At 42.4% G+C, this 120,899-nt stretch overlaps 2 protein-coding genes and 1 long non-coding RNA gene across 3 annotated transcripts; 1 reads left to right on the top strand and 2 right to left on the bottom strand.

Annotated features, from left to right (window-relative positions):
* Positions 1–15,910: 15,910 nt before the first annotated feature.
* Positions 15,911–18,878, bottom strand: LOC130265274 (uncharacterized). Its single transcript, XR_008842582.1, has 3 exons — positions 18,696–18,878; positions 17,437–17,503; positions 15,911–16,902 (listed from the first exon to the last, which is right to left on the bottom strand). It is a non-coding gene; the product is annotated as an uncharacterized LOC130265274 (long non-coding RNA).
* A 55-nt stretch (positions 18,879–18,933) lies between these two features.
* On the top strand, positions 18,934–52,746 carry MTAP (methylthioadenosine phosphorylase). The gene is made up of 8 exons (XM_056514239.1): positions 18,934–19,007; positions 23,559–23,645; positions 31,668–31,726; positions 34,050–34,217; positions 40,313–40,415; positions 44,279–44,518; positions 45,041–45,163; positions 51,804–52,746. Exons 1-8 carry the CDS (start codon positions 18,972–18,974, stop codon positions 51,840–51,842), a joined length of 855 nt encoding a protein of 284 aa, XP_056370214.1. The 5' UTR covers positions 18,934–18,971; the 3' UTR covers positions 51,843–52,746.
* A 7,583-nt stretch (positions 52,747–60,329) lies between these two features.
* LOC130265382 (ankyrin repeat and protein kinase domain-containing protein 1-like) lies at positions 60,330–76,236 on the bottom strand. The gene is made up of 2 exons (XM_056514445.1): positions 75,332–76,236; positions 60,330–61,677 (listed from the first exon to the last, which is right to left on the bottom strand). The coding sequence occupies exons 1-2, from the start codon at positions 75,854–75,856 to the stop codon at positions 61,381–61,383; spliced, it is 822 nt and encodes a 273-aa protein (XP_056370420.1). The 5' UTR covers positions 75,857–76,236; the 3' UTR covers positions 60,330–61,380.
* Positions 76,237–120,899: the final 44,663 nt, after the last annotated feature.

Genomic DNA, 120,899 nt, shown 5'->3' with positions numbered 1-120,899 from the left:
GTTCAGCCCATTAGTGCCTCCCATTTTTGCTCTATGTAGCAGCTGTGCTCATGTCATGGTTGTTTGGGCTTTGGAAGATAGAAAATTTTTCGATTATTGGCACAGGAGGGACGGGTTCAGAAGTCTCAGCCAAGCTTCATGCTGATCACTACTCCTTTGGTTCAGAAAGTGGAGTTTGCCTCTGGCTCCTGTTCTCCCCTCCACCCTCCAGGTGGAGAATTCAACTTTTTTGCCTCAGACAAAAAACTGTGCGATACAGATAACAATTTTTTTAATGTAAACATAATTATTGATCAAATTCACAGAGATTTTAAAGGTCAGCACTACGTCCAGTGCCCCTCCTCAAAGCCATGCCCTTTTCATACTCACTAAACTGCATCTTGTACCTGTTTTTCAATAGACACGTACTAATATGAAGCTGGTGAAGAGAAAGGTAAACAAAAAGAGGCAGACTCAATGTGAGCCTATGCATGAGCTTGTGATGAAGGACAAGTGTAGTAGTTGTTCTTCAGAACAGAAAATCAAACATTTCTCTTTCTTCTTCAGGAAGGACTTTCTCTCAAGAGGGCCTGTAAACACTGGCAGAAAAAAAGGCAGGGAAGGAGCAAGTCACAAGCTGGCAAAGCCAGATGATATAAGTAGTGTTTTTTTTAGTAGACAGTAAAACACAGCATAAGCTGCACACCTGTAGCACGTACAGCTTCCAGAAGTGTGTCCTGGTTTGGAGGACAGGTATCTGCTAATAAAGGCAGAAGACTGTCTTTGAAATGGAGACTGCAAACCTTCTCCCTCCAAATTAGTATAATTCTGAAATTAAGGGTCTCTCAGGCAAAGATATGGGAATTAGGAATAACAGTTCTTTACTAGGAAAATTAAAGTAGAAGTATAGTATTACAAAGACCAATCCCTACCCTGACAGAGTCAGAAAACAACCTGACACCCTGTCAGTCAGGGTGTTGGTAGCAGTCCCATTAAATGGTGGCTGCAGTCCTCCTGCAGTGGCAGATGTGGTTCAGCTGAAGCAGTGCTCCTGTAGAACAGTGCAGTTTTCCTCTGAAGGTCCAGGGATGATGTGGAAAGGCCCGGCTCTCCTCTGGAATCCAGTGGGAAGAAGGCATCTTTCTGTCCAAAATCTCAGTTTTTTATCTAGGTAGGAAAGGCTTGGCTCCTCCCCCTGGCTGGAGCATCTCCCAGTGGGATGATGTAATTTTATCAGTCATACAGTGGGACTGAATGGGCCAGCACCAGATGATATCTTCCTGGAGGGAAGATGGGTTGTGGAAAAGATAGAGATGATTGCCCCAGCTGGTTTTAAAGATGGCCCATTAGCAGATAATATGTGCCACAGAGATAAGGGTCACTGCCCCACCCAGCTTGAACAGATGGTGATAGAATACACATTTCTGGCCACATCCTGTATTGCAACCCAAGACAAAGGGCTTCTAGGCCTTTCTCTCTGTCAAGATAACATTAAGAGGGTCCAGTACTAGGAAACAAGAAAAGGAAAGCAATACACTTCAGCTCCTGGCTCAGGCCCCAGGCTATGTCATGGGAAAGACATGGGTTACTGGGGTACAGGTAGTTTAGAGGAAAAAAATGCCTGTAGGTGTGTGTCATGGTTTGATATTGGCCAAATGCCAGGCACCCATGAAAGTCATGCGCTCACCCTCTTCTGTTACAGTTGTAGACAGGAGAGAGAAGAAACAAACTAACAAAGGGCTCATGAGTTGAGAGAAGAACAGGGAGAAAAATGCTCTAAGGGCAAAACAGGTTCAAATTTAAAGGTATAAGGTAAATGTATTATTAACAGAGTCAGAGGAGGACAATGAAAAGTAAAAGAGGCCTTTAAAACACCTTTCTACCCTCCCAGTGCCTCCCTCCTTCCCACCGACAGCGCAGGGAGACAGAGCAATGGCATTTTGGTCAGTTCATCACTCGAGATCTTCTTTTGTTAGCTCAAAGAAAGGAGCCTTTGCTATGCCATGGGGTCCCTCCCATGGGCAAGCAGTCATCCCAAAACTGTTGTGTGTGGGTCTGTCATACATGAGGCGCAGTCTTTTAAGGATAGACTCTTCCAGTTTGGAAGCAAGGGCCCTCTATCTCTGGAAGCAGGGGCCCTCTCTCTGTATTTGGATGTCCCACTAGCTCACAGCTTTCTTCTTTTTTTTCACCTGCTCCAGTGTGAGTACTTTTCCTATGGGCTGCGAGTGGATCTCTGCATCCTCTGTCGATTTAATATATAACAGGGGCACAATTTGTTTCACCATAGTCCCCACTACATCCTGCAGAGGAATCTCACCTCCCATGCCTGGAGCACCTTTACCCCATTTTCTTTTTTTTTCATTGACCTTGGTGTCCCCATGCTTTCTCTTGTCCTAACTTCCTCCTCTTCTCTGACTAAAAGAAAAACAGCGTGCAGGTTACATTGCCAAAAAGTTTCACCAAAGATTCCTGCAGTGCCGAGAGATCCATCTCATCTAGGTTCCATGCTGGGGAAATCGCCTGCCACCTTTTTGCCATTGGCAAGGCAGCCCTGCCACCATTGCACGGGCAGTGGTGGCCACCACAGCACTGGGGATGTTTAATGCCTCTCTTCATGCGGGGTGCTGGGAAGGAGAAGCTGCTGCCACCCCCCTGCCCTCCCACGCTCATCACAGCTGGCCAGGGGTGGCCAGGATGGCAAGGCACATCAGGGCTGCGCTGAGATGGCAGCAGCCACAGCGGCACATCGCCACAGGCTGTGCCAGGAGGGTGCCAGCAGCAGCGCCCCGTCATCCCTGGAAAAAACTGCGCTTGCGCTCTTTTGATTTTCTTCTTGAATAAGACATCACAGAGGCTTTACCAACTTCTCTAATTGGCTCAGTAGCGTGTCCAGGTCTATATAATGGTGTTTAATAGCATATGCAGTGTGATAGTTTATACAACTGTAATATATGAATATAATGCAAACATGACAACAGTGTTCACAGTTATTGTGTAGCACTGTTCAATTCTAAGATAACCGAGAAATTACTTTGATGATGGCAGTGGGTATCTAGAACAGCCTTAGGAGCATGCAGTTATGGAAGAGTTAGCAGTACCTTGCTACAGTTATGAGTGCTGCACCCAAATCCCTGGATTTTTCTGGTGCTAAAAGGTCTGCAAGATCCTGTTTTTGCTCCTGAGCATCCCTTTCAATGGCTTAAGGTCTCAGATTTTACATATGGCCATCTGGTAAAGGGCACAGGCACCATAGCAGCTGATGCTCATGACCTGGTGGCAACAATGCTGGCCCTCTTCTGCTGACCCCACCCTTGTCATCCTTGGTTTTTCCATTTAGCTGCTTAGACAACATGACTCTCTGGCCTTCGTTCACTCAATTTTCTGGAACAGATTCATCATTACTGAGTCACTTGCTGATCTGATCCAAAAGTGACAAATCATAGCATCTTCATCCTTCCCCAGCTCTTCCCTGTGGGAGACCATTCCCTGAAACCACTCAGAGGTCAAAAGTGATGTTTGCTTTTCATTGGTCTACGCATCCTAACCATGCCATTTTTGCACTTTTTGTCCTAAGTTCTACAAATCATGATAAATGATCAACAGAATAAATCTCTTCATGATAATACCAGTAGTTTAACTGTTGTCTTACAAATACTTTGCTAAGGACAGTAGAACAGAAGTAATTTTACTCTGATAAGGACAGAAAAAATAGCACAGCTTTGGAGAAACAAAGGATGTAAGTTAAGCAAACAGAAGTCATGCAAAACACATCAGGATGCTAGATTAGCTTTGCAAGGCTGACAAAGCAGAAGTTACGAAAAGCAATGATATTGCTCTTACTCAAAAAGGGGGTTGAGGAACAGCCACCTAAAAATCACACTGGACATTGAAGACAAACCCCAAAGAACCATATAAGGACTTCCAATAAGGGGTGCAACAATGTAAGATAAAGTAATACACATACATCAAGTAAGCAGTGATAGCCAATGAGTATGTCATTAGTGTGTATGATTACAACTCACACTTTTAAGCATTTACCCAATCCTCAGGGCACTCAGTTAGTGGAAGGATTCTCTGAGGGATCAGCACACTGCAATGAAGAATGCTGCTTTCTAATATTCAAAACTGTGCTAGAAAGTTTTTATCTGGCCAATTTCTTATCAATGTAAGGCTTTATGGTTAGGCTAGGACAATGATTAGTATATTATACATTAGTCTATTAGTCTTTCACCACAGATAATTCTAAACTTGTTTCTTATGCTAACAGAAGGGAAGTTACATTAAGATTTTATTCGTCCATGGTACTCTCCCCTGCTTGTGAACAGAGACCCCTACAGACATTGTGGTTTTCATATTTATATAAAGATTTTTTTCTTTCTTTGATTCTTCCTGATATTATTTGCAATTTACAAAGTATGTGTCCCTTATGAGGTATGTGACATAGCATGGACCATTTATAGTAGGCCAAGTTTACTTCTTTTACTAAGTATTGAGAGTAAATCTGATCCTACCTACGTGGTTGCAGAGCTGGGGCTGAGTAGGGTGAAACACCTACAACAGAGTGTGTAACTCATCAGGTTGGTTTTGCTAGGACAGCAGATGGTCATTATTGAAGGTTCTGAGAAGGAAGACACAGGATGCAGGACCCTCACCGCTATCACTCCATCAGGACACAGCTGATTGCATTCTCTAGTGCTTTTCCTCTCACCCAACCAGAACCCAGTGAGGCCAAGAGCACTTTCAAATCTGATTTTACCTACTTTTAAGTGTGTTTTATATGCACTTACTGATATTTTCTAACCAAAAACAAAAACCCCACCCTTATTTGAATGGAAAATATCTTCCAGATTAACTTACTAGGAGACAATATTTGAGCAATGCTTTGCCTTTATATGACCTTTCAGCATTCTCATATTAATTTTCTTTTTCTTCCAATGCTCTGAAAAAGAGTATCATTCCAAGCTGTATTTAGTAATAGCTCTTATGAAGCTAAATATAATTTTTAGAAGAGCAGTTGCATATCTACTGCCTAGTAAAATATATATCATATATTATATCTAATGTACTACATTATATCATAAAATGCATTATATTGTATCATGTTGACCTTACTACAATATATTGTATCATATATTGTATTATATACTGTATTGTACAACATATTGCACTTAATACAATACATTGTAATTTTTCCAGGTGTGTGTGTGTGTATAAAGATATTTGGAGTTTTTCTTGCTAGTATTTCTAAGTAAACTGTAAAATAAAGAACAGTAAATTTTCACAAAACCCTTTTTTCCATCCCATTTCTGCAGAAATTGAGTGTTTGGTCAAGGCAGAGCCAGTAATTTAGCTGTTTCATGGCTCCCATCACCTCTGAGTCACATTCTCAGAGGGCACTGCAGTTCGCATGATTGAGTCCCTCTATTGCCTAGCTGTCTTTTGAGTAATGTTATGTCTCCTATCACTCATAACAAAAAACTCTTTTTTCCCTGGGAAGCTGACTCTAAAAAAATTTGGTCCAAAAAATCATCAAATTAAATACAAAATTGGGTGAAAATGTAGGGTATTTTAACATACAGCAATGTGCAAAGTTAGGCCTATCCTGAAATATATTCTTAGATTAGATTTTAAACTGCACATATGCTTCAAACACTTGTTAGCTTAATAAGGTACATTTGATGGAAATAGCCATTTTTTTCAGCTTGAGGAATTTGAACTTTTTTTTCCACTTTTCAGTTACAGATTATAGTAGCCTTACTATGTTTTATTTACACTTCTGAAGAAATATCTCTCTACAATAATAACTTCTTCTTGGGAACACTGGCATTTGCATACTGTTAAGTACATTCATTAATGCACGTGTGTGCCAAATTTTCGGAGAAGACATAAGCAGATCATTAATCAGTTGCTTACATTTACTACTAATTTGGTGACTGAATTTATGCCAGCCTTACCAGAATGAGCTGCTGCACAGCATTAGTCACTTTTTTTGTATTACATTGGTGACAGAGGAAGTAGAACTTCTGGGTAGTCTCCAAAGATCTATTAGTGGTGGTGGCAGGTCTACACATCTTTTAAATACCTCCAGGGATGGTGACTCAACCAGTTTCTCTGTTCTAGCCTGTTCAAGTGCCTGACCACCCTTACAGGGAGAGATTTTTCCTAATACCCAATCTAAACATACCCAGGTAAAACTTGAGGTCATTTCCTCTCATCCTGTCACTAGTTACTTGGGAGAAGAGACCCACCACCATCTGCCTACAACCTCCTTTCATATTGTTGCAGAGACATAACCTGTCCCCTGAGCCTCTTTTTCTCCAGGCTAAACAAGTTCAGTTCCCTCATTTGTTCCTCATAACCATTGTGCTCTAGAACCTTTAATGCACTGGCTCTTAAATCTGAATTTACTGGATTAAAAAAAAAAAAAAAAAAAAAAAAAAGAAAGAAAAAAAAATCTATCCAGTACTTTATTGTTTACAGGACTCAATAAACCAAATAACTAAGCTATCAATAAACTGGATAAAATCAGCATTATACCACTTCCAATCCTCTTTTACCAGTTTGTAAATATGACTCCACCAAGAATGTCAATCCTTAATCACTGAAGTCTTGCTAACAAATCTTGGTAGTAACAAACAGTTATCTGTGCCATGTAGGAAGACTTGCAGATCCTCCACATTTTCTTGAACTTTATGCATTAATGTGGAGGTAGCTTATTTTGCTTGCAATAGTTTTACCATTCAATTATGATGATATTCTTCCTTCACAGTACTCAAGCTCCTTCAAGCGATGAAATATTTTCTGCCTGTAAAAGTAATTCCAGATTTATATATAAAAGTAATCAGAGTATCAACTGGTAATTATGAGGTGAATGTTTTAAGTAAATTTACTGGGCTTGCATGGTCTGGTTTTGGTAGCAGGGGGGGCTACAGAGGTGCCTTCTATGAGAAGCTGGTGGAAGCTTCTTCTATGTGCTAGTCCCCAGTGGCTCCAAAGATGGACATGCCTCCAGCCAAGGTTGGGCTGATTAAAAATTATGGTAATGCCTCTGTTTTAATAGATTTAAGAAGAATTCAAAATCAAATGGAGTTGCAGAGTTGAAACTGCAACGAGAGAAGAGCTGAGGAAGAACGTGTGAGATGAACAACTCTGCAGACACCAAGGTCAGTGGAGAAGGAGGGGCAGGAGGTGCTCCAGGCACTGGAGCCGAGATTCCCCTGCAGCCCAAGGTGCAGAACCCTGACAGACCATGGTGAAACAGCAGTGTCTCTGCAGCCCATGAGGATCCATGGGGGATGCAGAGATCCACCCACAGCCCATGGGGATCCATGGGGGATGCAGAGATCCACCCACAGCCCATGGGATCCACAGGGGATGCAGAGATCTACCCACAGCCCATGGGATCCATGGGGGATGCAGAGATCCACCCACAGCCCATGGGATCCATGGAGGATGCAGAGATCCACCCACAGCCCATGGGGATCCATGGGAGATGCAGAGATCCACCCACAGCCCATGGGGGTCCACAGGGATACAGAGATCCACCCACAGCCCATGGAGATCCACAGGGATGCAGAGATCCACCCACTGCTCATGAAGGAGCCCCATGCTGGAGCAGGTGATGCCTGAAGGAGGCTGTGACCCCGTGGGAGACCTGTGGAGAGAGGGGCCCTGCTCCCAGGCTGGAGCAGCTTGTCCTTGGAGGCTGCACCCCATGGAAGAGTGATCCATGCTGCAGCAGCTTGAGAGGGACTGGTGCCCATCAGATGGACTCACATTACAGCAGTTCACAGGGAGCTGTGAACTCCTGAGAGGAGTCACGTTGGAGAAGTTGATGGAAAACTCTCTCCCATGGGAGAGACTCCATGGTCCAGCAGTGGAACAACTCCTCTCCCTAAGCAATGGGAGAAGCCTCGAGTGATGACCTGACCAAAATTGAAATATTTGAAATCCTTTTATGGAACAGTTTTCCTTAAAAAAATTTTCCTTTTTTTTTCCTTTTTCCAATTTTCCTGGGCATTTACTTTACTGTTGTTGTTATTGTTGTTGTTTTGCCAGAAACCTCAAAATAAATATGGAAGAGTTTATGAGGCATATTGGAAAGACAGAACAAAATGAGCAAAACAGAAGCTTAAAATATAAGGAAAATGAGAAGGATGGTTTAATGGCGACATTGTTTGATAGTCATCATAGTGGTGATGCTAGGTTGATGGTTGGACTTGATGATCCCAAAGCCTTTTCCAACCTTAATGACAATCTAATCAATTCTATCTTTTAGAATTATATGATATATGATGAATATATGATCTGAGCTTTACAATGAAAATGAAGGGGGAAAAGTACAAAAAGTAATAAAATGTGCTAGTAGAAAATTAAAAAGTAATGGGGTAAATCTGTACTTCTGCTGCCCAAGGATATATTTTTGCTCCTTTTAGCTTGTGGGTTAAATTAATAAGAAAATTTTTTTCCAGACTTTTCATTTTATTTTACGTTGCCCAGTCATTACATCCTGCAGAAATTAAATATATTATCACTGTTCAGAAAGGGTACCAGTTGTTCCTTTGATCAAAATATAACTAACTAAAAGAAAGCTGAAGACTGGTTTTCAGTACTTTTTTTTCTTTAACAATAAAATGACAGTGTTCCTTTGGAAGAAGATGTTGGAAAGGATTGTTTACTAACTGTCTTTCCCTATTCTACCCAGCCACACATTTTCACAGGTCTAAAAAGGAGCTAGAATCTTTGAGACTTCTGTCCCTCTTGGATTGAAATGGCATTGGACAGTAATGCAAAAAGTCAATAGAAGTAGGTGAGTAAGAAGTGTGCAGATAAACAGAGAGGCATAATGGTCAAACATGTCCAGCTTTCTACAGGAAAATCCCCTAAAATACCTATGTGGAGCAAGACTTAAAACTTTCCTATCCCCATATGCCTCCTTGTTCTACTTTTAGAGAAATGTACAGGCAAAAAATTATTGAATAGCTACATTTGTCTGTAAGGATCACAAGCCTTCTTTTCTCTCTCTGAACAAAGTGCAAAGATCCTTTCACATGAAACCAGCACATTCTCTGTTTCCATAGATCTTGTCATCTTCCTTTACGGACATCAGAGCACATGCAATGCAGAGCATGAACTAATAGCAAGAATACTTTGCTTTCTTTTCAATTTCTTACTGGCTTAGAGAGATAACTAAACAGAAATTTCCCCTAACAAGAATATCAGCTGAAAAATATATTAGATAATTAGGTCAAAGTAGCTCATCATATTTTCTGTGTATTCTAGTTTGTTGCTTGTTTTTCTTCCCTTCCAATAACTTTTAGCCAATAACTTTTGCTTATATAACAAGCTATTATTATTAGGCTAACTTCACTCAAAAGTCTGACTCAGCTATTAATAATACTAAAGATAAAGGAGCACTTACTGCTGGTTTTCAGATGGGTTTTAAGTTATTCTGCTCCCACTGAGTCAGGAGCTCTTTGCCAAGAGCTTTTAAAATCCTCCACTTCTGCCATTTGAATTTGTGCCTTTTTGACAATAGTAAGCAGCACATTCAGACCCCCAGTATGTACACCCACACACAATGTCCTGCCTGCTCACACATCAATTTACATTTACTTTGTTATTCTGCCAACCTTTCTTAATTCCACCAGTCATCCTTCCTTTCTGCAATTCAAATGAGTCATGGAATCCTGTGATCTGTTGTAGCATAAATGTTTTCCTACATTTTTGCTGAAAATGGTTTCCCGAGAGCCTCACTACAGGCAGTGACTTTAAGTTTTTTCTAAATAAGGACTTGAGAGTTATTTCTGTAAATGTGTCTTCATTTAGCAGCTGAAGTACCCTGGCTCCATAATGCATCCCCCAACAATATTTTTGTGTTTAAGCTCCTACCTTAATTCACAAAATGTGGCATATCCTGTTTCAGGACTGGGAGAAAGGCTCTCTGACTTTACTTTAGACTGTAAAGCTTTGTATTTGGTCTGGCTGAGATGGAGTTAATTTTGCCACAGCAGTTCTCACAGTGCTTTGCATTAGTAGCTGGAAAGATGTTGACAACACATCAGTGCCTTGGCTGCTGTTGAGCAGTGCTGGCACAGCACCAGCCTCTCTTTTCACCATTAGGCTGAGATGAGCAAGACCTTGGGAGTGGACAGAGCCAGGAGCGCGGACTCAAAAAGAGCCAAAAGAATATTTCAAAAGAATATTTCATATCATATTATGTTTGGTCAGCAATACAACAATACAAATGAAAGGAAAGGAGGAAGAAGTGGGGGGGAGATGACATTTGTTTGTCATGATGACATTTTACTTCTCTTCCACAGCAATTGCACATATAGAAGATTTACTTCCAAGAGGTGGCTGGATATTACCTGCTGAAGGGAAGTAGAGAATAAAATCTGTTGTTTTCTTCTGCTTCCAAGTGCAGCCATTGCTTTTCCTTTATTAAACTGCCTTATTCTTGACACATGTGTTTTTTCCATCTTACTTGCTCCCCTCCCCCAGTCCTTCTGAGGAAGGAAGTGGCAAAGTGGCCTGCACCCAGGCAAAGCCAATCCACCACAAACTCTTAATTTTGCACAAATTCTAGTCATAGGCCTTCTCTGTGAGCATACCTAAAGGGGCCTGCAATATGTTTCTGTATTGTTTCCCTCTAGACCTCTGTTTTTTTCCTCATAGCAGAACAACCTTCTTTGCAGCTTCAGGGCTGTACACAGGTAACAGGTTTTCAATTTGCTGGAGCTTGTTAAACTCAACTGGTCATTCATTACACTAACACATCAATCACTGCAGTATAATCCTGTGCCTTTCTTCACCTAAAGATTACTATTAATTGCTTAGAAAAATAAGTCAATCTTGTTAAATAAATCCACTCCTATTAAATGAGAAAATGAGGGGAAAAAAGACGTTTTTAGAAGCACAGTTGTGATTCTACAAGGCTCAGAAACTTGTTAAACTATTCATCCACATGGGAGTTTTTAGGCTCCTGTTTCATTCAAGCAGATAAACTCTAGAGATAATCAGTCTTCTGGTGCTTCCCTTCAGCTTTCCAGAGTCGTTTGAGAATTCTCTCAATTGGGAGGGTAGTGAGTGCACAGCAGCATCAGAGTGAATCCTAAACTTAAAATTAGTTCAAAACTAGGATTTGGACAACTACTGTTTGTCATTGCTTAAGGAAGCCTGGAGTCTGTAACTTAGTCTGGCTCAGTGTAAGAAGTATGGGATTGGAAAGATAAGAGATGGGGTTCTCATGTTTCCACATTTTCATTGCTCAAGTACCTTCAATTGCTTGTGTCTCTCCTCTCTGCCCATTTGGATCACTATAAACAGTAAGGTCTTTGAAGCAGAGACCATCTCAATCCATTCTGTGCAGTTACAAATCACTGTCTTAACACTTTTACTCATCTACTCTAAAGATTTTTCTTTTGAAGATACACTGGTGACTACAGCACAGCAAACTTTCAAAAGAGAAACAGCCAATACATAAATATTCTTGTTAACCATGTTCAACTTATTTTAGCAGCTAAAAAAAAAAAAAAACACAGAAAAATATGTTGATCTAAGAATGTTGATTTTTACCTTAAAGCTGTCTCTTAAATTTTGCTCAAAGACCAATAGTGGAAATTAGATGGATTTCCTTCACAGACAAAATTTCAGCTGCTGAAAACTACTTCTGTAGCATGAGCATCTGATGGATATTAAATACAATCAGTGCAGGAAGCTTGATGTGCAAGCTGCAGTGCAGGCTGCAGACTGAGCTCTGCTGGGACAGGAGGAGCCCCAGCCTGAGCACAAGACCCTTTGCACATCAAAGGGTACCTGTGGCCTGGCCAGGTGATAGGACACTGAGAAACAGCAGGAGCTGTGGGCTTTGGATGAAAAGGGAGACTTTGGTGTGCTTAGACTGTGAAGGCATAAAAGCCCAGGGGTTCCTCTGTTCAGGGTCCCTCCTCAGAGGCACCAGCTCAAGCTGTTGTTATTTAGTTATCACACCAAGATTAAACTATTTTAAGGATCTGGACATATGAGACTTTGTTATGGGAAACTTAGGGTGGAGCTGCTGAGGAATTCTGGTCTGAATGTGAATGTGAGGGGTATAGCTGTGAAGGGGCTTCAGTCCCAGCTCAGGTGGTGTAAATGTGACTGCCAGAGTGGGTCCTGGGTGGTTGGACAGAGAAGCTTCTCCAGCATGGAGATAACAATCAAAGAGTTTTTTCCTTGTGCCCTGAAACTGGATGACACTCAAATGACTGAGCAGTGATGTCTCAGGATGCACCTCAGTGATGGATTGAGAACCAGAGAATTCTCCTGAAAAATGATCTTGGGAAATTCTTTCCCTTCTCTTCACAGACATGCAGACCATGGCAGAACTACTTATGCGGTACCACAACTCTCCTGCTCAGATTTCCAAAGACTCACACTGTAATAGGGACAGCATGAAAGTTACTCCTGATGTCTCTCTTGACATTTGGGGTACTTTGATCACACTAGAAGGTGTGCAGCTCTCTCCAGTAACTGATCACCTACTTAGAGACCTGGGCATCAGCTGAGATCTTCAGTATTTTGATACACTGACTGTTTTTCTTTAATCAACCCTGCAGCCTATCATTCATAAGTAGCTTTACCATCTCATTTGGGAGTTGTTAGGAGACGCATTTTTAAAATATTGTATATTTCTAAACTACAAGGAGATGAATGACATCAACTCATTATTCAAAGCATTGCCTCCTTCCCCAGCTAGAAAATAATATGTTCTCTGATCAGGGGATTTATTTTACTCCTCATGACAAGAGATCAACTTAGATCAAGTAAAATATCATGCATAAAATTTTAAATACCTCTTCAGCTTCCCTCCAAATATTTTACAATAGTTAGTGAATTAAACTGTATTTTAAGCTCTCACTTTCTCATCTCTAGCTTCCTTTATTATTTTGGAAGATGGCAATATGAAGAAGACATTTTAAAAAGCCTCTATTTTCATTTAACATGCACACAAATAATTAATTGCTATTTAAAGCTGAATGATGAACTAGAAGATGGCATGCACCACAGTTTAGCCAACATTGCCACATAGGCTACACTAGCAAAGAAGCTACCCACACAATTAGAAGGAGATATTCTGCAGCTAGAGGTAAATCACATTTGCTGAATGACATAATCTGTACCTATAGTGGACATACATATAAGAGTGTTGGTTTTATTTGGCACAGATCCACCACATGTTGGCTAGAAGCATTGGCAAACCTCAGAACTAAGCGTTAAACACCCAGAACCTATTCACCTCCACAAAGGACTGGCTGGACCAAGGATCTAACCATAGGGAAATAGTACTGGGAGCCCACTGAATGTGAGCAGGCAGAGGCATGATAAAGGTGAAGATCTGGTCCCATCCAGAGCACAGGTGTGTGGGATGGGCATGTAATAACTGAAGGATGCCTTAGGTCAGCAGTATCTGCATGCCCATGGCCAGGGGGAGGCAGGGAAGCAGCCTGCATCACATGCCTCTGAGTCACTGCACCTCTTGGGCCAGTCCCCTGGGAAGCAGTTTACAATTACCAGGACCCAACTTTTAGTCATCAAGACCATACAGAAGTGATGCCTGAGCAGAGCCAAGGAAGGCACCTGAAGTCAAGATGCAGACAAGGAGGGGTTACGGGAAAACAAAATCCAGATAGGGTTTGAATAACCATACCTCAGCATAAACCAATTAAATATTTAGGCCACCCCTTTTCATTCTTCTGCTTTTAATACCTGTGTGGTGGGAGCTAAGCTGGTATGTATGCTAGCAAAAATGCTGGAAGTAAAAGCATGTGGTAGAAGATCAAGTTCTAGTTGAACCACATGGGAAGGCAGGTTTTATTCTAGCTACCTACATTAGTTTTGTAAGCACTTCTATGCAAGGTGATATGTTTGCACTCGTGTACTTTTTGAACAAAAATGAATGAACTGGTATATGGACCAAATTAGAGAGAATTGCTCACATCTTAACACTAGCAGACCAGTGCAGCTATTAATAAAAATAATGCACATATTCTGTAACCATTTCCAGTATGATCTGAGGTTCCCTTTTCCCTATAGCATCACTGAAGATAATGGGCACTTCAAGTCAGTACATTACAATCAGGAAGAAAGGTATGACCACATAATTGCAGTGTGGATATTATTTTCTGAACTAGCTTATGTCAATAATGTCAGAAGTCAAGTTTCTGAACTCCACTATCTTATCTTGCAGATTTTGCATACCTGAGCTCACAGTGTGCCTTTCTTCGCATGAACACTTTCAGAATTATTATATAAGTAAATTATCTGTAAGATGAAAAATCCTCTTTTGTAAATGCCAGAGTTCTTCTGTCTTTGGACAGTGCAATCTTCATTGAATTAAGGTGATTTAGTGCACAAGAAGCACATCTCAGCTTTCAAGATGACAAGGTAATCTTCATGATTCCTCCTTGAGAAAAAAAAAATCATGCTTGAAAAGGAATTTTCTGGTTGATTTTTTGGTTTGGTTTGGTTTGGTTTTTTTTGCTAAAATGGTCCCTTCAGACACTTCCACTTGTTCCAAATTAGGGAAAACCCAACTGCCCATTTTACAAATGGATGGACAAATAGATGTAGTCAGTTAGCTTTTTGCTGGCATGCTTTTGAGGGTTCACAGACCTCACTGCTTCACAGAGATGCCTGTAGAAACAATAAACTAGTACAACCACTAGTTTAGGTAGCAGATCACAATAAAGAGTTGGAAACCTAGGTTTTCAAATATTCTTGAACCTGACTCAAATGCTTATAGTAGTCCTTATTCTAATTTATGCTTTAAAAGTTATTTGTCCGAACACCAAACACAGAAACTAATTTTTCTTTTAAGTCAGTTGGAATGATAAATCATTATTCTGGGGACAGGAACCAGAAAATTGTTTCCAGTATAAAGGAACAATTAAGATGGAATGTGAAAGAGAAAGCTAGTTTCACATTAAGAGCAAATGGCAAATATGACTTCTTTTTTGGGTCAAATTTTGTCTTACAGAATACAGAAGGACACAGAATACTCTTCTTTTAATGTGTGTAATACTTCATCACTATCGAAAACATTCTGTGAACTTGCAGGGCAGAAACAACAAAGTCTCAAGCAGTACAGCATCTCATCTTGACAGTGAGATCAGCATGAATGAATGGAGAAGGTAAACTGGACTTGACTGAGGCTTTATTTTCCCTTCTTCCATGCAAATACTGTTTCTTTGAAGTAACAAAGTGAAAGCAATTCAAAGCTCAGCCATGTGTACACAGCACTGTTATTTCTTTACAGCAACTTTTGTTGTAATAAAAAAGTAAGACCTTTTACCTCGACACAGAGCTTTTCATCTGCAAAGCAATTTCACAGATACATTCTAGCTGAACACCCCTTAAGAGTTAAGGTTGATTACCATCACGATTCTGACTTCAGGAGGGACAAGGTTTAAATTACTTATATTCATGAAAGTATTTGATGTCTGAAGAGGGATTAAAACTCAAGGGTCACTACGTCCTAATTGCCCACAAAAGACCTTTTCTCAGGTTCGGTTTGTACTGTTAAGAATTGTCTTCTTACACACAGACTGTTTTCTATTTACCTAAATAACAAACTACTTTTGTAATTAAAGTGTTTCTTACACTAACAATCATGTTTCTGTTCATTTGATCAAGGTTTCCAAGCTCTGTCAGCCCTATGACCAACTGTTATAATAGTTGTGGGGAAATTAAATTGTCGGGTCTTCCCAGACTTCTAAGGACTCTCAGGGTTTTCAGGTATTGACTACATGTAGACTTCCACAAAAACTCCCTTGAGACATTAAAAATTACTTTACATTTAAGTTTGAAAGGAATTAATCTGATATATAAATTACCTGTTTTCATTTAAAGTTTCTTTTGTAATTTTTGAGTGGTGTAAATCAAAGAAGAGAGATTTCAAGTAATTGTGCACTTATTTTATTTTTGAAAAAAATGAAACATCATTTAAGTGTTCCTGTTTATTCAGATAAATAGATTTACAGTTCACCATTTAGAATATGAAGTACAAAGGGCAGTCTCTGGGAATATACAAAGCCATCACTTTACTTTAAGGTGTTCTTTTCTGTAATGTCATAAATGAAATTGTGAACTGAAATTGCAATCTCTCTAGTAATCCTGTAACAAGTATCTTTTTAATAGTTTATGTTTATTGTGTTTTCCTGAACATTCTGGGTTTGTCGGGATGGTGTTCAATTATCTGCTTCCAAATTCAAATGGCTGCTATAGAAACCTGTCTACTCACAATGATAGAGGTAGAGTTAAAGATTTCTGGATTAGTTTCCTGATGAGCAGTCACTGAACTGGATTCCACCTCTCAATCCTATAAGAGTATTTAATTTTAAGCTATTCAAAACCGAGCTTTCAAAAGCATATGGTGTACAGAAATAAAAGCATTTAAAAAGTTCATTTCACAAAGCACTGCTTCTTATGTGTCACTGATCAGTTAAATAATTTTGAAGGCATAAATACAAGCATGCCTTAATCTAGGTTCTAAAGTAAGTAATGGGAACTCATTAATTTTTGATAAACACCTCACTTGAAGACATGCAAAATTTCATATTTATACAGTTTTCCTTCTAGTAAACTGCTAAACTGAAATTCACATGGTATTAAATGCGAAAAAGTACTTCAAGAGTGCAGTTTTTTGGCCCCTTTTCTGATTCTGATTCTAAGCTGTCCATCCCTTGTCTGGACTGTGCTAAACGTGTTCAGACCAGCCGTCTTCAGAAACTCTATCTAATGAAGCTTTCTTTGAGCTTCCAGCTCAACATTTCTTCAAGTATCTATGTCACTTACCATCCAGCGTGAGTCTTTTCGGCTTGCTGCTCAGTGTTCGGATTCAATGTGGATATATGGGGAGGATTATGTAGAGCAATACTCCTACAAAAAACACAAAGCATCAGAGAATCCACAGGTGGAAAACAGACACTTTTAAGAGGAGTAAGAACAAACTTTTAACTTCCAGTCCCTGGCAGTGCAAACAGTGAACACTTGCAATACTATTTAAGCAACACGAAGTCTCATATTCAAAAAGCAAATATATTGCATGTAACGTAACTGTGGTCAAAGATGAATACTGCAACACAACTGACACACCTTTTTATAAGCAATTCAGCAGAGGAGAATTGTAGGATTAAATGGAAAGAATTGCCAAGAATTATTCATTAAAAGATTCTGTACACTAAAAGCAGAATATATACCTTCAACAGAACAAGAAAAACACGGTAAATTTCATCATATTGTGGTATTATGGCTATACACTAAAGCCATAAAAGAAGTTAGCTACAACTTCACCTGAAAAACAGTAACTTCAGCTAAAGAAGTTAACATGTAGCATCACTCATGTTCTTCTTTCTCTCTTTATATCATGATTTTCCAAAGTAAATTTCTCATCAGTATGCTCTACATTCTGACCTGCAGTAAGAATGTTTCAGCCGTGGAGACGAACATCCCAGAAGAGCACGAAGATCGCTAGCACACACTGGACAGTGTTTAAAAAAGAAAAAAAAAAAGTGAAAAAACTGTTTAAAGCTGCACAGAGAGCATATTCCAGCTAAAGCATGAGTTCAGCACTAGCTGCTACTGCCTTAAGTTACAGGAATAACTGTTCCTTTTGGTGTACAAAGAACTGCCCCAAGATCTGGACATAGGTCCAGTGGTGAATCTGAACCTGTATTTACTAGCAGATGTGACTGTTTTTTTAAGAGGCAGGTAGCACCAAGTGGTATGTGAGAATAGCAAGTCTAGCTGGCCAAGGTGTCTCCAGCAGATAAAGCTGCTTTAAAGGAAATATGTCAAACACTTTTACAAGCAAGTATTCCAATTAACAAGATAGTGGCTCTTTTTGAAAGCTATACATTTTATAAAAATATATCCAGATTTGTAACTACCTACAGAAACAAAATGCATAAATATATAAAAACTATTGATCCAAAATGTAGGATTATGGTACAGTAAAATAAATGTTCCTCCTAAATCTATGGACTTGTAGCAACAAGAAAAACACCACAGATAGGAAAATTTTAATATTAATACACAAAAAAAGTGTTTATCTTTTTCTATCACATAAAGCTCTATTTAGCTTGGAGAGCTAAACACGTGTAAACTTTCTATGTATGTGTACTTCAAAAACAAGTTGGTTTTGTTTTTTTGGGTTTTTTTGTTTGTTTGTTTGTTTTTTTTGCGAAGTAGTTTTTTTTTCCAGTTTGTTCTCAGACAATTTGCGCATACTGAAAAGATAAGCCTTAACTTGGAGCACATTAAAATTCTAAATTAATTGGATATTTCTTTTTTTTTTAATTTAAAACAAACCTCTTTTACTTAGTCAAAAACATTCTAAATTAGGAATTTTCATGTAGGTTAGGGCTAGACTTTTGGTCTCGTTTTGCCGCTTCCGGCACTCCAGGGCTAATTAGCACTTCGTCGCTTCGTGTCACTGTTTTACAGGACGCTTCAGGGATTTCTGTGGCGCAGTTTAACTCCACCTCTGTTGGCTAACTCAAGGATTTGAATGGCGGGGAAGTCAAATAAACCGCTGAATTCCCAGGAATACGGAAAGGTGGTCTGACTGAAATACAGACCCCGTGGAAGTTAGGTTCTCACAGAGACGGAGCTAGGGTTTGGCAACCTGAGCACACAGCTGCACCTTTAAGAAGTCAAATTATTTCAATCACACCCCCGCAGCGGAGGCTCCCAGAGTCACAGGGCAGCATGCAGGTCGGAAGGGTTAAGAAGCAAGCAGGACGGGGGCGTTGCTCGCGAACCGAGCGGGGTTAAGCCCGGCCGGGCCCCCGTTCGCCTCACGGTCCGGCGGGCCGGGCCGGGCCGGGCCGCGCTCCCCGCCGCTCCCGGGCCGCAGCGCGGGCGGGCGCTGCCCCCTGGCGGCGGGGAGCGCCCGAGCGCGGCGGGCCGAGCGCGGCCCCGCGGCGCCGCCCCGCCCTCCCGCCAGCATGGCCGCCGCCGCCGCCGCCTCGCTGCCCGTGAAGGTAAGCGCGCTTCCGCCCAGCCGCGCCTCACGAGGGAGGAGGTGGCGTCCATGGCCGCCCGCAAACCCTCCCCGCCGCCGTGTGGCGGCGGCTGCGGGAGCGAGATGTGGCGGGCCGCGCCCCTGCTCTCCCGGCGCTGCCGGGCGCGTGCCGGGAGGCTCTGCCTTCCTTCCTTCCTTCTTTCATTCCTCCCTTCCTTCCTCCCTCCCTCCCTCCCTCCTGCCCGCTGCGTCCTTCCCCTCTTCCTGCCGCCTTCCCGCCGTGCTCCTGCGCCGCCTGTCGGGAGCGGGCCCGGGATTGCGGCCGTGCCGCTGCTGGGGCGCCCGCGGCCGTCCCGAAGAGACGGGTTTGGTTTTTGTTTTTTGTAGTTTTTTTTTTAAATCCGGAGAAATCTGTTCCGTATGTCTGACCCGTGTGCGGTGCGTTGGGTTTGTCCGTGAGAGGGCTCTATTATTAAACGTGCACGGAACTCTAAGCTTTGACAGAAGTGAACAGTGCAAAACTTCCTCTCTTAAGATTTGTCTCCTGTGTGTTTGAAGAGCTGCTCAGAGCGGTGATGGCACCGGCGTGAGAAGGCCGGTGCTCAGGCTGAAATTTTAGTTTTCACGAACACGCATTATTTTTCTGCGGTGAAGTAGAAAAATCCCAATCGTTTTGGGTGTAGAAAGCAGTTATGACCTGTCTTCAATGTACAGATTTATTCTCTTAAGTGTAAATTACACGCAGCTCAATGTTTATCTCCTTTGAAGCAAAGTGATTTGTGATGCCATCCTTGCCCCTTTCTCAGTATCCCCAAAACAGAAGGGAGGAATACAGAAGGGTTTGTTGGTGGCTAGCTGTCAAAAAGACCCATAGGTGATCATGACGTGTACTAGTGTTTGACTCGCAGGTTATCAAGTGTAGGCTGTTACTGCACTGATACCTCTGTGCCTTTGGCTTAAACCTGCTTGGAGAAGTTCACCAAACATCGGGTGAAGAAAGGTATACGCTTCAGTGTGATTATTACTTGAACTTCCACAAAGAAACAGTAGAAATAAGCTGGAGAGCAGGGCTCAGCTCATGGCTGAAGTGGATGTACGAGGTTTGGTAGGCCACAAGCCCTGGCAAGCCGAGGCAGAACCTTGAATAGGAAAGCAGAAGGTGTGTGTGGTATGCTTTAAGCTAAATCATGCAAGATCATATATGCCTATGCTGGTCTGTATAGGTCTGTGCAGAGCTCCGATTAAGTAATGTTACTTAGAAACATCAATCATGTAGTTGTGCTATTTTTAGCTATAGTTGAAAAGGTGTATATATTGATGTGTGAAATCAATCTATCAGCTTCATGCATTCATCAGATGGGGGTCTTGTCTCTTTGTTATGCAAGTGGGGTCCTGTCTCTGTTGATCACTGTCAAATGGTGCCCTCCATGGGAGGAGGTTCTCACCAAAAAACCCATTTGACTTTTGTAGTTACTGGTGTGATTAGTTTTTGTTAGGTTTCACTTCTGTTGCTCTTCATCCCAATGCCAGAACCAGGACAGGGTATCTTTCCCATTGAGCCTAGAGCATCTGCATTCATTCTGATAATTTACTGGAAGGTTTGGAAAGGAGAATTTAGTATAGAATCAGATTTTTGTGTCTAGTTCCCAGATGTAGGTAGTATTTCTGGAGATCAGGTATAATTGTCAGGTAAAAATAATTTTAGGATTAGAGTTGTTGTCTTCAAGTTGACCTTACATGATTGTACAAGCAGCTAGTTCAAAAATCTCTGCTGGTTTCCTTCCACTGAAGTAGCTCTGCAGTGAATTGTAGGTGAGCCCAGAATTTCTTTAGCCAGTGTTGCCTCAGGTGGCTTGAGGATTGTCCAGACTGCCCCTGAGGTAAGTTTGCAGTCAGTAAGACAGCATTTACATATTTTTTGTGTTCTGCACCCTGAGAGCTGTGAATATTTTGCAAGCTCATTGCAGTCTGCCATGGCTATTGGTGTAAAAGCCTACACAGGAATTGAACAGTACAGCCAAAGCACGTATTGATGCTGCTGCAGCAGCAAGGTTATGGAGCCTGAGAACAAATTTGAGAGCAACCACACCAGGCCTATGCTGCCACAGGCCACGCATGCTGCTTTCTGGACAGGAACAGTCTGTTACTATGATGGATCTGTGTGTTTATAATAACCTTAAAGCATTGCAATTCCAAAATAACTTTTATGTCCTGCATCTGTAGATGGTCTCTCCAGCATTGCACACTTTTTCTCAGTCCCAACAACTTTCACTTTGCTAGATGTAAAAGTTCAGTTCCCTTTTGAATCATAAGTCATAGGGCACTTGTAAAACAAGTGTTATATCCAGCTAAAACTAGTAAAGTTGCTGAAGGAACCTTTTTTTTTCCTAGATTGAAAAAAAATTAAAAAGCACCATTTTGGTCCTGTCTTTTGTTAATGTAACAACCACCAGTGTTTACCGAGTGTATACATACATGCACAGTGTTATAGATAGTCTTTTGTTGGTTTTGAGTTGTGTGATTGTTCCCGTTGCATGCCTTCCATGATTCTTGAGGCAATTTGTTATTCATCCTAAAGTGTATGTAGTTTTCAAGATTTTCCAGGAGCAATCCAAGTCGGAACCTTTGTGATTGCCAGGCAACACGAATAACATGGGAACAGACCCATCAGTACTATTGCAAACACTGATCTAGGTCTTTCCTAAGGCTTGTGTGTGTATTCAATGTCAGAGTATGTGGATTAGTACTGCTGTTTTCCTTTGCACTTCTTCTCGTGCTCCACAGGAGGGTAGCAGAAGGAAGTAGAAGATCGTATCATCTTATCAGCGTTTACACCACGGGGTGTGGAAAGCTTTGTTAGAGCGGTGTTCACATGTAGGGAACTCCACAGAGCCTCCGCTTGTTGAAAAGAAATGCTTAAGAGCCAGCCAGTGGTTGAATAGATGGGGTCTCTATGAAAGTGAAAGTAAGAAAAAGCTAGAGTAAGAGGCAGCTCTGTGTGTGTGGTGGAAGGAGGGTGTTGTATGTTGAAGTGTGGAGGTTTTACTTGGAAAGTTTTCAGTCTTTGTGGTAACAAGTTATGTCAGCATGGTTCAGATTTTGTTCTTCCCTGACAGGCAAATGATACAAACTTTGCAACAATTGGTTACATTGAAATAAAAACAGGACTCATTTTCTCTGTGTGTGATAAATGGTGACAGACATCACTTTTAAATAACATTACTAAGCTTTCAACTGTGAAAAGTTTGACAAAGTAACAATTTCAAAGTAACAATTCCGTCCAAAGAATTACAAGTGTTCTGAACTCAAGAAAAAACTTGACTTGATTGAAATGTAATTATCCCTAGAGAGACAAAAACCAAGTTACTTTTAATTATGAACTACAAACAGGAAAAATCAGATGCATTTTTCTTATCTGGAATATGCAATCACAGACAAATCAAAACACAACAGGGATTTTGGTTGGGAAACCTCTTAGATTTTGTTGAGTCAACACAAAAGACTAATCTTATTCCAAAAAGTTCCTTTGGAGGTATAATACCATATAGAAATGCCTATGTCCTGGTTACAGCTATAGTGAAGGTAATTTGCCCTCAGTAGCTGTTTCACTGCTGTGTTTTGGATTCAGAATGAGAATGGTGTTGGTAACACACTGATGTTTTGGGTTTTGCTGAGTCATGTTGTTCCTAAATCAAGGAATTGTTTTTTCCCTGTCTCATGCTCTGCCAGGGAGGGAGTGAAAGGGTATGCAAGCCAAATTGGGAGGGAGATTAGCTGGGAGGTGTCCTAAATTGATTGAAGGGCTATTCTACACCATGGGATGTTGTGCCCACTGTATAAACTGAGGGAGTTACCCACAAGGGCAGCCAGTCTAAGTTTGAAAATGATGGTCTGACATCAGTCAGTGGGTGCAGAGCAGTTGTATTGTGCATCTCTAGTTTTTCTCCTTTTTATCATTATTACTATCATTTACCTTTATTACCATATTTTACTTTATTTTCAGTTATTAAACTTTTCTTATATCAACATACATGTTTTACTTCGATCCCATTCCACCAGAGGAAAAATGTGGAATTTGAGCAAGTGTCTTGTGTGGTCCTTAACTTCCTTAACTTTTAAGCTGGGCTTAAAACCATGACAGCATGATATTCAGTATGGTGGTTATACGTAAGACTTTTTGTCCAATTAACCAGAAGCCTTTGTTTTAATAGGCTTTCTACATGTATTTCTCACTCAATACAGGCATTTCCAAATAGCAGTCTTAATTTTTATATTGGAAATAAATGTTTAATTGCACATATTTTTTGTTTTTTAAAAACTTTTTTTTTTTTTTTTTTTTTTTTTAAATCTTAAAGAGGAGAATCCTGGGGTAAGAAATCGACAAGTTAAATACAGTTGTTTAAAATCAGATATTTGCATTCTAGAAAAGTGTGGTGGGCATATTATGCTTTGTTGATCTGTAGTCTAGCCTTATTTTTGAGAAGATACGCTTTGTAGCTGCTGGGTTAGTTTTTCAGGCATGCAGTTACATGTGAATTGCAAGAAGACTAATATGTACTTTCTGTATAAGATTGGAATTATAGGTGGAACTGGCCTGGATGATCCGGATATCTTAGAAGGAAGAACAGAAAAATATGTTGACACTCCTTATGGCAAGGTATGTAGAACCTTTTTATTTATTACTGAAACTTTTTGCCAATTTTCAAGATGTTTGAATTTTCTGACTGGTAAATGAATGTATAAAGGAGGTACTGGCACAACTTTTTAGTTCCTATGTATTGAGTGTTTCTTAGTTTGTAAAAACAAAATATTATTGCAAAGATGATGTGCAAAGGAGACTATACCTCTTCTCATTTTTAGATTGGATGAATTTGAAAACTTACTGCTGAATTTACAATTGAGGGATAAACCTCTTTCAAACTTTTACTGGTGTGTGACCTGTTTTATCTGTCAGATCAGTGCAGGAATCTTTCTGAATTGCAGAAATCTGTCTTTTGAGGTACATGAAACACATGAAAATTTTCCCTGTAACTAGTGAATTATGTTTTACATGCCGATGTAATACCGTGTTTGTAGCCATATAATTTGAAAACTATTTGAAAATGAAGCTTTGAAATTGTTTTTGTGACACTGGTACACCTGAACAATTCTGCTTTATGTTGCTTCTGTCCTTTTCCTCAGCAGAGGAAAGCCTCCATACTCAGCACTGGGTGTGTTTTGAAGGATAATTCTGGCACAAAGTGTTTATAATACAAACAGGCAAGACAAAGGATGAGGGAGTTTTATAGGCAGGAGATCGAGAGGGAGAGATGTTCTAGTTGTCACACAAAGCTCATATAAGAATTGGATCTTAGGTAATCATATTGTAGGACGTGGGGAGTCTGGGTGCTTTATAATTGCCATTAGAATTACATCTTATGCAGTCTACCAGTGTATGCTGGTATACATACAAAAAATCTGGTATCTGGTAGCAAGTGCTATTCTGTGACTGGAAGCTTGCCAGAAAACTCAGTGGTATGGTGTGTGATTGAAAACTGAATCCATGCCTCCACTTCAAAGTGGTTTAAAATAGAGTGTAAAGAGCAAGAGGAGTTTGTATCCATACCATTCAGGAAGGGGAGGGAGGTAAATATTAGAGGAAGTGAAAACATAATTAGAAGAATGTGTTTGACTTTTCTATCATCTTTCAAAATGAGTAATTGTAATAGAATGAAGGGAACTTACCTTCTCTGTTTTCTATACTCTGGTTTCCAAAAGTAACTAGCTTTGGTCTGAAGGAGGATTCACTCTCTAAACCAAACCAGTTGCCATTGCATTCATTGTTTCTTGAGGGTCATGGATGTTCATCACAGCATGGATGTGTTGGGAGATTGCTGACAAGGCATAAGTAGTACTGTGCTTGTAGCAGTTATTTGACTGAAACTTTCCTATCTAGGACAGATGGAACACTTCTCCCTCATAGGGTTCTGTTCAGATCAGAGTTAAGAGCACAGTGGCAGCGCAGCATTTGAAGGTCTGTTTTGTCACAGCACTGAGATGCCACAGGACTTGGGGGCTGCAAATTCTGCAGTGCAGTAAGTGGCCTTTAGTAGGTTTCAGTATTCCTGAGAAGTGTAGGACTACTTGCAGGATGGCTCCTGCACAAAGGAGTGAAAAAATCTTCATCAGCCATGCACCTTTGGTCAGTATGGGAAGCTTTTTTACTTTGTTATTTGTTTTAACTAGTAAGTAGCTTATCTAGTGTCTTTTTTTTCCTGTGTTCTTCACAGAATGCAACATAAATAGCAGAAAATTAATGTTGGTGCCTGTAGTGGTTTATAAGAGACCTTGATCAATGGACTGTGTCTGAGCCTGCGTATTACACATTTGGCATAGGCTGAACTTAAAAAAAAAGAGCTCATGAATATTTTTTTCTTCCGTGAGGGTGTCTTGATTTGAAAGAGGTCTTCTAAGAAAGGCAGGAGCTTCTCTTGAAATGGAAAATGTAAACCCCCTCCCTCCAAATTATAATTTTGAAATTAAGGGGCTCTCAGGCAAAGATACAGGAATAAGAGTAACAGTTCTTTATTAGGAAAAATTGAAATAAAAGTACAGCAATACAAAAGAAAAAAAAAAAAAAAAAAAAGAACCAAAACACTGACAGAGTCAGAATGCAATCTGACACCCTGTCAGTCAGGGTGCTGGTAGCAGTCCCATTAAATGGTGGCTTCAGTCCTCCTGCAGTGGCAGATGTGGTTCTGTTGAAGCAGTGCTCCTGTAGAAGGGTGCAGTTTTCCTCCGAAGGTCCAGTGATGATGTGGAAAGATTTGGTTTTCCTCAGGAATCCAGTGGAAAAAGGCTGCTCTGATGTTCCAAATCTCAGATTTTATCTAGATAGGAAATGCTTGTCTCCTCCCCCTGGGTGCAGCATCTCACTATGGGATGATGTAATTGTATCAGTCATGCAGTGGGACTTAATGGCCCATTAACAGATGATACCTCCCTGGAGGAAGGATGGGTCCTGAGGAAGATAAAGAACTGCCCCACCTGGTTTCAACAGCTGGTTATAGAATACATACTTTTGGTTACATCCTGCTTTGCAAGCCAAGACAGAGGGGGATGAAAATAGAACTGGGATGCCATGGTATGAATCCAAGCATGAATTCAAGATGATGTCCTGAGTTGAACTTGGACTGTTAATCTGACCAGAATGGAATCAGTGTACAAAGGCAGAGGGCACAGCCAAAGAGGAAGCTTTTATCCTTTTACCTATAATGGCCTGTCTTCCTTCTCTCTCTCTGTAGATCTGAACTTCTGACAATCATGCCATTGATGGTTGGTTCATGTAGATTTCCTCCTCACATCAACTTCAGTGACTGAATGCAGTTTCCAGTTCAGCAGCTGATGAATCAGCTTTAGTATAAGATATGCAGAGTTTAGTCGACAAGCTACAGGTGCACAAAGTGCAATGGATTTTGATTGAAGCAGAAACAAATCTCAAATTTAATTGGTATTATTAGGTGGATCAATATTCACTTACTTTGCTTCTTAGACTATTTAGTATACAGGAAGGAGGTGTTACATAACCTACTTCTCATTTTAGAACTTCATAGTTGAGAGGAACAGCTATTACTGAGTGCAAGAGGGCAATTTGATCTTTATTTAAATATGTCTGTAAAAGCCTAGAAGTTTATGGTTTGTTACTCTTTTTTCCTAAAGGTATGTTTTGTTCTTGATTGTTACTGGAATAAAACCAAATTGGGACTTTTCTGCCATAAAGATATTTTTATATAGAGCAGTGGAGTCAATGGAGAGATAATCTGCCTGAAATTTTAAGAGGTAAAGGGCTTAATTTAAACAAACTTTAGAACTTTGTGGTCTTTTACTTCCTGAGACAAACTGAGATGAAACATCAACCTGTTTAGTTCAGGCAAAACTAGGAAGAATAAAAATGGATGAATGTCAAAAGGAAATTGCAAGGCATAGTTACTAGAATGTGTGTCCATTTCCTTCTATCATGTAAAAATGCAAAGTGTACAATTCCACTTCACTTAAATTTTGGGGTTTAATTCTTAAGTTTCTAGGCAAGGAAATTTGTGCCAAAAGATTTTTGACTGAAAATCTTCCTGGGATAGATGTTACTTGGCACCTTTGACACTTGACAGCAGCAAAACAGATATTTCTTTAATGAAAAATGCTGTTTTCTTTTCTTTTAAAAGATTAATAATTTCTTCATACAGAGTCAAACTGTCTTCTCCTTTGGCCTTCTTGAATCCTAAGAATCACTTAACTATGAAATTTAGCATTAGGGAATGTGGGAAATATGGAAAAGTTTAAAAGAAACTATTATGACAATTTTTTCGCTGTTCTCTTTGTTTACATTGGTCCTATTATCTATCAAGTTACATTAGTAATAGTGAATATGCAGAACAATAGTTTTTTTAAAAACTAGGTAACCTTATAGCTCTTAATATTCCAGCTGTCTTTTCTCCTTTGTCTGCTTCCACCATTTTCAGTACACCAAAATTTTGTTATTCTATGGAAAATACCCCAAAACCTTTTGAGATTCTCTCCCCAGATATGGAAAATATTTGTCTACTAAAGGATAATAGATGCTGTTCCAAGCAATTTTATCTTCATCATTGAATTTTGAAGCTCCTAAAAAGCTTTGTTCAGAACATATTTTCAGTTGGATTCTCTTCCTTTCTGGTTGACAGATCTTGGTTCTGAATCACCTTCCCTGGTGGGCAAGAGATCATCCCACTCTAGAAAAGTACTATATGGGCTCCATGTCTTTTTCTGGTCATAAATATATCTGGCAAACAAAGCAGGGGGTAGTTTCACCTTTCAACTGGGCATTTTTTGCTTGTATCAGGAAAACCTGATGCATCAGGGGAACCTGACCATATACACATAATACTTAAGTTCCTCTTCTACCTCCCCAAAACAATGTACATCATTTGGTTCCTATACTAGCTCACAGGTTGAATAGAGGCTTGCAGAACCTCTGAAATACTTCTTTTCGTCACAGGTGTTCCATGTTTATTCTGTTTTCTATACCTTAGCCCCCAAGGTGAGGCTAAGGGAAAAATTAATTCTGTAGATACAAGAAGGACATTTGCTTTATATATATTTATATTATAGATAAAGGGGATTTATTCTGATTGTTTGTTATTGTAATCATTTGGGGTTAATTGCCTAGGGTTTTATTCTTTCTTTTCTTTTTTGCAACCATGAGTAATATATATCTGACTTGTATTTTGTGAAAAAAAGGAAGTAGTTAAACTACATTTATGAATTTTTAATGTTTGAACACTTTTTATGGGACCTTTTATTAAATCCTCCTTTAAAAATACAGTATTAGAGCTTTGATTTCAAATTGTTCCATTGAAAGTTTTTTATTATTTTATCATTACTGCTGGCTATGACTGAGATAATAGTGGAGAGGTACAGCACTTGTAAAGAACTTGTGGGAGAAAGAAAGCAGAATGGAAGTATACACTAGCTATGTTACATGGTTAGCAAGTAGTTTGAAATGTCTGTTTCTATAACTTTATGCACATATTGATAGTTGGTCCAGTCTTACTCAATCTCTTTATCAGCAACCTAGATGAAGGGATAGAATGAACCCTAAGCCAGTTTTTGCATGTGACACAAAACTGAGGAGAGTGGCTGGCACACCTGAAGGCTTTGCTGCCACTCAGAGGGACCTTAATCTGGAGAATTGGGCATAGAGAAACCTAATGGGGTTTAATAAGTGCAAGTTTAGAGTCTTGCACCTGGGATGGGAATAACCCCAAATACCAGCATGGCTGGGGGCTGACCTGCTGAAAGTGGCTCTGTGGAGAAGAACCTGGGGTGATAGGTGAAAAGTTCACCCTCACAGTCAGGAGAGCCAATGCTGTCTAGGTTCAGTGGCTAGAGTGTGGCCAGCAAGTTAAGGGGCTGTGATTCCCCCTCTGCCTGGCGCTGGTGGTGCTACATGCTGGGTTGAGTTCTGAGCTCTTCGGTACAAGAAAAACAAGGAATTACTGGAAAGGGTCTGGCAGAGCCATAGAGGTCATTCAGCCTCTAGAGCATCTCTCTTATGGGGAGGGACCATGGAAACTAGGCCTTCTTAGTCCAGAAAAGAGAAGACTGAGAGGGGTCTTGTCAGTACATATAAAAATTTCAAAGGTGGGTGCCCAGCAGATGATACCAGACTCTTTTCAGTGGTGCTCAGCAACAGGATAAGCAGTAATGGCCATACACTAAAACAGTGTAAGGCAGAATTTCTTAAGGGTGGCGGGACACTGGAACAGGCTGCCCGATGAGGTCATGGAGCCTCCCTTGCTGGAGACATTCAAACCCTGCCTTGGATGTGTTCCTGTGTAACCTGCTCTAGGTGAGTCTGCCTTGGCAGGAGGGCTGGACTAGCAGATCTCCACAGGTGTTTTCCAACCTTAACAGTTCTGTGATTGTGTGATATTTATTTAATGTCTTTTAATGAACCATTGTGCAGTATCTCCAATTCTTTTCTTAAACTGTCCACTCATCATTTAGCAGTGCTCTCTTTATTCCAAGTATTTCTTCTTCTCTTCTTACTATTTTTTCTAGAAATCGTGTGCCAAAAAGATATTCAGTGTATCACCTGGAAAATGTGCAGTATGTGCTTCTTGGAAATCAGTGCAAAGGTGCCAGCCAGACATTATTGTTACACAACCATCCTGCAGCCTTTTGAAGTGCTAGGATACAAGCAGATAGGGAAGGAAACCCTGGCTGCAGCAACTAGATTTTGAAGCCTGTGAATTTCAGAACTGTTATGTTCTTTCTGCATTGTCAATGTATGCCAGAATTCAGTGGAGTTCTGTGATGGGAATGAATATCAAACTACCCCAAGTTTTTTGAAAATGGATGTGAACTTAAATCTAACTCTTGCAATAAAACTTGAATCTGTTACTTACAAAGCAAAGAGCCCAGTCTTCAACTTACTGACCTTTTTTGATGGGAGGCAAGAATTTTTGTTGGAAATCTTCTTTAGTTTTTAATAGTGTTTTTATAGTATTTTGGAGACTTAAGTCCCCAATTTTAATAAGGTGCTTATTGCTTAATATAGCAAATATGTGTAAACAAAATTCCAAATTCTAGTTTTTGTGAAAAAATTCACGAAAATTTTCTTCCTTTTTTTAGAATGTCACAATGGCAAGTTGCCTTGGCCACTAGACAGCAAGGCTTTAGCTGTGTGTGAAATTTCACTCTTAAAGCCATGCTTGTTTGAGAAGATTATATGTTAGGTAAAGATAAAACACTTAAATATCAATAGTTTAATATTAAATGTAGACTTGGAAATATAATAATTGTCAGAATAACTACAGTTCTAAAAATAAATTTTCTGGAATGTTCCCTTTTTTAAAAAAAGAAGTAGTAAGTGTCTGGCAGAATTTAAACATTGATGTTTGAGTAAGTTATGGTACTAAGGAGAGCTTTCACATTAATAATTACCAAAAAGAGCTGTGCAATAGGAAGTAAGTGGTGATGTTTTTATTAGAAATGGGTATCTTTAACATGGGACTTTCATATCACTTCATTGTCAATCTCTGCAAATTTTCAAGTGTATAACAACTGTAAAACTAAGTGCTAATTGAAATCTTGTATCCAGCATTATAATTTTATTTGTTTTGTACCAAGTAGCTGGCAGCAGAACATTTCTAAATGCAAATGTGTGAGTCCAGAAGTTTGCAAACTTGTGATCAGTAAATAAACCATGATTTTGTTAGTAGTTTTAACAAAAAGGAAAGCTACGACATAACATATTTCAGATATTTGAAGACCAGGAGCAGAACACAGACCACAGAGCAGTTTAATTTATTGTAATAGTGGCTGATTACTTAGAGGCTCCCTCTCATGGGCAGGATGACCCACCTCCATGGCAAGGGAGGTGGCAAGGTACATGTTCCTGCTGGACAGCTAAAATCAAGATGTTCTGTTGTCCTGGCTGGTTGGTAGTCAGGGAGATTGTATTTTCTAGTTGTGTAGCTGTAAGAGAAGTCCCTGGGCTGAGCAAATAGTACACTGCTTCTGCCACTTATGTACAAGAATTTCTCTGTTTTATCACATTTATTTCCCAAAAACAGGACTTCCAGCAGCAGGGAAGAGTGAGTTTTTCAGGAATCTGGGGGTGAGTGAGGAGTGGGTTGGAGGAATCCAGAACTCTTCATACCCTACTGTGAGTCCAAGTTAGAAAGGGGACAAGTGTTATGAAAAACCACAGATTAAATGTTTTTTTTATGTTGGAAGGGGACTTTAGTAGAGAATGAAACCTATTTAGCAGAAAGAAACTGAAGTTTACAGGAAAGAGTGAGTCATGCTAACCAATTCGATGGTAACACATGCATGCTACTATTTTTGAGTTTGAAATACACTTTTGATATATTAGAAATCATTACAGTTTCAAACCCCAACATAAAGAGTTGCAATGTTCATGTTAGTATGAACACAGAAAATTTGTGGTAATCCTTCCTGTCTCAGGTTTGATTTTCCTGTTCCAGGCTGTTTTACTAATCTGCCATATCAAATTACAGAGCTGAGCTCAAGAAAATGTGAGAGTACAATGGTAAACCAGTGTTTTCTTCCATAACTGTTGTGTTTCTTTTTAGGTAGTAGTCAAGGTTTGTAATGTGGTTGTCAGGTAGTAACTCATTCTTATATTCTTGTTTTGCAGCCATCGGATGCTTTGATTTTGGGAAAGATCAAAAATGTGGACTGTGTGCTCTTAGCGAGGTAAACAATCATTTTAAAGAGGTACTTAAGAATACTGTGTATTATGAGTCCTGACATTTTCTCAGAATTTTTTCTCTTGTTATTGGAACTGAATTTCTGCTCTGACATCATTTACTAGGTGTGGTCTCTAGCAAAGTCCAGCACAAGTTTGGGGGTTTATTTATGAGCAAATTCAATGCTGCAAGGACTAAGAGTATTAAAAATGCTGTCTAGGTTAGATAAAAAATCCAGTGGGAGGTATTGCCCTCAAGAGAATGGCAGCCTGCAAGGCCACCTGCTCAGGTGGTAGGTAGGTGATGCTGATAACCTTATTAATTAATTACTTAATTCATCTGCTCGCTATGTTTGCAGATTTCCTTTGTGAAATAGAGAAAATGTCTGCTTCCAGATGAACTGTCTCTGGTACTCCTGTAAACTCCTCTAAATCATTCCCTTAGATAGAGTCCTATTACTGTTAAAATTATTGCCTGGGGGCTGCATCCTGTGCAGTTCTCCCTCCCTATGTCATTTTTATTCAGATATCTTTTACTATTCTTGAAGAGACTCTGGAAGCAGGATCTGCAGATGAATGTGTGGAAATTTCACACTGGTGTAACTATGGATGTGTTGGACCATGCTACTGGATTAAATGTAAGAATACTAGCACAGTTCACAGCATCTGGGCAGAATGGACAGAGTAGGTGCTGATGACAGGGTCTATCAGCAGGCCAAGTCAAGGCAATTAGTCAAGCACAGGATCCATCCAGGGAATCCAGGCAGGAACCATAGGGAGTGAGACAGGAAGCTGTAGCATGAGTCTAAAACTCATCCTACTCTGGAGACAAACTACAGCATACATCTGAAGGCTCTGAGGGAGACCTGGTTGGGGAGTGGCACACTATGACATAGCTCAGGCCAGGAGTGAAGGCTGGGGCCTGAGCTTGGAGGCAGGAGCACCCAGGCTCACAGGCATCAGGAGTTTCTGTGGAGGCCCAGGGTCTGGCACTTAGGACTCAGTGGTTCACTCAGGGCTCTAATTCTTTTCATTCCAGTGTTTTTCCATTAAAGTTGCAGACTGCTTAACCACCTGCAACTACGACTACACTTTTGTCTGTGGTTTTACTTTTCTTATCTGTCATAGAATACGTCATGTATTTTATTACATCTAGACAACATTTTTCTCATTTTTTCAAATGAACTTTGCAAAGCCAAGTTCTCGTAGCTGTATTGTTTCAAACTAGACCTTGGACCACAGATATCTGAACAACTTGGCTGTGGTTTACCTTCTCCCTGGGATTTACGGCCATTCATGTAGAAAACCTTGTGAGTTTACTTTTAGGGCTAAGGTACCTGCAAATTTATCTTTGTGTCTTGTCTTCTGATTCAGATTGGGAAAAAAAGGCATGTATGTTCTATAAGAAGATTATGACAGCAACTGCAATAAAGCAATAAATCTGTATGCCTAGTAGCTTATCAGAAATGCTAATGACAACATGGGAAAACTGACTGACAGTACTTAATCATTTTGTGTGCAGTTCTTGAATTATCAAATACTTAGGACTTTTGGGCCTCTGAGAAAATTAGTTGAAAAATTTATTTCCTTCTTTATTTCCTTCTTTCTTCTTTAGTTCCTTCTTTTACATGGCTGAATATAATTTTCTAATGTGTTTAATCATGTAAGTGATGGGCTTCTATAGCACATACAGACATAGCACAAAAGCTCGTGCTTACAAGACCAAGTATTTCCTGTGTTAGTGAAAAAGAATACTGCAGCAGTGTGAAGTCATTATTTTAATTTTTGAAAGCTGTCAGATCACTTAAAGATCAAAGAGAAAAATGTGATGATTCTGCTATTTTCTTTGGAAAGATGACAGATTAGAACACAATGCTCTGTGCTGTGCCTCTCTTTGTGTGGAAGAATAAAAATAACACTTCTGGGCTGAAAATTCTGGGGGTGCATATAAATCTTAAGAACTCCCTGAAGTGTTTGGAAAAGGGGTTTGCGAATCTATGGAACTGACTTAGAAGATTCAGAGAAAAATGCTTATTTTAATCTTGAAGTTGCTGGAGTATATTTGAATTGCATTTTAAAGATTATTTTCATTACAGTCATGAACTTAAAATTTTGCAATTAAAAAGAAAATTATATCACTGCTTCTTAAATTGAATTCCAGGAGAAACTCAATACATTTAGGAAAACAAAATATACTGGAAGTGACTGAAATGGTCCGTTCCACTTCCAATATTGTTAGGGGAAGTATGTTTTCTGAAATTCTCTATCTGGGAGAAGGAAGCCAATTTCAGTCTGATTTATTTTACTCTCTTGCTTCATGTATCTTTGCAGACATGGAAGGCATCATACAATTATGCCATCAAATGTCAATTACCGTGCCAATATCTGGGCCTTAAAAGAAGAAAACTGTTCCCATGTGTTAGTGACTACCGCCTGTGGTTCATTACGAGAAGAAATACAACCTGGCGATCTTGTCATAATTGACCAGTTCATTGACAGGTGAGCAAGAAGGAGGAAAAAGAGTACAAATGGGGTTAAACCATATAATATGTTCATGTTAAATAAAGTTTTTGTACAATAAGATGATAGCCTCAGTTCTTCTGTCAAAAAGTGAGATTCATACAAGAAAATATGATAGGAAATGCGATTATAAGAAATTCCATTCTAACAGACACAGAAATACCAGGCTTTGAAGAAGTAAATTTGTTTCCAAAGTCTGTGTGTACCAGCTGGTCCTATCCTCCTTGATTATCTGACTAGAAAAATTCAAGCAAAGCTGGTGGCAAAATACAGCTTCATTTAAAGATCACCAGCAACACCAGTAATTCAAAGATCTGGTTGCACATTTTAAAGGTAGATTTACTTTAAATACTTGGAGGTATAATATATCTTGAATTCTTATTTGGGTATTCCTCCTGATCTGGAGTATTTAAAATGGTGTATGCAGCTTCTTTGGGCATTTATGGTGCTGCTGGTAGTATTTCATTGCCAACTGAACATGCAAACCTAGATTTGTTCCCTGCACTGCAGTGCTATTAAAATTTTTACTTTCTGACTTTTTTTGTGTGTGTGTGTGTAACTAAAATGCTTTTTTTTCTTGTAAGAGTAGGTATTAGATGCAGTGTATCTAAATTACTAGGTACCCTGCAAGGGCAAGCCCCATATAAAATGCTTCCTGTTATACTAGGGTAGATGAGTGAATATCAGCTATATTGCTGACAAAGCTCTTTTTATTTTTTTTTTTCCTTTTTTTTTTTTTAAGTATTGATGCTGATTTATGTAGGAAAGATATTAAATGGACTTGGTTTGGATGATTGTGAGTTAAGCACCAGTTGTTTTAACTGCATTATCACCTGGCAGACTCCTGGGTAAGTGACAGAAGCCTCTGTTTGCCATTGGTGAACCACACCTGGAGTACTTTATCCAGGTCTGGGCTCCACAGTGCAGTTTGGACATGGGCATCCTAGAGGGAGCCCAACAACAGGCTATGAAGATGCTAAAGGACTGCAGCATCTCTCCTAAGAGGAGAGGCTGAGACAGTGGGACTGTTTAGTCTGGAGAATACTAGACTCAAAGAGAATATCATTGATCTGTAGAAATACCTGTAGGGAGGGTACACAGAAGAAGCCAGGCTTTGTCCTTTGAGCAGTGCTCAGAATCAGAGGCAGTAGGAACAGCTTGAAACACAAGAGGTTCCCTGTGAGTACCCGTGAACATTTTTTACTGAAGGTGACTGAGTACTGGCACAGGTTGCCCAGAGACCTGGCAGAGTCTCCATCCTTGGAGATATTCAAAGCCATTTGGATATGGACCTGGACAGCCCATTCTAGGTGAGCCTCCAGGAGACCTCCAGAGGCCACTTCTGCCCTCAACTGTTCTGTGATCTGTGTTTTCATTTAGAGTTTATTCATTTTCATTTAGAGTTTATTATGGTCACCAGTAGTAATAGTATAGCCTATTTATAAGCAATGTTTTGCTTGTGCAAGTAAGTTTTGACGTAGGGAAGTGGAGACTTGCTGTGTCTTGTTTAAAGGCATCAGGAAACCAAAATGCTGCTCAGAAAAGCATGTGAAAATGTTCCAGGATGGAAAACGATATGTAATATGAATGTAAAAATCTTCCCCAACTTGCAGTTTAATTCAGAAAACTGATATATTGTAATAGTCTGTCTCTTTTTGACAGCTAAATTTCTGTGTCAAGTCTTTTTCTCATAATATTCTGTGCCAGGGAGTGTTAGACTGCTAGGTCTTTGGAGATAGGGTCTGCATTTAACCCTTCACAGCAGTCTAAGAGTAATTACATTATATAAATCATTATGCCATCAGTGATACTGATGGGAAGATATTTTTGTGGTACAGAATACTTTAGTTGTCCACCAACGTCCGAAAAGATGTAAAAGATGTTCTTTTATGATATACCTTCTGGTGAAAGATCAGAGTCATGCAATCTGTATTAATAGCCTTGGGAAGAAGGTATTGGTTAAATTTATAAAAACAATCAGTTATTTTCCTTGAAAGGTATTCTGACTTCTATATAGTGGTTAACCCATGCCAGGCAGTACATAGAAAATAAGTTGTGATCTAGGTGGCAATTAGTGCCTTCTGGTGTCCAGGTACTAGAGATCTGGACTCTCTCTATATATGTTCTCAGTAAGGAGAATTCCTTTTCTCAATTCTCCTTACATGTGTCAAGCAAAAAGAAGGAATAGGAATGGATGAAGAGCTAGAACTAAGCAGAAAACTGTAGGCAGCTACTGTAGTTTGTTCTCCTTGGGCATGCACACTGTGAAATTAATGACAGTATTGCAATATAAGGAGTAGTGTAGGACTTCTGCCTAGCATGGGTTTGACTTACAGTGGTGAAACACTGAATAGGTGTAATTAGAAGTATATAAGATTTCTGAACTTGATTCTGTATATAGTTTCTGCATTCTTTATGCTTATTATTTTGTGTAATTAAGTAATAAAAGATACATTTTATGAAATAAATACAAAAATACATATAGTGTATTCTGCTTGCTTCCAAATTCAAAAATAACCACTTGCTACTACAGGCTGCAAAAGTTGTTCTCCTCTTTAAAAAGGTACTTCAGAAATCTAGGATAGTTTTTTTTTCTGCCTTTGCCTCTTGTTAGTTAATTACAGTACTGTTAATTGACTATATCAGACTAACTGGAGGCTTTTGAATACTTTCTGTTTGGTTTGCTGCTGAGATTTGCTAGGAAGAGGAGAGCAAAACAGTAACTACTTACTTGAATGACTGTTAGGGGTTGGTTTTTCCTTTCCTCTTTGCCTGTGGAGTTTTTCCCCACTGACATGCTAAAAAGCACTGATAGCTAGGTCCTAGAGACGGGGAGAGGGAAAACCTCCTTGTTTTTTGGGGGAATTTTTTTTGGTGCATGTGGGACACCGCAAGATTAAAAGCAGGTAAAAGGAGAGTGGGGGCAGTTGCTCCTTCTTGCTCGCTCTTGGCTTTGGAGGAGGAAGGTTGCTGCAACCACCATGATCCCAACACTGGGAGCTGCCTCTTCTTCTGCTGCTGGACCCTGCCCTGCCAGGGCATCCTGCCATTTTAGCTTGCTGTTTCCAAGCATCCTGCAGGGGTACCTGGACCGACACTGCCCCAGTGTTGATGAACCAAAGCCCCTGCTCCATCCCTTCCCATCTAGGCAGTGAGATCAGCTGACCCAGGGGGTTTTAGACCCAAAGCCTCTCCCATCCCTTCCTGTCTGGGCACTGGGATCAGCTGCCCCAGGGGTTTCAGACCCAAAGCCTCTCCCATCCCTTCCTGTCTGGGCACTGGGATCAGCTGCCCCAGGGGTTTCAGACCCAAAGCCTCTCCCATCCCTTCCTGTCTGGGCACTGGGATCAGCTGCCCCAGGGGTTTCAGACCCAAAGCTCTCCCATCCCTTCCTGTCTGGGCACTGGGATCAGCTGCCCCAGGGGTTTCAGACCCAAAGCCTCTCCCATCCCTTCCTGTCTGGGCACTGGGATCAGCTGCCCCAGGGGTTTCAGACCCAAAGCTCTCCCATCCCTTCCTGTCTGGGCACTGGGATCAGCTGCCCCAGGGGTTTCAGACCCAAAGCCTCTCCCATTCCTTCCTGTCTGGGCACTGGGATCAGCTGCCCCAGGGGTTTCAGACCCAAAGCTCTCCCATCCCTTCCTGTCTGGGCACTGGGATCAGCTGCCCCAGGGGTTTCAGACCCAAAGCTCTCCCATCCCTTCCTGTCCGGCCCGGCCGCCACCAGCGCTGCTCCCAGCCCGCCCCACAGCGCCCCCTGCAGCCACACGGGGATCATCGCACCCGCCCTGCCCGCCCGCAGCCACCAGCGCCCCTGCTGGCTGTGCTGGGAACTGCACCCAGGGAAAAGTGCCCGTGGCCGAGCGCTGAGCTGGGGTCCTGTTCTGGTTGGAGTTAATGCTGCAGCTGTTGCTGTTTTGTTTGCCTTGTTATATGTACTAGTAAAGAACTGTTATTCCTATTCCCATATCTTTGCCTAAAAGAGCCTTAATTTCAAAATTCTACTGATTCAGAGAGAGAAGGTTTACTTTCTCCATTTCAAGGAAAGGCCCTGCTTTTCCCTAGCAGACACCTGTCTTTCAAACCAGGACAATAACTGAGCTCAGCTGGGAAGATGTAGAAAATAGCTTCCTGTAGCAGCTGCTAGTTTTGTTGTTTCTGTTCTCCGTGTCACAAGCCCTACTACAATTACTGCAGTGTTGTTACACCCTGTAAATTTTTTTGTAGAATTTTCTTTCAGTGTCCCTAAAGACTCAGAGCATACTGAGACAGATTTTTATACACTTATGCCAGTCTGAATTTACTTTTCTTTTCATTACCAGTTGTTTGATAATTCAGCACTACTGAAAGAAGGAGGAAGGTGATGATGGAAGTGGTAGAGGGCTGTTTGTCACAGATGGAAATGACTGGTTTGTTCATTTATATGAGTTGTGTTTTGCTTCCTAGAATCAGCCATAGTCAGAATTGCCAGAAAATCATGTGTTTCTGTGATGAAACCAAAATGAAGGAGCAAAAACCACCTTATTGCTGGATTAAAAGTGTGACTGTTGCTGCAGGTACAGGGGCTTAGTGCTGTTTAATTTCCAGGTAGGTTTAAACTACAACAGAGGCAGAGGAGAAATTGTCTGAGTGTAAACATGCACATTGCTCAAGGCAGTTATAGGTCTTACTGTTGTTACTTAGTCCCATGTAGTTTGTATGAATGATGCTATACATAGTGGGATTTCTTTATGAGGCCATGTAGTGATGTGGCCGTTCTCTTCAAAGTACACAGGGTATTTGAAAGTCAGATATTAATATTTATGCATATGAGATCTTTCCTTGGGCTTTTCTGGTTGAAAATGCCTGGCTAACAACATCTGAAATACGCTATAATGCAGGAAATGGATTGTGGCTTTTACCATTTCTTCCAACTCTAAATAATTTATTAGCAGACAAAATAGAAAAGTGTGAAAAATTATGTATATTCTATTTGCAGCTTTTCAGTATTCCATTAAGGAAAAAATAATGTTGGTGTTTCAACTGATTTTAACAGCTGTATCCTATTTTCCCAATGTTTTTAATTTGTCCATCTCTTTCCTATTTTATAATCTCATTCTTAAGACTACCCTATTGATGCATTTTTTTTGTCCAAACCTACTTTAACATATAATTTGTATTTAAAATCTTCTAAATATTTCCTGGTGACTTTACTGGGGAGCTGTTATAAAAAGTGTTCCCAGCAGATCATTTGTATTTCAATTGTGGATTGAATTTGGCTGTTGTCTTTATTTTCTCCTGTAATGCACAATATATGACACACTGCAGGGAAGAAGGGAGTGTCTGAGAACATTGTTCCAGACAATTTGCACCATCCAATTGCATGGATTAGCTGGAGGCAGTGCATTTGAGAGTAAAGTCTTAGTGGATAGCAGTTCCTTGTGTTCCAAAATTGCATGCTGGATGATAATTTCAACATGTTTGACCATTTCCATACATTGAAAGAAGAGAGAAAAAGGATTCTTCTATTTGGAAGCTGGCACTGCATGTGTGTGTGTGTGTGATTTTTCTGAGAACATGATGACATCCTCTTCCAAGGTTTTTATGGTTTTCCTTCATCCTGAAAGCTGTTCCTGTAAACTTCCATCCTTTCAATGTAGGAATGCAGTAATATGACCAAGTTCTATTTCAACTAGCCATGTGATAATTGAGATTTTATTCCTTCCCTTCCTTAAAGCTTACTTATACTTTCTTCCAGAGGTTACATGCCTGACTATTAAATTAGCTAATTGTTTTGCAGTAAAATTGCATCACAATAGGGCTCTTTGTATCATTTAGGAACAAATCATCATTTCACTGTCTGAGTTAACAAAAGATTTTTTCATAATGAATTGACAATGCACTAGTGGAGTAACTGTTTTATACTCTTCAGCTCAATTCTCAGAGGTTTGTACAGAGGCAGAATTACAGGTGGTCACTAATATCATCCTGATTTTTTTTCTCCCACTCCCAGGGATGCTGTGTTTTTTAGTTTGTATCAATTTGTTGCTTTTTCTTTCTGTTGTTCTCTTTAAGCAAGTTTTCTGCTTTTCTAGGACAACTAAAAGACATTGTACTTTATATGATGGACAGCATTCCAGTCTCTCAGGAGTATGCCATATTCCAATGGCTGAGCCGTTCTGCACCAAAACCAGAGAGGTTAGTGAATTTTGTAATGGTATTAAGAAATGTTGTTTTTATGGCACTTTTTTGTGATATTTTAGTCTAATTGTGCATTCTTAGAGTAGAGGCAATATGCATCTCTTTATCCTGTTTCTCAGATACATCATGGTATTAAGGATAAATGTAACATTTGGAAGGCATGGGAAGTAAAAGATCTTGGGTCTGTGTTCCTAAGGAAGGTAGGCAGAAGAAGTCAATTGGCAACATAGATTTTCCCAGAGTCTTAATAGCAGGATGAAAGATCTTTATTTATTAAGTAACCAGCCAAGAAAGAAACAAAGTGAATAAAGCAGTTAGGATTAGAAATTAGTTCCATTTTTTTTCTCAGTAAAGCTGCAGCTATGGTAGAGGCACTCCACAAACTTAAATATTTAAATAAATAGTACTTTAACATTCAAAGTAATTGCAGTGTTGCATTTGTGCTTTTGTGCATTGTAGAGATGGGTGGTGATGGAGAGTCAAGGCATAGGATGTTAAGCATTGAGACAAGCCAAATTATATTTGCCTTTATTCTTAGTTGTTGCTCTCAGTTGTATCACTTCAAGATTTTCAGGCTTCTCAAGGCTGGAGATTGTGAAACACTTTTCTATTTTTCAGCATCTTTATAAGCTGCTGGGAGGAGTGTATCTGATTAAGTATGTCACCTTAGTGTATTCCTGAAGTTGAGGAAAAAGGAAAGTTGAAGATTGAACTGCATATTTTGTGGTGTTCTGGAATACTCTGATCAGTAGCTGCAAGGAGGTACATTCTTCACAGGAAAGGGAGTACTTACAAAAATCAGTCATAATCTTCTAAGAGACCTGCTCTCTGCAATCAAGACAAAGCTGAATTGAAGCAGGTGGCACAATCTATACCCAGAGCATGTACAAACATTTGGACTTCTGAACTATTCTGCTTTTGTCATTCGGTTCAGTGTCATTATGTGCTATTTCTGTTAATTGGCCCACTGTGGTATAGAGATATTCACACTGGGAATCAAGGTGTTTTACAATGAGCTAAAGATATTTTAAGTCTCATGAAGAAACAAGCCACTGCATATTATACATGTGCATGCTTTTGCCCTTCTTTCATTGAGCAGTAAATTATGCAAAATACTTTGCATTTTTCTTGCAAAAAGAGCCTAACCACATGCTCTTACCAAATATTAGTTGGCACTTAGTTGCTTTCTACTGTGAGCATGATGTCATGTCACAGCAGATGCAAGGAGTTTATTAAGAAATCGATTAAAAGGTGTTACCACTTTGGTGATTGGCAGTACTTAATTTCTAAAAAAAACTAAGTACTCATACATAAGACATTTCCTGAGACTGCAGAAAACATGCCAACACTTATTTTCTTTCAGTTGTTAACTAGCTAGAGATGTTATTTGGGTTTACATTTTGAAAAGCCAGAAGAGATATGTGCCTCTTCAGAGAAAAAACATTTAGGTAATTCCCAGTCATGGACATGTGATCATTAGCTCATTAGCCTGTGCATTCTAATCTACCTAAGAAATGTTTTAAAGAACATGTGGGTTTTGAGCTCTTTGTGAGACTAAGAAGTTTTTCCACTTCATTTGAAAGTACCATATAAAAGTTACTTAATTTTTTTTCCTGAAACTATGTCTGAAAATTGTTGGGATAATTTCAGCCCAGTTGATCCCAATTAAGAGGAATTCCATAGATAAACACAATAATAAAAAAAAAGCCAAAATTATGAATGTAACATGTTTAAGGAATTTTGCATCTAAACATCTGAAACCTTCATATTAAATTGCATTTGTGCAAATACATAAAACAATCTGTTGTAGTTGGTTTATGCACTGTAAATTAAATGAGAATTTAAATTGCGTTTATTTTTTTTCTCTCAGAAGTTTTGAATAATATGGGGTATCTTGGGTATTGCTGCTTTTAGAAAGTTGAAGCTCAACACAACATCTTATAGGCAGTAAAGTTAGAACTTCGTAAAGAGTTTCAGAGAAGTACTGCTCATGTGTGTTTTTATCATGTCAGTTGGTCTGTTGATTTATTAACAATGTAATTAACTGGCATTCAGCTAATCGTATATTCAGAATTAATGTCATCAATAAACCAGAATATTAGGTGTGATTAATATTAGATCAACTTACAGCACAGTCCCAGCTGCCATTGCCATGTGCAGGGACACCTCCTGCTAGAACAGGTTGCTCAAGGCCTTATCCAGCTATGCTTTGAACACTCCCAGAGTTGCAGCATTCACAACTTCCTTGGGCAGCTTGTCCCAGTGCCTCACCACCTTTCCATTAAAAAATTTCTTCCTCTAAATATCTAACCTAAATTTCCCCTCTTTCAATTTGAACCAGTTATTCCTTGTCTTACCACTACAGTTCCTGACAAGGAGTCTCTCTCCACCTTCACTGTAGAACCCTTCAGATACTGGAAGATTGCTATGGGCTTCCCCTGCAGCCTTTTCTTCTCTAGGCTGAACAGCCCCAACTTTCTCAGCCTGTCTTCATAGGGGAGGTGCTCCAGTCCTCTAATCAATTTTCGTGGCCCTGCTCTGGGCTTGTTTCAACAGGTCTTTCTCACAGTAATGACTCCAGAGCTGGGTGCAGGGTTCCACCTGGGGTCTCACCAGAGCAGAGCAGAGGGGCAGAATCCCCCCCGCTCCTGCTGACCACACTGCTTTGGATCCCATTGGCTTTCTGGGCTATGAATGCACATGGCCAGGTCATGTTGATTTTTTCATCATTCATAGCCTGCAAGTCATTCTCAGCAGGGCTGCTCTCAATCACTTCTTCAAACCTGTAGGTGTGTAAGGTGTTGCCACAACACAGATACAGTGCAGACTTATCTTTTGACATGCATCTGCAGCTTTATGTTGTTGTGCTGCTCCGCACAATGCACTGCTCCACATAATTCACTGCTGCATGTGCCAGGACAAAGGCACCCCACAAGGTAACAAATGTTGCTGCTTGTTGCAACTGTTTCTGTTGAGTGTAGGCTTCCCACAGTGTTTTGCAGGGAAGCTGTTCAATGTGGCATAAGTCATGATGCTAAGAAGTTGCTTCTGGTGGTGTCAGGCTAGGTTTTTCACTGCTGCTGTGTTATGAAGGTCCCTCCTGACTAACAACATTTTTGGTGGTGTTTTATATATATATATTTTTTTTTTTTTTTTTTTTAATGGACATTTTAAATAGATGTCATCAAAGTTCCTCTCACTTTCCTATGCAGGACAGTGATGGGTATCCTAGTCCCATTTACCTAGGCTGGTATCCTCTTATACCAGCTGTATTGACTGGCATTATTCAGGCCAATTATCAAAAGAGAAAGTCAGGATTATTCTGCTGTATATGAGGTTCTTGTTGTAACGAAAAGAAATGATGGGACAGGCTGTATGTCCAGTATACAGCTCAGCCGCTGGCCTGGGAAAATGTGGTAATAATTTCTGCACAGATTCCCAGAGTTCTCTTTGAAGTGCTTATAGAGTTTTACTTTCAAAATTTAAATTTCTTACTACTGTTTTCACTGACTCAGCTCCACCATGTGATACTGTAGTGCACAGTGTAATGCTTTTACCTGCAGTTCTGCTTGCAGTGTAGGCACAGTCTAAGTATGCAAAAAAAAATCTGTTTTCCAGTTTTCTTGGTCTGCATTGGAAGCAGTAATCCAACTGATACTAACAAAATCAGATGAGTTCAAGTTCATCCCTGTTGTTGGGTGAGGAAAAAGAACTCATCTTTGGTTTTGGACAGCTGTAGTCATGTGAAATATGACTACTTTGTATAAATCTAACTTCTTTTGTGTGCAAGTTTTTGATGGGATGCAAAAGCAGTCATGAGGGGAGTTATTTCCTTTCCTCAACATTGGCATGTTTTGCAGGTTCTTATTGACACTGCCAGGAAGCTGGGGCTCCAGTGTCATTCCAAAGGGACAATGATCACAATTGAAGGCCCACGTTTCAGCTCTCGAGCAGAGAGCTGTGTGTTTCGCAGTTGGGGAGCAGATGTTATCAACATGACTACAGTGCCTGAAGTGATTCTTGCAAAGGAGGCTGGAATGAGTTATGCTACTATTGCCATGGCAACGGACTATGACTGCTGGAAGGAGCATGAAGAAGCCGTGAGTGAAACTTTTTTCCTCTGGTGTCCTGAGGGATTTGAATGAGAATGTGTAGATTTTGATAAAAGGTTATATACTGTACTAAATCTGTTCTTAATTACGTTACTGTCCGTGAGTTTTCTTTGTGAATGATTGTGAAAGTAAAAATAGAGTTGATTGTTGCTATCGCATTGATTTTCATAAACCTGCCTCACTACTGGCAAACCTTTTGTTTCCTATTGTCTGAATCAGGGGGTCTGCGAATATGAAGCTCATGAGTTCTGGGTGTGATTTGTCTTCTTGTGATTGGTCTAGTGTTTTTTCTTTTGCAGCTCTGTGCAAAACAATATATGTGCTTTAGTTCTCCTATTTGTTTGCAAGACACAAGTATAAACCATACACACAGAGGAAAAGATATTTGTACTATCTAAAAGACTGATATTCTAAGGATTCACTTTTACACTTCTGAGTTAAATTTATTTGGGTGTTTAAATGTGTGCCATCAAAATTGAGAGACACCACTCAGTTGTATTGTGTTTCCAGGTTTCAGTGGATAAAGTTTTAAAGACACTGAAAGGGAATGCAAACAAGGCTACAAGCATACTCCTTACTGCTATACCTCAAATAGGCTCCATGGAATGGACTGACACCCTGCACACTCTGAAAGTAAGTACACAAATGAGGCTGACAAGTATGGGGGGCAGTGTATGTGTGTGAATACATAACACAGGTGTATATCACAGGATGCTTTTGCTTAAATCAATATGCTTCAGAGTAAATGCTTCAAGAAACCAAATTTACTGAAGAAGGGTTCTACGGATTCTACACGATTCTTGCAAGTTTTGTTGCCAAGATCCAGCTTCAGTTTTACAAGAAGTTTTGGAAAAGGTTAAAGGATACAGATAGCTATATATGGTATATAAAGTGTGACATCAACCATAAGATGTTTATAAGATACAAATATATGTGAGTATCCAAATGATACCCTAATCTTGGATCTTACCACAAAGGAGAGTCAAGTGGAAGATTGAACTAAACCAAAAACATTATGCTCACTTTAGTATGTGGAAGATGAAAATTCTTAAAAGGTATGAGTAATAACCAGTTTGAAATTATTAGAATTGTGCTTCCCATAGGTTTTAAATCCAAAGTGCATGAAAAAATAGGGAAAAGATAGACATTTAAAAATATATTGATGGGCGAGTTCTTAAGCAGATTTTTTCTTAGATGAAGTTTAGTTGTGTTTTTATCACCTGTATTTCACTGGCTTACTTGAGATTCATTTGTGGCTTTAACAAAGAGGGGCAAAACAATGTTAAAACAGTTGAATGCCTATCCAGCTTCGCAACAAGCTTTTTTTGTTTGAGTTGAGATAAGGACCAGGAGAGATTGTTCATCGAATACTGTCACAAGCAAAACAGGTTCAGCTGAAAGATATTAATTGAATTTATTGCTAACAAAATCAGAGCAGAATAATTCTACACCTGTCCTCTATGAATCACATATTTGAGAATTATCATCAAAATTACGTTCAATATATAATCCTTAGTTAGAGCAATAAAAAACTAAACAGAAGAAAAAATTCTCTACACTAAATCTAAGGCGTGATCACTACAAAGAACTAAAAAGTTCGAAATTGCACACAAAATTACAAAAAAAATCCACACCTAGCTTTTTCACTGCAATTACAATACAGATTTCCCGCTATCATTCTACTTAATTTTGTGATTTAATACTTGTTATGCCCATTATTTCTCCACATTAGTATGCTTATCTCAAAGTCCTCATGCTTGCCCACATTCTCCACCAAAAATATGACAATTTTGACACTTGCCAAACACCAGTGCACCCACAAAAAATCATTAACTCAGTCTCTTCTGCTGTAGTCGAGCCGAGGAGAGGGAAAGAGAAAGAAATTTAAAAGCTCATGGGGTGAGATAAGGATTATGAGAAAACATCCTAAGGGCAAAACAGGCTCAAAACTTTAAAAGGTATAAAGAAAAATCTATTAACAGAAGAATTTAAAAAGATAATGAGAATTAAACCTTTAGAACACCTTTTCTCCCCCAGCCCTTCTTTCCTTCCCGCTGACAGCGTAGGGAGACAAAACTTGGGAGTTTTGTCAGTTTGTCACCTCTAAAAATCTTTCTTCAGTTCACTTAAGGAGAGGAGTGTCTTTTGCTATACCATGGGGTCCTTCCCACAGGAGGCAGTTCTCTGTGAACTTCAACATGGCTCTAATTTTCATGAGCAGCAGTCTCACTCAACCTGCTGCAACATGAGTCCCTCCCACGGGCAAATGGTTCTGCCACAGCTGTTATTTCATGGGCTGTTTTAGTTCATGGGCTATAGTCTTTTAAGGATGAGCTGTTCTAGTTAGGAAGCAAAGATCGTCTTCCTCTATCTCTGGAAGCAAGAGTTGTGTCTCTCTCTGTTCAAGCCTGGCACCAGATCACAGCTTTTCAGCATCCACAAGTTCCTGCACGAGCAGCTTTACCCATGGGCTGCGGGTGAATTCTGCATCCCCCCTGCACTTCATGAGTTACAGGAAAACAGTTTGTTATGTTATAGTCCTTGCCATAGCTTGCAAAGCAACCTCAGCTCCAGGTTTGGAGCACCTCCATCCCCTCCCTCCTTTCTACTGACCTCAGTGTTGCCATGTTGTTCTCCTCACGTGCCTTCATTTTTTCCCTTTTCTCTGACTTGGGAGAGAATTGGTGTTTGTAGGTTTGTTTGTTTGTTCTCAAGTTCTATCAATTGCACCCACTGTGGTGTGGGGATGGCCCCTCACGGCATGCTCCAGCAGCCCTGCTGGGAAGGGGACCATCCCTGCCACCACCCCTCTAAGGAGAGGAAGAAAAGAGAATTCCCATGGTTTTGTCATTCTTAAATATGTTATCAGAGAATCATTACCAGCTTTTCTAATTGACTTAGCAGTGTGCCTGTTTTCAGAACCAGCCAGCGGTTGGTTTTGCCAGGCACAGAGGAAGCTTTTAGCAGCTCCTCACAGAAAATCACTTCTGTGGCTGGCTTCTTCCCTCCTCGCCAAAAATCAAGCTGTACCAAAACCACCACAATCATTCATCAAATACTGTCATGAACAAAACAAGTTCTGCTTAGAGATATTAATTGAATTTATTACTAACAAAATCAGAGGAGGGTAATGAGAAGTAAAATAAACCCTTAAAAACACCCTTCCCCTCACCCCTCCCTTCTTCTAGCTCTACCTCCTACCCAGCAGTGCAAGGAGACAAGGAATGGGGATTACGGTGAGTTCATCACCCGAGGCTGCTCCCACTGCTCAGGGAGGGGAGCTGTTCTGCTGCATGCTGGGGTCCCTCCCACAGGAGACAGTTCCCTATGAGCTTTTCTGACCTGGCTCCATCTCATAGGCACCAGCCCCTCCCAGTCTGCTGTGGTGTGGGTCACTCTTCCATGGGGTGCAGCCACCAAGGGCAAGCTGCTCCAGCCTAGGAGCAGGGCTCCTCTCTCCACAGGTGTCCCACAAGGTCACAGCCTCCTCCAGGCACTCACCTGCTTCAGTATGGGCTGTGGGTGGATCTCTGCATCCCCCATGGATCCCCATGGGCTATGGGTAGATCTCTGCATCCTCCATGGATCCCCATGGGCTGTGGGTGTGGATCTCTGCATCCCCATGGATCCCCATGGGCTGTGGGTGGATCTCTGCACCTCCTGTGGATCCGCATGGGCTGTGGGTGGATCCACAGGCTGTGAGTGGATCTCTGCATTCCCTGTAGATCCCCTTGGGCTGCAGGGGCACAGCTGCTTCACCATGATCTGTCTGTACCTCGGGCTGCAGGGAAATCTCAGCTCTACTGCCTGGAGCACCTCCTGCCCCTCCTTGTCCACTGACCTTGGTGTCTGCAGAGTTGTTCTTCTCACATGTTTCACTCCACTCTTCTCTGGTTGCAATTACAACTCCACAAACCCTTTTTGTTTTGAATTCCTCTTAAATGTGTTATCACAGAGGTATTACTGTCATTTCTAATTGGCCCAGCCTTGGCCAGCAGCACATTGTCTTTGAAGCCACCAGGGATTGGCTCTGCTGGGCATGGAAGAAGCTTCCAGCAGCTTCTCACAGAGGCCACGCCTCTAGCCGCTTGTTACCAAAATCAGGCCATGCAAAACCAATACATCATACCAGTGATTCTCATCTCTACTTTAGTCCATGACATGAAGGGAGCATATTTAGTAAAATTCACCTTGGACACTTTTAAAGCATAAATGGCCAGGTCAGGTTTGTAGAATTCTAACCCAAATTCTTGAAATTAGTTTTTTGGCAATTCTGTACTGAGAAACCTAGTTTTCATTAGGAGTGCCTGAATTATCTTTATGATTCTTCCTCACCTGGTAATCTGAAACAGTTATTTTAATATTCCCACTATACATATGAGAGAGGTAACTGACATTTTCCTTTCCCTTTTGCATTCGTTTGGAAGTAGTATTATGGATGAATAAGTGATGCAATAGCTTCACTACTGCTTCTTCCCTCTAATTCACACAAAACATTTTCAGAGGCTAGGACTGCACTTTTTAATACAGATGCTTAGCTATACAGCAAACTCAGAGTTTGAACAAATAATGTAAAACGTGGTAGGTATTCCTCTGGCACTTTTTTTCATACTGGCATGAAAGGAAGTGGTTTCCAAGTCTATTATGCTGTGTAAGTACTGGTGAATCTTCCTTGGTTTCTGGCAGGCATGCTTCAGTGGGCAGTGTCCTCTTGTGTTCCTTTGCGGGATTATCTTGATTCTTCACTGGAAGTGAAAGAGAGCTGGCGAACTGGAGAACTACATTTGCTATGTTCACCTTTAATGCACACCAGCTGTTCTTTCAGTTCATTGTCAAATGCTTCTTCCAACTCAGTCCCCTAAGTACTGTTTGCTGAAAGAAGAAAATGTGATGCAGAGGTGTCACTCTGTCCAAATGTCACTTCTCAGCACTTTTTCTCTTAAATATCTACTGCCTCATGCCAATTATGAATATTGAGATAGTTTCACTTGCAGGTCTTAGGTGTTTATGTTCTTTGCAGATAGGTTTGAGTGACAGTGTACTGAGAAAGGGAGTTGATCTGAAGGCACTAGAAGAGCTGGAAACAGGCAGTGAGGATTGAAATTTTATATCAAGAAAGTAGGAGCCACAACTGTAAATGACTTGAAAGAACAAGAATTCTGGAATAGTGAGAAATTCTGAAGTTCCAGAAGTTTTGGTAGCTTCCTTTAATTTTACACAGGAACATCAGGAAAGGCTAAAAATGTTGCTTTTTAGGGGATTCAAGAGTGATAAAGCAGATGAAGAATTGGTGTTAATGAATGAGGGAGACAATTTTGCATGGAAGCAAAGAGAAAGGTACATGTATGTGCCTCTGTACAAGTATGTAATTGAAGCATAAAGAGTTTTTAAAATTATTGTCTTGTGGTGTACTTCAGTATATTTTATGGTGGGAGTTTGGAAGGCCAAATGATGGAGTTTTTTGAACTGATCTGTTTTGGAGGCACCTTTTCCTAGAGCGGGAGGGTAGCATGTCATGCATGCCCTGTGGAAATGTGTTAAGGAACACAGAGAGGGAGCAAGCTGAGTAAGACTGCAGCTGGTGCACTACTATCAGTGACAGCATATATCCAAGCCACAGCTGTGCATCTCAAGTGGGCATTTGCAAATGTCTGTTCTAGTGTTGGGGAAGCATGGGGAACAGTAAAGCTCTACAGAGATGCAGCTTTTATTTTCCAACATGTGTAATCTGGCTGCTATGACAGGAGAAACTTCACCTGGCAGAAAAAAATGTGCTGTCAGTCTCTGCCCACCTGTATTTCTCTGTCTCCTTCCATGAAGAAATTCATCCCAGATCAACACACATGGCAGTCGTGTCACCTCTAAATCTCACTGATGTCTTTAGCGAAGACTGCAGTGTTGAAACAAAATGTCCACGGACTGGCTTTTTTTATAAAGAATAGGCTGCTTGCCATTGCTTCTCTTTCATGTATCGTTTATTCTGTGATATGTTGATGAGTGTAAATGTACTTTGCAAGTTACTATTTTTTAACTATCTAAGATGTCTTTAGGCCAGTATTTCATGGCTTTCTTGCTGTAAAGAGATCATTTTCCAGTGTCAGGCTAAAGCTCTCACTCTTTCAGAACTAGGTATGACCATGTCATGTGTCAGGAAATTGCAGATGGTGCTGTTAATCACAGTGGTGCAAATGATTTCTGGTCGATGTCAAGGAAATTTCTGGATAGGCTGGTCAGTCATGGGTGATATACAGCTGGATATGCAGTTGACTAAGAAGAGTTGTTTAGTGAGGTGATAATTACTGGCACTTGTAGCTGTAATCATCATTAAATTGTGACATTCAATATCCTATGAGAAGTAAGTGAGGCAATTAACAGTATGGCTCCTGGAGTTAAATTTAAATTGGGTAAGGTAAGTGTAGATGTGTTTCGATACACTGCATCAGGGAGTCACTTGCACATTTCTATGATTTGACACGTAGCAAACTGAAGGGCCTAAAGCTTAGTATTTTTTCAGTAATTTTTTCCTAGTCTATCTCAAACTGAACCTTGGATTCCTAAGTTCTGTATGTAGAACTCTAATCTTGTAAATATTTTGGAGTAATTTTCTTCCTCAAGAAGTATCTCAGTGAAATCAGTGAAGATATATATATATGATCAGAGTATATTGACTCAGGTCAGTAAAGTGGAGGAGAAGAATTCATCAAGGCTTCACTTCAACTGTAGTTGCATTGATCTACATGCAGAAGTACTTGCAGGCCAAGGACTTCTCACAAAAGCTGAGATTAAAATGTTTCTGAGACTCCGCCCTTGAATGTGGCTAGTGTCAAAGTTGCCTATCCTTTCATAACTTGAGTATTTCGTTCACTCACTGTCAGTGCCATCTGGCTGGTTTCTATTCTTGATAGCTGTACTTCAATATTGATGGAAAGTCATGCAGAAGTCACAGAAAGCATGCTGCGTGATTTTTCGTTTGTAGTCTGTGAGCCCAAAGTCCATAATTTAATATTTTTGCAGTATGGTTGTTCTTCTCCATACTAGTAAGCCAATAACATAGTTTTGCAAAAGTTGTAATGAAAACTCTTTGTGTGTATATGCCCTCTGTGTAATTATATTGACTTCTCTGGTGTTGGAAAAAGTTGCAAATACTGTGCACATGAAATGAGTTACACCTGCTTGTAACCAAAATGGAAGCTACATAGTCCACCTTTACAATGGAAAGTAATTCTTTACATTGGTAAAAGAAGCATTTATCTCCTGTGACTTTGTATTTCAGACAATGGTGCAGTGCTCAGTCATCCTGCCAAAGCAGTAACAACCTGGATGGACATTGAAGTTGCAGGGCTTTCAAGGAAGAGTGGATCACTTTGCAACTTTCAGAGGTTACAATATCTTCAAAAAATGTTACAAGCATAGAAGAACGGACTAAACATTGACCAGTGACCATGTGTAAGGCTGCTGTTAAAATCCTTGTCAGTTTGATCACATACGAGATGGTTAAAATTAAATTTTTGAGTATGTTTTCAACTATAAATAACCCTATTGACAAACTGTATCTGACACTGGTCAGAGAAAAGAAGTCAGTGTCACCTAATCAGTGGTACCTTTTAACTGATGGTAGCAAGGAAAGTCTAATTAATATTTTTGTTGCGGTTTCATAAAATAGGATCTAAGAAAGCAGATTCACCGGTTATTTGTGTTGCTGTTTCTACCTCACATCTTTTCCTTCAAAAAGGCACATGGTTACAGTTAACTTCAGAAAGATAACAGAAACATAACACAAAAACTGAACAATTTCAAATCAAAATTATACTATTTTTATACACTATCCATATTTTTATTCCAGTGGGTTTTTTTTAAATCAGTGTATTTGTTTTGTGTGCTAGAAGACATGGTTTAATAATTTTGGTGGTTCTGTCACAGCAGCAGTTTTGTAATGAGTTGGTGTTGGAGACTGAAGTAAGCCTAAACCAAATCTGTGCCTGAACATGTACTTACGTGACTTATAGAACTGTACAGTAAAAGTACTTTGCTGACAGTGCCCCAAATACTCTGCTGGTCATTTTCCACTTCATTGAATAGCTCCAATTTTAGTTCCTGTATTAAGTGGTGAATGTGCTCGAGTGGTTTGAATGTATGCATTTCAATTTTTAATACAGTTTTATTTTAATAAAATAACCTGCTACTTCTTGTCTAGTAAATAAAACAAATGAAACGTATGCTTCTCTAAGATGTGTGTAAATTGGGGGGGTTGGGGGGGGGATATATTTACTTCTAGTCATTAGTCTCACAATGATTTCTGCCATTCATGGAACAGATTGATGATGATACCTTGTAAACAACACTTTCAGAAAGACACTTTTTAGAAAATACTGTTCTGTTCAGAACTTTAGGTTCTAAGTCCCTGAATAGCAGGGATTGCTGTGGCAGAAGTGGATCAGAATGCAAGGAAAAGATCAGAAACATGAACGGTAAGGATCCTTATAGTACTGTAAAAAAAAAAAAAGTACTAATCAAAAGGAAAATAGAAGAAAGCATGTACACAAGCATTTGAGCTTCCTAGTCTTCTTCTGTAAGATACCCAGTCTCCTGCTGTGAAAGCCTTTAGATCTAGATGTATTCTTCCTAGCAAAACCAGTAGAGGTGCTTTTCAGATACTGGGGAAAATGGCTTAACCCATTTTCTATATTTCCTGGTATTTTTTTGAGAACTTGGATGCAGGAGCCAGAGCTTGAACATAGCTTTCATTACCTTCCACTAACCCAAATCATATATCTGGCCTGAAAAATGGTTTCCTTTTTTGTCTTTTTTTCATAGGCACTTTTGTTGAAATGGATCGGAGCCAGGAAATTCATATTTGAGTGTTCTAAGAGAAAGTTTTTTCTGGGTGTTGATTTTCAATCCCCTTGGGTTTCTCTTTCTATTGTAACATATAATGGTAATTGCTATGCTATTTTTTTTGTTTATATGCTAGATATTTAGTGTCACAGGAGAGTGGCACAGAGCAGGTCCATAGGTTTTGTTATACATTTCTGTTACAATTTCTTCATATGCAAGGCTAGGTGAGAGCACTAGGTAAGAATGGCTGCATCCAAAGAGTTACAGTCAATAGCTCAGTATCCAAGTGGAAACCAGGAACAGGTGGTTTTCCTCAGAAGTCTGGGACCAGTACTGTAGTATTTTCATCAATTAAGATTGTGGAATTGAGTTTGTGGAAGGCAAAAGCACCAAGCTGAGTGGTGAGTGTGGGAGTGAATGCCATGCAGAAGGACCTTGACAGGCTCAAGGAGTGGGGCCCAAGTTCAGCAAGGCCTAGCAGAGGGTGCTGCATTTGAGTTGAGGTGAAGGTGGTTGAGATCAGCCTTGTGGAGATGGACTTTGGGGTGCTAGTGGATGAAAAGTAGAACAAGGGCCAGCAATGTGCACACACAGCCCAAAAGTCAATTGCATCCTGGGCTGGATCAAAAGCAGGTTGAGGGAGGTGATTTTGCCCCTCTGCTCTGGTGAGACCCCACCTGGAGTATTGGATCCAGCTTTGGGGTTGTCTGTAAGAAAGATATGTTGAAGCAAGTCCAGCAGAGGGCCACAAAGGTGATCAGAGGGATGAAGCACCTCTCTGAAGAGGACAGGCTGAGAGAGTTGGGGATGTTCAGACTGGAGAGGAGAAGGCTCTAAGGAGACCTTACAGTGGCCTTCCAGAACATAGAGGGGTCTTATAAGGAAGATGGAGAGAGATGTTTCACCACAGCCTGTAGTGACAGAAACAAAGGGTAAGAGTTTTAAACTCAAAGTAGGTATATTTAGACTGGAAAGAAAAATGTTTTTTATGATGAGGCTGCTGAGACAGTGAAACAAGTTGCTCAGAGAAGTTGTGGATATCTTTGGAAGCATTCAGAATCATGTAGACAGAGTTCTGATCAGCCAAGACTAGTGGAAGGTGTCCCTGCCTGTGGTGGGAAGATTGGGCTGTCATTGATGGTTTGGGCTGGAAGAGACCTTTCTGTGATATTTACTTGCTCTATCAACACAGGCTTGGTACCTAACAGTATCTTGTGCAGAATTTATATATAATTTGTAAAACTCTGGTAGTGTGTAGTGTGTTTTTTGTGAAGTTCAGTGTACATTTTATACTCTGAAATATGTTGCGAGTAATTTATCCATAGGACTACAGATAGATATGGTAATTGGCAAGAAAAGTATAGGATAATGTTTAATTCTGTAAAGATAGGGTCAAATATAAGTGATTTTAATTGTCTTTCTGAACAGTCTTAAGAAATGTATTGTATTTATTGTAGGCAGGACTCTAGGTGTGATAGGAAGAAGATACAAATTGTATGTATCGCATTACTAAAATGAAGTAAAGGTAACAAAGAACCATGCCCATTCTTGGACTCAGAATATATCTGGTTTCACAAGAATGAGACAGTGATGGGTGGAGGGCTTCACTGATAAAAGTCATCACACTTCAGTTTGAGTGTATCTCCATGACTTTTTTTTTTTTGCAACTGTTATTCAGTCCATTTGCTGTGAAGAATTTGGAGTACTGCCTTCTGGTGCTCCTATATCATAACATCAGAATAAGTGTTAGCAAATACTAATTAGAGGCTCTTAGAAAATTGCATCTTAGTCGGGTAAATGGCTTATCAGGATATAGGATGGTAAATTGTGGCTTTGCCTGGCTTTCAAACATCCCAAAATATGTCCTCCAAGCTTGACTGATATCATTGCTCATCTTACAGAGACTTCACGGTTTCTGGTTGTTATGTATGACATGCTATTCACTTGTGGTTTTACACTAACATCTCTTATACCAAATGCAATGTCCTAGAAAAATTAACAAAGCTTTCTGCAAGAAACCTGTTTTCTATGTGTATGTTTCACAGACCACTTTAAAGCCTCTTCTAAACATTGGTTACTTCAACACAGGTACCTAAACAGGGAGCACTGAAGAAAATGAAGTAGCTTCTCTGTGGGTGAATTACATGTCATACAAAATGGATTAGAACCATGGAAAGCTTAATAAAGTGGAATTTTACCTTAAGTTTTCCAGGTCTGCTTCTTGTTCTCTAGCAAAAGTTTTCTAGACATACTGATTTGTATGGCTTGAATTCTGTCTCAACTTTTGGTCAAAGAGAACACCTCTAGAGCTAGTAGGAACTGCTGAAGAGCAGATCAGTCTTGCATGCTTCTCTACAGGATATGTGGGAATAGAGAAATGCAGATGGCAAACAGTGGCTATGTTAAAAAATAAATATTCAAAGCCCAATTTTCTTTCCCACATACACAGAGGGGAGACTGAGTGGAACCGAGTGCTTAAAAATGGCACAAATGCTCTAAGGAAGAGGCATGCCAGTATTAGGCAAGGGCCAGGAAAGACAATAAATAGCCAACTGATTTATAACTCAATTTTCAGCTGGCATCCAGAATCAGAGATTGAAACTTTATTAAACATCCAGATCTACACAGACTACAGGCAAAAATGTCACAGCAGGGTAAGTTCAATGCACAGGTGCCATGCTGGAGAAGACATACACCCACTCAGGAGCTTTTTTCCAGCTGTCTCTTGAGTGATGTTCATTAGGAGTTCTTCATCTTGGCACAGGTGTCCGAGGCAACAGAGCTCCTTCTGCTTTGAGTGAAGAGACTTCTTTATTTGGACTCGGTACTATTCAGCTCCCTTGCCTATATTCCAAGCCCAGACTTACTTGTGTCATGAGCACTTGCTCTCTGAGTGTGGACTTGCTATTATCTCCTACCCCAGTCTTCATTGATTGTTTGAATGTTGTATTTTGCTTAGCCCAGCTATCCATGGGTTTTGAAGTTCTTTTATCTTGGATAAGATCTCCCTTTATTTTGCTCAGAGTGTGCATATTAGCAATATAATGTACTGATGGCAAGTCACTACTGTGGGTTCAAAATGGCACAAACTAGACCAGGAGGCAGGCCATTAGATTTACTCATTTTCTGCTTTTTTTGTTTTCTCTAAAGCATTCTTTACAGCCTAACATTGATCTATCTTGCTAACATGAAATTGCCCACTCATATCTCATTTTCACTTATCTAACAGTTCACATTCTTTCATGCTAATATCCAAAGCATCTCTCAGAATTTGCACAGGTGGTGTATGACATCAGAATTGAGTTTTTGTGTTAGCATTCAAAACAGATCTGAGAGCAGTTGGTGTTCTCAGAATGAATCAGCAAGAGAGTATTTTGTCTATTGTAACCTGCTGAGTATCAATAAGAGGAGAAATTAATGCAGGAGGTCTCAGCACTGGGCAGGATCAGCCTTCTAAGATGGAAATTCTGGCTTAACTGTTTTAATGCTGCTTTCTCTCCCCACTGTCAGTGTAAGTGTTGACTGAAGCAGGACAGTGCAAAATAATTGAAATTAACATGTGATCACACTTCTGCAAAAGTTTGCCATTTTTCATTTAGATGATGGTCAGGTTTCTCCACCACCTTTGCTATGAATTGGCTCAGGCAATTTGTGGTGCAAAGACCTGTGTGATTATGCCTACTTGAAAGTATGTTTTCAATCTGAACATTGGGGCATTGTAGATGAGACCCAGGTGGAACTACAAATATTGCCTGGTTTGTAAGTGAAATGTATTCTAGATGACACATGAAGTCTGTTCAGTTGTTTGGTTTCCTATAGTGAGTTTCCTCTAGTACAAGAAGGAAGGCATTTTATCTGAAATCTTTTAATTTGACCTTAGAATCTTAATAGTTAGTGCTTTATAGGGAGCAACTTTTGTATGGGCTTTTATCAACTGTAAAGGAGGTTCTGAAATATTGATTGTAAACCAGCAAGATAAGCTAGTAGGAGGATGGTGGTGGTGGTAGGAGTTTCTTTTCCCTTAATTACATGTGAGAACAGTGGAATAGTCTCTGTTCTTGGATCAGTTTAGTACAAATTCTCCACTCCATGGTGTTACTGGTACGTTGGGTTGACTCTCATTTTCTTCTCTGGCCCTTAGGCTGATCACCATCTAAAGAGAAAACAGATGTTAAACAAACAAACAAACAAACAAACAAACAAACAAACAAACAAACAAACAAACAAAATCAAAACAAAAACAAACAAAAAAAAAACCCCACCAAAACCAAAGCCAGCAGTGTTCAAGTGCTTGTTCTGTAAAGACAAGGAATGATTTTAGGTGCCACTGCTCATCAGCCACATGCATTGGATTTCAGCAAGGATGAGTGTTAAGAAGCCAAGCAAAACCATTGACCCAGGCAAATATGGAGTGGGGTAGGGCTGAGTGTCCCTACTGCATCCTTTCAGGCACAGGCGGCCGTGTTTGTCTCTGCTTTCTCCAGGCACCTCCTTCTTGAGCTGCACCTGTGTTTTTCTCCCCTGTTCTGCATACCTTCCTCCCAGCTATCAGCATGCCTGTTTTCTTACCTGTCAACAACCAGCACCATGGAGAGAAAAAGGTGCTAATGCTGGAACTTTTCACACCCGGGAGGTTGAACGCTCATGTTCTAGATTGCCACTCAGCTCCTCAAGAAAGAATGTTTCCGTTTAGAAATCACGCTGGAGGCTGCTTCCTGAAAGGAGTGACTACGCCAATGGCAGCGAAAACTACCGAGTCTGGTGGGAGGAAGTGGGGTATTTTTGAAACCATGACCTCAGCTGATAGTGACAGCTAAACCGTAGATGTTTTGTCCCTTGGTCCAATGGGTGTAAACAGGGCTTCTCACAGCCCACTCTCAATCCTGAACTAACACTCAATAACAAGAGTGGTACCAGATCCAGTGGCAGTCATCTGTGTATCTTTCAGGGAGGCAGCCTGACACCTTTCGTTGCAAGATTCTTGGTTTTCTACTCCTGAGGACCACCCCTCACTTCAGTACGCTTTATTGGACTTTCTCCAGCACAGAAACACTTTCTTTGCAAGTGTTTCTACCAGAAGCATAAAAATACTTAGAAATACGTAGTAAGAGACAGGAATGTGGAGACATTGGTCCTATGGGAACATTTCCACAAAGAAAAAGTGTTCTGTCTTCTCTTCATACAGTATTTTAAAGTACTTCTGCCTCTTTTTCCTGTGAGTTGGGGGTAGGGGGGTGGGGTGGAAGTTTAATTACTTCAGTGAGTGTTGGTTTAAGATTGGTTGAAATCTGATTTAAAAGTAATAAAACTACTAGGTATATCATCTCTTCCCTGTAACTGCCCCACCAGGGCACTTAGAAGACACAAATGTCTTCAGAGGTTCCCTCTCTGGCACTTGGTACTTTGGCTTGCCTTTTCTGTTTTCAAATCTCCACCTTATTCTGTAAGGGCTCTGAGCATTTCCATTTTCTTCCTGAGATTTACAGTACATGAGGTTTATTTTCTGTGTAAGTAGACAATTAAGTTAATGTTATTTCCACACCTTTGTTCCAGGCAGGGTGGGGAGATGAATTAAATTTCTAGAACACTTTTTGTTTTTCCTATTTTCCCTGGAGCTTTCAAAGACTTTGAGCACAAGATTTAAAGCCTGTGAACTCTTAGACACAATAAACCTGAGTGAATTTGGAGGGGATGTTGTCTGTTGTAAAACTAAGGAGTCCTGTTCTAAAAGAGTCATTTTTTGTAGTGTGTAATAGCAAATTGTTTTTCTAAGTGCTATTACACCTGAAGGTATTTTATTAAAGTTTGGCAGAGAATTGAAAAATACCTTGTCAGATTATTCAGGTGCTGGCAATCGCAACAATTAGGTGTGCTCTTTTTGCAACAACAAATTGCTCTTTTTGCAACAATTAGGTGTGTTTTTTTGGTTTTTTGTTTTGTTTGGTGTTTTTTTTGTTTTTTTTTTCACACAGCACTGCTGTCTCCTTCTTCACTAGGAGAACAACAGTTACACAACCTCTCAAGTCACCGTACATAACTCCAAGCCTAGAATTCTCCATCCTCTTCAGGCAACTTCCCAAGGAAATTTTGGCAGCTCTGAGGCCAAAGCCTCTGGGAAGGTTACAGCTTTTGTCACAGCTTTCTCGAGTGGGGAGAGGCTGGTGAAAACCCCACGGGGGATGCTGGTGGGCATCCCGGGGTGAATGCCGCTCCCACGGCCATGTTTCGGGGGGGTCTTCCCGAAGCTCTGGCCCTCCTTCCCGGGGTGGGCAGCCTGCGGACAGGAGGCAGGCTGCAGGGTCCGGGACAGCGAGCCCAGAGGTTGGGATGGGTGATGTATGAATGGATGCTCCGCGCCCCGCCGCTCCAGCTGAGCTCTACCAAACGCCTGCCCTCAGGCCCCAGCTCTCCAGGCTGAACTGGGCTCCCGCTCGCCAGGAGGGTCGGGAGAGAAAACGAAAAGCTCATTCACAGAATTACACCCTATTCTGAGTTGGAAACGGAGCCGCAAGCATCACTGAGTCCGACTTGTCCCACCCACAGTGCCCCATATAAAAATCCTCTCTGATGAGGCTCGCTCTCCATTCGTGCCCCAAAGAAACTTTTTTTCGTTTGTTTGTTTGGAGAGGAGAGTGATTCGCTATCCCTGCTTATCTTTTAGAGAAATGTGTCTGGCTCTGCTTCGGGACCTGTGCTCTAATCAAAGGAAAACCCTCCTACTTTTAAAAATACATCATAAAGTTACACAAAGGTACAAAGGGCAGGTGAGCTTTCTTTTTGCACTTTAAGTGTTGTTTTCAATTTTCAAGGAAATAAACGATTTGCGTATTTTTAACTTCTGTGTGTATCTGCTTAAATAATACATACCTAGAAAAAGTCCTGTTATGCGACCTGCGTGATTGTGCCATGTGTATCCATATTTATTTATGCCGACACACACACAAAAATTGAAAGCAACGAAGGAAGTTGAAATAAATAACACCACCCAACTAAGTGGTGCTGTATACAGAACCATTAAAGAGTAAATTATTTTTAAGCCAATGTTTTTCGTGCTTTATTATGGAATAATAGCAGATATTTCATTACATGTAAGTGGTAAGAGCATCGGGTAGATGATAGAAATTACATAGGAAAAACAGAAAACAAAAACCAAAAAAGTACGTAAAGATACAGATTTATAACCAAACTCGGACATTTGTTGTTGTTTCCAAATATCTCGTTTAGACACCCGGATAGCTGTCTGAAAAATAAGAAGCTCATTGTCCAAATCTTCTGAGCAAATGGGGTCTCCAAATTCAAAAAACGATGTAGTAACTAATTGATTGCCAATTGTTTTCTCAGACGAATTTCTGTGAAGACAACAAAACGTGGTTCACAAACTGTAACGCTGATCAGAGTAAAAATGTTTACCATTCAATCACTGTTTTATCTCGGTGTTAAAACTGTATGTTGAGTGGCCGGTGAGGGGAGAAGATTTGGGGATTAATTAAATGTTTTAATGATATGGCTTAAATGATCACTATTTCCGAGCTGAGAACATAAAAGGATCTCAAGGAAAAACTAAAATACGAAGCCGGGCAGGGTAATAAGCAAGTCAGTAAGGGAAACAGCGTTCTCAATTCTCTAAGAAGCTTTATTGTAAAAAAAAATGGGGGTTAGAAAGACGAATATTTAAAATTTTTCCCCCCTAGAGCATAAAAGAACCGTCTGTTGCTTGTGCTCTGCCCGCCGGAGAGGGAGAAGCAGGAGAGCTAGTCTTGATTGTGTTTTGGAATATTTTTCATCTTTTTCTCAGGCAATGACAAAATCTCAGCGCGTGTCTTCGCCCAGAAGCGGAAGGCGGGGTGCGCGGCAGGAGCCCTGGAGATACCGGGAGAAAGGACTTTGAGCAGCAGTCGGACATCAGGAGCGCCGCCAGCCGCGATGTCTCGCTGGTGACTCGGCGGGGACACTGGCGGACAGGGAGGTGGCTGCAGGGGGCGAGGGCACAAGGCTGGGCGGTTCGGCGGCGGGGCTCAGCGCTCAGCCTTCTCGGCGGCCGCCGCGGCTCCCGGGAGGGGCGGCGGGTGGCGGAGGTACCGCGCCACGGCTCCGTGCGGGCCCCCCGCCGCCACGTCGAGGGGCAGGCGGCCGCGGCCGTCCGGGAGGTCGAGGCGAGCCCCGGCCCGGTGCAGCGCCGCCAGCGTCTCCAGGAACCCGGCGCGGGCCGCGTCGTGCGCCGGGCGGCAGCCGGTGCGCGGGTCCGGGCGGTTCGGGTCCGCTCCGCGCCGCAGCAGCAGCTCGGCCACCCGCGGGCTGCCCAGCATCATCACCTGCGGGGAGAGACAGCGTCAGCGCCCGCCCGCCCCGGGCACCCCCGGGCGCCGCCTCCGCGGACAGTCCGCGGGGCAGCCGGGCTGGCCGCACCGGCGCCTCTTTTGGGGCGTAGCTCCGCCGGGTCGGCTGCTTGCAATCGTGACCTGCGTACATCGTGATCGCCGCTTGCGATCGTCCGTACGGGTCCCTTCCAACTCGAGATAGTCTATGATTAGATGATAAATTAATAACACTAGCTAGTGGTTTCCAGACTAGGTACAACACATGTGCTTGTTCTGCTTCACGTTTGTACCATTTATATACACCGTGGTGTAAATGGTACCTGTGGTGTGTGTAAGAACACACATATGTACACTCACGGGTTTATACGCTGATACGGACGCAGCTGTGTGCGTGTGTGCAAATACACACGCACAATATAGATAGCGTTATGTGATGTACCCTTTATTACATAATAAACAGTGCGTGTATATATATTATAAATGTATTTAGGCATACAGAGATATTAAAAATACATTAAATATATGTGCACACATAAAGAGTTTGTGAATATTTGCATACTACACATGCAGACCATATATCTTGTGACAGCCCTGAGGGACCTTGCATTAAGGTTGCTGTCTCTTAGAATGCATTATCGATTTATCAACGGTGAGCACAGTAATGGGGCAATGGAGCTGCATGTGGCTCATTTCAGTGTGGGTATTTGTGATTTTTCCATTCCTGAGTTTCAGACCAAGATGATTTTTCTTTTTTTTTTTTTTTTTTTTTTTTCTCTCAGCTCTGTCTTGTTCTCAGTGGTGTGAGAGCAGCTGCTGAGTGCTCACAAGCAATGCACAAAACTTAATTGATTAAAAATTCGAAGGATATTTTGTGCCTAAATAGCAAATTCCTAATGACATTCTGCTTTTCTGTCCACAGCAGAAACTTTTGCCAATGTTTCATCATCCATGATTGAACAAAACCCAGGAAAAAAACCCAAATCAACCAAAAACCAAAATAAATTTGCCCATGGGGTTTTATTTCCCTTACTGTCTGGTCATTTTCAATGCAATTTTAACCGTCATAAATTGCAATTTAACACTTTGAAAAAGATCTTAAGGCAATAGATTTTTCTATCAATTTCTTTCTCGGGACTCTGGTTTGTGCACTTTAAATAATTTGGTTCATTTATAGTGAAAGTGTGAAAATACTTAAAAATGTCATAATATATAAACTCCAGATATTAATCCTTTCCAGAAAAAAAAAAAAAAGAAAAAAAAAAAAAAAAAAAAAGAAAAAAAAAAAGTCCACATATTCTAGTATCAGCCATTTTGTAAGTTGCTGATCAGAGAAAGAGAACTTCGTCTGTAATGAAGAAAGGAAAGAGATAGTTTATAAGAGTTTGGAGATTCTTTTAATCTGTAATTTGAACATAAAACAGAAATAAAACGAATAACTTTCTGAAATCCTTTCTCAGTAATCCATTTCAGAAAAATATTTCATTTTTTATGTCAAGTGCAAGGGTCAAAATGGCTTCTCAGCTTATTAATCATTAATATATTTTTATAATCATTAATATACCTCTTCAAATAACAACTCGAAGAATCTTCTCTGTAAGATACAAAACTCGAGTTTAAAAGAACATTAAAAAAGTGTCTACTCAACTATGTCTATTAATATAACACACATTTAACTCTCAAAATGCCTGGAAAGCAGCTCTACATACTGGTACCTGGTACTTTTAACATATATCAAAAAATACTGCCACTACTAATGTATCGATAGACAATATTAAAATTACTACTACTTACAGAAAAAAAAAAGAGATGACTACTAATATATACCTAGTTTCAAGTTACAACTTGCACCAGCACAGTTTATAGGTTCTTTATTCTTGAATATACTAGAAAGGGACACCACTTCAATTTCCTTGGGGGGAAAAACCGGGTTATATTTAAAAAATCGAGACATTGCTCGAAGTGAATGGAGATCATTCCCCAAACCTATCTGGATAGGTTATCTGGAAGCGGATTTTGCAGTCCTACTTCTCCTTTTGAGTACCCCCTGGAAAAATTCGTTTGCTGCTTGCGGTTCCCCACTTAACTCCATTTTGTATTTTCGGGACACTGTCAGGGGTTATTAAAAAGTAGCGGGGCCGTTTGAGTTCAGGCAGCTGCGGCTGGAGTACGGTTCCGACCATAACAATAAAAATTCTTTCTAAGCATGAAACACCCATCCTTCTCCCACGACGTGGCAGAGCACAGCTTGTCCCCTGCCCCGCACCCAGCCACCCCCTCTCCGCCGTGCTCCGTACCTGGAGAGGGGTTCTCCCAAAGGCGTTGGTCCCGTTGGGATCCACGCCCGCGTCCAGCAGCCTCCTCACCTCTTCGTGGTCCCCGCGGGCGGCGGCGCTGCACAGGCGGTCGCCGTCGCTCCGGAGGGACCCCTCCATGGCCCCCCGCCGACCCGAGCCGCACGGCCGCCGCTGCCTTTTCCCGTCCCTGACTGCGATCTCATCCCTCGCGGAAACCCAGCCCCTTCTTTCCCTCGCCACCCGCGCCCCCCCTCGCACGCATTCCCCCTCCCTCCCGCCGGAGCTGCTGGCCGCGCACTTCTCCGGCGGGCGGGCGCTGCCGCCTCCGCTCTGCCGCGGCTCCCATTGGCCGAGGAAGATCCCCGCACCCCCCGGGCAGGGAGGCGAGGGACCGCAGGATGTCGGCAGCCTGGTCCTCAAGCGAGGAGCAGGGGGTTCTACCCTTCTGCCCTTCGGAGGGCAGCAGGTTTCATCTCCACCGCAAGTGCGGGCGGCTCCCGAGGGGTTTTCCTCCTGTTGGGGAGAGGGGATGGGGGCGGCGGCCGTGCTCCCCCAGCCTCTCCCCATATCGCAGCGGGTAGCGAAGGCAGGGGAGAGAGTCGCAGACCCACGGGCAAACAGCTTCCACGGCAGCTGCCTTGGCTGGAGTGGGTGGGACGCGACACGCGAGTTTCTAATACGGGGGATCGACGGCATGGCGGAGGGATGACGCGCCTGAACTTTCCAGGGATAGAGAGGAACTTTTTGTGCCAGTGATGGCTCTGGTTTCTGTCTCCGAAAGGGATCCTGCCCTGCCCGAGACCCTCCGAGAGGTGTGTCGGGGGTCCACCCCTCCGTCCTGCGCCTGCCGAAAGCTGGCGGACAGGATGGGGAAGCGAGCCGTCTGCGACCAGCCTCACGGCACCGGATAGGAGAGGATCCCTTCAGCCTGGCCCTTCCAGAGCCTCCCGGGAACGAGAAAACCGCGACGAGAGCCCGCCAGGGTAAGGTGCAGCTCTAGCCGCGCAACCGGAGGCTAGGCAGAGGAACCTCGCCTTGCCTTGCAGCTGCACAGATCCTCAAAATCTAAGCATCTGGCTCCTCCCCTTGGCTTTCCGCCAAGCGTCTCCCCCTCCATGCCCCGAGCACGCCTGTGGCACATACCCCCTCCCCAGCGACCCCCCCGCAGCCGTCGAGGGCGAGTGGCTGGTCGGTACCCATGACCCCCACCACGAAGCTTTTATTCCTCCACCTCGAAGCTCCGGGCAGGCCTTTTATAAGGCAAGGGAAATAAGGGTGTTTTTCAAGGTTTTGTTTTCCTTTTCTTCGGTTGTGCTTTTTTTTTATTTTTTATTTTTTTTACCCCTCCCCCCACCCCTCACAATGTCAGTTTCCTAATCTTCTTTTCTTTTCTTTTTTTTTTTTTTTTTTTTTTGTAGAAGACTGGTGTGACACCCCAGAAGTATCCGCTGTGCAGATACATCCCCCCGGAGAGCTCTACATAGCTGAAAGAGAAACACGGTGATTTTATGTCTACATTTACTACTAGCCGAAAGTAGAGACATCCTCGGATGAGGAGAAATAAACACAGATTTATCCCTGAACAAACAAGTCATAAATCCACTAAAATGTCTTCATTTAGTGGCTGTCTGAGCCTCCCTGGCGAAGTTTCTGGGGCAAGTGGCATTGCAAGATGAGGGTCCAACATCTGAGGAGTGACCCTCGCTTGTGGTGAATTCCCACCACATCGTGGTTTTTCTACAATGCATGGTGCAAAGCGGCCCTCGGGACAGACAGCCAGACAATTTAAAACAAATAAATAAATAAAATCTAAAAATAAATAAATAACGTTTAAAAGAGTGGGTTTTTTAAAGACTGTAGAGTCCAAGAAATTAACATGGTACTCCGCCCAAAAGGCAAAGTATCTTGCAGTTCTTCTTGTGTTCTCTAACATTAATGATAGCCACGTAGAGATAAATCCAAGGAGAAAACCTCTTTGGTTTTTTCTGTCAAGTGTTTTAAAATTTCAAATCAAGAGTGAAATATGGCGGGGCTGCAGGTTATCGCTGCCTAGCCTTGTTTTCTGTGAAATAAATAATGGATTTTATGCATCTGTATGTATAAATATGGCAATACATGTCTTTTTGTGAGCATAAGCATAAAAATACGTTGGAATAAATGACCTTAAACGTCTTTTCCAACCTAGTTAATTCTATGAAGAAAAAAAATGCACACTCATGTGAATATCCTTGCAAGTGAAGATATTTCTTCAAATCAGAGGGCCTATTTATATATGCCTATTTATATGTCCAGCTGCACTAAATTATGTTAAAAACTAATAGTGTAAAACAACAAATACTGTCCCATTATTATGTCCCAACATTACTGACCCTCCAAGTCATATATCAAACTACTAGAACATTTTTAAGTCACAGCATTTTAAGCTACACGACTGAAATAATGTGATTTCCTTCCCCTCTGAAAACAAGTCTCATATTATACAATTCTAGCACCAGCACAGGACCTCAAATTAATCAAAACATAACAGCACAGAGTCATATCTGAAGTTAGGGTAATAATAACGCAGCCTATGCTAGAGTGTTTTGAAAAAGAACCTTATTTTGCACTTGTATGTCGCGGGGGAGGGAGGGGAGTCCCTCCTTTTACCCCCAGCAAACCTTACTGCAAAGATATCTTCATAGGAGTAAAATAACCCAAACGAATCATGTTAAGCAGTGTCCCCATCCTACATTTCTGCTCTTACTTAATTTTAGAATAATTATTCAACCATACAGATCTGTGACACTGAGAACGGATCCATTTTAATACTACAGCACAGTAATCCTGTAAATTGTTCTGAGATGTTTTGATAGGAGCATAAAGGACGGAAGAGGTAACTTTCAGTTAACAAACGCAGCCATCTTATGCCCTGTTTAAGGCTTAGCAAGTATTTCAACAACAACAAAAACAAAGACAACAACAATAAAATTCAAAACATTTACATTTTATCTAACAAGTATTTGGATAATAAGTTCGGGGGTTATTTAAACACAATAAAGAGATAAAATAAAAAGAACTTAATATTGGGATTTCCTAGCTCGTAAATAGACAAAAAAGGGCACAAGAGAGGCAGGGCTAGGAGGTGCAGTAGAGAGGTTGCATGGAAATAACCCGTTTTATATCTAAGGTGGGGTGGGGGAAACAGTTATTCTGAGTTACACTAAAAATTAAGCAATACCTAATACAGAAACAATTTAACATTATCGTTCTTCTCTTCAGTTTAAAGTGCCAGAATATTTGCAAATATATTTATCTTGATTACAAATATCGGCTAAGAACAGGAAAATCTATTACCTTAATTTTAGTCATTCAGACTAAACGGGGTTTATATTGAACTTAAAAATTATCTTAAAATTATCCCGAACAAACAAAAACCAAACCACACATAAAAGCTCAAACATAACTCAAAGAAACTGCAATAATAACGAATAAAAGCCTCACAGAGTATATCTTACAATCAGAGACCGGCTAGGATTGGAAAAGTCTTTGAAGATATTATTTCCAATCCCACCCCTCTGCCCTACCTCATCCAGCCTAGTCTCGGACACTTTTAGAGATGGGGCAGCCACGACTCCATTATATGTTACTCTAGATATTTACAAAATTATCCCTAGGTATTGTATTTTTCATAGGTTTTTCTGGTTTTGTTAAGTGGTTTTATTTTTTTTAAACTAAACTCAACACACGTGCCTTACTCCAGCCCAAGTCCTTCAAAATTAGGTTCGTAGTCTGGAGTTAACCGGCATTTTATAAAACCTCATTGTTTCAGATTAAAAGAATGGGAGAAGGGGATAAAAAATTAGCAGTGTTTATAGCAAGTGTGGAAATACAGTGAGAAAATAATAGGCACACTTTCAGATCCCTGAGGGAGTTTTGCTGCTGCTACAGAGATTTTACTTCTAGGTGACTAGCACCCTCATACTTATGTTCATATTTGAGATAAATGCTTTTCAGGTCAGACAGAGTTTTTAGTTTCTTTTTCTCCCATTTGGTGCAGAATGAAGAAATGAGGCCTACTACAAATGAAAAAAAAAAAAAAAAAAAAAAAGAGCATTTGAAGGCAACAAGCAAAACTGCCTGTAGTTTCTGATTTATGTCTTTTGAATATATGTGTAAGTTTTTATATGTGTGTCTGTCTGTGTGTATGGACACATACTTTTTATTCAAATAGAACTGGGAGCAATCTAAACAGAGAGTGGAGCTGGGAAACTCCTAATTACTTTATCTCCACACCCTGAGTCCTACAGCTTGAGAGGTTATAAATTTTATACATGTATAAAACAAGTGGTGTCCATTTGTGAAGTAATTTTGAGGTAAGTATTTATACTTTGCTTCCACCTCTATTCTTTTCCAGTCTGTGCTCTGTGTTAAGAAGAGGTTGTGGAATGTTCTAGTAAGCCTCTATGAGGATTTTGCAGAACAATCCTCAAATACTAATCAAAATTAGTATTCACTTTAGCTTCACTGTATGTCTAATTACTATTGTTATTTTTAATGTGTGATAATCAATGCCTAGGTCCACAATAATCCGAATTTGCACTCTGCAAAAAGGAAAAAGTCTCTAAAACTTCCCGAGCCTCGGATATCTCTCAAGGTCCCTCATACGAGTGTGTTTTAATTACTCTTTCTGACCCTGCTTGGCTGCTCTGACCCTTATTTCCCATATTTTCTCCATGGCAAGTGAAGGAAAAGTAGGCCACTGTATTTCACTGTCGTTTGCAAGAGTGGAAAGTAACACACCATCGGAAAACAGTGGCCATTTTCTGTGTTCAGAGCAATAGCTATGTTCCTTTTTCTCTCCTCCGAAAAGGTGGTGGGTTTATATTTTCGTAACAAACTATACAAAAAACTCCTCAGAGAGTGGGAGGCAAGGCAGAAGTCAGTTGCAGCAACTTTTCTAAAACCGGACATTTTCTACTGCTTTAAAAAATAAATAAATAAATAAATAAATAAATAAATAGGTAAAATACCCGCACAGGAACACCCCCCCTGTATAAATCTACCGTATTTCCCGGTGCCATCAGAGGCGCTGCCACCGCCACCTCCCGCTCCCGATCCCGCCGTCCTACCTGGGCCGGGGGCTCCCGCCGCGCCGCCGCCGCAGGACCAGCTGCAGGGCGAGCCGCCGCGGCCAGCGCCGCCTCAGCGCCCCGAAAACGCGGCGGAGGATGCGCCAGCCCAGCGCCCAGGCCCGGGGCAGGCTGCGGGCACGCCGAAAGTGGATGGTGCACCTTATCCGGGGGGTCATGGGTGCGGGGAAGCCGCGGGCGCGCCACGCTACAAATACCTCCCCAGCGGGGCCCCACCGGTGAATCGGCCCTCTCACCCTCCATTCATTGGAGAATATTTCTTTATTTTTTTTATTTTTTTTTCTTTTCCGTTTAACTAATTTCGACTCCCCACTTCGCTTCACTCCCCTCCCTCCGCTCCACACTCCTCCCGCTCTAAACTCCTCCCATGATGATGGCTCCCGCCTCGAAAGCGGGCCAGGGAAGGTTGTCAGCGGGGGATGGGGAAGGGGGAGATCGCGGTCTCCTCTGCCCTCCCACTGCCTGGTCCCGGGGAGCACTGCCGCCAGACGGGCGTGGGGACCGGCCAATCGCAGGGCGCTCCCCTGCTTTCAAATAAAGCCTTGACGACATCTCCTTGCCCTCCCCCCCCGCTCTGCCCCTCCAAACACGCCGCCTCCCGCTCCGTTTGGGGACGGGTGTTACTCGGGGTTTTGTTTCTTGCTGTCCAGTTGCTCTCGCACCCCACTTCCCCCGGGAAAGCCCCGACGGGACGGGGGCCTGCAGCGGCCCGGAGCGCCGCGCTGGCGCTCTGACAGCCGGCTAGCGGATCGCTGCCGGTTTAAAAGCGCGGGCCAGTGTTGGCCCGGGCGAGCAGCTATTTCCTTGTCACATGGCCATTTGAACGCGACGCGGGAGGGGCGGGGGGGGTGGGTTGGAAGAAAAGAGGATCTCGATTTCCCCGCGCCGGCCACCGAAACGGGTAATGAACGGCTCCCCGCCAGCCCCCGGGCCTTCCCTCCGGCCGTGCTCCGCGGCTCAGGACCTCTTCGCTTTCCTTCTGAAGGGCGAGGTTTTGGAGCGGGGCGGGGGAGCAGTGGAGAAGCTCAGAAGCCCCAGTCAACCTGCTGGCGCTCCCCTGCCAGCCCGGCTCCCAGGAAGCACCGGAGAACCGAGACCCGCGACAGCTGGAGCTGGGCCGGCATCCCTGGGCGGTGGAGGGAGGAGGAGGAGGTACCGCTACCTCCCCGTCCCGCCCCCCACCCCAAGAACCCTTCTGCCCGCGTTCCCCCTCTCCCGGGTGCGGGGTACCTTCGAGCGAGGCGTGAGAAGAGCGATGGGCAGGGAGAGCGTCGTTTCTTCTGGCGCATCTTCTCCTTCTCTCGGCTCGGCTGCGTCCTGCTCGGATGGTCACGGATAGAGGGGGCTGGGAGAGGGGTAGGGAGAGCTCGGGGACCGGGGGGAGCCGCCAGAAAAGCGCCGGGAGGGGACTCAGAGTGGCAGTCCCTGGGAGACGTGGTGAACGTAAGCGTGTGTAACACCCCCACCCCACAACAAACACCTCCTTCTCTCGGGAAGACAAAAAGTAATAACTCTGATGTCAACAGAAGGTTTCTCCTGCCTCGGCACAGAGCAACCTTAACACCAATGTTAATAAGGAAAAGCCTGTAATGGTTTATTTTCTAGTCCGATTTCAAGCCTGCGAAACTGAGTGAGTAAAATCGGCCATTTCGAAATGAAAGCACTTATCGAAAGAAGTTTCCTCCTCCTCCCGCCCTCCCCCCATCCCCCCCCAATATATTTTTTTCTCCCTCTTCTCCCCTGCCTTGACTACTGCTTCCCGACAGGCAAGGCAAAATTCAGAGGAATGAATGCCTGCCTGGCTGTGTGATGCAGGTGCCGGAGAAGTGGTGAGAGGATGGACCGACGGTTTCGGCAATAGAAACCGAACACCCACCAGCGCGGAATGCATGGCTGATCCGGGGCTCGTCGTGCACAGGGTGCAAACCCTGCTGCAGGAGGGTGTGTGTGTGCTCAGGCGTGTTACAGAGGCGATATTAAAAATAAATTAGCAAGTAATCTGCTACGTGAAATATAATGCTTCTAGGGCTTTCTTGATAAAGCGTACAGCTGCTGCTGTTTGTAGTTAACTGTTACTATTCTTTTCAAGGAGGACTCCAAGCCCTGGAGCCGCCGCTGCTGCCAGAAGAAAAGGTGCCTGAGGAAGCTCCCACAGCCAAGCGAGATGTCGCTGGTGACCCCCATCCTTCCATGGAGTGAGTAGTCCCCACCATGGGCCTGTCCTGGGAGGAGGTTCTGGACCTATTTTGAGGCGGATTTATAAAAATTAGGTATTTAGCCCTGCTGGGTTTTGAGGGTATACTCTTCTTATTTGGGGCAGTCAGCCAAGCATATTGTGTTTTTTTCCCTGCCAAAGTTATAATTAATAACAGTATTAATCTAATATTACTATTTTTGTTGTTGCTGTTTCATATGCCTTAATGGAAATGCTAAAAAATTTAAATTGAATGTAGTTCTTGGACAAAATTATAATTTAAAACAGGAGCAGGTCCAACCGACAATGAAAGTCCAGTTTAATAAGGAGTGTGGTCAGGTTTTGGTGTTACCCCTTCTCCACATCTGGTTGCAGCTCCCTTCTGGTTCTCACAGGTGTGGGATTCAGGCACTTAACTGTTGCATCCCCAAGATTTTCCTTGGTTCAGCCATTCCATGTTCTAGGGCAGAGTGCAATGCAAATTAAGAAGGTGTTATAATCGCATATTATAATGCTACATGTTTTCTATTTAAAAAAATATATAAAACTTATGTTCTAGGCTTTCTTACAATGAAGAAGGGTGAATATAGACTAAAGATAACATAAATGTTTGATACATGTTTATATACGTATATTTTTGTTATAATTAAATCAAGAAGCATAATTTAACAACAAAGCATATTACATATAAAAATAATTGATAAGCAAATATATCACGTTGATGCATAATCATAACGTTTTATATATGTGTGTTCTATATGCGTATCATGCATATTTTATATAGGTATTGCATAGACGCATTATGTACACTAATGACATAACGAAATATTTTATAATGTGACAACAAATACGAACTAATTATAAAGCATAAACTAATTATAAATTGTATGAAATTGCATTATAATAAATAACATACGTTACAAAAAAGGTATATACACTATTTTTCATGTTTATGTATGCGATATCTCGGGTTGGATACCCATTAGAAATGCAAAACCAAGATAAATCTTTTCCACCTTTTCTACAGGTAGCACTGGGGTGTGAAACATAAACTCAAGTCACTGCCTCGCCTGGCTTCCCTTTCTCAGCCCCTAAGACACACGACGTGTGAGCATAGCTCCACTTGGGTTCCAGGGAGGGAGGCAGGGTCTACATCTTGTCCCGCACCGGCTGGGAGCACCGTCCCCGCCGCCCGCCTCGCTGCTGTCCGTGCGCTCTCTCAGCACACCTCTCCGGAGCTTGGGGACTCGCTGCGGTGAGAAGGGGTCTCCCCGCCTCCTCCTTTTGACTCGCCAGACGCTGGGCTGCCGCTGTTTTTTCCTGGCGTGCTCACACCCAACTCTTCTGCGCCGAAGCAGCCACCGAAACATGTATCGTAATTAATACATAGCCCCCCTCGTCGATCCCCCACCAGCAGCAGAGCTGTTCCAAAGGTTTGCTTGTTCTTTACCAAATGTGTCACCTCCGAGCATACTGGGAAGCACTGGAGTTGAGCTCAGATGTACGATTTTTAATTTTTTGTTTATGGCTGCCTTGGTTGTACCATCACCTGGTTTTTCAGAAGTACTGTAACCCAGGGGAGGTCACTTGCAAGTTGTTGGGTATTTCAAATGGCGACTGTATCAGGCTGGCAGGGACACAAATCTCTATTTTCTCCTTCCAGGTCGTATGGCTGCAGCCGAGCCACGGATGCGCTGTGGATACATGTGCAGACATGCAGAGCATCCTACGTGGTTTTGGGAAGGTATTTACCAAAGCTGCAATCACACCAGCAAGCACAGATCCTGCTGTCCAGCCGGTTTTGCCAGAGAGAGGCAGATTGGCTTCAGCACCCCTTCAGTTTGGTTTAACTAAAATCAAACTGTGGGGACAGGGAGACTCTGAAGCGTCTCCAGTCTTCTTCAGCTGGAGTGCTAGCAAGCGTGTGTGGGGAGTCCCCCGGGGAGCAGAAAGTCCAGACATGGCTCCATCAGAACAGAGGAAGGGTTTATAGTACCTTATGTCTGTGCAGGGATTTTCCTTCATATTTAATATTAAATATTTGCTATTCAATATTTTCACATTTAGTATTTTCTTACTGCTTATTTCATACTTCATATTTCATACTTCTCTTCAGTGTGTGGACTCTTGTGTGAAAAAGGGGGCCTGCGGAGCGTCACAGCATTTTCAGTGCTAGATAATACACGGGCACGAGCAAAGAATACTGTCCTTCGTGCATCCCAGCAGGGAAACGCGATCCGGGGTTATTCGCAGTAGCGCATGAGTACTGCTCGGTTTGGTGTCTCTCCGGTCGGACGCGGGCAGTTAAGTTTGGGGAGGGGATGGCCCGGGGAGAGGTCAGGCACGGGGCGGCGGGTGGCGGAGGTACCGCGCCTCGGCTCCGTGCGGGCCCCCCGCCGCCACGTCGAGGGGCAGGCGGCCGCGGCCGTCGGGGAGGTCGAGGCGCGCCCCGGCCCGGTGCAGCGCAGCCAGCGTCTCCAGGAACCCGCGCAGCTCGGCCACCCGCGGGCTGCCCAGCATCATCACCTGCGGGGAAAGACAGCGCCAGAGCCCGCCGCAGAGCTCAGGCTTTCTCGCTCAGCTCGGAAGGAACGGAGATCCGCAGCGGAAGGGAGAAGAAAATCCTCGGATGAGGCCTAGAGATCGGCTCTGGGCGTGCCACGAACGGTGGAGAACATGTACCCGTCGGTGGAGCCGTGCCGCATTGGAGAAGTCTCCTTTATCCACGCCAACAGGTGGGGCAGAGAGGTGCGAGACCCCTGTCGGGGTCGGAGTGTGCACCGGAGCGCACTGGGGCTGCTCCGCCACAGGAGCCGGCGGGGGTCGGTGGGCTCGGAGCCGGGGGAGGGGGCTCGTCCTTCTCCCGACGCTCTCCCACAGAAACCCAGGTCAAGCCCCAAGTCCCTTTGCGCCGGTCCCCGCGGAAACGCAGTGCAGGGGACCGGCATCATTCCGCTCGCATCCACGACATTTCTCCAGAGAGTGCTTGGCGAGAGGAGACCCGTAATGCAGGGAGACAACTGTGTCTGCGGCGCCGCACCCGCGCTTCCCTCACGGTCAGGAGGGAATGAACCTTCTGCCTGACCCGCGTGTCCATGGCAGTACCAACGTGTAGGGCAGCCCTCCCCCTCGGGATCAGAGTTTTCTAAGTTGGGTTTCCCCTAGCGAACCCAGCTATGCGTTCAGCACAGGGACTAAGTCCCTGGCGCGAAGACGGAAGGAGAAAAACACAAAACCAAAAAAAAAACAAAAGCACTTGAGCTCGGCACCAAATACCTGTTTCGAGTGAAATGCTCCACCGACATTTTGTAGGAGAGTGTTTCGCAAGCACTAGCAGTAAAACTTAAATATAGCTTCTCAGATTATTCAAGTTTCGTTTTATGTTGGAATTTAAAGAAAAAGCTGGCTAGAATTACCTCGAAAAATTAACTCAACCTTTATAAATTTAACCTCTACTACACCGCCGGGCGCTAAGCCTACCCACAGGTTCTCGTGAGTGTAAAATGTGGACAGAGGAGTCCCACAGGGACAGCTCGTTGTCTACCTGCAGCCTCAGCTGGGCAAGACTATCGCGACCGGGTGTTCCTGCCCGTGAGAGCCACCGAATACCTCCGTTTTGGTTTTTTTTTCCATGTGAGAAGAGACGAAAAATACTAACAGTCATATAAAGCAGAAGACGAGGTATAACGAAAGGGAGCTTATTTCTGCAAACGTGAGTTGTTATATTTTAATGCACGTTTATTGCGAGATGAGCATGAAAGTTCTCGGATTTGAGTCATCTTATCTCAGTTGGTTCAAATAAAGTGAAAGGTTGCTAAGACTAAAACCTCCCTGTTGCGGCCGTCACCGAAGAAGACTTTCTCCTTCCCGGAGAGGCAAGAAGAACCTCTCTGCCACGCCGCCTCGACAGCAGCCGAGCACAGTGACGGGGTCGGCCGCCTGCGGGGCGCCCGGGAGCTGCCGCTGCCCCTCTCAGGCAGGGCACGGAGGGCCGCTGCCCTCGCCCAGCTGCCAGCTGTCCGCCTCCCTACCTGGATGGGGGTCCTGCCGTAGGAGTTGACGGCGTTGGGGTCCGCCGCTCCGTCCAGCAGCTCCCCGCGGGCGGCGGCGTTGCCCAGCTCATCGGCCCCGTCATGGCCCGGCCCGCCGAGCCCCGCACGGCTCCGCAGCCGCCGCTCGGCCGCCCCCGCTGCCCGAGGCTGGCGGCGATCCCGGCCCGCGGGAGCGCCTCGCCCATGGCATCGCCCGGCCCGCGGTCCCGGCGGCCCCGGGCCGAGAGGCTCCAGCGCTGGGCTGTGGCCGAGGCCGCTTCCACCTGTACGGCCGCGGCCGAGGCTCCCGACTCCCTTTTCTCCTCCCGGCTCCCTTTTCTCCTGCCGGCTGGTGCCGCCTGACGCATTCCCAGTGTCACCGCTGGCCTCACCCTGACGGGGCGGAGCGACCTGCGCAGCTCTCCGACGGTACGGAGGGCCTGGCTCCCGGCGGGCGGCGTCTCTCCCCATGTTTTGTGTTCGTCCATTACTTCGTTCTCCTGGGCTCTCTCTTAAGGGCAGCATCGTCTTAACCAGTGCCTGACCGCCACGAAGGGAGAGGAGCAGGGGAAGGGGAGGAGCAATGGTGGCAAAAAACTTTAACGAGAGCGGGGCATGAGGCGGAGAGTGGCCCCGGGACGGCGGGCCTGGTTTCAGCAGGGCCCCTCTCCCCCGGGCGCTGCCTCCTCGCCCTCTCGGACACCCACCGACACCCGAGGTGCAGGAGGTGGAGTGGCCGCCCCTCCTTCCCTTCCTCGGGGCGAGCTGCGAGCTCCTGTCTCTGCTTTCTTAGTTGGCAGGGACACTTCGTAGAGACAGTGGGCGCAGCGGCGCCGACAGCCTCACTGAGACACGAGTCGCGGCTGCCACGCCTCCACCCCACCGCCTAAACTGCCTTTCTCTTCTTCTTTGTTTTCCCTTCTTTTTTTTTTTTTTTTTTTTTTTTTTTTTTTTTTTTTTTTTTTTTTTTTTCCTTAGAAATAGTTGAAAAGGCCTCGGCGAACAAGCAAGTTCTGCGCCGCCACGTCAGAGTTCCAGCGCCCGCCTCCCGGTGGGGCGGGCCGGGGCGGGCTCGGGCGGGTTCGGAGGGGGCTCGGGGCGGGCTCGGGGCGGGCCGGGGCGGGCTCGGGCGGGTTCGGAGGGGGCTCGGGGCGGGCTCGGGGCGGGCCGGGGCGGGCTCGGGCGGGTTCGGAGGGGGCTCGGGGCGGGCTCGGGGCGGGCCGGGGCGGGCCGGGGCGGGTTCGGGGCGGGCTCGGGCGGGTTCGGAGAGGGCTCGGGGCGGGCCGGGGCGGGTTCGGGGCGGGCTCGGGCGGGTTCGGAGAGGGCTCGGGGCGGGCCGGGGCGGGTTCGGGGCGGGTTCGGGGCGGGCTCGGGCGGGTTCGGGACGGGCTCGGGGCGGGATCGGGCGGGTTCGGGGCTGGCAGGGTGTGCCGGGGCGGAGCGCTCCGGCGGAGGGCGTCGGCAGCACCATGGACAGCTCCCCTGGTGCCCACCGCCTCTGGCCTTCCTCTGCACCGGGGGAGCCCTGTGCCTCCGGACCTAAAACCTTCCCAAAAGCCCCGCATGTGCGCACGGGTAAAGTCGGGCATGTTGCTAAAACTGTGGTAACCTAGTGCCGAATTCTTAATCCATACACTTTGCTACTGTTTCTATGTTTAGATAGGTAGAAATGAGTGGAGTTTCATTCACCATAAGCTTCTTGATTGTTGCTTCTGATTGAATAATCAAACATTTAAGCATGATCTAACATTCTCCTTGTGTTTGGTTTTCTGTTTAGTTGGCTTGGCTTGGTTTTCTTTGCTCTTTACTAATGGGTTTTCCATTTAGGCACAGGATGCCATTCAAATGTGAAAATAAAGATATTTCAGAGCTCTACACCAAATAAAAGGACACAAGTGGAAGAGTTTAATATATACACCCTGGTGTATAGATCACTGTACAATGGACACACCCAAACTCTGAGCAGTATAGTTAAGTCTTGAAAAGACTACAAGCTTGTCTTTACAGCAGCTGAAATAAAGACCAGCATTGTAGAATCAGTTTCCTAGACGTAGTATATTGATTCTCAGCTATAGGACAAACAATAAATAAAAAGGATTCTGACAATGTTCTGATGCCAGTTATATATCCATAAGGTAAAAAAAAAAAAAAAAATCAGTTCATGTCTACTGGAATTGTGTGAAAGATTTGCGTTTATCGTAACAAGGAAAAAGCATGAAGGTAATGTCTAAAGAAAGATAAGCTTTCAAATATTTATTTAACTTGTTATGCCAAGGCTATGTGGTAAATAAGATAACCATAATATTCCTTCACATTGCTTTCAGAAAAAGGTGTCATTTCCTACTGACCTCATGGAGCAGCACGGTCAAATATGTATGAATGACAAATTAAGGACTCTTTCATAATTTCTCCTGCAGATCAGAAAAACCCACACTGTGCCATTAGTGAAGACTCCCCTCCAGGTTATTCATAAATGTTCCCTTCTCCCTTCTGCAAATTCATAAATGCTCATTTTCCAGACCAAGAAAGGAAACACTCTCCATTATCAAAACATGAGGTATTTTAGCTGGAAACTACTTGCCTTGGAGCTTGAATCTCAGAGTTTTCCTTTTGTTCTGAATATGCATGTGCGGTCTGAAGGACAATTTCAGTTGTCAATGACAATGTCCAGTTGATGGTAGCTTTAAAGAAGCTACTACACAGTTGGAAGTTACTTCTTCCTATTTTGAAGTTAATAGTGGAAAGGTAAATTGTACAATCATTACCTTAAAACAATCCTTTAGGGAGGTGATGTACCTTTCTGTGCTGCAGGTTTGTTAATTATGTATATGGACAGCCAAATAAATGCAAATCTCTTGGCAAGTAGAAAGACCTTGCAAGCACTGTAAGAATTCCATTTTCTACAATCAAAAAGAGGAAAGAGAGACATGGAGAGTGGTAGAGAAAGCACTCTGTTAGAAAACCAAGAGCAACTAAACCAATGACACCCTCCCACCCCTTGAATAAAAAAAAATCTTTAAAAACCCCAACAAAAACCTCAAAACAAACAAACAAACAAATGCAACCAAAAAACTCAAAACTAAACAAAACAAAACAAACAAAAAACCCAAATTACTTTTTTACATTGAAGAACTGTAGACTACCAGAACACCAAAACCAGATGCGAGCCAACTACCTTGTCTGTAAACTAGCCCTGGTTTTTTTTTTGAGACAAAGGTTTTTCCCTACCAGAAAGAGTTCCATTACCTACAGATGTCACACTGGTTTGGTCCTGTGGTTTGTACTATGGAAATCCTGATAAACCGCAACATAAAAAATGTGCTATCTAGATTTAGTTTTTTTATTTCTCTTGCCCTTTTTAAACTTCCATTTTATATGCCTTCACATTCAGAGATACAGCTGGCTGCAGAGAAAGGCATGAATACAGAACCTAGGACACATTATTCAGTTTACAAGCCTAGCACAGCCCCAACTCCACATCTGTGGCATATGGGGCAATTGCAGCAAAAGTTCTTAGAATCTAAGTAATAATTTTCATGTCCCCATCATTTAACTGTACATTTAACTGTACTGAGCAAATCCCCTCTAGTCTTTGACTCATATATGTGTAAGGATTGTGGTCATAGACCTGAAAGACAGTGGAAGAAAAACTACCGAATTTGACATGCTTTCAATATAAAAAGTCAAACTGTAAAACCTTCCATTCTACACTGTCCAGGGGCTTTGTGATTCTGGAATTCTGGAGAACAGTCATCCACTGTCTGAAGAAGAGTGTGTGAGGCAGTGTTCTGAGGGCTAAGGCATGCTTAACATGTCAGGAAGGTATTAGGCATCTTCCATAATCAACAACTATGCTGCAAAGTTATATAAAATTCACAGAATGGATTAAATATTTAATCAATTCCCCAAGTATGTGTACTTGTATAACCATTGTTAATGACAAGACTTCTGCCAAAGCTGCAACACACCAATCAACTTGCTTTGGAGAATCAGTTTCATTGCATGGGATTTTTTGATTTTGAACAAGAGTATGGCGGCTAAAATCAGCAAAAAGCTATTAATTTCTCACTACAGTAGGACTGCATACAAGCACACTGAGATTCTGTAGGTTAAATTTAATCTGCTGGTAAATGATACTTGTTGATTGATGACTATTTATCGCGATATGTTTATATCCCCACAAAGAGCAAAGGAGAAAGATCTCCCAGGTACAGTCAACTCATATTCAGCTCACATTGAATTATTTCAGAATGGGCTGGGGGGTCAGAGGCAGAGCAGTTTAGTGTAAAATTAAAACATACTGGAATTTAGTTTATCTGAGCCCATGGACATCAAAGATTATTTACTTTTTTTGATTTTTATTCAGACCATATATCAGCTGCTTGCAAAGTGAGCTTTGCTGGCTGAGTGTTTAGGGAATGTTTCCGAACTTTTTTGGCAGTGTCTTGATTTGAAAGACAGGTGTTTGTTAAGAAAGGCAGGAGCCTCTCTTGAAATGGACAATGTAAACTCCCTCCTTCCAAATTATTATAATTTTGAAATTAAGGAGCTCTTAGGCAAAGATATGGGAATAGGAATAACAGTTCTTTACTAGGAAAAATAAAAATACAGTATTAAAAAAAACCCAAACCAAACAAACACAAAACACTGACAGAGTCAGAATACAACCTTCTGCCCCATCAGTCAGGGTGTTGGTAGCAGTCCAATTAAATGGTGGTTGCAGTGACAGATGTGGTTCTGTGGACTTGCTTTTCCAGGCCCAGGATGGTGTTCCAAGCAGTGGCATGAGGCATAGAGTAGGTCTCCAACCACCGGTGGTGGCTTCCACCATGGTCAGCACGTAGCGCTTGCCCTGGCGGGTCTGAGGCAGTGTGATGTAGTCAATCTGCCAGGCCTCTCCGTACTTGTACTTGGACCACTGCCCCCCATACCAGAGGGGCTTCACCCGCTTGGCCTGCTTGATGGCAGTGCACGTGTCACAGTCATGGATAACCTGGGAGATGCTGTCCATGGTTAGATCCACCCCTCGGTCTCGTGCCCACTTGTAGGTGGCATCTCTGCCCTGATGACCCGAGGCATCGTGGGCCCATCGAGCTAGGAACAACTCTCCCTTGTGTTCCCAATCTAAGTCTATCTTTGAGACCTCTATCTGTGCAGCCTGATCTACCTGCTCGTTATGCCGGTGTTCTTCATTAGCCCGACTCTTGGGAACATGGGCATCCACATGACGGACTTTCACGGGTGGCTTCTCTACCCGAGTGGCGATGTCTTTCCACTCATCAGCAGCCCAGATTGGTTTTCCTCTACGTTGCCAATCAGCCTTTTTCCACCTCTCCAGCCACTCCCACAGAGCATTGGCTACCATCCATGAATCAGTGTAACGGTAGAGCTTTGGCCATTTCTACCTTCAGCAATGTCCAAGGCCAGCTGAACAGCTTTGAGCTCAGCAAGTTGACATGATCCACCTTCTCCTTCGGTAGCTTGTGCAACCTGTCATGTGGGGCTCCATACAGCTGCTTTCCACTTTCGGTTCATCGGTGAAAAGGGCGTAGCATGTTTCATCTGCTGGCAGTTGTACCGTGGGGTTTCTTCAGCCTGGGTCACTTGCTTCTGCTCCTCTTCGTCACTGAAACCAAAATTTTCACCTTCCAGCCAGTTTGCAATTTTTTCCAAAATCCCAGGTAAATTCAGGTTTCCAGTATGGGTGCCCTGTGTGATAAGAACAATCCATTTGGCAGCAGTGGCATGGTGGGTAGAGGGAACCTTTCCTTTAAACATCCACCCCAGCACCAGTAGTCAGGGTGCCAAAAGGAATTGTGTTTTAGTGCCAATCACCTCTGAGGCATCTTGAACTCCTTCATAGGCAGCCAGAATTTCCTTCTCTGTGGGAATGTAATTGGCTTCAGACTCTTTGTAACTTCTGCTCCAGAATCCCAGGGGTCTCACCAGACACCTTCTGCCAAAGGCTCCAGGACAGACCATGGTTCCCAGCTCCAGAGTAGAGCACACTCTTTACCTCTGGTCCCGTCCTGACAGGGCCAAGGGCCACTGCATGAGTGATCTCCTGTTTGATCTGGGCGAAGGCTTGCTGCTGCTCAGGGCCCCAGTGGAAATCGTTCCTCCTGCGGGTGACCAGGTAGAGAGGGCTCACAATCTGGCTGTACTCAGGGATGTGCATTCTCCAAAAGCCTATGGCACCTAGGAAAGCTTGTGTTTCCTTCTTGCTTGTTGGTGGAGACATTGCAGTGATCTTATGGATGACCTCAGTGGGGATCTGGCGCCGTCCATCTTGCCACCTCACTCCCAGGAACTGGATCTCTCGGGCAGGTCCTTTGACTTTGCTCTTTTTAATGGTGAAACTGGCTCCCAGCAAAACCTGGATGATCTTCTCTCCCTTCTCAAACACCTCCACTGCCGTGTTCCCCCACACAATGATGTCATCGATGTACTGCAAATGTTCTGGAGCCTCACCCTTTTCCAGTGCAGCCTGGATCAGCCCATGGCAGATGGTGGGGCTGTGTTTCCACCCCTGGGGCAGTTGGTTCCAGTGTACTGCATGCCCCTCCAGATGAAAGCAAACTAAGGCCTGCACTCTGCTGCCAAAGGAATGGAGAAAAACGCATTGGCGATGTCAATGGTGGCATACCACCTTGCTGCCTTGGACTCCAGCTCGTACTGCAGCTCCAGCATGTCCGGCACGGCAGCGCTCAGCGGTGGAGTCACTTCATTCAAGGCACGATAGTCTACAGTTAGTCTCTATTCTTCGTCAGATTTGTGCACAGGCAAGATGGGACTGTTGAAGGGTGAGTGGGCTTTGCTGACCACCCCTTGGATCTCCAGCTCATGGATCATCTTATGGATGGGGATCACAGCATCTCGATTAGTCCGGTACTGCTGGCGGTGCACTGTCATGGTGGCAATTGGTACCTGTTGCTCTGTCACTTTCAGAAGCCCCACTGCAGATGGGTTTTCTGGTAGTCCAAACAAGGTGTTTAATTGCTTAATGCTCTCTGCCTTTACAGTAGCTATTCTAAAAGCTCACCTGAGTTCCTCTGGCCTTTTTTAAACAGACATTCTGGAGGAAGTCTATGCCTAAAATACACAGAGCATCTGGGCCAGTCGCAATAGGATGTTTCTGCCACTCCTTCCCCGTCAGACTCACCTCAGCGTCCAGCACAGTCAATTCTAGGGATTGCTCCGTTACCCCAGCAAGAAATAGGTTTTTTTCCCCACATGTTCTGATGGTATCAGGGTGCATTGTGAACCAGTAACAACTAACACTCTATGTTTCTGTGGCTTTGATGTGCCTGGCCATCGCACCCACACTGTCCAAAAGACCTGGTTTTCCCATGCCTCTCCCTGGCTAGAGACAGGGCCCCTCTAGCCCTGGTTATTATTTCCTTCCTGGGCATACATAGTAGAGGTTCCTTCAAGTGGGTCTGACAGATTATCTTCCCTTCTGTAATACCCTGCACAATGTTTATGGAAGGTCGAGGCTACCTTCACTTTAGTAGAACTCCCTTGGTTAGTGTTTCCCTCCCTGAGGTGACACACCCGTGCTGCCAGGACAGAAGTGGGTTTCCCACCCCATTTTTCCATGTCTTCCCCATGGTCATGCAGAAAGAACCACAGGTCAGCTCGTGGGGTGTACCCTCTCTCCCTAGCTGGGGGGCATTGGGCTCTAACTTGGGGGCCTGTGACTTGTACTGGTGCCACACTGTGTGGGAGTCCAGAGTATTCCTCTGGCTTCCCTGGAAGGTTTAAGACCCCCCTGGCAGGGTCCCTAAAGACCCTCGAATGAGACCCAGGTGTCTCAGGGGCTGGATTTAGCTGCTTGGAGCAATTTACCCACATTGAGAGAAGAAATGCAAGCCGCAAAAATAAATAGAGTGTAAATGAGACTGTTAGAATGTAGAATTAGCAGATTTCTAGAATGTTTGTGATAAGGGACACGTGGCCAACATGGAGAATTGGGGGTGTGGATACCTCTTCCTTCTTCTTCTCCGTGTCATCCATGCTGGGTGACACGCTGGCACTTTTAGATTGGATGAGAACAGAACTGGACCATGTAACAAGATTGTATTGTATTGGGGGTCATTTGTAAATACCTAGTACGTAGTTTAGACTATAAAAGATAAGTCCTGCCTCTGCCAGGCAGATTCTGCCCTGGACGTCTGGCGAGCAGACTGCTGTTCGCTGGACAAAGCATTCCTGAGATAAGGAACAATAAACAACCATGAAAACCTCTAAGAACAGCCTCCTGCAGTCTCTCATTGATGGGCATTGGAAAGAGCTGGGTTCCAGACCACCTGCATGTCCTCCAGAGGTGATCTCAGGTCTAAGGAGACACCTCGGGATGTGACAACACTTATCTTCCTCAAACTCCTCTTTGAGTTCCTTAACCACGGCAGAGACATTGGCCTGCATTGGGCCATTCATCATACTCTCAAAATTTCTGAGTTTGTTAGCAACAGAACCCACTGTCTCTTGGTGGTTATCAGCGTTGATCATTGCAATGAATGTGGTATATTGAGATGGCCCAGGGTTGCCAGATTCCACAGCATCTGCCCTTTGCACCTGACCTTGTCAGGGTCATTGTCATGCTGTCCATCCCTCCCAAAGAGTACCTCTAATACTGCCACTTCTCTCAGCTGCTGGATCCCTTCCTCAAGAGTCTTCCAGCGCACTCTACGGAGGTACTCCTGCATTCTCTCTTTGTGGACAAACCTCTCTCTCACACTCATTAAAAGATATTCCCAGAGGAAAAATGACACTGGCTCTCTCATGAATATCTGATCCACACCTGAGTCCTGGGTCAAAGGTCCCAAATTCCTGGCCTCAGTACCACCCAGTTGCACACCTTTACCAATCAGACCCAAAGTAGCCAGGTTGTATAAGCCTCATGGCCCTGTTGCACAATGTCTTTTCACATATTACAGAGACTTTCATATGACAGGAACTCAGTGAATCTGAACCTCTGGCTCTCCTGCGGGTTGTGAGGGCCCTCTTTTCTTATTATTATTTTCTAGGTGTTTTGATTTCATCTTAGATTTCTCAGTTTCCACAGTGATGACTGCTGCTGGCTGTGACTGCCCTTGCAGTTCAGCTGGAACCTGTATGGTTGTAACTTTTGTGGGCTCCACCGCAGCACCACCAGAAACTCCCTCTTTAAGACAGGGGAGGAGTTTCTCAAGAGCTGGGGAAATGTACTCCTTCAGCATCTGGCCCATCTTGCTAATCTCCTTCACCAGAACCCCCACCCAATCCAGGTGGTTCTTTTCTGAGGTGGGCTGTGGGGCAGGGTCAGGCTCTGAGGAAGCATCCTTATTTCCTGGGGTAGGTGGCTGGGTGGTTATCCAAGTCAATCTCCCCTTATTTCTGAATGTTAAATAGAATGGGTTTAACAAGCATATCAGCAGCACCAGCCAGTATATGATATCATTAGCATTTAGAGAGGATTTGGACTCTTCAAAAACTGGTAGGGTAGACCCAAAGAGCTGGGCGAAGGATTGGGAGAAAATTTCCCCTGGTGTCATTCCCTCACAGTAGGTACCATTATTAAAGTAACCCTAACAACATGTAGTTTGTGATAGCCCTGAATCCATGCACCCGTCTTCCAGAGGAAGTTAAAGATCCAAGAATTTCTCACCTTATTAACACAGAAAGCAAACTGGATAACAATTGTTGGAATCCAGATTGTTGGAACCCACTTTCTGGAGCACAGAAAGTTTTAAACTTTCTGTGGTTTCTGACACTGACCTCCAAAGGAACACTGCTTTTGACTTGAGGCCTTGGAGAAGGCTTCCAAATTTGAATGATAGAGTTAAAATCACTACTGTGTAGTTTGAATAGAAGTGTGTAATTTTGCATGGTGAAGGGTTTTGAGTTTGGGGTTTTAGAATATAATAATAAGTATAGGAAAAGATGAAGGTTCTTGGAAGTTGTCTCTTTTTTCCTTCTTCCTTCTTCTTCATGATTTCAGGTAGTAGTTTTTGGTTGGATAGTTAGTGCTTCTCAGTAGGTCACAGGGGTTTGGTTATTGGGTCAAAAGTATAAATAATATATGTGTTAGCTTTTAATTGGATTAGCTTTAAAAGACTTTGTAACTAGGTAGATGGACCTCCATTTTTCTTGCTTTTGGCTTGATAGCTAGACGTGCTGAGGAACTGTCTGTACTATAGATAAGATTTATTAAACAACCAAGTCCAAATGAGGAATCCATCTCTTCTATCCTAACTCTGAGTGAAGGCAGAAGAAAAAGACAAGCCACTAATAAAGTGGTGTGAGGGCATGCAAACAGCGCAGTAGCCTTAGTTATAGGACTCATGTTTAGATAAGGGACTGCAAATGGGAGAAATATGGCCAAGACCATGTGCCACCAAAACCAGGGTAAGCTAGACCACAGGATGCCACCTAATGAGGTTTCTACATCAAGAACACAAAAATTAGGTTACTCAAGAACTGTTGTGCCTCTCAATGCTCTCTCGCTGTACATTGGGAGCCAAAATCTCTCTTGGTTTGAAAGACAGGTATTTGTTAAGAAAGACAGGAGCCTCTCTTGAGATTAACAATGCAAACTCCCTCCTTCCAAATTATTATAATTTTGAAATTAAGCGGCTCTCAGGCAAAAAATACAGGAATAGGAATAACAGTTCTTTACTAGGAAAAGTAAAATAGAAATACAGTATTACAAAGAACAGTCCTAAAACACTGACAGAGTCAGAATACAACCTGACACCCTGTCAGTCAGGGTGTTGTTAACATGAAATTGTGGCTGCAGTCCTACTGAAGTGGAAGAGGGGCTCTGTTGAAGCAGTGCTCCTGTAGAAGGGTGCAGTTTTCCTCTGAACGTCCAGGGATGATGTGGAAAGGTCCGGCTTTCCTCTGGAATCCAGTGGAAAAAAGCTGCTCTGATGTTCCAAATCTCAGATTTTATCTATATAGGAAATGCTTGCCTCCTCCCCCTGGCTGGAGCATCTCCCAGTGGGATGATGTAATTTTATCAGTCATGCAGCGGGATTCAATGGCCCATTAACAGAAGATACCTCCCTGGAGGAAGGATGGGTCCCGAAGAAGATGAAGAACACTGCCCCTCCTGGTTTCAACAGCTGGTTATAGAATACATACTCTTGGTTACATCCTGCTTTGCAAGCCAAGACAAGCAGCTATGCCCATCCTACCTTAAAGTAAGGAACACAGGGAGAAGATTAAGATTTTTTCAGAAGCTGACCTGCTAACAATTTGTATTAGATTAGTTTTGTTCCTCTTTTGTAAAGCCTATGAAGTTTTAATAAAAAGAGAATTATTAGGAGTTTTCTTTCCCTCTAGCCCAATTTACTTTGTAGGCCAGCTAGGAGTACCAAACCTGATCTTCCCAATCTGTTTTGCAGACTACTGAGGATAGAAGCAGTCTCTGTTCAGTGCAGCTATTGAAAACCCAAGGTATGAGTCACTATATAAGACACTTTAGATTATCACACTGTAACTCCAAGCAATTTAGGTGATCTTTAGCTTGTCTCTTATCATCTCCTGTGATCATATTTTCAAACCTGTTTCATAAAGCTGGGATTTTTCTTTTACCTAATCACATAAGCCCATAAATCATGAATATCAAAAAAGCAGGAAACACGGTAATGCTGCTGCTCAGACTTGTGAGAGACTGAGATATGAATTCAGACTGGCAGGGAATATGAACAGTTTATTCAAAGAAACTAGCTGGTTTTATACATCTTTTCAAGGCACAGTATTTCCTCACATGGTAATTCTCATTATGTACCCTATCCCATGTTGCGACATCAGCAAGACACTTTCTAAAAGTCCTTCTATGGGGTGATCAGGCGCTGTTCACCCCTCTGCCAGCTTCCAGCAGACTCCTCTCCCATAGGGATCTGCGTTGTGACACCTCCTCCCCACAAGCTCAGGTGGAGACAAGCCTCTCTGTGCCTCCCTGTGCTCCCTTGTGCTGCCATGTGCTCCTTTATTCTGACATGTGCTTCTGCAGGTGAGTCCCACAGCTCAACTCTATCCCCACACAGACTGATCACACCAGAGTACTTAAAAACTCATCAGAATAGTGATTTGCATTGCTTTGACTCTAACCATGGCACTCTTTCTTCAGAACATTCATTAAGTCCTGAAAGTAGGTGTTTAGCTGAAAACTAGAGTATTTTCAAATCCGTAAGTTGTATTCTTCCAAAAGTTTAACTTTCTTACTTCTTCCCATGTCATAATTTCCCCTATTCATCAGGCTTCATACAGTCTTCCAAAATAAAGGAGGTGTTCAGCTTGATAAGTCATCTTTACCTGACATCTCTCAGATATCAAAAGTAAGTCTGCCCACTAGCTTGGTCTTTTGTTATTTGCCATTCAAAGCACTTTTGCAACAGCTAGAAAGTGCTAACATGGATATGCAGATGATAACTGAGGCTTTAGTCAAACCCCACTCTTAGGCAGGCAAAAGTATGTGTTTCTGTGCTGCCAGAGGGATGGTACAGTTTAAGTTACTTTAAAACATTTGTGTCAAGACAAACACACTTATATTTACACCTACTAACTGATTCTTTAATTAATTACAAGGCAAATCTCTTTTGCCATGGAGAAGGAAGCATGGGCTGGAATTTTAGTTTCTATTTAGCTTGCATTCCACTTTTGAATATGGAGGGTTTTTGCTTACTTTTTTAAGAGGTTTTTTTTTTGTTTTGTTTTGGTTTTTTTAGTGTATATTATAGCTTCAGAATATGCTGCCAAAAGTAACATCAGGTAGCTCCAAAGTGTCAATGGATGAATTTTGGGTCTGAACCTGGACCAAGGCCAAAACTGTAGTAGATGTAGTAGATCTGATTGAAGATATTCAGTATTTAGTGGGATTCATGATAGCATGGTGTTTGAGGTTTGGGTTTCTTTATTATTCTGCAGTTTGTATGTGCAGCACTGTGCAGTAGGATTCATTACCCAGTTAACTTTTTTGCAAAGTGTTTACACAAGTAAAATAATCTTCAGTAAAATGTTGAGTGCATATTATATGGGCAGTATTGGCCCATTTAACATGTGCTTTGTTGTGTGCATATTTACTGCAGAAATGCTGATGATGGATGCATCAGGTAGTGGAAAAATATCTTCCCTGCATTTCTGAAACATGATTTAGTGTTTGTAATCCAGTTTGGGTTCACTGGTGTTTCTGTTTCATGTTTTGTGACCTGAAGGGTATCCTTTTTGTGGTTCCTTTCTAGAACCTTTGTATGGTTCTATGGTTCTACAGTTTCTCCAGGTAAACACTCCATTTTATTGGTAAGGTTCTCTTCTGTTTAAACAATTTCAGGGGATGTTTGTGTCTGTAGGCACAGCTGATGGTGAAAGTTAGTATCTCCCACAGAAAAACAGGACTAGTCAGGCAATCAAATCTGGTGCTACACGTGTAAAATTATATTCTATTATTATTTCTAGCAGTGTTTTCTATGCATGAATCTCTAAACACAAAATTTGGCTATAAGACAGTTATTATGATTTGTAGCTGTCATAATTATAGATAAACACAGAAATATCATGTGGTCAGGAAAGACCTACCTTGATACTCTGTTGGTTTCTAAAAGGCCATAACCTTGGACTGAAGATATAGTGGGTTTATTTTAAACATGAGAACACAGATGCTTTCTGTAAATAGAATAATGAAAGAGATTTGCCTTGTAATTTATCAAAGGGCCAGTGAGTAGATGCAAGAATAAGTGTCTTTTAAGTATCAAGTATTTTAAGGCAAGTTCATAAAATACTCAAATCAGAGTATTTTGACACAAATGTTTTACAGTAGCTTCAAATTTATAATTTGGCAATGCTGGATTTCTTATGCATATATGATCTCATCAAACAGAATGGAATATTTTATACCATGCATAGATTATGTGGTTTTAAACAAAAACAAAAACAAAAACAAAACAAAACAAAACAAAAAAAAAAAAAAAAAAAAACAAAACAAAAAAACAAAAAAAAAAAAAAAAAAAACAAAACAAAAAAAAAAAAGAGCATGATATGGTTTCATACTAAACTGTTTCTTCCTGAGGAGATTTCTGTTGTCTGAGTTTTATCTTTTTCTTATTGGACTGATTAAACTGTAAAATTTTATCCTTAAAACTCCTTTTTGGCTATTTTATTTTATTTTTTTATTGCAGTGGTAAAGCCAATGAAAGCCTTGACATTTCTTATGCAAGCAGAGTTTTCTAGAAAAACTTTGGTAAGACAACTGTCAAAGAACAATCCTGTTTTAAAATGTAGGTTGAGACATTTTTGTTTATGAACACGTACAGTTTTCTCATGGTCAAGGAGGCACTGTGATTCTGGAAATTGTATCTGCTTAATGATAGCAGAGACTCCTCATTGCTTGCAATGTTAAGCTGCTGTCTTGAAAGAGGAGTCACCTAACTAGCCTGCTTCTCATGATGTTATATTTCATTATTTCTCTTCATATTTCTATTTAGGTTGGTTAGATGCAGTCACTGTAGCACCACCACAGCCTTTGGTGAAATTAATCCAGCAAAAGCAAAACCATCTGTCTGTAAGCCACAGAGAGTGCTCAAAGTGAGGAAAAGACAATAGGCTGACCAGTCTTTGTGAGTGTGCCTGTAGATTTTTTGGGGGGGGTGGGGGTGGAAAGCAGCTCAAGATGATTTTGGTGCCAAACAATGATTGGCATCCCATTTCAGGGCAAGAATCACTTCTGATTCCTTCATCTCTTTCCTGCAGAGGCTAAGCAGTTAGCTATGCAGCAGCTGCTGAGCACAGCAGGGGTACATACCTAATCTGCTGCTTTTCCTGTTCCGTAGATGCTGCAGTGCAAGCTACCTGTGACAGCTGCTATCAAGCACATTTGGACGTGCTTGTTTTCAAGTTGCACACTCAGGTTACATATTCACAAAAGGCCACTGCCTAGGAAACACAGGTGTTTTGCTTCCTCTTGCCTCTGGAATGATGCTGTGCCCTCCTGTCATAGGATACTTGAATGTAAGTTACCATTCCTACAGTCTCAGGTACCCTTACACTGTTCAGTCCTCTATAAAGCTGCATTTATCAACTCCCAGTTTTATTTAAGTATGAAACATGATTGAAAGTTTCCACTGAAAAGAAAAGATGATCCTATTTACAACAAGGGAAAGCTGAGGGTTTGCTTTTGTTTTTCTTCCCTTCCAGTTACTGACTTCTGTTGCATTTAATGCAGCTTCCACATGCTGTGTAATCTTGCAGTGACCCATAATGTACTAATTTATTACATCTGCTTGATTGTGCTAACTGGTCCCTTCAAAGTCTAACATTTTACAGCTCAGGATCCCTTCTTCTGTTCCCCCACAGCAAATCTTCGTTGCACTTCGTATGTGAAGTGCAACTTCCTGTCTGATTCCTCAGAGTAATGACAGGGTTTCTGCAGCTGGGTTTCTGCAGCTGGCACAACAGCCTCCTTTGCAGAGGAAGGCCATTAGCATTCCACCCTTGGACCTTCTTGCCATGTCTTCTTTCATGAGTCTTGCATCAGACCTTCTGGTTTGGCTCCAAAGCAGTGACTGTACCAAGCTGAGAGGCAGAAACCTCGGGTGCAGAAGTCTATCACCTGCTGCAGCTGGTGCAGTGCTGGCCTCCCAAGGGTGGTTTTGGTTGGTGTTTTCAGGTCTCTACAGTGTGTATCAAGCATGTGATTTCCCCCACATGTGCTGAATGTAGATCTTCCATCCATTCAGTTGAATGTGAGGGCTTCTGGCAAGTGAAGTTTTATGTGGATTTTGGAAAAACAAATTTTAAAATATGAAAGAGTGGTCACGTAAAAGTCAGCACTAAGAAACTGGAGAATCTTGGAAGACTTTGAATTGTACCTCATAATTTTAAGTTCATCCTTTTGCATTTTCTGATTGTATGCATACCTATATGGCACATGATTATGATGATGACCTGTGGCCATCCTGGGTTTACGTGCTATTATATCTTTGGTATTACTTCGAGGTGACAGCAAAACAGAGTACCACTACTGTGACTGCATGAGTAAGGTCTCTAAAATAAATATAAATATAAATATAAATATAAATATAAATATAAATATAAATATAAATATAAATATAAATATAAATATAAATATAAATATAAATATAAATATAAATATACATAATAGAAATAGAAATAGAAATAGAAATAGAAATAGAAATAGAAATAGAAATAGAAATAGAAATAGAAATAGAAATAAATAAATGTGTTTGTAAATAATAAATATTATATGGCTGTTTGCTTATTTGTTTGTTCCTTCTCCCCACAAAACCCCAAAGTTTTTAACAGCTTATATTCAAGCATCAGGAGTAAGCTCCAGGACTTCCAAACAAGACTTCCAAACAGAGGAAAGAGTACAGTGAGGAAGTGATTAACCACATTACTGCAAGAGAGGAACTCAAAGTAGTGGAAAAGCAGGGTGTGTGACATTCATCTGTGGGCAATGCCAGCAAGAGGTGGAATACTGCTTTTAATGGATGCATGGAGGTTATACCTGCGACAACCACGGGCCATGTGGGCTGCAAAAATGGGACAAGAGGGGCTTGGCACAATCCAGCTCTAGCAGACTTCTGCTTTTGAGGCTGCTGATAAGCGTCCGTGGGAGATGGAAGGCTGCTCTGAGGCAGCTTTGGGGCAGAATTAGGCTTTTCTGTGCTCTTCTCACAGTTATATTTGAATATCCATGTTTTGTAAGACTAGCTTTACTTAAACAGTCCCACAGTTTCCATGCCCTACCCCCAGATTTCAAAGCCAAAGGAAATTTTTCAAGCACATGCTTCTTGAGGAAAACCTTTACTCTTTGCAATCATTGCTGTTTTCGGGGGATGACAAACACGGTGCCTCACACCACACCTGCTGCCCTGCCTTGCCCTGCGGCGTCTGCAGCCTCACTCCCCGCGGGGCAGCGGAACTGCCTTTTGTGCTGCTGTTTTCTATTAGTTTTAAGATTTGCGACAGCAGCTACAGCAGCTGCAAAATGCCGTGTCGGAGGCAGGTTTTAGGAGAGGTACGTGTGCCATCTAGAGGAAGCGCGGCCGCCGGAGGGAAGAAGGGGACGGGACGCGCTGCGAGTTCGGAGCGACCAGGAACGATCCTGGTCCAGGACCGGGGACCCGCAAAAAACCCTGAGCACCCAGCAGCGATTTCCCTTTGGGAAACCTCAGTAAATGGCGTGCTGTATCAGCTTTCATGTGAGTAGACAGACAGTTCAGTAATGGCTGTTTGTGGGGGTGTAAGAATCCTAAGAGTAAGAGACAGAACCTCATTCCCTGTACCCCGGACCTTGTATGGTGGCAAAAAATAATACATTTTCAGCTAGGACCTGTGCCAGCAAGATGAATCTGTGTGAAGTTATGTGCACAACGCTTCTTGTGGGCAAGAAACCCTCAAGCACTGCAGGCACGATCCTTCAGGCCCTGCTGGATCTGCGGAGCAGGGGTTCAGTGTGGCAGTCATCGCTGGCAAGGTCAGCTCTCTCTTTTCAAATCATGTGTTTTAATGAATTGACCATGTTAAAAGAAACTGTCCCATCCCGTGGCCTTAGATTAAAGTTGAAGGAGCAGAGAGGAAGTTAGGTCTTGTCAATTCAAAGTCTACTAAGTACTGGCTCTCTGTGTACAAGCTGAGGCACAGTGAAATACCCTGTGACTGCTGTGCAAGATGTACAGCCAGCCAGCCTGTCATATTCAGTAACTTTCTCCTGAATTTGTTGTCACATTAGAAGATTTCTAAATTGAGACTGTCTTGACTCAGTGGCTTTAAAGAACTGAAAAATTTCCCCGAAGCTCATTGTTATATTGTCTGCAAAAAAAAAGAAATCCAGAATAGTAGTTAATATGCAGTAGTCTATTCACATTTTGAAATCGATCATTACTTCTCTGATAAGTAACCAATACTAGAGGATGACTAACAAGGGGCAGTGTATATTTGACTTGGTGGTTTTGCAGTGATCTCATTTGAATGACATCAGCCTCATGACGAGGGTTCCACTTGAAAGGACACTTTATAACATCTAGTGGCTGTTTGACACCATGAGGTTTCTAAGTGTTTGCTGCAAATCGCAAACCAATGAATAACAAGGAATGTGAAGTACTTTGTCCTGTAGGTACTTCCCTTGCTCAGTGTTGGAAGCTGAGGAAGGCACAAAAACAGAAGAGCAAGCTCAGGTGACAACTCGTGACTCGTCTTCTAGTGCATGATACTTTCTAACTGGTGCAAATGTGATGAAGCTTCTCCATCTGCGTAAGAGGAGCAAACAACCTCCCCCTGCCCCCACCAATTCACTCTACACTCACATTTACTCTGTTTAATGAGGTCACTGCACACGGAGGGAGGCCAGATCTGTGGCTGCTCAGTGTCACCCTGTGCAGTAGCAAAAGTACCCACGTCTGGGGCAGCTGCAAGAAGCAATACTGGGCAGCTGTTCTTGCAAAAACAGATACCTTGTGACAGCATCCTGGCATCCTAGGACGCCTCTGTGTAGTGTCAAGTGGGACACACAGTCCACAGACATGCACTACCTTGGAGCTATCTGGCTTGCTCATTGAAGTCAGTGTGAAAGTCTTTTCATTGTTAAGTGTTGCATTGTGCTGCTGCTGTGTTCATTGTTTCTCATATCCATATAAGCTAAAAGCTGTGTAAGGCAAGGCAGAACATGTACACACAAGTGGTGCTTCCGTGTATGCAGAGTCTCTTTTCTGTTGTGTGTAGGGGAGAGGTAAAGTTCAGCTTCCCACTGCAGAAAAGAACATGACAAGGTGACAACATGACAAGGTGAAAACATGACAAGATTCTTAGTAGAGAATGTAGGATAAAACTTCTTAGAAGATGAGCGGTCAAGTCACGAGCAAAGGAGTCATCAGAAGATGAGGAGGTGGCTACAACTCTGTATTTCTTCCCAGAACCTTTTTGTCAGACGGCATTGTAGATGGAGTCATCCCAGGGTCAGGTTTAATATTAAAAATTAGATGAGGAACTAGTAGGGGGGTGGGGAGAGTAAAGGGGAGTGGAGTGTCCCTTTCTCTTTTTAACAGACAGAAGGCTTTCCACAATGTGGAAATGTGGTTTTTCCACTGGCCCATCAGCAGGCAGAGTTTTCAACTGAATCACTTCAATCCTATATCTTCCTGAAGAGAAGACAGTTTTGACATTGGTCAGCTCACTTCATTATTTCCAAGCACTCTTCTGGGCCATTATGGAATTTTGCAGCCTAGAGGAGGTGCCCACTAGGAACTGAGGTTGGAGTTTGGTTTTATTTTGATTTGAAGTAACAAGAGAGACAAAGCTCACTAGAGGAGTAAATTAAAATTATATTCATTTTGAAGTCTAAGTAATGCTTTCTATTTGTACATGCTTGGTTCCAGCAAGCCAGACTTGCTTCTGCAAGCAAGATATGTGGGGCTTTCTAGGACGGTAAAAAAAAAAAAAATTTGTGCAGGAAACGCCTTTTACAAGATCAGTGGTATAATTACCTATATGTCTTCATGCATCTCAAAGATAGACGCTTAGTTGAATCTGTATTAAATAAAGATGTTTTCAAGGGCGTGTGACAGCTCCCCTTTAGAATACACAATGGCTGATCTTAAAAAATCCCCAAAATTCACAGGGAAACACCATAAAGAAACCAATGCTAGAAAGCAGTCTTATCCACACAGATATCATACTTTACTTTCTACTCTGAGAAAGAACCTACTGCATAATAGATAGGATTAAATATGAAAATCTACTATGGACAAAAATATTTACTTATCCCTGACTGGCCAAGTTTAGCAACATCCGGTGGTTTAAAAATGATTAGGCATTTAAGAAAAGAAAAAAAAAGGTTGTGCATCAAGTACCAAACTTAATATTATACTCAGCATATCTGCAAACTGTGACGAAAAGTGAAATATTTTTAAAATACCTCTGATAATGAAAAGATTTGTTGTAAAATATGTCTTAAATGGCTTGAACAAAATACTCACTGTGTGTGAACAAAACTTCTTTATTCAGCAGTAGTTCTCGGATTTAGCCCTTGATGGGGTTGACATGCAGGAAGAGTGAAGGATTTGACAGCAGGGGGGCTGGAATCCATAACAAACACCTTTTTAATAGAGGGAGTTACCACCACATGTGCTAATATTCTTTTAAAAATGTCTTTAATGTGCAAGATGTTGAGGACAGATACTAGGCCACAAAGCTGCATGGCAGGTTCCACCTCTAGATTTGAGAGTTCCCTTTTGTTAAGTGATCACACAGCACAGGGTGTTGTCTTCTCTCTTTCTGTCAGCAGTCGTATCCTACTGTGTTTCCTCATTCTTTGCTGATTTGTGCACGCTCAGGGCTCCTGCAAAGTCACCCTCCAAGCACTCAGAAGAAGACAAAATACCCCTGCCAGATACTTTTGGAAAGTTGCACGTACCAATTTTGCTCCTGATTCCCCAGTGTGAGAGTCTGTCTCATTTTTGCTCATTCATACTCTGCAAAACACCTGAAAACAAAGAACTTAAAATTTGTCACAGTGAGTAGCAAACAAAAAAGAAGCTGTTTTTTACATGCTTGTTTGAAAGTCATCAGTTCATTTTTCAAAAAAAGCAACTTGTTTCTGAGGCATGTATTAAAGCTGTTTCCTTTTTAAAAACTTTCATCTCACACAACCTTATTCTGAAACTATGTGCTTTTATCTCTCTGAGAGTTTCTTATCTTTCTTTTTTTTTTTTTTCTGTTTTCTTTTTGTGGGACACATGGTGGTTCAGCTGGAAGGAGAGAAACTTCAAAAACTAGAAACTAGATTATAGATCAAAATAACCCTAAATATGATTTTGAATAGCAAGTTTTGGCTTTTCTTTCCAGAGAAACAACTTTACCAGTTGCTTAAAAAAATCTCCCAATCTGACTTAAACCCCATTTTTTCACCCGTTTTAGATACACCAATAATCCAGCCAGAATTGTTAAAAGCTGCATCACTCAGTGGGCAGACTACAATATGACTTACACAAAACCCACCTTCTTTTTCATTTAGATGGCTTCAGTGGAGGTGGGTGGTACTTTTTGTGCACCTTTGTGTTGCTTACTGGCTGATGTACCCCAGTCAGAGAGATGGGAACTCGTATGTTCCCTTGTTTCTGTTGGCACCTGGGATTGCAATCACAGCTGAGTAAATACTGACAATCTAGTTCTGGACCATTAGTTTTGCTGTATGTATATGACAAGAGAATCACTTAGTGTGGTGAGTAAAATGTGTCAAGGCTGTGCTTGTGTGTAAAGTGGAAGTGGGAGTGTCACCACAGAATGCCATGCAGACCAGCCAGTTGGTGTGAATTGTAGTGGAAGACAACACAGGCCTAGGCTAGGGAGCCTAGCTAGGGACCCAACCCAATGTTTCCACTTGCAGATTTTATCAATCACTTCTAAAGCATAAAGTTTGGGAAGATAGAGCCTACAATTGTGTTTCTCTGCTTTTTCTGTTTTTAAAGTGCCATAAACATATTTCTATGTGTCAGAATAGGCAGCTTAAATAGAAAAAAGAAACCTTCAAAACCAACACATACTGTAGGAACTTAGATCATTATTATTTGTGGGCTATTCTTCTTGATTTTGGCATGAAAAAAGATAGCAATTAGATAATAATGAAACAAAGTCCACCAGCTGCTGGATGAAATTCAAGTCTTGCAGACTACTCTTTAGCTTTCTGCAGCCTGGGGAAAACTGTGATCCTGTAAATCTAGAAAGCATGTCAGACTTCCTAAGTAGTAACACACCTGCTGGGGGGAAATGTATGTCATCTTGACACAGCCCAGTGTGCTCCCATTTCCCACCAGCTGGCTGTCATTAGAAAATGAACACAGTAAGGTGTCATGGTCACTTCAGTGTCAAATTTATGTCCTTGTGATACTTGCTTACTCATTTTTTAGACTTAGATGTTAAGATTAAAGACCTTAGAGGTCCCCAACTGTTCCTATCTCCCAGCTCCTAGGTTCAATGACAGTGCCTCTGGTACTGAAAGGAAAAACTCAATCAGGAAAGGAGACAGGTCTTAGATTCTTATTTCCATGAAGCAGAGCAGCATCAGTGGGAGAGATTGAAATGTTACAGCCTCTTTCACTTCTAACTCTGTTTCTGATTTGTGGGGAAAACAATGGCATTTTTTCACATGTCTGAGGATCTTTATGAGGCTATGATTTGTAAGCTGAAACAATAAGGTGTTCAAAAATAAGAGGACACTGATGCCCTATAGGAGGGGTATGAACAACATGAGCATCAGCAGGGGCCAGCTTCAGTTAAAATAGCTTCTCAGATATCCCTACAGACTAAAGAATTCTTTTCCAGAAAAGAAAATTTAGTGCAAGTTATGTCAATAGAAGAAACATAAAATCAACAAAGGTTAACTGAAATTTGGATTAGTAGGAATTCTGAAGTGTAAATGCTTAAAATTACAAGAACTGATAATAAGGTTTTCTAGTACAGCAGAAACAGAGAGACTGAAAGCCAATTAGAAACTTTTTTAGCATATTGGAAGATAGAAACCCTGACACTGTACAATCATTCTTTCATTTTGCAATATTTTTTATCCTGAGTAAGACTGTAGATATGCTTACCATCTTCATGCAATAGAGGTATTGTGAAAGACAATTCCTTTGAAATAAATAAACACTCTGTTTAACTGTACATGTCAGGTAAGAAGACAAAAAAGATAGATAGGCATTGGTGTGGAGTTTCAACTTGAGTCTATTCTTTGTTCAGTAGCATCAAAAAAACCACTGAATTTGAATTAATTTTATTAGTTGCATATGCTTGTTCTCATTTCAAAAGAGTTGTTGGAAGGATTAGCAAGGCATTTATAAGTATCTTCACTCTCTCCGTGTTGAAAGACATGATTCTGGGAAGAGATGGAGTCTTATCTCAAGATTTTATTTCTGTAAATTTCCATTAAGAAATCACAACCTTCCCTAATTTTCTGGTCGGTTGGGAAGCCTCCAAACACCATTGGAGACGTAACCAGTACTTCAGCAGTTTCTGACCAGATTTGTTGCTGAGCTTCACTGATTTATTTGTACTCTGGCTTGTTTCATACCATAACTGGGTCATCATTCTTCATACAATTCCTTATGAAAGAATTACGAAATTCTCACTATAAAATAGGAAATAGTCTCTTAGGTTACAGAACTCCAAAAGTTTCTTTCAGAAGGTTTGTGCATGAGATCAGATGTTCATGCACCGGCTCTCAGCCATCAATCACCACATTTCCTGTGAACTACAGCACCTGGGGGGTTTTACTGAAGTGCTCATAGCTGCACTGGTTTGCCTTGGCAGTGGTGACATGTCAAATGGAATACAAAGGGGCTGACTTCATTGTTACAGTCACAGCAAACACAAGATTTAGGGTATGTGTTCTCAATCCTTTCCCCTGTAACTTTTTGAAAACAGTAGTCATAAAAGGAATTGAAAGTTTGAGTATTGCAAGCTCTTGCTACCTATGGGTTCAGCATAGGGAGAGTTTATTCTGCTCTTCTGTCAGAGAAGAGATTGTGCAGATGAGCCAGGCTGCACTGTTGATTAACTGGTAAATCTGGAAAGAATGTGTTGTCAGTGCTTCACATGTCATGCAGCAAACATGAAAGAAAGGGAGGGAGGTACCTGTCAGGTGATGCTACTGGAGAGGTTAAGCAATGAATATATCTCAGAGGCTACCATGGATTAGCATGTACCAATCTGAAGAGCAAATCTTGCTTTCCCCCTTCAGCTGCCACATAGATGAACCTGCCACCATTTCTCATCTCCACAGAATTTTACAGCACCATTAATTCCTTCTCCTTCTTACCTGCTGTCCCAGCTTCCTTGCCATCTGTCATCACAGCTGAAAAAATTAGCATGTTACGAGCTGATCTTCTCCCACTGACAGACTAGGCAGACTGGGTTGAGGTCCAAAAATTTTGAGGTATATGTTGAGGCATAGCCATATAAACTTGAGGCAAATTAGGGTTCCATGGAATCACAAAACCATAGAATGGTTTGGGTAAGAAGAGGCTTTTAAGATTTTGAATTTCTTCTCCAGTCAGAGAAAGGGACACTTTCCACTAGACCAATACAGCATCAGATTGGCCTTGAACACTTTCAGAGAGGAGAAATCTACAATTTCTCTGGGAAGCCTGTGCCAGTGTCTCACCACTCTCACAGTAAGCAATTTTCCCCCAGTAGCTAATCTACACCTACTGTCTTTCAGTTTAAACCATTCCCCCTTGTTCTGTCATCATCCCCCTGTAAAACAGTCCCTCTTCAGCTTTCCTGTAGCCCCCTTTAGCTACTCGAAGGTATTATAAGGTCTCCCTGGAACCTTCTCATCTCCAGGCTGAGCAATACAATTTTTTTCAACATTTCCTTGTAGGAGGGGTGCTCCATCCCTCTGATCAACTTGGTGGCATCCTCTAGACTCGCCCCATGAGGTTGATGACCTTCTTACTTTGGGGGTCCTAGAATTGGAAGCTGTGTCTGGTTCTCATGTCTGGTCTCATGTCTGATTCCCTTACTTACACTCATTTAAAAATTTGATGAAATCTTGAATTGGAGTAACAGGATCCAAAACTTGAAGTAGTGCTGCAAATTACCAGGGAATAGACCCAAGTACAAAAAATTTTCTCCTACATTTTAGAAGCAAAATGGTGACAGTTGCATTTTACATGTATTGAGTACTGGAGGTCTTTCCTGCATCAGGATTTTATTTGCAATATTATCTAACTTGAGTTTTGGGTTTTACACATGCTAATGCACAAATAATTTGCCTCAGGGGCAAAATGATAAGAGGTAAAAAATATATTTGAATTGCCAAACTCAGCATTACTGCTTTTAGAACTGTGTAGGGGAAATTTCTGTAAATTGTTTCCTGTTGTGAATCTGATGGGCTGTTGAATAGTGTCAATTTATTCATTTTCACTTTCAGCTGCTATGCTAACCTATTTTATACAAACTGTGTTGGGTGAACATGAGAGAGGAGAGGAGAGGAGAGGAGAGGAGAGGAGAGGAGAGGAGAGGAGAGGAGAGGAGAGGAGAGGAGAGGAGAGGAGAGGAGAGGAGAGGAGAGGAGAGGAGAGGAGAGGAGAGGAGAGGAGAGGAGAGGAGAGGAGAGGAGAGGAGAGGAGAGGAGAGGAGAGGAGAGGAGAGGAGAGGAGAGGAGAGGAGAGGAGAGGAGAGGAGAGGAGAGGAGAGGAGAGGAGAGGAGAGGAGGGAGGGGAGAGGAGGGGAGGGGAGAGGAGGGGAGGGGAGGGGAGGGGAGGGGAGAGGAGAGGAGGGGAGAGGAGATGGAGGCAGGGGAGGGGGAGGAGAGGAGCGGCGGGGAGAGGAGAGGAGGGGAGGGGAGAGGAGAGGAGAGGAGAGGAGAGGAGAGGAGAGGAGAGGAGAGGAGAGGAGAGGAGAGGAGAGGAGAGGAGAGGAGAGGAGAGGAGAGGAGAGGAGAGGAGAGGAGAGGAGAGGAGAGGAGAGGAGAGGAGAGGAGAGGAGAGGAGAGGAGAGGAGAGGAGAGGAGAGGAGAGGAGAGGAGAGGAGTATTCCTCTCTCCAAAAGCAATGGAATGTGCTCAAGCGAATACGGTCCCAGACACTGAGGAATGCCCTGATACCTGTCTAGACCCTGAGAAATGAGCAGGGAACCTTGCAGCAGGAGAGAGCAGGATACATCCAAAAAGTTCTAAAGGGAGGTCTAATGGTGACATAATTGGAAGAAAAATGTCTCAGCAAGTTCACCTCTAAGCTATGGTAGGCTTCAAATGCCATCAGAGAAAGGACAGCTGAGACTGGTAAGACTGCATCCTTTCAGATCTTCCTCCTCTGTTTACAAAAGAAAAAATAATTTGTTTCACAAAATGGAGCCTAGCCGTCACCAGTCATTGCTGCGCCAGTGATGATAGAGTAGTGCTCAGTCATTACTGGAGCTCAGAGCCACTAAACTCCCGACAAAAGCTTCACATGGTCAGGTGCCAGACAGGCAATTCACCAAAGCCAGTGAGTGACCTGGTATGGCACCTCTGGGAAATATCTGTGGAAGAGGAAGTTTCAGGAGGTAGAAGACTCTAAAAGCTACAAAACCACTGGAAAAGTACATCTTTTCACAGTTCACAGCCACAGATTTCTCCTGGAATTAGACAAAGAAGCAAGGTTAGGTTAGGTGATACCTTTAAGGCTCTGTCTCTCTTCCTTCTCTGTCCAAATTCTGACCAGAAGTGTGAAAAACCAAAGTTCAACTCTTTTTTTCCTTCATCTGATTTTAACTCAATCTTGAAATAGGTATTTTTAATCCTTAAATATCTCTTTTTGAATATTCTCTGCTTTGTCCAAGATATGGAGAATCCCAATGCTGTCCCAACCTGTGTTCTTATTCCTGCTTCTGATACTGTGCCATATTTTGCTTCTCCAGGAACAGGGTGAAAGCCTGCAAAACATTGGTTGGCGTCTCTATTTTTCTGCTCTCCTTGCTGCTGTGAAATTAGCATTTCAGTATTAAATACCAACATTTTTATTTAAGTTGTGTTTTTTTCCTGATGCAAACACCCACAGTTTGCATGCCTCCTATAAAGATACAGCTTCATCCCTTCTCCAGCACCACAGTAAAAGTGTTGTAAGACTGTGTGAGGGAATTCTTGTAACGTTTCTGAATACATGTGATTAAATATATCTACCACAAGAGTTAACTTTCTCCTTCCCTATGCATATGCTACTTCTGGGTCTTCTGGGGACTTCCTGAAGTCTAGGATCATTTTAGCTAGACTGATTTTCGTTTGCCCTGGTGTAGAAACACTGAGTGCTAAAGCTTTGCTGACTACAGAGTATCAGAAAGGAGGAAGCGCACCTGTTCATGTTTTCCCTAAAATATTTCTTCCCTAAATAAAGCTGCAGACTTTTAACAGCAACAGAAGCAAGAACACGATATTGTAAACAATCAGTGTTGGCTTGTGTTACCTGATGAGAAGACTCTTCTGAGAATAAACTGTGAGGTAGTCTTTTCATTTGTCTTTGTTCTGGGAGAAAACCAGATGAAACATTTCTCATTTGTTTGCTTTCTAGGTATGTCTGCCACTACATTTTTGTTCCATTTTAAGAGCTAAGAAACTTCTAGTGATCTTTGCAAAATTAAAGGTTTTTCCTGATAAAAGATACTTTTAAAACACTTTTAAAATAGAAGAGGTAAGTATATTTTATATATATCTGCTGTGTATATTTGCACAGCAAAATGTGAAGTGGGAAGTTGCAGAGGTGCATAGATTTAAAGAGATTAGCTCTTTAAAACATTGAATGGGAGAGCTCATGGCCTGTTTCAGTCATCTGTGTTTCAGTGAAGCTGCTGCCAAGACTGCAGCCAGATGACCAGACACTCTCTCTAACAATGCAGTTACTCCCCTCTCTTCCTGACCTGTGCCCCGCACACAGCACTATCAATGTGGGACAAACCTGCAGTGCCATTACCCCTTCCTCATAAAGTGCTTTATGTAGATGCTCTTTCTAAGCACAGGACAGTACAATGTCCACGCTGCTCTTGGTAGACAACTCTAAAAAACAATCTTTGCTTCTCAGCTGAACCACTTTACCATCCATCAGGCTTTTATTCCTGGTGACATGTTTGTCATACCAAAATTGCTGTGCCCAGTCTCCCTGGCAGGAGGTCAGTCCTGGGAGAAGCTCTGAGTTTGCACCACCTTATTTGAGGAGCTATGCAAGAACAGACATTGTTTTGAGTAACTGGGCAGAGAGCTATGGGTGAGAAGGGAGGACATTAGAAGTTAGGGGCTGGAATCTGTGGTGGGAGCACACACAGTGAGGGCAGGAAGGCTTTTCTTTCTGTTTTGCACATACTGCATTTATACAAGCATGCCAATGACACCCACATCTCTGCCAGTTTAAAAAAACTCTCAAAACTCCCACCTGCTGACAGTTCCTTGGGACTGTAAAATAAAAAGCTGTCCCAACCTCCTCTCTCCAGAAGCCGTGTTGTCTGAGCTATGGGCTACTATCCATGTTTTTGGAATACCCCAGTACACACAATTTTACCCCAGAGTAGTAGAACTGGAGCATTTCTGGTCCTGGTCCCTCCTTTGCACTACTTCTCACTGCTTTATCTTGTTTCTTTTGCCTTTGTTGAGAGTGTACCAGCGTGCTTGACTTCTTTCCAGGAGATCTGAGCTGGAAAACATACTTGAAAGGCTGTAGAGTGCTGACTCAGGGCTGGTGGCCACACCACTTTGCGTCAGTGTTGACATTATCCATGTAGATGGGTGGAAAATCACATCAGAGTGCTGGGCTGATACAAAGACATGAGTTTTGAAACATTAGTCCTTTAAAATGGTGGTGTTCAAGGAAGAGTACATGACCTAACTTGTCTCCCTCAGGAAGGAGACATGCAAAGACTAGAGCATGTAATTTTCAAGAAGTACCAGATCTGTCTGGCTTTGAGGCATTGGGCCGTTTCTGCAACCACACAAGCCTGAGAGTGGCAGCACACGAAACAGAGAGGTGTATTGGTATAAGGTGTGTCCCTCTGGGACAGAAAAAATGACATAGAGCAATACATATTCTGCTCACTGTTTTGTTGTAAATGTGTAAAAGCTGCTGCCTTTTTTTTCTCCTTTTAGTCAGTACACCTGGCTTTTGTTCTCAAAAAAAAGCTTTTAATCTGGGACTTCACAAACTCTCAGTTTGGACTAAACTGAGGATTTTCCAGCAGTTTCCTGGATAAACATGCCAATGGCATTTGCTTCCTTGATCATCTTCCTTTAGTAAATACTACTGTTTCTTCCAAAAGTCATGGAAGTTAAGTTTGTTGGAGGAGACAGAAGCAGATATGGACACTGTGCATAACAGGAATGATGATTTTCCTGTTACACTGAAATACTGAAAGCTGTTTCTGAAAAGTTTGAGGAACCCATTAAGAGATCCTGTGTCACAGAATTTGGGTCTGCAAATAGACTGCATTAGAAACTTCAGAAGGGAACTAATCACACATAGTCTGCTCTTTTTGATTCTGTTCACTATGCACCTTCTCCTATAAAATAAGCTTCAGAGTTCATTCTCTGCCCACTCAGCTGCAGTCATCCAGTATATGGATGATTTACTTTTCAGTACTTCTCTACTATGAGGTCTGAAATGATCTGTCATAAATTGTGGAGATTGGAGAAACCTTGGAGGTCTCTGGTCCGACCAAAAAGTCCAAGGCTCTATTCTGACTTGAGCTACACCATATGCACTCAGCTCCATCTTCTGTGATTTGCAAGCAGACTCCCTTCATGGCCCCAGAACTGACTTGTTACCTCCTCTTGTCAGCAGCAGGTGTTACTGGTCACTGTCAACAGCCTGACACCACTGTGGGCATTGCTTGTTTTGGGGGCACACTCTGTCCACTATAGGCAGCCCTGTTCTTACAGTGCCTTTCTGCAATATCAGTGAGGAAGATACTGAGAAGCTGCTCCTCAGAGTAGCAAAGAGCAGGAGAGTGAAAGGCAATAGTCACAGACTGCAAAAGGAGATACTCAGCCTTATGAGAAGGAAGAGGCTTTCCCCATGAACACAGCCCAACAGTGCAGGAGGGGCAAAGAGAGGTTGTCCATCTCCATCCCTGGAGTACTGTCAGCCCCAATCAGATAAAAAGCCCTGAGATATCTGATCTGACCCCATGACTGAGTCTGCTCAGGGCAGGGATTAGGCTGAAATCTTCCCAAGTCCCTGGTGGACTGCATGAGTTTGTGATCCTCAGCCAGGTAGGCAGGGTGTCTTCAGTCACACTGCTGTGCTTCCATCATGAATGAGAGTGTTTGTGTGTTCCTGCTGAGGAAGTCAGTTCCCTCTTCTCCTGAAAGCCATACTGTGGTTTCATCAGAAGGCCTCAGAGTTAGAGAGGGACATGGGGAAACGTATTTTGTGGGGTTGAGGAGCCATCTATCCAACATGAACTAGCAGCTGCAATGGAAATGGACATAAAACTTTATGCTTGAGTTATTTGGCAAGAGCAGTAGAATTATTTGTCCGATACCATGGGAGAATTATGCCTATTGCATTTTAACTTTGTGTTATCCTTGTTGTTCTTGCTTTCATGGCCAAGAAGTTTGGTCACAAAGTGAATTAAGGAGAGCCCTCCAATTAAGGAGAGCCCTCCAATCTTCCTGAATATTAGATCAGCTCTTTTTTTGCAAAATTATCGGGTAGAAACAGGCTTTTGCAAAGCATGTGAAACTGAAAATATGTTTTTTAAGATTCGGCAAACTGAACAAGTGACAGGAAACCTCAAGCACTGTATTACTAAGCAATTAATACCAAGTGACTTTCAGTAATTCCTGGAACTCATTCACAGTATTACTACATTTCTTGGTAATTTTGGTAAGATATTTCCATCTGCCTGTCTTAAAGACTTTGTACTGGGTCCCTTTGAAAAACAAAGTATTTACTAGAAGAATATTTGAACACAAACAAAGGAAACAGTATAGAAGGAGGCTGAACAGTAAAAAGTAGATAATTTAAATGCCAAAGCCGTTGAGTTTTCTCAGAAAGCTCTCAGTATGATCCAACCTAAACAAAACAGTTTTCAACATAATGACAGAATGGGATACTGACAGACTAGTAATGCTCTTTCAGAGCAGAAATATAGAAGTCTGAAATGGAAAGATCACCTGCAAGACTGCCCTGTGAGAAGCACCATGTGAAGTGCCTGCAACCTTCAACCATGCACAAGATGTGGAGCTCAGTGGATGAGATGAGCCTTGGATGACTTACAGTTTACAGATATTATTTCTAGGTGGCAGGATGAAAAACTGGAGGATGATTGCCTGCCTGTTGCCACAGCTAGATGCATGTACATATCCAGGATTATGAGAACTCCTGGCTCTTTCCCAGCTGGTGATCAGAGACAGAATCTCATGAAGCTTGCTGCGAGATGAAACATCAAGAAATGGGAAGAATAACAGTGTGTTAATCTAAGAGACTAAAACATCAACCATGTAAAATTGATTCTTTGAGAGATTTCTGTGGATCAATAAGGGTATGACTTAAAGGCAGAGTTTCCTCTTCTGTTAGAAGGACTGCTGTCATGTCACATTTGTTGGACAAACTTCTCCTTTTGAAGTGGATTTCTCTGTCCCTTCTTGGTGTGAGGCCTTTTTTCTTATATATGATGGTTGGAAATGTAAACCACCAAAAGTTTCTGTTCTGAGTTTCTAAGTCCAAAGATTTTGTAGAATCGTTTAGCTCCTGTGGTTCATTTACCCATTCATAAGGTGGACACACACACACACACACACACACACACACACACAAATCTCATCTGCCACATCAGGCAAAAAGCAGTTTCAGGATTTGGAGAAGTCTTGATTTTTTTGAGTAAAACCTAGATTTTCTGAATGAGACAATTTGCTATGGGGGAGCACAGTGAAAGCCTAGGGGAATCCTAGGACTCCTGCTAAGGCAAGAGATCTAACTTGCAGTATTTTAAATTAGCTGCCCCAAGCTTCAAGAAATTGCCCTTACTGATGGAGAGGCACTTTCTTCTCCGTATTATTATTTGCACTGAGCTGGTGATTTTCAAGGTGTATTGCATTGTAAATACTGAAGGATGTGTGTTCAATACTAAAGCCAGTAAAGCATATTTCAGTGAATTTCTACAGCTTTTGCAAGTGAATATGGGAAAAATGCTTCTATCTGGAGCAAAAATGGATGCACATACATTTATGAATAATATGAAGAAGAGCACAAAGCTATTTTATATCTTTTGCATTTGCAATATTGAGACATACGGAAGTAAAGATGTCTCCAGTGGCATAAAAGATTATTGGCACCCTGCTGGGAATTGTACTTAGATGCCAAGTCTCAGAGTGGTACTGTCCAATGACAGCCTTGCCAGTTTCTGTGGACAGGGCTTATGAAACTGTTCACTTAGTTTTATATTGGCTTCTTCGTTTAAGCTGGTCTTCCTGTGAAAAAGCTAAAAGCTTAAGTGTTTGGAAGTTTTTTGGATTTGAATTTTTAAAAAGCCTTTAGGTTTTTTATAATGTCATGCCATTGAAATTGAGTATGCTTAGCCCTGGAGTACTAAACACAAGTTTAGTGCAGGGAACCATGAAAAAAAGACTTGCAAAAGAATAATGGAATTTTAATTTTTCTTATTTCCTTTTCCAGACCAAAAAACAAACAAAAAAAAAAAAAGATTGCTTTGAGATTATCTTAGAAGCAATAGTAAAAGATATTTCCAAGGGGAAAACAATGTCATTTTCTCCCTCTCATATCTATGTTTCAAGTGCTTCTTTAATTTAAAATGCTTTGATTTTTTATTTTTTTTTAAATATTCTAGTAGTTTCTCCCTGTGTTTGGGAACTTTTTCCTTTTTTTCACACAAAAATTCTCCCTTCTTCACTTCAACATGGTCTCTGCACTTGGCTTCAGGTGTTAATCTTGGCAAGCAAACTCCCAATTATTCAGCATTTATAAAAACAAATACAGGCTTTGCATTTCTCAGATGAGGATGTAAAATGCTGGCGGTATCCCAAGACAATTTGTAGTGCCTCTAACTGTAAGAGTTGAGAGCAAGGTGCTAAAATACAAGAGTATTCCAAACCTGGCAGCATTGATAAAAAAATTTTACTGTGATGTTCTCCAGGTTGGCTTTGAAGAAATGTATATATATATTTATGACATATGATCTGTGTCTCATTTGTACATGGCCTCTAACATAATATATTCTGCCAAGCAGCCAAAGGTGCACTTGCCCAGTTTGTCACTTATAATCTCGGGATATGTATGTTGCAAGACTTCAAAGCTTACTTGCTGCAACAAATGCAGAAACAAAATAGGAGCATTACTGCATCCAGGAAGCCTGACTTTCTGTTTTATTTCAATAGCAAGTGAGCATTTAAAAACTGCTGCTCTCTTTTGGCTTTATTACTTCTAGGCAAGGAACAAGGTGAAGTGTACTCAGGAATGGAAAGCAGTTGAAAAAATACACCCGGGAGGAAGGAGAGGAGCAAGACTGAGTGATGTATGCTGCTGCTGGAGCATTCTGGGAAAAAGAAAGATTATGAGAGTAAGAAAAACAGGCTTGGGAGGAAGGCAGTGGCGGATCACGTGAAAGAAATCCAGGGCTGTTATTGCATGGAGCTGACAAGTGTTGATGAGGTTGATCAGGTGAGTGTTGACTCATGGCCAGCCTTCTGTAGAGAAAGATTCCACCCTTCCACGTTTCAGCTCTCAGGCTGAAGAGTCTCTGTGACTAAAGTCACAGAATCACAGCATCACTGGTTGGAAGCAACCTTCAAGATCATCGAGTCCAACCCATGCCCTAACACCTCAACTAGACCATGACACCAAGTGCCCCATCCAATCTCTTTTAAGCACATCCAGGGATGGTGACTCCACCACCTCCCTGGGCAGACCATTCCAGTACCTTATCATTCTTTCCATGAAAAACTTTTTCCTAATATCCAGCCTAATTTTCCCTTGATGCAGTTGAGACTGTGTCCTCTGATTCTCTCAGCTGCTGCCTGGTGAAAGAGACCAACCCCACCTGATTGCAGCCACCTTTCAGGGAGCTGTAGAGAGTGATGAGGTCACCTCTGAGTCTCCTTTTCTCCAGGCTGAACAACCCCAGCTCCCTCAGCCATTCCTCACAGGGTTTGAGTTCCAAGCCCCTCACCAGCCTCTGGATGTGCCCAAGTGTCTCAAAGTCCTTCCTAAACTGAGGGGCCAGAACTGGACACAGCCCTCAAGGTGTGGCCTCACCAGTGCTGAGTACAGGGGAAGAATGACCTCCCTGCTCCTGCTGGACACACTATTCCTGACCCAGGCCAGGGGCCATTGGCCTTCTTGGCCACCAGGGCACACTGCTGGCTCAGGTTCAGTGGCTGTTGACCAGCACCCCCAGGTCCCTTTCTGCCTGGGCACTGTTCAGCCCCTCTGTCCAGCCTATAACGCTGCAGGGGGTTATTGTGGCCAAAATGCAGAACTTGGCACTTGGACTTGTTAAATTTCATCCTATTGGACTCTGCCCATCCATCCAACTGTTCCAGGTCTCTCTGCAGAGCCCTCCTACCTTCCAATAGATCGACACATTCTCCCAGCTTAGTGTCATGTGCAAATTTACTGATGGAAGATCAATACCTTCATCCATGTAATCAATAAAAATATTGAACAGGACTGGCCCCAGCACAGACCCCTGGGGGACACCACTGGTGACTGATTCCCAGCTGGATGCAGCACTGCTCACCACTCTCTGGGCCTGGCCATCCAGCCAGTTCCTAACCCAGCACAGAGTACTCCTGTCCAAGCTGTGGGCTGCAGCTTTTACAGGAGTGTGCTGAGGGAGACAGTGACAAAGGCCTTGCTGAAGTCCAAGTACACAACATCCACAGCCTTTCCTGCATCCACCAGGCAGGTCACTTGGTCATAAAGGGAGATCAGGTTGGTCAAACATGACCTTCCCCTCCTAAACTCATGCTGGCTGGGTGTGATACCCTGTACAGGGCCATCCTGTAAGTGCTGTGTGATGGCACTCAGTATAAATTGATCCATAACTTTCCTAGGTACTGAGGTCAGGCTAACTGCTCTACAGTTCCCAGGATCCTCCTTCCCACCCTTTTTATGAATGGGTGTCACACTGGCCAGCTTCCAGTCATCTGAAACCTCCCCACTGAGTCAGGACAGCTGGTAAATGATGGAGAGAGGCTTTGCAAGCTCATCTGCCAGCTCCCTCATTACCCTGGGATGGATCCCATCGGGGCCCATGGATTTATGAACATTTAAGCAGCTCAGCAGTTCTCTAACTGCCTGCTCCTGGATACCAGAGGGACCATTCTGCTTCCTGACATCATCTACCATCCCAGGAGGACACCTGTCCTGAGGACAAGCATCTTCCCACTAAAGGCTGAGGCAAAGAAGGCATTAAGCAGCTCTGCCTTCTCTTCATCTGCAGTTACTAAATTTCTTCCCTCATCCAGTAGAGAAAAAAGGCTGGTCTTACCCTTCCTTTTGCCACTAATATATTTGTAAAAACATTTTTTATTTTCCTTTACAAAAGTTGCCAAATTAAGCTTGAACCGAGTTTTGGCCTAATTTTTTTCCTACATGCCCTAGCAGCCCCTTTAAATAGTTCCTTAGAGACCTGACCCTCCTTCCAAAGATGATATATCCTCTCTTAATTCCTAAATTCCTTCAAAACCTTCACTGCCCATTCAGGTTGGATGTTTGCCTTGTTGACCCACCTTATGGCACACCGGGACAGTTGGTTCCTGTGCCCTCAAGATCTCTGGTTTGAAGCACAGGCTGCCTCCCAAGGAACTCTCTGAATAAGTCTCCTAAATAGGCCAAAGTCTGCTGTCTGGAAGTCTAACATAAAAGTCTTATTGATGTTCCTCCTCATTTCACCAAGAAACAAGATAGAAAATCAAAACAGCAGTATTTTTCAAGGACAGAGAAATCACAGGGCTTTGGTTTCAAAGTTCCGTAACAGAAACCAAGTTTTTAATTTTAGTTAGAAAAATTTCCACCTTTAAATGGTGATTGAACATCAAAGACTTTTGAGAATAAATTTCCTATTAAAATACCACTACCATTTAGTTTTTGACAAAACCTATTAGTTTCATGGAACTCTGTATTTCAGAAGGAAATATTTTGGTCTGTAGTTTGTGTCTGGCTCCTGAGACCAGGGCTGCTACATCAGATCCCATGTTGGGATTCTCCTTGTGCCTTGGGCTGTTACCACAAAATAATAGCCAATGCTGTTGTAAAAACAGGTCTGTTGTGGCTTAGTTTTGTCACTGCAGCATCTTGAGAGAGGAGGATGAAAATCAATTCAGAGCGTACCACTGCAAAATAAAAGCTGAGGAGCTGCCATGCTCTTTTGAGAAAATGTTGGGGGTCGATGGTCAAATGCCAATGCACCTGTGCACTCATTCTCTTCTGCTATAGTTGAGCAGAGGAGGGGGAAAAGAACAATTAAAAAGGGGTTAATGAGTTGAGGTAAGGACTGGGGAGAAACACTTTATGGGCAAAACAAGCTCAGAGCTTTAAATGTATAAAAAAAATTTATTTACAAAATTAAATTAGGATAATGAAAATTAAAATAAACCTTTAGAGCACCTTTCCTCACCCCCCCAGCTTTTCTTTCTTTCTCCCTGACAGTGCAGAGAGACAAAATACAGGTTTTTGTCAGTTTATTGCTTCTAAAAATCTTTCTTCAGTTTGTTTAGGGAGGGGAGTCCCCTTTGCTATGTTGTGGGGGCTTTCTCAACAGGAGATAGTTCCTCTCCAACATGACTCTAATTTGCATGAGTAGAAGTTCTGCCCAACCTGCTGCAACATGAGTCCCTCCCACAGGCAAGCAGTTTTGCCACAGCTGTTATTTCATGGGCCATTTTAGTTCATGGGCTATAGTCTTTTAAGGATGAGCTGTTCTAGTTAGGAAGCAAGGATCATCTTCCTCTATCTCTGTCTCTCTCTGTTCAAGCCTGGCACCAGATCACAGCTTTTCAGCATCCACAAGTTCCTGCACGAGCAGCTTTACCCATGGGCTGCGGGTGAATTCTGCATCCCCCCTGCACTTCATGAGTTACAGGAAAACAGTTTGTTATGTTGTAGTCCTTGCCATAGCTTGCAAAGCAACCTCAGCTCCAGGTTTGGAGTGCCTCCATCCCCTCCCTCCTTTCTACTGACCTCAGTGTTGCCATGTTGTTCTCCTCACGTGCCTTCATTTTCTTCCTTTTCTCTGACTTGGGAGAGAATTGGTGTTTGTAGGTTTGTTTGTTTGTTCTCAAGTTCTATCAATTGAAAAATTTTTATAGGGTTCCGCAGTGCTAGAAGATTGATCTCTTCCAGGATCTGCATCAGGGAATTGCTTACCAGGCCTCTCACTGCTGGTCACACTGCTGGTCACCACCACAGCACTGGCTCCATTTAGAGCTCTCTTCATGCAGGGCGCTGAAAAGGAGAAGCTGCTGCTTCTGACCTTCTGTTTGTGGTGTGGCAGGCTAGAAGTGGCCAGGCAGACAAAGCCCATTGCTGGCAATGCCAAGAGGGTGGCGGGCACTTGGTCACTCCTGCCTTGCTGCACCACAAAGAGAAGGGCAGAAGGGGCAGCAACAGCTTCTCCTTTTCAGCACCTCTCATGAAGAGAGTCACTAAATGGAGCTGGTGTCACGGCAGCTGGCATGGCCCATGTAGTTGCTTGTGCCGCCAGGACGGCCCCTGGCAACATGATCTTGGTGGGCACCTTGGAAAGGGCCCTGGCCCTGCCAGGAAGGGGCCTGGCCTCACTGCTGGAAAGGGCCCTGGCCCCGTCAGGAAGGGAGAGCTTTCCACAATTTTTCTCTTTCTTAAATATTGATGTCTTAAGTCCTGAGTTTTCTGTTCTGCTTGGATATGCTTTTCCGTTGTGCTTAGGGGAATGAAGACAAAATAGTCAGATTTCAGCCATTGACTCAAGGACAGTTTCTTCAAACTCCAGGCCCTAAGCATAAACACTGTGAAAAGAGGAGGGCGGACCAGCAAGCAAGCAAGGAGGATGAAACCTTACAATTTGAGACTATTTAATTGGATGGTTGACTCCAGTATGCAAATAGACTAAAGTCTATAAAGATGTGAGATCATGTAACCAAGCCCTCTTTTGCTTCCATCTTGGAGCCATCCAGGCAGGGGCCACACTGTGACACTGGAACTGCCTTTGAAGGCCTCTCAATAAATACCCATCTTACTCCCCTTAATTCTGTGTAGTCTCTGTTCCAGCTCCTCTAGGCATCAATATGTTATCAGAGAGTCATTACCAGCTTTTCTAATTGACTTAGCAGTGTGCCTGTTCTCAGAGCCAGCCAGCGGTTGGTTTTGCCAGGCACAGAGAAAGCTTTTAGCAGCTCCTCAAAGAAAATCACTTCTGTGGCTGGCTTCTTCCCTCCTTGCCAAAAATAAAGCCATACCAAAACCAACAAAGAAAGAAACCAAAACCTGCTGTGGTTGAAGTGCATGCTCCCCAAAACATGATCTTCACCTGCAGGGATAAAATATCTTGTCTTGGCAGTCCTTGGCATAGCACCTTCTTTCAGTTGCCCTAGTCCCACCTACTTCTGATTTTGGGAAAGAGAGGCCATTCACACCATGTACCAGCAGCATAACATGACATGCAAATTTTGGTGGCCATGGAGACCTCTGTCTGGAAGAATACAGACAGAAGGGCACAGATGAAGTAAAATAGTTTCAGCTGAAGGCTTTTGGGGCCAAAGTTTGGTCTTGGAGATTCAGGCTCTTCTTTCTTGCCACATCTGGTTCCATTAGAGTGCAAACATTACAAATTCATTGATTCAAATGATTTTATGGGTTTAAATTATTTAATTTAAATCTGGAAAGTCTTTAGGGAGAATAGCTCTGTAGGCACGGAGTCTCCCAAAGAAGGGGACTATAAAACCCAGAAGAGATGTAGAGTCTAGGTTCTGTTAATCCCAGGAAAGAAATTATTTTTACACTTACTGCAGTCCTTAATTTAAAAAAAATAAATAACTATTCTATAACTATAGCTATTCTACTATAAATTTCTAGAAGTTTAGTGCTATTTTGTTGTAATATTACTTTAGGTACCTGAGTTAAAGTCAGCTAAATTCTCTCTACCCATGTGTATTTGAGACAAACCTCTGTTCTCTCATCAACCACAGAACCTGCCTGTATTGGGGGCCCACCTTTTAATATAAAAAATTTACCTTTGGTAATGGTCTTCTCCATACAGTTTTTAAGTGAGGAGGAGGAAAACAAAACATGAGGTAGCTTTATAGTCTTACATATCGCACGATTTATATCTCACTGCAGCAGAAGTGGTATGAGTATTCTGAGATAAATATGAAGCCTAAGCTTCTCAGAAATCTCTCTTCCAGAAGGAATGCAAATGCACTGACTTACACCCACTCTCAGTTGGCTCCATGGCCAGGGTGGAGGTTGCATTTGTTTATCCATTAAAATAAACAAAGCATATTTTGATGGACCACAGAGTCTCAAAGCTTGTGGGGTCTGAGTCAATGCAATTGAAAGTACTTGTTTGCTCAAGAATTAGGCAATTAAACCTCACAGTTTCTGGAGTAAGCCATACTACAGAACATTACAGTATCCTTTCACTGCTTTCACAGGTACACGTACTGTTTTCTTAACACACTAGTTTTCATAGAACTACATCAGTTCTTATGAGAACTGATTCACAGCTCTGTAACTAAAAAATAAAACCCTGAAAACTACTATTTGTCACATCCTTTTAATTTTGGCACTTACACATGACAATTAAGGACACTCAAGAAAGTTTTAAATAACTGAACTTACTTCGCCTTGCTAAAGCTTTGAGGAAATTACTTAAGTAAATATAATTGCACTAGATTTAATACGGAAATAAAAATAAAATTTAGATTCGGGAAAACAATTTGTCATTGTGGAATTAATGTCATACTATCTCAAAATGCAGTTCTGAGGACAGAGGGGGAAGAACAATGTTGAAAATAGAAAAACATAGTCCCAAACACAGAATAGTAGAGAAGATATGGTAACATCAATCTGTGTGATATAAAATAATCAAAGATTCTTTTTAATAAAAGTACAGGTATTATTTCAGGCTATTTGTGACATCAATACTGTTGTTTCTAAAGGCATGCTTAGACCAAATTTGAATATAAGTAGGACATATTTTTTTAACAATGACGTTTGTTGGACTATCTTAGTGTAACACTGAGAAAGCTATAGAGATCAAAAAAAGGATATTTTAGGATATGTCCATTTTTAAAAAAAAAAAAAAACAAAAACGTAGGTGCTTCTCCTCCACAAGTTAAAAAAGCAGACAAAAGCACATTTTCAGAATGGAATGCTTGTCCTCGGCTGTTTCTTGCCGGGATTCTCATATTATTTTGGGTGAAATGCTTACTCCAACGAGGCAACTGATAATTTTGGCATTTTTTAAAATTAGGTCTGCAATCAGTCATTTACATTTAGGTATTAAAAATTTTGAAAGTTGAAATCCTTGAACTCAAGTGTCATTGTTTCTTAGTTGCTCACAGAATTTAGAGAGTATGAGTGATTATAATTTTGTGAATAAATACTGCATTTTTGTACTTGATTTTTAAATATATTTTTGTTAAATCTGTCTCAAATACATACATTTGTGTGGACCACTGGTTTACGTTTTTTACATTTTCACATAAGAAAAAGTCTTGACACTCTTGACAACAAACTCCCTTCCTACATAATTTTTCTCCAGGACTGGTCAGTGGCCCAATCTGCAGGTGCTGTGCTGTCAGCAGAGGCAATCAGAGCTCAAATGTCTCCCTCTGCTATTGACTCTGCCCAGGCTTATTTCATAGCCCTGGCAACCAGTCCAACATCCTTGGATATGTCATTACCTGGTGTAAATTGTCATGGTGCCATGTAAGCCATTAGCACCGGCAGTGAGGCTCTGGCTCGATGTGTCTTGATTTACTCTTGTGATTAAATGAGCAGTACTGCCTGTGCTTGCCAAGTGGATTGCACTGGGTAAATAATGAACAGATGTCAAATGATCTGGGCTTCTCCAGCGGGGAAAAAACCCAATTGACCACCAACAAAAATAAACTGCAGGAATGGATAGGAGTGGAGTTATCTTCAGAAATCTTCATAGAGGTGGCAGGTATATTGTCAGGAAAATGAGCTGTGGTAAACATCAGTTAATCCAAATTCCTCATAAAAATATTTTAGTACATATCTGAGTTTGAGCCATTCTTTTGGAATCATGGTAATAGGTACATTTGACTCACATAATGTTTAACTTGCAGTATTTTATTTGCTCAAGACTTCAAGAGCATTATTAGTTCAAATGTGTATTGTAGAGGAGAAAAAGTCAAACAATATCTGAGTTCCAGTTGGGCTCCAGGAAGACACAAGATTCTTGCTTATCTATTTAAAAAACACTTGCAGCTATATTTTCATCACCAGTAGCTGCTAACTACTCTTATGCTACATGGTGCGAATTTTATTTTTTCCCATAGGAAGCTATCAAGTCTCTAAAATACAGTGTTATTCATACAAATCTAACCCTACATAATGCAAGTTACTTCTCCAAAAGGGGTCCTTGAAGCTTAGACTTCCTTCTTTTTATTATTCTTTTATTAACGTGGCTGCATGGGGTTTTTTGCTAAACTGCAAAAGATATTTATTTCCAAGTTTTAATGAAGAGCTGCCATGCAAATGGTAGCAGAAAATTGGCAAAGTAAGTTCCCTCTGATGGTTTTCATGGCTGCTTACATTCTTTATCAGTTTTATGTCAGGAAACTGGAAAGCTGAGGGGCCAGTGCTATGCCTTACCTGACACGAGAAGGGTGTAAGTGGCAGCAAACCCACTGAGGAGCACAAGCTGTCGTCAGCTTGCAGAGATTTGGGGTGCTGCTGCAGCAAGAATGGGGGTCCTGGAGGTGTCCTGGGAGAAGGAGAATGATCTGAGGGAACCTGGGGTCCACCACTGAGCCTGAACACCTGGCTGCAGGCGCGGCAGTTTTAGCCCAGTAACAAAAACACAGATGCAGACTTGCCAGTGCTCAATTTTAGTAACTGGTGATAAAACTATAATCTGTTAAAGGAACTGTGGTTTTAGGGTGGTGGGAGTTTCAAAATTCTTCCTATTTCTCAGAAGGCCAGGCATGTTCAGCAAGGCAACGCCTTGCTCAAAGTCACCCAGCAGCCACAGCAGAAAGCAATGAAATCACAGCTGGGGTGAGCTTGTGGAGTGGGGCTGTTTGATGCTCTGTAAAGTGAAAGCCTGCAGTGCTGTTATGCCACCACAGAGAGGAATCACATTCCAAAATAAGAGTCGGGAAAGTAAAGAGCTGTCCTCCAAATGTGTGGTAGCTGCTTGCAGCAGCCAATCTTTGCTTCCATGTTCTTTTACCTGCCCCTTCCTCTGGCTACTGTCCTGCTGGTTCTGCCAGGTGCCCCTTGGTTGCTCTAAGTCCTGCAGGAACATCTTTCTCCTGCACTAAGGATTAATTTGCAGAGCCACAGCTTGTATGAATAACCATGTGCCTCCTTCCTGTTTGTTCCCTCTCAGCCTCGTTATGTGTAAATTTTGTTAAATCATCTGTGCCAGCCTTTCTGAGGGTGACCAGTATTGCAGTGTTTGACAGGGACTGCCAGGAGGATGAAATCTGTTAAAGCTGCCAGAAAATCTACACAATTTAGGGTGGTTAAATGATTGTTTGACTACATCATTATTAATGCCTCATCAGGAATCTTGGGAAAAAAATTAACACTTTAGGCAAAAAATGTGTTTCCATGTAATCCATGTTAGATGTGTACTCCTCCCATAAATCCAAGGAAATAATCTTTACTATCCCAGCCTCCCAAAATTTAAAAAAACCCTGCTTGCACATAAACTTATAAAAACAGGAAGAGAGAAAATTACTTTACTGATTAAATTAAGATATTTTACAAGGACTTGAACCAAATGAGATCTCAGTTGAAGAGGGAAAATCTCAAAACTGACAGGTGATTTGATACAGCAACTAAAGAAACATGCGTCTGACCTGATGAACTGTACAAGGCACATGCATGCTTCACAGGATACCAGCATTTCTATAAGATAAGAAGGACTCTAGCCCTTGCTCTTGAAGGTTGTATCAGATGGAGAGGGCTCATGGATAAGGAGGAACTCTTTTCCCTCTAGTGTGCTACCCGACATGCTGGAGGATCTCTATTCCTTCCCCACCAATGTTTCTGTCTCAGTACTGTCACCTTTCATGTTGCTCCAGAAATAATGTCCACAACTCTGAGCACTGAGTCTGTGGGGAGGGAAAAACTGGTGAGCACCAGGCACCAACCACAGAAACAATGGCAGAGATACTAGATGGGCCAGGAGATGCTGTAACCTGCTTCCTATCTGCTGCAATAGAAACTTGGTTAAGTATTTTCACCTCTACCTGCCCCTCCTTTCCTATCTGTCCTCCAGTCTACTCAGAAAATGAATGACTTAGGCCATATCCTGTCTTCTCTTGACAATGTGCATGTGTACAGCGTCTACTTATGATCTTATCTGGGATAGCTGCTCCAGCTCAAGTAGCACCCAAAAAAAACATGTTTAAGAGCCAAGTAATTGAACTCTAAATGGTATCTGTTGGTGAATGGTGGAAGTCCCCTCTGTCATACAGCAATCACAACTTCTGTTCTGAGTCATCTTCCACATCAGACACTTAGGGATCATTGAGAGGTTTAGTCTCTTGTGCAAAAGGTGCAGAGAAAGGAGTTGTTACTTTGAACATGTTGATATGAAACAATTTTGCTCCTGTGCATGTATGGCATGTTTCCCTGGTACTCAACAAATTTTCGAAGTCTCTTGACAGGGATTTTTTGATAACAGTTTGCATTCCCATAATGTTTATTCAGTTCCTCCCACTTTCCCAGTAGAACTAGATTAGACAGAAGCATTTAAAGCAATTTCCACTGTGTTTTGTTTTTCTCTAACTATATTGCATCCCACATTTCTGAAAAATCTTGATGGACACCCAGGAGATGTATGTCCTGTGCACTCCCTCAATGAACTCCCTTTAAGATGGATGTTAAGAGCATTTCCTCTGCATTGCTGGTGGAAAATTGCAGATGCCACCTGGTGTAGTGCCATTCCCACTGGGCTGAGATGGAAATGTACTCTTCAGTGCCAGCAGTTAACTTATCTCCAGCTTATTAATAAATCACACCACCAAGCCTGTACTAGAAGTTCCGAGTCATTGGTATTACAGCAGGCCACCCAGAAGTCAGGCAGCAACAACAGGAATGCAAACACTACCAGGCTTTCCTGCTTCTTGTGCTTTTTGTACTGCAGTAGAGCACAAGCAACACAGTGCCTCCCAGAAACCCTTCCAGCCTCCCCACTAGGACAGAAACAGGATTTTGACTGGGGAAATGAGGGTATTGGAAGCAGAGTGAAGCTAGTAATGAAACGTAGCTGCAAGCACAATCACCACTGGACATACACAGAGGTCAGACTTTCTCCTTGCCAGGGGATGCTCCTGAAAGTTAAGGGTTTTGCCTGTCTTAGTAAGGGATAAATGTAATTTTCTTCATCCTTCAGTTAAGAGTACCAAACTGTGGGGAAGAGTTAGTGTCCTTCTGGCAATATATCTAACTGCTAAAGTAGAAAATCTCTCAAAAAAATATCTTGGAGTTTGGGTTTCTTTCCTTTTACTTACAGATTTTTTTCCCTAAGTTGCTAGGAAATTAACGACTGAGAACTTGTGGGTACTTGGGAAAAACAAAATAATTGGCTAGGAGAGAAACATAGCATCTGGCTACACCTCTTTTTCTCTGGGAGTTTCTCTCTGAGGGACAGAGATACCAGGAGAGGGGGGCAGCTGCTCGCTCTCTTGCTCTGGGCTTGGGAAGACAATGGTGGGGCTGGTCTCTGGGGAGAGGATCTCGCTGACACTGCCATGACCCAGCCGGGAGCTGCTTCTCTTCTGCTGCTGGGCCCTGCACCCCTGCCCTGCCAGGACATCCCACAGTTCCAGCTACTGCCAAGGAGCTGCTGACACATCCATCCACCACCCCGGGATTTCTGCTCATCCTGCCGTCCCAGCTTGGTGTTCCTCACAGTCCTGCAGGGCACTGGGATCAGCTGCCCCAGGGGTTTCAGACCCAAAGCCTCTCCCATCCCTTCCTGTCTGGGCACTGGGATCAGCTGCCCCAGGGGTTTCAGACCCAAAGCCTCTCCCATCCCTTCCTGTCTGGGCACTGGGATCAGCTGCCCCAGGGGTTTCAGACCCAAAGCCTCTCCCATCCCTTCCTGTCTGGGCACTGGGATCAGCTGCCCCAGGGGTTTCAGACCCAAAGCTCTCCCATCCCTTCCTGTCTGGGCACTGGGATCAGCTGCCCCAGGGGTTTCAGACCCAAAGCTCTCCCATCCCTTCCTGTCCGGCCCGGCCGCCACCAGCGCTGCTCCCAGCCCGCCCCACAGCGCCCCCTGCAGCCACACGGGGATCATCGCACCCGCCCTGCCCGCCCGGAGCCACCAGCGCCCCTGCTGGCTGTGCTGGGAACTGCACCCAGGGAAAAGTGCCCGCGGCCGAGCGCTGAGCTGGGGTCCTGTTCTGGTTGGAGTTAATGCTGCAGCTGTTGCTGTTTTGTTTGCCTTGTTACATGTAGTGGTAAAGAACTGTTATTCCTATTCCCATATCTTCACCTGAGAGTCCCTTAATTCCAAAATTATAATAATTTGGAGGGAGGGTATTTACATTTTCCATTCTAAAGGAGGCTTCTGCCTTCCCTAGCAGACATCTGTCTTTCAAACCAAGGCAAAATCTTCTCAGTTTTGCCATGGAGTAACCAAAAAGTCTGTCTGTGTGAGGTAGCAGACACATTGCAAATTAATTGCATGAGATTATGTTCAAACTACTGTTTTCAAAACTGAGAGACTGAATTGTGGATTAACCATGCATCACATACATAATCCAACCTGTCATTACTCCAAAACATTGTCATATTTAGCTTTTCAGTGAAGGAAGCTAAAATTAGTTTGCTGACAGCCAAAGTACAGTACAAAGAGGGATGGATTGGGACAGCCAAAGGAATATCTCGCATTTTTA

Source organism: Oenanthe melanoleuca, chromosome Z (assembly GCF_029582105.1).
Source record: "Oenanthe melanoleuca isolate GR-GAL-2019-014 chromosome Z, OMel1.0, whole genome shotgun sequence".
NCBI classification, from domain to species: Eukaryota; Metazoa; Chordata; class Aves; order Passeriformes; family Muscicapidae; genus Oenanthe; species Oenanthe melanoleuca.
The sequence above is the reverse complement of the archived record's forward strand: the minus strand, read 5'-3'. Positions and strand labels throughout refer to the sequence as shown.

Bases quoted from the DNA above. Each gene is read 5' to 3' on its own strand.
- MTAP (XM_056514239.1), top strand. From the start codon at position 18,972: ATGGCCGCCGCCGCCGCCGCCTCGCTGCCCGTGAAG. The intron at 40,416-44,278 runs GTTAGTGAATTT...CATGTTTTGCAG, and splicing joins TCTGCACCAAAACCAGAGAG to GTTCTTATTGACACTGCCAG. The intron at 44,519-45,040 runs GTGAGTGAAACT...TTGTGTTTCCAG, and splicing joins GGAAGGAGCATGAAGAAGCC to GTTTCAGTGGATAAAGTTTT.
- LOC130265382 (XM_056514445.1), bottom strand. From the start codon at position 75,856: ATGCTGCCCTTAAGAGAGAGCCCAGGAGAACGAAGTAATGGACGAACA. The intron at 61,678-75,331 runs GTAGGGAGGCGG...CTCTCCCCGCAG, and splicing joins ACGGCAGGACCCCCATCCAG to GTGATGATGCTGGGCAGCCC.